General features: G+C 38.3%; 6 protein-coding genes across 7 annotated transcripts; 2 read left to right on the top strand and 4 right to left on the bottom strand.

The window, feature by feature from the left end:
• The first annotated feature begins 11,719 nt into the window (after positions 1 to 11,719).
• On the top strand, positions 11,720 to 69,024 carry nfatc1 (nuclear factor of activated T cells 1). Its single transcript, XM_062990784.1, has 10 exons — positions 11,720 to 11,782; positions 13,163 to 14,180; positions 14,366 to 14,525; positions 20,817 to 21,019; positions 25,570 to 25,742; positions 28,124 to 28,264; positions 45,302 to 45,357; positions 49,532 to 49,664; positions 56,521 to 57,141; positions 68,952 to 69,024. Exons 1-10 carry the CDS (start codon positions 11,764 to 11,766, stop codon positions 69,005 to 69,007), a joined length of 2,580 nt encoding a protein of 859 aa, XP_062846854.1. The 5' UTR covers positions 11,720 to 11,763; the 3' UTR covers positions 69,008 to 69,024.
• A 6,452-nt stretch (positions 69,025 to 75,476) lies between these two features.
• si:ch73-196l6.5 (riboflavin transporter 2) lies at positions 75,477 to 78,133 on the bottom strand. Its single transcript, XM_062990782.1, has 3 exons — positions 77,103 to 78,133; positions 76,872 to 77,002; positions 75,477 to 75,676 (listed from the first exon to the last, which is right to left on the bottom strand). Exons 1-3 carry the CDS (start codon positions 78,131 to 78,133, stop codon positions 75,477 to 75,479), a joined length of 1,362 nt encoding a protein of 453 aa, XP_062846852.1.
• Positions 78,134 to 84,799: 6,666 nt separating this feature from the next.
• On the bottom strand, positions 84,800 to 88,520 carry LOC134301495 (solute carrier family 52, riboflavin transporter, member 2-like). Its single transcript, XM_062986205.1, has 3 exons — positions 87,709 to 88,520; positions 86,123 to 86,246; positions 84,800 to 85,012 (listed from the first exon to the last, which is right to left on the bottom strand). Exons 1-3 carry the CDS (start codon positions 88,518 to 88,520, stop codon positions 84,800 to 84,802), a joined length of 1,149 nt encoding a protein of 382 aa, XP_062842275.1.
• A 1,907-nt stretch (positions 88,521 to 90,427) lies between these two features.
• LOC134333020 (uncharacterized) lies at positions 90,428 to 97,218 on the bottom strand. The gene is made up of 3 exons (XM_063014848.1): positions 97,191 to 97,218; positions 95,091 to 95,213; positions 90,428 to 93,275 (listed from the first exon to the last, which is right to left on the bottom strand). Exons 2-3 carry the CDS (start codon positions 95,152 to 95,154, stop codon positions 90,634 to 90,636), a joined length of 2,706 nt encoding a protein of 901 aa, XP_062870918.1. The 5' UTR covers positions 95,155 to 95,213; positions 97,191 to 97,218; the 3' UTR covers positions 90,428 to 90,633.
• Positions 97,219 to 97,989: 771 nt separating this feature from the next.
• On the top strand, positions 97,990 to 111,574 carry fbxl6 (F-box and leucine-rich repeat protein 6). The gene is made up of 10 exons (XM_063014847.1): positions 97,990 to 98,067; positions 99,625 to 100,138; positions 104,509 to 104,667; positions 104,814 to 104,877; positions 105,056 to 105,187; positions 106,060 to 106,167; positions 106,308 to 106,421; positions 107,208 to 107,439; positions 110,368 to 110,608; positions 111,215 to 111,574. The coding sequence occupies exons 2-10, from the start codon at positions 99,627 to 99,629 to the stop codon at positions 111,342 to 111,344; spliced, it is 1,692 nt and encodes a 563-aa protein (XP_062870917.1). The 5' UTR covers positions 97,990 to 98,067; positions 99,625 to 99,626; the 3' UTR covers positions 111,345 to 111,574.
• A 320-nt stretch (positions 111,575 to 111,894) lies between these two features.
• On the bottom strand, positions 111,895 to 125,372 carry eppk1 (epiplakin 1). 2 transcript variants are annotated; one of them, XM_063014845.1, is made up of 3 exons: positions 125,332 to 125,372; positions 117,585 to 117,617; positions 111,895 to 116,901 (listed from the first exon to the last, which is right to left on the bottom strand). In XM_063014845.1, exon 3 carries the CDS (start codon positions 116,817 to 116,819, stop codon positions 111,990 to 111,992), a length of 4,830 nt encoding a protein of 1,609 aa, XP_062870915.1. In that variant the 5' UTR covers positions 116,820 to 116,901; positions 117,585 to 117,617; positions 125,332 to 125,372; the 3' UTR covers positions 111,895 to 111,989. The 2 variants fall into 2 exon arrangements, with proteins under 2 accessions (XP_062870915.1, XP_062870914.1); XM_063014844.1 differs by lacking the exon at positions 125,332 to 125,372 and adding an exon at positions 120,678 to 120,737.
• Between the last annotated feature and the right edge of the window lie 18,807 nt (positions 125,373 to 144,179).

Genomic DNA, 144,179 nt, shown 5'->3' with positions numbered 1-144,179 from the left:
AAATGTATTCATCTCATAGGAGAAGCTTACAATATTTTGGACCTTCTAATGTAATCTGCTGAGCACATTAGGGGCAACTTGAAGTAATTGAAGTGAACGAGCATTACTGTTGTTCATTTTACATTGATTATTATAAGTGTATTTTGCAAATATACAGTCTAGTAAAAATAACACACTTTAAAGATTTAAGCGTATCAATATTATCATATCTATTTTTAAAAACAATACCTATAGATAAAGTGATGTCTTAAAGTCTCTGCCATCGAATAGAGGAAAGTTTTTCCCCACCCCTCCATGCAGAATTTCTTCAGCTGTGTGATTTTTGAAAGTTTACTTGCATGCACAACCCATTTAAAATAACCTCATAGCATCCTAATAAGATTCTGGCAGCACGGTGACTAAGTGGGTAGCACTGTCTCCTCACAACAAGAAGGTCCTGGGTTTGATACCCAGGTGGGGAGTTTGCATGTTCTCCTGTGTCTGCGTGGGTTTCCTCTGGGAGCTCCGGTCTCCTCCCACTGTCCAAAGACATGCAAGTGAGGTGAATTGGAGACACTAAATTGTCCATGACTGTGTTTGATATAACCTTGTGAACTGATTTACCTTGTGTAATGAGTAACTACTGTTCCTGTCATAAATCTAACCAAAGTGTAAAACATGATGTTAAAATCCTAATAAACAAACAAACATAATAAGATTCCCTGGTGGATTTACTCAAATCTTTAGGGTTACTGTCATGTTGCGTGGTCTGCTTCAGCTTCAGTTTTGTGCAGTCTCACATTTTCCTCAAGTACCCTCTGATACAATTAAGATTTCATAGTGGATTCCATGATGGTGAGCTTGCCAGGCCCTACTGCAGCACAGCAGCCCCAAACCATGACATTTCCACCCCCATGCTTTACAGTATCATGTTCTTGTGCTTGGATGCTGTGTTTGGTTTGTACCAAACATGCTTTTTGTTACTGTACCTAAATAATTAACCTTCGGATTCATCTGTCCAAAGAAGTTCCAGAAGTGCTGGTCCTTGACCTTTTTTCTCCCTTTTAGCACGTCCAATTGCCTGATTGTGTCATGCTTCCTCTCCACCAATGCCGATTCCCGCTCTGATTAAGGAGAACGAAGCTAACCCACGCCCCCTCCGACAAGTGGGCAGCATGCCGTATGCATCTTATCACCTACACTTTGACGAGTGCAGTGCAGCTCAGCACTGTGTACGGAGAGACACCCCCTGAGAGCACTCTTTTCTCATCTCTGTGCAGCCGCCATCGACCAGCCAGCAAAGGTCGTAATTGCATTAGTTATGAGAGAGACCCTATCCGGCTTAATTCTACCCATATCTGAACAACAGGCTAATCGTTGTTCATGTGGCCGCTCAGCCTAGTCGGCAGGCAGAGCTGAGATTCGATACGATGTATTTGAGATCCCAGCTCTGGTTCCAGCGTGTGTTTTTACCGCTGCTCCACCTGAGCGGCCCGACCTGATGTATTTGTTTGACAGCAAGCGTTTCATCCTTGCAAACTTCCCATGAAAATCAAACTGTGCAGTCTCTTTCTGATGCATTTAATTTGACATCAACTGTGACGAGAGCTACCTGCAGGTCCTGTGATGACATTTTAGTATTGTTGGAAGCTTTTTTATGAATCGTACAGTCTGCTCTCGGGCTGAACCTGCTAAGACGGCCTGACCTGGCTATGCTGGGAGTTGTTTATATGCTCTTATTTTCCAAACAGTAAAATAGCTGCTGATGAGGTGCACCTGATTTTTATGTCAGGCATTTTAAGTAGTAATAAATGTAGGAGTCTCCTACCTTTTTTTGACAGACAAATTGCATTATTGTCAATTATACTGACATTTCTTCAGTATAGTTTTTTTGTTAGATTACCTCCATCTCACAATATTGTTAAAATGAAGCTCAAATGTCATGATGTAATATTACTGACAGGTGGTGCAGCAGGCTGTACAAACATTCTACTGACCGGCTGTCTATACACATGTGGACCAGGATGGCCGAGTGGTTAAGGCGTTGTACTTAAGATCCAATGAACGCATGTCCTCTTGGGTGGTAGCCTAGTGGGTAGAGCTTTGGGCTATCAACCGGAAGATTGGCGGTTCAAATCCAAGCTCTGCTATGCAGCCACTGTTGGGTCCTTGAGCAAGTCCCTTAACCCTGTCTGCTCCAGGGGCGCCGTACGATGGCTGACCCTGCGCTCTGACCCCAGCTTCCAAACAAGCTGGGATATGCGAAGAAAGAATTTCATTGTACTGTACTCGTGTATATGTATATACAGTGCTGGCCAAAAGTATTGGCACCCCTGCAATTCTGTCAGATAATACTCAATTTCTTCCAGAAAATGATTGCAATTACAAATGCTTTGATATTAAAATGTTCATTTAATTTGTCTTCAATGGAAAACCACAAAAAGAATTGTCAAAAAGCCAAATTGGATATAATTCCACACCAAACATAAAAAAGGGGGTGGACAAAAGTATTGGCACCCTTTGAAAAATCATGTGATGCTTCTCTAATTTGTGTAATTAACAGCACCTGTTACTTACCTGTGGCACATAACAGGTGGTGGCAATAACTAAATCACACTTGCAGCCAGTTAAAATGGATTAAAGTTGACTCAACCTCTGTCCTGTGTCCTTGTGTGTACCACATTGAGCATGGAGAAAAGAAAGAAGACCAAAGAACTGTCTGAGGACTTGAGAAGCAAAATTGTGAGGAAGCATGGGCAATCTCAAGGCTACAAGTCCATCTCCAAAGACCTGAATGTTCCTGTGTCTACCGTGCGCAGTGTCATCAAGAAGTTTAAAGCCCATGGCACTGTGGCTAACCTCCCTAGATGTGGACGGAAAAGAAAAATTGACGAGAGATTTCAACGAAAGATTGTGCGGATGGTGGATAAAGAACCTCGACTAACATCCAAACAAGTTCAAGCTGCCCTGCAGTCCGAGGGTACAACAGTGTCAACCCGTACTATCCGTCGGCGTCTGAATGAAAAGGGACTCTATGGTAGGATACCCAGGAAGACCCCACTTCTGACCCAGAGACATAAAAAAGCCAGGCTGGAGTTTGCCAAAACTTACCTGAGAAAGCCAAAAACGTTTTGGAAGAATGTTCTCTGGTCAGATGAGACAAAAGTAGAGCTTTTTGGGAAAAGGCATCAACATAGAGTTTACAGGAAAAAAAAGAGGCCTTCAAAGAAAAGAACACGGTCCCTACAGTCAAACATGGCGGAGGTTCCCTGATGTTTTGGGGTTGCTTTGCTGCCTCTGGCACTGGACTGCTTGACCGTGTGCATGGCATTATGAAGTCTGAAGACTACCAACAAATTTTGCAGCATAATGTAGGGCCCAGTGTGAGAAAGCTGGGTCTCCCTCAGAGGTCATGGGTCTTCCAGCAGGACAATGACCCAAAACACACTTCAAAAAGCACTAGAAAATGGTTTGAGAGAAAGCACTGGAGACTTCTAAAGTGGCCAGCAATGAGTCCAGACCTGAATCCCATAGAACACCTGTGGAGAGATCTCAAAATGGCAGTTTGGAGAAGGCACCCTTCAAATCTCAGGGACCTGGAGCAGTTTGCCAAAGAAGAATGGTCTAAAATTCCAGCAGGGCATTGTAAGACACTCATTGATGGTTACCGGAAGCGGTTGTTCGCAGTTATTTTGTCTAAAGGTTGTGCTACCAAGTATTAGGCTGAGGGTGCCAATACTTTTGTCCGGCCCATTTTTGGAGTTTTGTGTAAAATGATAATTGATTTGACTTTTTTTTCATTCTCTTTTGTGTTTTTTCATTGCAAGCAAAATAAATGAAGATATTAATACCAAAGCATTTGTGATTGCAATCATTTTCTGGAAGAAATTGAGTATTATCTGACAGAATTGCAGGGGTGCCAATACTTTTGGCCAGCACTGTATGACAAATAAAGGCATTCTATTCTATGATGTCTGTCTGTCCATTTGCCCAAACCCACTCACCTACCTCTCACTCTGTCTCTCTAAATGGAACACACTTGGGTCTATAAGGGCTCACAATTTACACCACATTGTCAGAACAAAAACAAGCCAATAAACCATGGATCTCCATGATCAAATTGTGGCAAGAGATAGAACAGAGCAAGGAAATAAAACAATATAAATAACCTCCACCAAGTTGTAAACAGTAACAAACATAACTTCCATGTCTAATCACTGCTCTCACTCAGTGCTGAGTACTTTGAGACAACGTTGTATCTAGGCCCCACGGTGGAGCTGCATGCTAAGGCCCACTGTTTGCTTTTCTGCTTCCCTGGCTTGATGGAACCAGAATCCCCTCCCTCCTGGAAAGCGGCCACTGTAGCCTGGTAGCAGCTTTAGAAAACAGGAAACAGACTGGGGGATTCCGTCACTGCGCCACAGTCAAAGGGAGCATTGAGTGGAGACAGGAAGACTGTGTAAAAAGGGAGGGGGGTGCTGCTGCTGTGTTAAAGCCTTATACTACACTTACTGTTTCTACTTTAGGCACTTCATATGCTTTATTTTTAAATGTGGCCTGTCACAGGCACATGACTCACATTATAAACGTAACTAAAATAACATGTTTCATTACACTGCCCTGTTAAACGTGAATACATACATGTGAGAAAAAACACAGGCCTATAACTAACCCCTTAATGTAATTCATTTCATTTACCTTTCTCATGTTTTATGTCACTCTTTGATTATTAGGACTGGCACTTGGCATTGGTGGTGTGAGCGGTCGCCCTGGGCAGCAATCTTAATGGGAATGCCATTTGTATTAGAGCTGCATTTTTAAGTACCTTAATTACTTAATCAACCCACTAATTGCACAGATAATTGCTACATTCTTTTATTGTACACACTATATGTATTCTTTAAAATAAACACCGATCAGCCATAACATTAAAACCACCTCCTTGTTTCTACACTCACTGTCCATTTTATCAGCTCCACTTACCATATAGAAGCACTTTGTAGTTCTACCATTACTGACTGTAGTCCATCTGTTACTCTTCATGCTTTTTTAGCCTTCTTTTACCCTGTTCTTTAATGGTCAGGACCCCCACAGAGTAGGTATTATTTAGGTGGTGGATCATTCTCAGCACTACAGTGACACTGACATGGTGGTGGTGTGTTAGTGTGTGTTGTGCTGGTATGAGTGGATCAGATACAGCAGTGCTGCTGGAGTATATAAATACCATGTCCACTCACTGTCCACTCTATTAGACACTCCTACCTAGTTGGTCCACCTTGTAGATGTAAAGTCAGAGACAATCGCTCATCTATTGCTGCTGTTTGAGTGGGTCATCTTCTAGACCTTCATCAGTGGTCGGATGACGCTGCCCACAGTGCGCTGTTGGCTGGATATTTTTAGTTGATGGACTATTCTCAGTCCAGCAGCGACAGTGAGGTGTTTAAATACTCCATCAGTGCTACTGTGTCTTATCTACTCATACCAGCACAACACACACTAACACACCACCACCATGTCAGTGTCACTGCAGTGCTCTGAATGACCCACCACCCAAATAATACCTACTCTGTAGTGGTCCTGGGAGAGTCCTGACCATTGAAGAACAGCATGAAAGGGGGCTAACAAAGCATACAGAGACACATATGGACTACAGTCAGTAATTGTAGAACTACAAAGTGCTTCTATATGGTAAGTGGAGCTGATAAAATGGTCAGAGAGTGTAGAAACAAGGAGGTGGTTTTAATGTTATGGCTGATCACTGTACTTCAAGTGAAAGAGCAGTCATTCGTGGTTTACTTGGCAAAACAGCAGATGTCATCTGTTTGAAAACAAACCCCAGTTTGTGGACATTTCAGGTGTATAACCATTTGTATATCCATTACCAGATGCTATGAAGTTCAACAAACTTCTGTCTTAATTTAGTAGTGTATCATTTAAGCATCCATTTTTAGTGAATGACTAAGAGAATTAAGCCTTTGTTCCCACTCAAGTTAAAGTCATGAATGACTGTATAAAAGTATCTAAACATTGTGTCAACCTACAGTGGGGCCAAAAAGTATTTAATAGTCAGCCACTGATTGTGCAAGTTCTTCTACTTAGAAAGATGAGAGAGGTCTGTAATTTTCATCATAGGTACACTTCAACTATGAGAGACAAAATGAGAAAAAAAATCCAGGAAATCACATTGTAGGATTTTTAAAGAATTTATTTGTAAATTATGGTGGAAAATAATTATTTTTTTCTCATTTTGTCTCTCATAGTTGAAGTGTACCTATGATGAAAATTACAGACCTCTCTCATCTTTCTAAGTAGGAGAACTTGCACAATCAGTGGCTGACTAAATATTTTTTGGCCCCACTGTATATGTCAAATATAGACATGATTCAGTTACATTTTGTTTATAATATGTTTAGGGATTTCAATCCTTCTTACACAGGACTTAAAGATAAGTTTTCCATGTTGTTAAAATAAATATACCTTGATTTTAGATTTTAGTGCAGGATTAAGCTCAGTTTTTCTTTTTTTTAATGTTTATGCAACAATTTTATAGCTGACCATGCACAGCTGAGAAAGCTAATAGTAGCTAATAGTTTAATAGTTTATTATTTTACAATTATAATAATAATAAATAAATAAGCAATTGGTTGCAGGGGTGGCACGGTGGCTCATGGGTAGCACTGACGCCTCACAGCAAGAAGGTCCTGGGTTCGATCCCCAGGCGGGGCAGGCCGGGTCCCTTCTGTGTGGAGTTTGCATGTTCTTCCTGTGTCTGCGTGGGTTTCCTCCGTGAGCTCCGGTTTCCTCCCACAGTCCAAAAACATGCAGTCAGGTGAACTGGAGACACTGAATTGCCCTATAGGTGAATGGGTGTGTGTATATGTCTCTGCCCTGCGATGGACTGGCGCTCCCTCCAGGGCGTTACTGTGTGCCCATTGAAAAGCTGGGATAGGCTCCAGCACCCCCGTTCCCCATCCCGTGACCCTGATTGGATAAGCGGTTAAGAAGTGAGTGAATTGGTTGCACTAAATTGCCCCTGTAAGAGTGTCTTTCTGTGATATATTGCCACCCTGTTCAGGCTGTATTTTATCCAGTATAATAATAATATAACCAGGATGATAATAATAACCACTGCTCCGAGAACCCAATCCCCACGTCTGCATGTTTTTAGTAGGTGAAAGGAAACCAGATTACTCTGACTGGAGGCAAGAACTTAACCCAGGTACTCAGCGTTCATGTTAATGTGCAGCACCCACCGGGACATTGCTCTATGTATGACATCATAACCCTGCACCCCAAACACATGTATAACACCTACACAAACACCATGACGAAAACAGGTCTAATGTGCTTTTGGTTTATTTTACCGGCTCTAGGAATCGCTGACACATCATTTGCGCAAACATCACCACGTCACCCCTCATAGCATCCTTATGAGTGGAGTAGCCACTTTCCATAAAATCTCCTGGACGTGACAACATTCTTTTAACATCTGCAACAGATCTGGTGGGTTTTTTATACAAATAGGTGTTTTATGTATTTGTTATGGCTAATAAGGGCATTAGTTGTTGTACTTGTTAGTTGTTGTATGTATTTGTTGTATCTGATAAGTTTAGAGCCTGTCCTAGCAGGGTTCATTGCAGAGTATCACTCATTCATTCACACTGCTAATTTATTTTCGACTTATTACTGGGTTGTCTATTTATGTTAAAATGTGATTGCATCCTTTAAATTTATAATAGATGTAATCATTTTTTCGTCTGTCTCTGTCCTGATCTGGATTATCTAAAGACAATTCTGGGAACAGCAAAAGCATGGCAGACACTGGGCATGGTATTAGGCCATTTTGTGACATCACTTTATCACTTATTTACTTACTAACACCTAAAAGACATTAAGATTAGCAACCTACCATATGTAGTAAAGGTGGGACGGGGTATACTCTAATATACTCACTTATTAATATCTAGAGGCAATCTTTGACTATACACCAACTGGCTTTTTTGTGGAATTAGCTGGAAAAAAAACCCAGCAGACAAGAAGGGGGTCTGAACTACATACAGAAAATAACTGAAGCCTGAAGCTCAGAATCAAACCAAGTCTCCTGTGGCTATACAGCACCAACAGAATACGGGTAAAATTAAAACCAGCTTTTTGTATTGAATATACTGTATGTTTTGTACTTATTATTCTGGTATGTTCTGTTTGTCAGTGTAATAATGATGTATGATCATGCATAATTTAAATTAGTCAATTTATTCATTAATACAATATAGCTGACTACTATTGACTGACTAACTGGTCAGCATTCATGCCACTTTAAAACTTCTTTACATAAGTGCCTAAATTCTAGGTAAAAACAATTAGATTTAAATATGTGGTGCTGATAGTACAGTAATCAGCCTCAAATCTACATTAAATACATTTTGGGGTGACCCAAGGTTGTAGTTTTAATATCAGTGGTGGCCATCCATCAGGCATTGCCTAATCATTTAAAAAAAAAAAAAAATCCAGGACTAGAGGAAGAGGTTCTTCTCTGTACTGGCACCCAAGTGGTGGAACAAACTTCCTCTGTCTGTCCGAACATTTTGCTGTCTTTAACTCTTGCTGTCTTTAAAAAACGATTAAAAACCCACCTTTTTACTAAGCACTAAGCACTGACATACTTACTTACTAACGCTCTTTCATTTCTTTAAAAAAAAAAAAGAAAAGAAAAAAAGCACTTTGGTTCTAACAGGTTTTAGCAGATTTGTGTTCTTGGACTGTTACTTAGACTATAGAGTAATGAAATGTTTACAATGGAAGCACTTCTGTACGTCGCTCTGGATAAGAGCGTCTGCTAAATGCCGAAAATGTAAATGTAAAACATCTTACAATGATAGCTATTATGCAACAATAATAAAGTACTACTGATCTTTGGGTTGGATTATTAATATTCAATGTGGTTGCCAACTGTGTAGAGTATTTCCATGCCTTCTGTGTGGCAAAAAAAGGGGAAAAATGAACAAATAAATAAATATGTTTGCAGTGCACCAATTATTTTTATTGCATTAGCATTAGTGCTAAAAACATTTTGGTTACTGGAACATTTAGCAATGCATATGCCAACCAAAAACGCCACTTTGAATTTTTCAGGCCACCCAGGCCCACAGGCAGTCAGGCTAGCTTTGTAGGACTAATCAATGTAATCATTTATGTCATTATATACACTGCAGAGTTGCAAAGACAATGCTTCCGAATCCTTCTGGATTATACAGAAGCTTGACAATATGAGATTATGGAAAGAAGACAGTCGTACCTGATAAAGAACCGGATGTTCGTCAATCACCAGGGCTAAAGCTATTTATTACCTGCAGCGGAGGGAAGTGTTTATAGCAGCATGCGGCTCAGTTTCACATAACTCGACATCAGTGGGTAGAGCACATACCCCACTGCCCTAATTAGGGCCCTCGCCTGGGGGTGTGAGCTTTCCATGAGGTCAAACAAGTGAGAGGTACTCTCAACATGACAGAGAAGTAGATGCCAGAGGTGGGGGACACACATTGCTGCTCTGTCCCAGTGATCAAAGAATTTCATGTCAACATTGCTCCTGCATGGGGATTGCTTCCAACAGTCATTCATAGTCTTCAGATCATTTACAGACACCATATAACAGACTTATTCCTGCCACTACAATTATAAAAACGTTTGTTATTCCTAGTGTAATTGTTGTGTGTGGTTTTGCAAAATGTTTTTGCACTTACCAGGACAGGGAATGGTACTTAATATCCACTGCAATATGTATCATGTTTGCAATTTTAGTTTGTCTTTTTTTAACATATAACATGTGTGATAGACTGTGATGGATTGTAATGGATTTTCCCTGTCTTGTGCCCAGCGTATCTGGTACAGGCTGTGGACTGAGTCAAATAAAACATAGGGAAGCTGTAGCCTAGTGGTTAAGGTACTGGATTAGTAATCAGAAGTTTGCCAGTTCAAGCCCCACCACTGCCAGGTTGCCACTGTTAGGCCCTTGAGCAAGGCCCTTAACCCTTAATTTCTTAGATTGCATACTGTCACAACTGTAAGTCGCTTTTGATAAAAGCGTCTGCTAAATGCCGAAAATGTACATTTTCTAGGTTAAATCCAAATAAAAAGAATGAGCAGTGATTTTCAGTGACTCAGTGGGTAGCACTGTCGCCTCACAGCAAGTAGGTACTGGGTTCGATCCCCAGGTGAGGTGATCCGGGTCCTTTCTGTGTGGAGTTTTCATGTTCTCCCCGTGTCTGTGTGGGTTTCCTCCCACAGTCCGAAGACAAGCAGTGGAAATGTGAAAGTTGTCCATGACTGTGTTTGACATTAAAATGTAATAATGTGTAATGAGTAACTACCGTTTCTGTCATGAATGTAACCAAAGTGTGTAAAACATGACGTTAAATCCCTAATACTAAACAAAATGTACCTCAGTCTCGCTTAAAACACAAGGGTGACCGTGCTTTCTCAGTTGCTGCTCCCAGACTGTGGAATTCATTACCTCATGGTATTAAATCCCAGACTTCAATTGATGCTTTTAAAACTTGTCTTAAAACCTACCTTTTCTCTCTGGCATATGAAGATGGTTAACCAGGTGTTTCTTTTACTCCCACTGTTTTATTTTTTTATGTTTTAAATGTGCTTTATAAATAAATGGAATTGAATTAATAAATAAATTTGTTGCTTTTTGTAAGATCGAGAGCAAACCAATACTTAATGCCTATTACCTTCTGTCCTTTAGATGGCACTGCATTAATAACAAAATGATTTTGTGATTAAGAACCTTATCAATAAACACAGTTTGTTGTTGCATGTACAAATACAAATTAAGAACGTACTATGTGTGAACTAAAATGATATAATGTAACTACAACACAAAAACAGCATGATTGCGAAATCTGTAGTGTTGTGCGAAAGCAAAACTTTCAGGGGGACAGAGGCGTCACCCTGAGTCATTGTACCCCCCTCAGAACCGTGCCTGCTAACAGTTACAACAGTTTGACCAAAATGATTTCCTTTTGCTTAGGAGAGAGAGAGAGAGAGAGAGAGAGAGAGAGAGAGAGAGAGAGAGAGAGAGAGAGAGAGAGAGCTATTCGCACAATCATGACTTGGATCTTGTTGACCCTCATTGCTGTGTCTTAAAATAGAGTGGGAGTACTTCTGTTTACCTCACAACACCGACGCAGCGCGGTTGCTATGTGATGAGCTCCACTTCACAGAGCTTCTCATTTCTGAATAAATAATTTAAAGCAGGAGTTTAACCACTGATTAAAACTGGCTTTCTGGTTTCATGTTGTAAGTTTTCTTATCGTTTTTCTATTTTTTATGGCTTATTTTTGTGCTCGCGCGGCTGCTCTAGCTCACATCTGGAACTGTGGAGAGAGGAGAGAATCCCTCGCGCCGTCTGTGAAGACGTGGTCGTGACGTCACATAAAGGGGCGTGGCGACCGCGTGAAGGTGATTCCCGACTTTATAAAGCTGTGGAGTCCTCGCAGCAACCCTGAGATTAGTGCGTCACTAACACCCGAGTCCGCTACTTCACTGTACAGCTACACTATACAGTCTGCATTATTAATACATTATTAGAAAACATATACATATGTACTACAATTATTGCATTTGGATACTTTGGATTTGAAAAGATACCATGCGCACTTTTTCGTGAGTGTGTCACGGAGACTATTTGGGACCTTTCTTTTTTTTTCTTTCTTTTTTGTGTTTTATATATAAGGTTGCCGTAAGTGGACTGTTTACCCTTCCTGAAGTGAAGCAAGAATGAAATCAGCTGAAGAAGGTAAAGTAACTGTTTACTTGCTATCGTAATATGGAATGAATAAATGCTTATTATAATGTATTTGTTTATTTTATTACATTCAGCGTTTATTTAATGAATTCAAGTAACAGCTATTGTTATATTGACATATAGCAGCCTGATGTATAGGCATAATAATAATAGTAATAATAATAATAATAATAATAGTTAAGCTATGGAACAGAATACTAACATTCTTTTCAGGTAAGATTCATTAATTTTTATTTTTTTTATTATTATTATATATTTCTTGATCATTTAATATGAACATTCAACTTGTATTTTTCATAGCAATAACATTATATAAATGCATAATATAAAGTCTATAATTATTATTATTAATAGCTCACAAATTCCTGAAATATGTTTGTTTAATATGGACAGTAGGCATTGTAATTATCATATATAGTAACAATATAAAAATACCACTATATAGTTTATAGTCACTTTAAACATTTAGCTTTTTTTTTTTTTTTTTTTTTTTTTTTTTTTTTAGAGTTTAGAATAGACACCAAGCTAGTTTAGTGTATTTATGTAATGTTTATTTAAATAAATCAAATAGCTTTTTATAGTTTAATGCTCTAAAACTTTACCTGTTAATTATAATTATAAGGTGAAACTTGTCATTGAAATAATGAAAGTTTTTTAAAGTTTAGTTTAGCAAGCTATATTGAGACTGAGGCTGAGAGGACAGGGCTTGGTTTGGTTTGGTGGGCGTGGTGCGTGCCTCACGCTGGCACTCCACAGGCAGACCATTATTTTAAGACGCACCTCCTATCAAAAAGCAGACTTATTTATATGAGAGTCTGATTCATGTTTATGTTAGTCAAACTCGCACTACATAATTTTAGTCTGTGTAAGTCTAGAAGTCCCACTTTTTGTGATTCAGATGCAACTCTCATCGAGCTAATTGAGCAGAGCTTGTGGTTTTGAGTTTTGGGGCTTGAGTGTTACAGCTTTTCACTGGAGACTGTTTCTAATTTTCTCCTGAGACGTGTGGATGTAATTTATCACAGACAAAAGCACTCTTGATCACCGGTTTGAGGAAGAGTATTCTCATCAGATCTTTACTTATCTCCATGGATTACAATTACAGAAAGAGCTTGTGGTTTTAGTCCTATAAGCCCTTGTGCAGGTTTAGGTTGAGTCCCTCACCAATGGTTAGCTTTGTTTTTGTAATGTTTCATCTAAATTACATTGGTAGCATACACTATAATCACCTTGGTAATGAGAGGATTTGAAGTACAATAACTTGCATGGTCTGAGCTAAAGGGCTAGTTCAAAAAATCATGGCAGGCAGAAAAGCATCTATTTATCATCTATTTATATAAAAAATGATTTTTCATATATTTCTTTGTGCAGATGCATACTATGCACCAAACATCAGTTTATCCCTGCCACTGAACAGCCCTTGCTTCACCACCCAGTACCACAGCCTTCAGACCAACCCCTCCATCTCTGTGTCTGTTAGCCAACTTTCATCCCTCTCACCCCATGAAGAAATGGGCTCAGTGGGATACTATCACTCATCTGCCCCCAATGGAGCACCAGCTTTGGAAAGCCCTCGCATTGAGATTACAGCCTATGGCCAGTTCCCTGAAGATGAGGTTGAAAAAAACAGTTTGCCTGCGGTCAAGCATGTCAACTCTCTTGTGACTTTAACATTGCCCAGCGGTGATGGGTATCGTGACCCTAGTTGCCTAAGCCCAGCTAGCAGCATTTCATCGCGGAGCTGTCACTCAGAGGCATCTTCATATGAGTCGGGCTACTCATGCAATAACGACAACTCTCCACAGAACTCTCCGTGGCAGTCACCATGCGTCTCACCCAAGGGTTCCTCTTCAATGCTGTGTGGAACTTTGGGCACTTCTCCCCGACATTCACCTTCTGGATCTCCCCGCACCAGTGTGACCGACGAAACCTGGACAGCACCTCGTGGCTCCCGCTCGAATTCTCCTTGTGGTGGGAAGCGAAAGTACAGCTTAAATGGCAGTGGCTCACTCAAGTACCATCCATATTCACCCAGCCAGTCACCAGGGCTGTCTCCGCAGACCTCCCCTCACCTCAGTATGACAGAAGAGTCGTGGCTGCTCAACACTAATCAGTACACTAACTCTGCCATCGTGGCAGCTATTAATGCCCTGAGCACAGATGGAATGGCTGATATTGGAGAGGGAATTCCACTTAAGACCAGAAAAACCAGTGTGGAACATGGAGCATCTATGAATCTCAAGATCGAGCCTGGAGTAGAGGAGACAAGTTCCTCAGATCTCTGTCATGAGGACTATTCCACCTCACGTCTTGCCTTGAAGAAGGAGGGCTACTCTAGCTTTCTAGATGTGCATCATCCCTATTGGTCTAAACCAAAGTCCTATGTCAGGTAAGAGTCATAATTATTTTTTACTGCTAAAAGAGTGGTGTAGCACTTTAGTCCTGGAGGTTTCTAAATTCAGATTACATGATTACAGAGGTGTATCCCTGGCCTGACAGGCTTCTTTTCAAGTTTTTTTCTCTCTTTGTATTTATTAGATAAAATAACTTTCACTGTCACTGCCTTATGTTTAGCCAATCCCTACCAGCACTTGACTGGCAACTACCCTCCAGTTCTGGGCCATACAGCCTTCAGATTGAGGTTCAGCCCAAGTCTCACCATCGTGCTCACTATGAGACAGAGGGAAGCCGAGGAGCTGTAAAGGCACTTGCGGGAGGTCATCCAGTCGTACAGGTATTCATCTAAATGTTTCTTTCTGAGTGTTAGTTTTCCTGTATGGTTTCCACTACTTACTTTTCATTGCACATATTTCTATTAATGCCTTTCTGCTGTCTTTTATATCCTACTTATCCTACTTGGCTGGCATTTAGACAGAAGATAATCACCTTGTAAACTTATTAGCTTACAAAGCAATATATCTTTGCTTTTATTTGCATATGGCTTATAATTTTCTAGATCCGTTTTGCTAGGAATTTAATTGGTTCTATATCTGACAATACAATAAACAATAATGACCTCCAGACTTTAAAAGATATTATGGTGATGTCTATAGTATTTAAATGAAATTAAAATTGTGTTTGGAATCATTATCTTGCCTGAAAGTTAAATTATCACCAAGGTTCAATTGTACCACTGAATGCATAAAATCCCGCCTCAAAAAGCTTTGGTATTTCTGACATTTCATGATGCAGCAAAAACATCCAGATAATCTCAAATCTTATACCCATTTCCCTTTTGTTGCAATGAAATTATCTCTTCTCTTAGCAACACACCTTGAAACACATAAATAACATCACAGCTTAAGCAAATTAAGGGTTGTTCTTTAGTTGCCAATGGATTAATCATGTTGTAACCCAACTTTAAGTTACACTATAAGTAGGTATGAGATCAGCAATATAATGTAGCGGTTAAATAACTTTGACTTGGAAGTATTAACAAAATATCCTGCTACTCTAAAATACTACATTCATTTTCTTTGTTCAGTTGTTGTATTGTTCAACGGAGAAAGACTTAATTTAAAGCAAAGCTAGCTCTGCAGAAATTTTAGTTTTAGATCCTCATTGTTATTAGAGGATTGAATATTTGCAATTGCAAGTGTAAATACATATAAATAGAACTTTGGTAGTGCACTATTGTTGTTACATATGCCCAGATGTATACGTGTACACCTGACAATGAGCTTTTTGCACAACACAGTAATATAATATTGCCCACTTCCCTCTTTTTGAACTTTACTTTGTGCACAAGGGTACCACCATTCCAGCACAATAAAAAGGCCCTTTCCCAAATGTTGCTACACAATTGGAGTTAAATATTACATTTTATACTTCTGTTAGCTATGGGTCTGGTTAAAACATCTCTCAAAATAATAAGAATCATTTGGAGCAATTCCCAAATTCCTTTTGCTATAAAGTGCACATTAAATACAGTAGTAATACAATACAATACTAGCCCTTCTGTAGGTCTCTGAAAAAGGAATATAATATGATGATGCACAATGTGGAACTGATACTGCAGTTCAGCATGTGTGTGTGGTTGTGACCAGTGTAAACATAGATAATGCATCATCATAATAATTAAGGGTGGAGGCAGTGGGGTAGGAAATTACAATTGAACACATAGATCATGTCGTTATGCTTTAGTAATTAAAACAGCTTATTGCAGCGAATATGGCTTTAGGGTGGAACATTCAGCTGAACATAAACACCACAAGCAGAACTAGTCTAGCATTTAGAACTAGTTCAGCAAGTCAGTAGCAACATGATAATAAAAATCAGAGCTGCAGTTGGTATATTTGAGCTCTGCCTGAAAACAGAACTGGTGCATGCACACTGAGGGTGAGTGAGGGTGCGATACAGATCAGATTTATACCTTCAGTCTTATTTAAAATGAACAGTTAGCTGATTTCTTTGTCACTTATTGCTTAAATATTAACACCTCTAATTGCTTTAATGCTTTAATGTTCTTACAATGAGTAGTGGCTGTTTAGGAGCAACAGTACCATGTTAATTATCAGAGGAGTGAAAGAAATACTTTAGATGTTACACAAGACCACAATGTCTTGACAACAGCACTGTCCAGTCAATTCCACAACAGACCCTGGTGACTCTTTCATTACTTGTGAACATATTGCTTAAACAAAAGCACTATATGGTCAAAAGGATGTGGACACCCTTCCTTATTAATGAGTCATGGTTTTAAAGCAAATTCACTGCTAAAAGGTGTATAGTATAAATAACCATGTTATGAAGTTTGGTGTGAAGAAACTTCAATGCCCCTGACCTCAACTTCACTTAACAACTTTTGGATTAATTGGACAGTACATTGCTAGCCAGGTCCGCTTGTCCAGCATCTGTAGATGACCTCACAAATGATCATTTTGTTGGCACAATTTCCAAAATTTCCAGAAGGGCAGATAATGTTATAAGGCAACTCCATATTCCACCTCTAGGTTTTGGAATAGGATGTCCAAGGTCATGGTTAGGTGTCCACAAACTTTTGGCCATATACTGTATAATGAATAAGCAATTTACAGAGAACAGAAGCGCATATCTGACAGTATCATAATCCAGGTTCATAGATCACCTAACCCAGTACTTTGATATAAAGGACTGTCACTTAATTTTAATCCATATCAGTTAAAATGCTTTACTCAAGTTTACATCTGTGCTGACTGATTACTTTAGTTTGGCTTCCTGAGGTGTTAACGATGCTTAACATATGGCATAGCACTGCTCTCTTGTGAAGAACCCAGCATGCCTCTCATGTCCCCCGCTTTTTTCTGTGCTCACCACTGTTTCCGCCCCAATGTACAGACTGCCTTTTGTTTAGTGAGGTTCCCAGTACGGTGCTGACATCATGGGGGCCGTCGTTCGGTGGAGGCAGCCAGTCTGAACCGCACACGTTTCTGGCCACTGGCCTCTGGCTGCTGAAGCGGTGTGTGTGTGTACTGGTATGTGTGGGATCAGGGGGTGTTCAAGGGAGTCTCACACAAAGCTGTCCCGTCCCGTAAACCTCCAGATTAGAGAGCATGCTTTACTGTGGATGCTGTCCAGTTGGCCATGATGACACTTCCCACACAAACTCACCATTCGTCCTAGAGCTCTGGTGTTTCTTTTTCAGCCCACGGCTTACGTCTTACCGCATGCTTCATCTCATGAATGGTAGATGTGTGTGGCTTAACTTTCTCTGCTTAACCACAGCTATGAGCTTTAACGTCTGTGCTTTACTTACTCAGGAAATCCATCTGATTCAAAAATGTCTCAACACAAACCAGTGTTGTTACTGAAAAAAGTGACAAAATTATCAGAATTTGCTGTGTGTTGGATTTTGGACTGAATATGGTAACTGGATTTAGCTTTTAGCTACAGTTGAAGTCAAACGTTTACATATGTATGTAAGGGTAATGGCAGTGTCTAAATGATTACACAACTTTAAATTAACAACGGCTGGTGACGTTTTTGTACCCGAATATAAATAGATCTGGTTTGAATGCATTCATTAGACAGAGCCAGAAGGGGAAGGTCTATTGCGCTCTATACTGATCTCTGTATAAGAGATTTTTATTCAAGTCAGTGGTGTCACTTGGAGCCATCACTATCCAGCATAAGCTCATCTGTCTGTAGGTACATTGGCTGAAAGAAACTGTCACCTTATGCTGAGAGGAAATTTGTCCATGAATTAAATACTGCTGTAATGCAGGTTCAAGAGCAGGCAAATGTGAAGCTTGCTTGACAGTGGACAGAGTCACCCATGTTTTTGTAGGTTCTAATTTATGGCAGACCTGCTTTTGATGGTGACCATGCAGACAATTCACTATTTTACTTTGACGTGTACACTTAAAATTAAAGGGGGAAAATACACTGGAAACATACTGGTCAAATGTAAGTAGACATTCCATTAAATGATTATGTTTAGGCGTTTATTTGCCACACCAGTTGCCAAAAGGTGTATAAAATAAAATATATTAAATAACTTCTATGCTGGGCCGCTCTGGTGGCGAAGTGGTCAAACACGCCAGCACACCAGAGCTGACATTTCGAACTCGTCGGTTTAAAACTCAGCTCTGGCATCCGGCTATGCTGGGCGGCTACATAAACAACGATTGGCTTTTGTTCATACAAGGTGGGAAGCCGGATAGGGACCTCATAACTGATGCAATTACGACCTCTGCTGGCTGATTGATGGCGCCTGCACAGAGTAAAGGAATAATGCGATCAGGGTGTGTCTCTCTGTACACAAAGCAGATCCACATATGAACTCACCTCGTGCAGGTGAAAAGATGCAGGCTACTGCACACGTGTCAGAGGGGGCGTGTGTCAGTCTCGCTCTCCTCAACCAGAAGTGGGGTCAGCATCAGTAGAGAGGAAGCGTAATGCAATCTGGTAATTGGATACAACTAGATTGTGAGGAAAATTGGGAAAAATGCAAAAAATAAAAAAAAATAAAAATAACTTCTATGCTTTGGGGAACCTTCCTGTTTCATCATGACTGTGCAAAAAGCAACATCCATTAAGACATGGTTTGTTGAGTAAGCTGAGGGGGAACTTTAGTGGCCTGCACAGATCCCTAATCTTAAACTCATTAAACACCATTGGGATAAACTGGAATGCCCATCACAGGCCTTCTCGGTCAGCATCAGTAACTTACCTCAAATATGCTTTTTGACTGAATGGGTACATATTTCCACAGACACACTGTCAAGTTTTGTAAAAAGCCTTCCCAGAATATTGGAGGGGGGATATTAGTATTAATGTCAATGGTTTTGAAAATGAATGTCCAACAAGTTCATGGTCAGGTGTCCAGAGGCCCTTGGCCATGTAATGTATATCAAATAATAAAAATCAACTTTCCAACAACTGCTACAACCTTTGAATTATTCCTAATTTTATTTATCTTTATTTGCAAGTAGTTGATTGGTAGTTTTCTAATGATGTGTTTTAAATAGTTTATTTTTACATATATGTATGTGTTCTGTGTCTCAAAAAACAAGAGCATGTGTCATGTGAGTTCTTTTCATAGCACACCAATCTAGAATCTGTTTTTACTACCCACTCTGCCATGGTACTGTAGATTGTGTGAGTAGATCTCTTACACCACGTGAGGGTAAAAAGTGAACACAGTGCATGGAGGTGTGGACGAGGTTCTCTGGCCTCTGTGTCATGAGCCCACAATCTTGACATTCCTAGAGTAGGTGTTAATGTGCTGAGAGGTGGAGAGCCGTTCTCCCTTTCTATCTTGTATCTGCTTGCCTAAACTAAAATGCCAGGCTTAAACATACTTGCCTAATAAATATACAAACTTTACTGGCCTTTTCACCCTTAGTTCTTAACTCCTCCATTGTGAACTCAATCACTTTCCAGGAGCCTGTACTAAAATTGTGTGTTATATTTAATAATAATAATAATCCAGGTCAGACTGAATGCCTTTCTTTGTCATATATAAACCGATTAGGCATAGCATTATGACCACCTTCCTAATATTGTGTTGGTCCTCCTTTTACTGCCAAAACAGCCCTGATCTGTCGAAGCATGGAGTCTGACACCTTTTAATCAGAACCAGCATTAACTTCTTCAGCAATCTGAGCTACAGTAGCTCGTCTGTTGGATCAGACCACACTGGACAGCCTTCACTCCCCACGTGCATCAATGAGCCTTGGCCGCCCATGACCCTGTTGCTGGTTTGCCACTCTTCCTACCTTGGACCACTTTTGAAAGATACTGACCACTGCAGACCGGGAACACCCCACAAGAGCTGCAGTGACCCGGTCGTCTAGTCATGACAATTTGGTCCTTGTCAAACTCGCTCAAATCCTTACGCTTGCCCATTTTTCCTGCTTCTAACATGTTTCCTGCTTCTAACAGGATAAAATGTTCACTTGCTGCCTAATATATCCCACCTAATAATAGGTGCCGTAATGAAGAGATAATCAGTGTTATTCACTTCACCTGTCAGTGGTCATAATGTCATGCTGAGTACAATGAAGTGTATTTTTCCACCTCAGAGTGCAGGGTTAGCCAATATTTGGCACCCCTGGAGCTGAGAGGGTTAAAGTCCCAACATCTGCATGGCAGAGGAGCAACGGTTGGGACAGCCCTCCGACAGCTAGCCCAAAGCTCTACCCAATAGACAACCACAGTCGTACCACTAAGATTACATATTGGCAGTGTTATATGATAATTATTTACATTTACATTTTCAGCATTTAGCAGACGCTTTTATCCAAAGCGACTTACACAATGAGCTGAACACGATGAGCAATTGAGGGTTAAGGGCCTTGCTCAGGGACCCAACAGTGGCAACTTGGTGGTGGCGGGGCTTGAACCGGCAACCTTCTGCTTACTAGTTCAGTACCTTAACCACTGAGCTATCACTGGCCATTATAATGCATGACTATGATCTTTGATAGGTTGAAAAATGTTGTCATTGCTGTAATTAGGTAGTCAAAAGTTTTTTTTTTATATGATCTGATTTAAACTGTTAAATTCATGTCTAATAGTTCTAAAACTACTGAATCACTCCTAGCTTCATGGCTACATGGAGAGTGATCCTCTGACCCTGCAGCTGTTCATCGGGACGGCAGACGACCGTCTCCTGCGGCCACACGCCTTTTACCAGGTCCACCGCATCACAGGAAAGACTGTGTCCACACCCAGCCACGAAATCATGCAGGCCAACACCAAAGTGCTAGAGATTCCACTACTGCCAGAGAGTAACATGAGAGCCATGTAAGTTGGTGTGTCTGTCTATGTGTGTATACTCTAATGGCTGTATTTCCTGGGGATGATTACAGGAATAATAAGAAAAGCAATTTTAGAATTTGGCAACATTGGTACAAAACTTCTGTAAATGGTTCCTTATATTCAATTTCATTTATCCAATTTTATGCTCCTTTAATAGTGCATTCAAATAATTGACATTTCCTGCTTGTACTAAATACATCTCCAATGTTGCCAGGCTTTTCCTGAAAAGTGCTTTTAGGTCATATGTCTGTCTTAATCACTCTAGTAAGCAACTGCCTTTAAGGCTGAAAAGAAACAGGCATTACAAAACATGACATATTGAACCAGATCCTTGGTGAAATGTGCTGAATCATTAGTAAAACCGCAATACTAATATAAAATTGACAATGCCAGAAAGCGTTTAACTAAAGTGTGGATGAGATTTATGGGTGTAAGAAAGTAATTGCCTTCAATAGTCTCTGTTATTGTACTGTATATTCGTCACACTGAATAATTTTGGTTCATTAAACATGACATTAAACACAGATGACTTGGATTTTATAAAACATAATAACATACAGTGGAAAGTACTCATACCCTTTGACTTTTGCATACTTCATTGGGTTGTGGGCTTAATTTTGAATGGATGTAATTGTCATTTTTCTCAATCAACATACGATCTACAATAATTGTAGAGTTTGTAGAAAATTAATTAAACATCAAAACCCGAAATTACTCACAAAAGTATTCAGATGACCCTTTTGTAGGGGTTACAGCTGCAAGTTTACATAGATACATCTGTACAAGCTTTGCACACCTGTATCTGGACGGTTTATTCCATTTTTCATGGCAGATCCTCTGTTGTCAGATTTCTGCCAGATTGGATGGTAAGCATATGTAAACTACATTTCTTCCTGTATTTGACAGCATTCATACATCTCACAATTTTTACCAGTCGTCCTTTTGGGTTTTTGCTTACCTTCCTGACCAAAGCCCTTTTTGCCAGATGCCTAATTTGCATTTACCAACTCTAGAACGGGTCAAGACTGTGCCATGCTTCTTCTATTTCAAAATTATTAAGTCCACACTGTTTCTGGGAAAACCCAATGCCCATATATTGTTTTTTTTTCCTTGTCCTGATCTCTTGTTAACCACAATTGTATTGCTAAGATCCACAGACATTTTCTTGGAATCCATGGCTTGGTTTTTGTTCTGACAATGCAGGACCTTTGTAGGACCTAGGTGCATGCCTTTCCAAATCATGTGCAATCAAATCACCCAGTGAACTCTAATTCAGTTCTAGACAGAGCTCAAAAATAATTATAGCAAAAACAATACATTTAGACACAATTTGACGGTTGTCATTTGTCGTGGGTGATTAAGTGTACATTGCTGGGTAAAAATGGCATTTATCAAATCACAATGTTTCTATTGGAATACCTTTATGCCATGATTTAAGAACATGTCAGAAAAACTAATAGAAACATTTAAAATATACCAATCAACCATAACATTAAAACCACCTCCTTGTTTCTACACTCATTGTCCATTTTATCAGCTCCACTTACCATATAGAAGCACTTTGTAGTTTTACAATTACTGACAATTACTCTAATTACTGACTGTAGTCCATCTGTTTCTCTGCATGCTTTGTTAGCCCCCTTTCATGCTGTTCTTCAATGGTCAGGACTCTCCCAGGACCACTACAGAGTAGGTATTATTTGGGTGGTGGATAAGAAACAGCAGTGCTGTTGGAGTTTTTAAACACCTCACTGTCACTGCTGGACTAAGAATAGTCCACCAACCAAAAATATATACAGCCAACAGCGCCCCATGGGCAGCGTCCTGTGACCACTGATGAAGGTCTCAAAGATGACCAACTCGAACAGCAGCAATAGATAAGCGATCGTCTCTGACTTTACATCTACAAGATGGAACAACTAGGTAGGAGTGTCTAATAGAGTGAACAGTGAGTGGACATGGTATTTAAAAACTCCAGCAGCGCTGCTGTGTCTGGTCCACTCACACCAGCACAACACGCACTAACACACCACCACCATTTTATTGTCACTGCAGTGCTGAGAAACTTCCACCACCTAAATAATACCTGCTCTGTGGTGGTTAGTAGTTGTAGAACTACAAAGTGCTTCTATATGGTAAGTGGAGCTGATAAAATGTTATGGCTGAGAATATTCTATTCTATATTTGAATAGAAAGGGTCACAAAGCCATGCCAAACTCTTTAGAACTTCACTGAACCACAATGAGAGCCATTGTCTTAAAATGCAACAGCTTGGACGAGTGGAAAATCTACCCAACAGTGGACGGCTTGCTAAAAGTTTCTCCAATTCAAATATTCCTCCTAAATAATTGAAACTTGTTTTACAAAATGTGTTGTTTTTGTATATAAGGTCCCTAATATGAAGTACAATATGTGAGTAATATTATGTGACTGAAAGCAGGGATCAGGTCCAGCTTTAAAACCCCCTTGCTGTGTAACACCAGATGTGCCACTGCACCTAAATGTGAACTGTTACTACACATTACTAATTATGGCTCATCACAAATATGTATAGGGAAATAAGGATGAGGTTCTTTGCAATACTTTTTGGGTGTTTTCACCACCCTTAAATCTCAGCTTTTAAATAATGGTAGGTAAAGTAAGATACAATTTTATTTTCAGGTGTTGTTTTGTTATAATTCTTTTTACTGTATATGTATTAGAAACATAATATAGAAGTCAGTTTGAAAATTTAATTTAAAGCTGTCCCTAGTTTTATGACACTTTCCCAGCTCCTGGTATGGGATGCTCTGTGTGTATGTGATAGAGAGTTGTGGAGCCCCAACACAGTGGGTTTTCCTCCCAAAAGCTGTAGATCTTGTGTTACATGAGGCCTCAGGATGTGTGGGGCGCCTCTAACAGGGCACTGGGGTCTGCCGTATGGAAGCTGTGCAACAGCAGCCTACCCAAGTCAGCACTTTTCTCTCACTTTTTAATGTATGATTTACTTAACTCAGCGTATAAAACCCAAACCTTCTCAACTCCACCTACAGCTTGTTGGCAAGTGTTCCGATGTGCTTGCAGACAGACGACATGCCTCAGAACTATTTGCAAAAAGATCATACATCTTTATTTGAGTAATATAACAGATGTTGTAATTAATTAATGTTACAATTCATCAACATATACATCACGGGACAGTGTAGTTTTGGTACCCTTGCCAGAAATGTGCTCACGATTCAATCTGTGTTTATGATGGCTGACAATAGCTTTATATTTTCAAACAACTAAAACAAACCAGTCTGGTAATGTTTTAATAAGGGTTTATTAATGTTTTAGGGCAGAGAAAAATGGCTTGATGCGATTAATGTGTGTAATAAATTATCTTTAGTGCTCTATCTCTTTAGCAGAAGTGTTTGCAGAGGGCACAATATATAGCCAAAAGTATTTGGATGCCCCTCCTAATATTTGAGTTAAGTGTTTGTTACACCAACAGCTCAGCAAAACAGGTCATGAAGTCCAGCTAAAACACTTTAGCAAGGTCTAGATCAGGGCAACTATATTGAACTGTATCTAATGCTATTAGTGTTTCCAGGACCACGGTGCCCTTAATAATTTTGAAATGCAGGAAGTTTGGCACAAACCTAAACCTTTCTTGAGTTGGCTGTCCTGCCAAATTGGGCATCTTGGCAAGAAGGATGGCATGTAATGGACTTTTTGGCCAGAACAGCAAAGTATTATGGCAAAAACAGGCTCTGCACACCACCTGGGTGATACCATACCTGGTGCTTCTCAGCGGAATGGACAGGGCGACTGTTAGGAATTGAGAAATGGAAAGAATTGAGAAATTGAATGCAGCCAAGTACAGGAGCATACTTGAAGAAAACCTTTTCCAGAGCACATGAAAATCCAGACTGAGGTGACGTTAACCTTTCAACACAATGATGACCCAAAGCATACAGCTGAAACAACACTGAAATGGCTTTGTGGCTGGTCTCTGACTGTCCTGAGCGGCTCAGACAAAGTCCAGACTTAAATCATAATAAACATCTGGGAAAAGACCTGAGGATAACAGTTTACAGACTCCCCATTCAGTCCTTTTGAGATTTAGAGGATCCATCATGAAGAATGGGATAAACCTCCCAAATCCAAGTTCACAAAGCTTGTCTATACAAGACTATATCTTGTCTTGTCCAAGAGGATTTGCAGTGTAGCTGTAACTGCTTCCACGGGGGCATCTACAATGTACTGAATAAAGGGTCTGAATACTTAAAACAGTTTTTGATTTCTTCTAATTACATTTCTAAAAAACAAGCATTTACTTTATCAGCATGGACAATGAATTGTAGATTAATGAGTGATCATGGCAATTATATCTATTTAAATTCCATAAAACACTAAAGTATGCAAAAAGTCAAGGGGTCTGAATACTTTTTAAACCCACTGTCAATCATATACTAGGTTTCTTGTTTATTGTGTAGTCAATGTAGCTTGAAATAAACAGTCCACTTAAATTGTCTTATGTGTATATCTGTTTTGTCTTTGTATTTCTAAAGAATTGACTGTGCTGGAATCCTGAAGCTGCGGAACTCTGACATAGAGCTGCGTAAAGGTGAGACAGACATTGGGAGGAAGAACACACGTGTCAGGATGGTGTTTCGCGTCCATATTACCCAGCCCAACGGCAGGACTGTGTCTTTGCAGGCGGCATCCAACCCCATTGAATGCTGTAAGTCAAAATACAAAACATTAGAATTAATTCATTACACATATACACCGATCAGCCATAACATTAAAACCACCTCCTTGTTTCTACACTCATTGTCCATTTGATCAGCTTCACTTACCATATAGAAGCACTTTGTAGTTCTACAATTACTGACTGTAGTCCATCTGTTTCTCTGCATGCTTTGTTAGCCCCCTTCCATGCTGTTCTTCAGTGGTCAGGACCCCCCACAGGACCACTACAAAGTAGGTATTATTTAGGTGGTGGATCATTCTCAGCACAGTGACACTGACGTGGTGGTGGTGTGTTAGTGTGTATTGTGCTGGTATGAGTGGATCAGACACAGCAATGCTGCTGGAGTTTTTAAATACCGTGTCCACTCACTGCCCACTCTATTAGACACTCCTACTTAGTTGGTCCACCTTGTAGATGTAAAGTCAGAGACAATCGCTCATCTATTGCTACTGTTTGAGTTGGTCATCTTCTAGACCTTCATCAGTGGTCACAGGACACTGCCCATGGGGCGCTGTTGGCTGGTGATTTTTGGTTGGTGGACTATTCTCAGTCCAGCAGTGACAGTAAGGTGTTTAAAAACTCCATCAGAGCTGCTGTGTCTTATCCACTCATACCAGCACAACACACACTAACACACAACCACTATGTCAGTGTTACTGCAGTGCTGAGAATGACCCACCACCCAAATTATACCTACTCTGTTGTGTTCCTGACCATTGATGAACAGCATGTAAAGGGGCTAACAAAGCATGTAGAGAAACAGATGGACTACAGTCAGTAATTGTAGAACTACAAAGTGCTTCTATATGGTAAGTGGAGCTGATAAAATGGACAGTGAGTGTAGAAACAAGGAGGTGGTTTTAATGTTATGGTTGATCGGTGTATGCCCACACAATTACCACAGCTGTGAGATTTAGGTGAAAGGAGAAGGAGAATGCATTTTATATCTGTTTAAAAACATTAACTTGCATATTAAACAAACAAATAAGGATAGACTATACAGTATGGTACACGTATTTGACCTATGTAATACTCCAGCAAGTGTGTGTTTCATGACCACTAAATAAAATTTTATCATGAATTATTATTACTAATGACAGGTTCTGGTACTGCTGTTTGCCAGAAGTTGTCATATCCTGTAATAAAAATAAGAAAGATCATTGCACAATGAACACAGTTCATAAGATATGAGGGATTCTGAAGCGTGGCCAGTCACTTACTGAATACTGCTGTGATATGAAGCATATCAACAAAGTGACAGCTAGTAGGTTTCATTTACAGACATTCTTTTAGGTTAAGTTTAATTTGTAAAAGATAGGGTTTTCATTAGATATAAATGTTCTTACATCATGCCAAATCTTGACTCACTACATTCACAGAAAGTTCATGCTGTATAATTCTGTCATTGCTAAAGCATTAAATGGTTTAATATTGAGGTTAAGATGATATGTTTAACTTCAGCTGACCCAAAATGATGACAAAAGCTTCAAAATTAATGAAATATAGAAAATAACCCGTCTATAACTCGAGAGCAAATGAGATCCTGGCAATCATTTGATCATTAGATTCTCATGCAGTTCCATGATCTTATAATAAGTTAGCTCGAAGTGAGTCTATTTGAGACAGTCAATAATCTGATAGCTTTCTCTACAACTAGTATAGCTGTTATCTTATCATTTAATATTCCAGTAAAAAGGCAGCAGCATAACGTCTTTAATAAAAAATAATAATAATAATAAAAGTGATTTATTGACTTATGGTGTGGCCATTTTCATGCTAAATACAAAAAACTCCATGGATAATTTAATATATTTAATTCATCATTCAGTTGTCATTTTTAAAGCATAACTTTTGGCTTCAGTAAATATTTACTTTGGCATTTTTGCTGGACAAATGGGACATAATGCTTTCATTTTTGGTATTTTATATTTTTGCCTTTTCCCCTCATTTTTTCCCAATCTAGTCGTATCCAATTACCCAATTGTATTTTCCCTCTACTGCTACAGACTTTCCACTTCTGACTGACAAGGGGCCATAACTAACACACGTTCCCTCCGACATGTGTGCAGTTGCTGACCGCTCCTTTCACCTGCACGAGGCAGGTTCATATGAGGATCCAAATCACACTTAAAGAGTCATGCACTGATCCCCATTATTCCCCGTCTCTGTGCAGGCGCCATCAATCAGCCGGCAGAGGTCATAATTGCAGTTAAAATGAGCAATGAGGAATCCCATCAGATCTCCCTTCCCCAGACAAGTCAATAATTGTTCTAATAGGCACCTGGCCTATACGACTAGAAAAGTTGTAGGTCATTTGGTCATTTTGCATATGGTATGAACACAGTCTTTGTGTTTTTTTGCATTATTAGCCCAGCGATCTGCACAGGAGCTGCCTCTGGTGGACAGACAGAGTGTGGAGAGCAGTTCTGCCTCAGGTGGAGACAGGATGATTGTCAGCGGCCATAACTTTCAGCCTGACTCCAAGGTGATGTTTGTGGAAAAAGGACAAGGTAGGGAGACTCACTGATACATTAAAATTTGATTGTGTTTAGTGGGTTTACAAAATGATCTGAGTATGACAGTGTGGTGATTGTGATGGTCTGACAGTGTGCTGTCAGTGTTTGTTTGCTCTGACATCATGGGTACTGTTTATTGGCTAAAATAGGGTTGTCTGTGTTGCTTACACAAACATTACATGGTATTAAGTAACCATCTTACTCATGTACCAGACTGACCATTTTGCTCGACAAAGTTCTCATTTAAAAATTTAAAATCTCAATTTTTGACTTGTTGCTATATAGCTTACATTTGCTATCAAAACTCAGATAGCCCAGATAGCCTACGTGAGATGAATTAGATGTGATTATATCACAGTCTTCTTTAGCTACCTAACTGCTTTTTGAATGGTGAATGGTGCTTTTTACCAACTGGAACTATGCCTTGTCCAGATCAGAAAAAAGAAAAAGGTTAACTTTGGAGCTTTCACAGCCTAGTCTGAATAGCAAGTGTTAGCCAGGCAATATAACAGTACGTTATAACTACTGAGTTAAGGTTTAGCCATTATAATTTAAATCTAAAGATTTGCCCTATATGTGGTTATGTATAGGTGAGCTGTGAGTCAGCCCAGTATTTACAAAAAGCTGCATGAGTTATTGTATATGTATCATTGTTGTTATGTGCATTTTGTGTTCAATTATTCAAAATATGTCTTAAATAAGCCTTAAAGATATTACAATCATTAAAAATCCATAAAATCTGATAACATGTTTCAGGGTATTGAGGAGAAAATGACATATATACCAATTGGGCATAACATTATGACCACTGACAGGTAATGTGAATAACACTGATTATCTCTTTATCACGGCACCTGTTAGTGGAGGGGACATATTAGGTAGCAAGTGAACATTTTATCCTCAAAGTTGTTGTGTTAGAAGCAGGAAAAATGGGCAAGCGTAAGGATTTGAGAGAGTTTGACAAGGGCCAAATTGTGATGGCTAGATGACCGGGTCAGAGCATCTGTCAAAAGTGGTCCAAGCAATGAACAGTGGTAAACCGGCGACAGGGTCATGGGTGGCCAAGGCTCATTGATGCACGTGGGGAGCGAAGGCTAGCCCTTATGGTCTGAGCCAACAGACGAGCTACTGTAGCTCAAATTGCTGAAGAAGTGCATCGCAGCTGCAGGGCTGTTTAGGCAGCAACACAATATTAGGAAGTTGGTCATAATGTAATGCCTGATCAGTGTATGGTGCAATAACAAACACCTTTTACACCTTTTTTAAATATATAAAAATACAAAATACAAAATACCTCAGTAGGTAAACTATACAGTACAGGTTTAAAAACTATTAAATATTATTGCAATGGCAAGACTGTTGCAGATACAAAATACATTTTGTATTTTTGGTTTAAATATTTTTTAATGTATTAAACACATTTGAAACAATATAAAAAATTTAAAAGTTAAAAACTCTTATATGTGTTCATTAACACAGAGTTTGGCTGCACACTTCACATCCCTTCAGAAAGAAAACCCCTCAGATCACTACCTCCCTCCTTCCCTCATTCCCTTCTCTGCCGTCAAAATATGCCTTTCTTTGCCAGATAGGCACATGTGGAGCACATTAATGTGCTGTATTTTTAACCCAACAGAATGTACATTTCCAGAAGTTTCCATTGCCTGCGTTGGCCTGGAATGAAGCACAGAGAAATGTGGCAGTTGCTCTACTGTCCCTAGTGCCTATGCATTTGTTTTGATTCTCTTCCTCTCTGTGTCTTCCTCTCTCCTCTCTCATTTTATTCTTGTAATTCTTTTTTTAATCGCTTTTCCATGCGAAAAATAGCAGCGGTAGCCCCGAGCGGTTGATACCTCTGGTTTACAAACAGTCATTTGTCTTGATGAGTTGGTGAAAAAAAAGGCAGGAGGGACAGGAAAGGATGAGGTTGAGTCATGTAAACATGCTGGATATCCTAGAGCCTGAAGAACAAGGCTGAAGGAAGTGGCTCCATTGTTTTACCTGTGAAGAGAGACACGCTATGCCATTGAGATGGGTCTGGAACAAAACAGCCTTCCTGTTTGAGCTACCAATTTAGCAGATTTTTTGTGTGTGTCAGTTTATATTCCTTTAATATAAACTTATATTTCATCCTATAAACAGAGTGGCTTAAATACCATTTATCTTTACCATAGAGAATTAGTTCTTCAGTAGTGTTTAAACCTATAAGAGTAATGCTCTGGAATCTGCTTAATGTCAATTTTATTCCTTTAAAAATACATATGTTTTGCGTGCCTAATTGCTGGTGGGGCACCACATTACCCACAGTACCAAAACAAATCCACTAATTGGAAAATGTTTTATACTATGTGACTGCAAACGTCTTTGTGAAAAAAGCTGAACACTGACTCACTTCTCAAATGGAAGTTTGTGTTCTTCTTAGCAAAATAAAGTCTGAATTTAATGTGGAAATTAGCAGGCAGCCAGGGTAAACTGAATTAGACTAGGGTAAAATGTTCAAAGTTTAGCTATATTTTGGTGGTCTCCCAAAGTCCATCCTGGTCCAACTGAGTTCACCTGATGCAGGACGGCTTTTCTCCCAGTGATTACCTTGAGTTCAGCTGGTGATAGACATTTTTCTTACAGTGACATAATACAGAAGTATTGCCTACTTCCTTACCTGATATTATATTTCTGCATATTTCTTACACTTAATTCTTTCAGATAAAAAAAGATCCATATAAAGATCCATTTGGTTCTATGTTAATAAGGAATAGCTTTCATTTACCCAGAGTTGATTACTGCCAGCATTTAGTTTCTACAATGTTGAACTAGTAGCTACATTATTCCTTCACACACATTAACAACGTTTACTTGGAAACTTTAGAGCAAGACATACATGCAAAGTTAGGATACTCAATATGGCTTAGCCGACTGACTACATTTGAGGTAAGTGGAAAATGGTGTAAATATCGTTTTTGGCTGGACTATTCATTAGAATTAGTCATGAACAGTGTTCGTGATAGTTCAAACGGCACATCATTAGGATTTTGATGAAATACAGTCATTAGCAACTGATTAGAGTTGTGTGTGCTCGCTGACTGAATGATGGGTGTGTGCTCTGGTTTGTGTGGAGGGCTTCCCTGTGTCTGGCACTAGCTGTGAATTCTTGGGCAATCCTCACATGGAAACTCCTCTATACCAGCCCACCACTAAAAACCAGCATGGAATGTTTCTGCTATTGTTTGAACCAATCACTGTTTGCTGACAACACAGTAGCTGTACTGCTCAGTTGTATATTCATATTTACTAATAATTTGTTTTAAATGTCCAAAAGTATTTGGACATTCACACATCCAAATCTATGGGTGTTAATTTTCCTGTTTGCTACTACAATAGACTCCAATAATTTTGGAAGGTTTTCCACTATTTGGATTTGGAATCTATCTTCAGAAATCACTTTACTTCAACTTCAAGATCATTAGCAAGGTCAGTCATTAATTTAAGCAACATGGCCTGGCTTTCCAGTTTATTCCAACAGTGGTTTGAGATCCAGGCTCAGTGCAGGTCATTTAATATTTTCCACCCCAAATTCATCATAACATTTTAATACACCACAGTCTCACCACAGTTTTCTCATTTAATGGAAATTATGTTAAGGGGCCTAACTCGATAACGATAAAAACAGCCATACACAACTAATTTAGAAATATGACCATACCTGAAGTTGTTCTTCAAATTTTAGATTGTAAATGATCATTCATTAGTATTGAAACTTTTGTAAGAGTGTGCTTTAATGCTTTTTGACATTACATAACATCATCTTAGGCTTGTGTGCTGCTGCTCAGTCAAAAACAGATCCATGAAGTCCTGATAAAAGGATATTGTGCTTGTGTAGGTTGCAACAGATAACTAAAACATATTTACAGTGGTACCTTGAAACTCAATGTCAACTGGTTCTGGGAGTGGCGTTGAGTTTAAAAGGCGTTGAGATTCAAAATATTTTTTCCCATAAGGATGTATGGGAAACCTATTAATGCATTCAATGGTCCTGTGGACTTGCATACAGTGTATCACAAAAGTGAGTACACCCCTCACATTTCTGCAAATATTTCATTATATATTTTCATGGGACAACACTATAGACATGAAACTTGGATATAACTTAGAGTAGTCAGTGTACAACTTGTATAGCAGTGTAGATTTACTGTCTTCTGAAAATAACTCAACACACAGCCATTAATGTCTAAATAGCTGGCAACATAAGTGAGTACACCCCACAGTGAACATGTCCAAATTGTGCCCAAATGTGTCGTTGTCCCTCCCTGGTGTCATGTGTCAAGGTCCCAGGTGTAAATGGGGAGCAGGGCTGTTAAATTTGGTGTTTTGGGTACAATTCTCTCATACTGGCCACTGGATATTCAACACTGCACCTCATGGCAAAGAACTCTCTGAGGATGTGAGAAATAGAATTGTTGCTCTCCACAAAGATGGCCTGGGCTATAAGAAGATTGCTAACACCCTGAAACTGAGCTACAGCATGGTGGCCAAGGTCATACAGCGGTTTTCCAGGACAGGTTCCACTCGGAACAGGCTTCGCCAGGGTCGACCAAAGAAGTTGAGTCCACGTGTTCGGCGTCATATCGTCAGTGCTGCCAGCATTGCTGCAGAGGTTGAAGACGTGGGAGGTCAGCCTGTCAGTGCTCAGACCATACGCCGCACACTGCATCAACTCGGTCTGCATGGTCGTCATCCCAGAAGGAAGCTGACGCACAAGAAAGCCCGCAAACAGTTTGCTGAAGACAAGCAGTCCAAGAACATGGATTACTGGAATGCCCTGTGGTCTGACGAGACCAAGATAAACTTGTTTGGCTCAGATGGTGTCCAGCATGTGTGGCGGCGCCCTGGTGAGAAGTACCAAGACAACTGTATCTTGCCTACAGTCAAGCATGGTGGTGGTAGCATCATGGTCTTGCATGAGTGTTGCTGGCACTGGGGAGCTGCAGTTCATTGAGGGAAACATCAATTCCAACATGTACTGTGACATTCTGAAACAGAGCATGATCCCCTCCCTTCGAAAACTGGGCCTCATGGCAGTTTTCCAACAGGATAACGACCCCAAACACAACCTCCAAGATGACAACTGCCTTGCTGAGGAAGCTGAAGGTAAAGGTGATGGACTAAACCCAATTGAGCACCTGTGGCGCATCCTCAAGTGGAAGGTGGAGGAGTTCAAGGTGTCTAACATCCACCAGCTCCGTGATGTCATCATGGAGGAGTGGAAGAGGATTCCAGTAGCAACCTGTGCAGCTCTGGTGAATTCCATGCCCAGGAGGGTTAAGGCAGTGCTGGATAATAATGGTGGTCACACAAAATATTGACACTTTGGGCACAATTTGGACATGTTCACTGTGGGGTGTACTCACTTATGTTGCCAGCCATTTAGACATTAATGGCTGTGTGTTGAGTTATTTTCAGAAGACAGTAAATCTACACTGCTATACAAGTTGTACACTGACTACTCTAAGTTATATCCAAGTTTTATTTCTATAGTGTTGTCCCATGAAAAGATATAGGAAATATATATTTAGGCATATGTAAAATAATGGGGTTGTTTTTTACACTTATACACTAAAAATAACACAAATATAATATAAAAAACTGAAATAAAAAGCAGATTCTCACAATTTCTCAGAACCCCGGTCTGTAACACAAGTTTTAAAGTGAAACAGTCAAGAAAATGCAGCTAAACACAGATACATGTGGAGCTTTCAGAGTGAATCTGATGGTTATTCCACACAAATGCAGATTCATCTCATATTCACACTTTGATGACGTATTACTGCACGACTCAAGCCAAGTGCTGAACAAAGCGACTGTTCATTGTTAACTTGAAATTAAATAAATACATTTTTAAAAAACAAACTAAACACGTTGAGTTTAAGAGGAAACGTCGGGTTTAAGGGTACAAATTTCTCGACAAAGGGCGTTGAGTTTCAAAGATTTTGAGTTTAGGGGACGTTGAGTTACCACTGTGCTAAGGAGGTTTTGATCCCCTTGGTTAGATAAAGATACAAAACCAAAACGTGCTTCTTGTAACAGTGGCAGATTGAAGGTCAATAAGCTCCTCAGTCTGACCCATACTATTCCCAGCGATTTTCTATGGAGATTGCACATCTGCTTAACTTTTTGCACATTTAATGAAATCCTTAAATTAGACTGACTGCCCACATTCTTTGACCATTTATATAACAGTTGTATAACTGTGAAACTTTAAAATGCTAAATTATTTACTGTACTGTATGTGATTTTAAATCACTCTGTTGGACAAAACAAATTTGTTGGCCCTGTATAACAGTCATCAGTGAGAGAGATAGGTTTGAGTGGGCACTGTACAAGCCTCAGCACAGCACAAAGTGAAGAGGGGTCTCCTAAAGTCTGACTCATACAGAGGGAATCTCTTTTTGTTGCAGCACCACCCATGCTTTTTTTTTTTTGCTTCATTCTGTTTATGTCTCTCACTCCTTCTTTCTCTCTTTCTCATAAGTGGACAACATGAAATTCTGTTCCACATAACCATCTGCCCAACTTACAGCCACTATATCTTTCAAATGGGTTTGAAAAAATAGGAGAGGCTGAGTGATCAAAGAAGAAACAGAGGCCTGCTTTTGCTGAAAATGTTAGCAGTGTTTGTCTGTAAAAAGCCTGATTTGATTTGAGCTATGTAAACTTTCTTTCTAATGTTTACACAGTTCAATACACTAAAATAATTAATAAAGATGTATTTTTTCTTTCCTCTGATTATTTCAAATAAATACATCCGAGATTGTTTTACTAAAGTGGTCTGAAGTGAGTAGCATGCAGTCAGATGCTGAGTACTTCAGCTTGATTTCCAAACAAATAAAATTGGCGCGTGTAAGTGCAGCTACCATGCTGTCATACAATGTTTAGTTTGAGCAAATGCAATTTTAATGGGTCTAAATGTGCGCTTCAGGAAAAGTATACTACGTGGCTTGCATACAGCGCAGCTCACGGGACATTTTACTTTCAACCACAGCTTAGAGATAATATCAGCGACTGAGATATATGTGCTTAAAGTATGTGTGTAATTTTGCAAAGACTGTTGTCTGGCTTCTAAGCCTGTAGATTTTAAAGTGCAGTCACATCTGCAGTTGTCTTTTAGCTCTTTGCATTTAGTCTATGCTGATAAGACCCAGGAGATAAATTAGAATTTGCTCTACTTTTTAAGTTGGCATTCTTTAAAGACTATTAGTGATGATGGTGAATAGATCTTAAAACAATTGGCACACACATTTGTTGACTTTGTATAAGTTAAGCCAAGCCTGACATCTAAGGAAGCTTGCTGCATTTTTCCACTGAATTAGAGACTATGTATGTGTGTGTGTGTGTGTGTATGTGTGTGTGTGTGTGTGTGTGTGTGTGTGCCAGCACGTGCGGGTGGGTGTATTTAGGACCAGTGGGGATTCCTAACAGAAGGGAAAAATGAGTGAAAAATAGGCAGACACAAAGAAACTCCCTCATGAGGGAGGAGTGTTTTCACATCTGGACTTGTTGGATTGTTGGATTTTTAACTGGCTGCCCAGCTGCTGAAATACTTTTAGGTTTCTTTGTTGAAAACAGTTTCAAACTGGTCTTTGTTTGCTAATAGAATGCATATTTTAAGTCTTAAGAGTTTTAAGAGTTTAACCAGTTATTGAAATGTGTAGCTTTTGCAATAGGGGAGTAAGTATTTAGTTTGAACTGGCATATCTATCCTGTTCTGGCATATCTAACTGTATACAAAGACACATTTGAAATGCACACAATTTTATTACATTTCTAAATATTTAATTGTAAAGCACAAATGAGAGGGTATCTGTCAACGTTTCTTGACTCATCTGTCATATGAAATCCATCAAAGTCATCTTTGTTTGTAAAAATAACATCAGTAAGAGTGCTGAATAGTTTAAAAAGCAGGTCTGAAAAGATTCCACTGAGACAATCTGCTTTGCTAATACTAATCAGAATGCTTCATGGTGGAATTGTGATGGATAGCTGGGAATTCAAGCTAATAAACTGACCAAGCTTTTACCGCTGGCTGAAATTGTCTAAAGACAGGTGACTTGTGCAATATATCAGTTTCAATAAAATGACCATGCTTTAATGGCAAGCTTTCTAATTTTTTATAAACCCAGAGGTACTGTAATGGATGTCTTTTTCATCTGATTATTTAATGCATTGTCTGACATCTTTCCAAATTATAAATGTGTTGACGTAGATAAGGACGAGTCCAGAGTAGTGGTTTTGCTTGTTATATTAAATTACATTTTGCTCTTGATGTCTATCCAAGGTTCGAATCTCCAGTGGTGCTTTTGGTCAGTCAGGTGTCTACATACAAACATAACTGGCTATGTCTGGGGGTGGGTGGTATGGGGGCTCAAGGCAAGGCCTCGTGAAGAATTGGCATACTATCCAGTTTGTGTTGCTGCATTGTGCTCACATATTTCGAGGAAATCAGATCCACCACGACCCTAATCAGGATAAAGTGATGATATAATGATGATAATAATAATGAGGTGCTTTTTCATATTTTTGTGAAGTGGTATTGGTCAGATATCAGATTATGATATAACATGGTCACTCACTTGCTCACTCATGGTAAGCAGATAGAATTTCTCTGCAATGTATTTTTGTCATTCAGATTTCTGCCAAGTGGAAAGCACAGTATTTCCTAGTATGTTATTGTTTGCTGTAGTATTAAGATTTCCCCTTACAGGAACTAACTGGCCCCACCACTATTAAATATAGCACTGCAGCATGGGTTGTTGGCCATAGTATGTCAAGAGGTTGTTTTATAAGAACCTCACTCTTTGGAGTGTGCTTGTGGTAAATGGTGCTTATTTACTTGAAAGGACATTTGTCAGGTCAATGGTGGTGTTCAATGACGTTGAGGTCAGGGCTCACACAATAATTAGAATGGGTGTATACACACTTTTGACCATATAGTGTACATATACAGGAATACATGCCCCCCTCTATTAATGGTTTTACAGTAGTTCTGGTACAGACTTGCATGCATGTGTATGTGGGTATGAGTAAGCACCTATTAGTCAAGTGAATCTATGTATGTATAGGTCTGAATCAAGGGCAGGTTCAGACAATTCACATTGATTTTGGCTTTGCTCCTACAGCAAACTGAATTCTTCATGGCTAATCTAAAGGGCATGCTGAGCACAAATTGCTTTAATTACACTTAAGTAATAGAAGATTAATAACACAAGAACCCTCTAAAAAGATCTCTGAATAGAATTTAGTAGTGTAAGAGCTATTTGGTTGGATAAATTAACTTCGTTAATGCATTGTTAATATTTATGCTTAGGAAAAAGATGGAATTGCGTTTAAAAATGCTTTATGAGGATATTAACGCTCATGCAATGGAGGGTCGTTACAGAGGTGGACTGAGAGAACACTTGAGAGAATTTGTGTGTAGGTGTGAGCTGAATTCAGTAAAAGAGGCTTGCCGGATGAATAACCTCCCTCTTCACAATAGAAACAATGACCTCAAATAAAGAATCCAGAAGATTATCTGTCCCTTGACACCTTCTTGAACAATAGACTTGCTTTCATAAACAAACTGCTTACAGACACAGCTCCTCCTCTACCAGCCCATCAGGAAAATATGATATATGGTCAAAAGTAAGTGAAAATCTTTTGTAATTATTGACCAGTCATGTGCCTGAACTAACAAATGGGCTGTAATATAGGGAAAATAACACTTTTTAGAAGGCTGATGTAGCTGCAAAGACGGGGTAATGACATATTAATGATTATAGTTTTGTAATAAGATGTCTGACTAACTCATGGCCAGGTGTCCATGTATATTCTTGGCAATATACTGTATTTAATGATTTGGAAAACAAATCATATGCAAAAGGAAAAAGGCCAGAATTGCACCATTTGGGCAAAATAACATTTAATGGATAATTCAGAAAAGAGCATTGTGGAGAATCTGATAGTGGAAGATAGAAGAATAAGCTTCTGGTTTAACTGTCTACAGCTGCATCTCATCAGCACTGTGGAAACCTGGCACTCTTAAACAGCTGCAATTAGGGCCATCCTAGCTTCACAGTCTGCCTGCCTCTGTATCTTTGTCTGATTTTCTGTCTTTACTATTTCTTTACCTGAGTCTTGTTATTTTTTTGTCTTTTTTCTGCACCTCTTTCTCTCTTGGTCTAACTTTTTCTACAGAGGTAGGTACTGCCCAGAAAGAAAAGTTTCTCCTTTTGGTGCTCTACGGTAGGCGGAACGTGCCAGGCAGCATCTGTGTGTGTTTACTGTCTAACGCTTATATGGAGGCTTGGCTGTGTGCCTGACTGGGGTGCTGTGCTTTCTTCTTGGCCTACTCTAATCTGCAGCACAAGGGGCTTTTTCATTCCTGAAGCCCAAGTGGTTCTGGGGGAAGTCTGGCAGAGCTGACAAGCAGCTTGTGGTACTTATAAATCACAGTTGATTAAGGGAGTGACCCAAGACTCTGAATCAACATAGAGTGAACCAGAATTGAATTTGTATAGCTAGTTGAACAATACAGATTGTCTCATATCAAGCTTTATGATTACTTATCCCTAAGCCGTAGTAAGCAGAGCAAGGACAATAATGGCAAAAATATAATATAGTACCTGTTGACACTAATTTCAAAAAGTTTCTTTAGTTGTAGGCTAAAGTGCCTTTTATTTATTGAATTATTAACCAATAAATGTGTTCAGAAAAACAAATGAACAAAACAAACAGACTAGATTCCCTGAGAAGATGCAGGAGCTTGTAGTCATTTAGATAGAAGTTCTGAATAGAAGCATGATAGTGTCATCTGGACAAGAGCAGAAGATTGTTGGCCATAAACAGTATGTCAAGAGGTTGTTTTACAAGAACCTCACACATGGAGTGTGCTTATGGTAAACGGTGCCTATTTAGTTGAAAGGACATTTGTCAGGTCAATGGTGGTGTTCAATGACGTTGAGGTCAGGGCTCACACAATAATTAGAATGGGTGTGCACATACTTTTGATCATATAGTGTACATATAGTTTATACATGTATTTAGGTCTAAATCAGGAATACATGCCCCCTCTATTAATGATTTTACAGTAGTTCTGGTACAGACTTGCCTGCATGTGTTTCTGTGGGTATGAGTAAGCACCTTTTAGTCTAGTGCAGGGGTGTCAAACTCATTTTCACCGAGGGCCACATCAGCATTATTGTGGCCCTCAAAGGGCTGATTGTAACGTATTCTGCTGAGATTGCAGTCTGTTGTTTTTCTTGGAGGCTAAATTCTGCATTTATATTGTCCTCCTTTACCACAGACACGGCCTCCTTCTGCTTAATCTTCTTACTTATCTTCTTGTACATTTTGGGATTATGTGTAAATATTTACTACTTATATATCTACTGGCAGGATGTGTCACTTTGCAGGTCACAAAATCAGCATGCATTTTGAGAGATGCAGTTAATGTAGGATTTTACAGTGTATTTTAAGACAATTGTTCTGCCCTCACTAAGAGTTTATCCCCCTTTCTCAGCTAGACAGACAGACAGACAGCTCTGTTCAGAATACAGTCGGTTTTATTTGCTTCCCAGCTGTGTGATACACTGTGTGCACCAGAATGAAGTAAAAATACAAACAATAAAAACAATAAAGAACTTAATACAGTAAAAGCACACAGCTGTAGTCAAGTGTTACATCTGGTACAATATGAGATTTAACCAAACGTAAAATAGCGCTAACAAGTTAGCATTTTGTGTAAAGATACTAATTGCTATAGTAACGGTAACAACTGTATTTAATTATGGTAAATTTGTAACTAAAACGCTGTGATATACTCACTAAACATTTACCAACAACTGAGAATATAAACGCCACTACTTACAGACGATGCTTCTGTATTATACTGCAACATAATTATTTATATTTATTATTATTGTTCACATTACTACCCGCGTTCTTTTGCCGTAAAAGTCACATGGCTTCTCAGCGAAGGTCAAAGTTAGTTGTCATGACTACGATGTCAACAGTTGCACTTAAAGGCGCAGGTGTCCCATTAAATTATAAGCGTGTCTCTGTAACGACTCGAACCATCACAACAATCATACAGTCGTTTAAGCTCTCGCGGGCCGGATCAAATGACGTGGCGGGCCGGATCTGGCCCGCAGGCCGTGAGTTTGACACCACTGGTCTAGTGAATCACATTATTGAAAACATCCCCACATCAGTGCTTGACCATGGTGATAGTATTCTTCTGGTCTAAAGTCTCACCTTTTTGTGCCAGACAAACAGCTAATCCATATAGCCAAACAGCTCCAGTTTTGATTCCCAGAACTCTGCAGGTCTATCCAAATTCTTTTTGGCATATTCCACTTGACAGTTCTTGAGCTTTTTGGTCAGAAGTGACGTGTGTTGTGGAGTCCAGCCATAAAGTCCTTGATTATTAAGTTATCCATTGACACATTTGCATGGCCTCCATAAGGTCATCCTGTAAGTCTTTTGCTCTAACACATGGGTTTTTAAGACTTCTGGGCGAATTGTTGGGCTTTCTCCTATGATCAGGCAGGTTTGCATAAGTCTGGAGCTTTCAGACAGTACAACCAATGGTGACTTCAAGAGTGTGCAAGGTCTTGGAAATCATTGTATACCCATTGCCCTTTTGGTGCAATGAAATTATCTCCTCATCGAAGCTCCTTTAATTTTTCATTATGGTTGCAACACACCTTGAATGCATATGCGGTTGGTAATATTAGCACCCAGCTGAAGCACATTAAGGGTTGAGTTCCCAATTGTTTAATCATGATGTAACCCAATTTTTAGTCTGTATGACTTATTGGTAAATTTAAGATCAGCTGTATTACGTAGGAATTGAATAATTGTGGCAACATGTAAAAATATCCTGCTACTTTATTTTTATTGTTCATTTGCTTTAACATTTAAGACTTCATAAAGACTTCAAGCTAAATATAAGTCTGTGGATAAGTTTGGAGTTACAAATACTTATTTTGTTTGGGGGATCGAATATTTCTAACTACAGCTGTGTGGGTTTTAATGTGCATTTTAACACACACAAGCTGGAGCTTAATCACTCTTGATTTGCTTTAAATTTGAATTAAATTGAATACCATGTCAACAATTATTCAATCTAGGGTAAAAGAGGTTGTCCTGTAGTGGGCCCAATAAAGATGACGCCATCTGCGAAGGAACATCGTGTGCTTATCATTCCTTCTTACCTACCCAGACAGGCACAACTATTTCATTCACATGGCTTTCCTCCAGGAAAAGCCTTCATAATAACCAGAAACACTTCAGTCTGCAGGAGTACTTTTACTAGCAATGAGTCCCCAAGAAATTGCCCAATTTATGGTTTTGCTTCTGTGTTTTGAAAAAGAGAGAGAGAGAGGGAGGGGATAGATGGGGGAGACAACCGCTGAGAGAGAAAAAAAAAAGTAATGAGAAGATTATAAAAAGATGTGGAGCATACCGGAGAGAGTGAGACATTATGCAAGACGTGTACAAAAAAGACAGCCAGAGGAAAGATCTAGGAAGCATCTACGCTACCCCTGGCATTCTTACTTATGGCTATAACATTCACTGCTGACATTGCTTTTAAAGAAAGCTTCATGAAATAGTGCTGGTCTGAGTGGTTGCCACATCACAGCCTCCCATTGCCTCAGACTGGTGTCCTCTTCACTGTCTGCCCACAAAACCTCACTCTTTGAATTTAATCAAAATAGACCTGAAATTTAATGTCTGTATAGGACATCTGGCATCCAAATGTAGACAACGTCATTTACATCATGCTGGAAATCAATAGCGGTGTTGGCAAGCTGAAACGTACCTTTGCTGGCTACTTAAAAACGTTTTCAGCCAAATATCTAAACCTGTAACTTATGAGCAGCTGTCACAGGCTAACATTACAAAGTTTCTCTTCACTAAAAACCTGTTTACTAAAACACATTTATAATGAAAGTCTAGGATTATGTCCACACTACAGGTATGACATTTTTCTCTTTGTTATGATTGTATAAACAGCAAAAATCACCAGGGAGTCTAATATTTCTGGTGCCAAATGGTCATTGTTATTATTCGTGTAGCACTGCAAAGTTTAAAATCTTGAGCTGCATAAAATATTTTGCATAATCACAGGAACTCTGGACAAAATAGCAAGGAATAGCAAACAACATTGACCAACCAAGAACACTGAACTTAATTAATCATTGGCAACAGCTGAGGATCAGGGCAGTTGTAGCCTAGTGCTTAAGGTTCTGGACTAGTAATCGAAGGGTCACTGGTTCAAGCCCCAACTCGACCATGTTGCCACTGTTGGGCCCTTGAGCAAGGCCCTTGACCCTCAATTGCTTAGACAGTATACTGTCACAGTGCTGTAAGTCGCTTTGTATAAAAGTGTCTGCTAAATGCCAAAAATGTAAATGTAAATAAACCAAGGGACGAATCAGAGGAAAGGGGCGAAGACAAAAAGGGTGTGTACAGAGGTGTGATTCAAGTCTTGACTCTGAAGGATGTCGGATTAACAGAAAATTTGGGCTTGCTTAGACTGGGCTATACTGATTCTAAACCTTTTAGGTCATAAATCATAAACAAGACTTTATAGTCAGACTTTATATTTAATAGACAGTTAATGTAAACTAAATGAGACCAGGGCAATGATCAGACCTTTTTTTCTTAATAAGAACACAAACTGCAGTATTGGAAACAAGGTTTTTTGTAAAAAAAAAAAAAAAAAAAAAAAACTAAAGCTTTTAAGGAAACTTGCAAGGCAGCCAGCTAGTGAACAGTTGCAATAGTCCAATCTAGAGGTTTAAAAAGCGTCTCATAGGTCTCATTTTTGCTAAGTTTTTTAAATTATAGTATGTTGTTGCTATGTTTTTGAAATGACTTTTATAAGAATCAAATGGGAAAAAGTTGGATTAGGTTTTTAATTGTAGCTCTTGATTTAACAGAGCAATCATTGTTTTTTCTGTCTTCTGAGACACCGCAGTGCTTTATGAACACCACTGTTTCCTGCTTTTTTCATGCTTTTGATAAATATAGCAAATATGATTCTAATGTCACTTTTGCCCTTGAGCATTTGTCTCGAAATGCTTGTTATGGCAAGTCCTGGCAAATACGAAATTTGACAAAACTATTCAATTAGTGTAACAAATAGCTGCAATAAGATGTTTATCCCAAGCTTTGTTACTCATTTTCAGGAAAGTAGAGTTCATCACTTTTTTATTGCACTTTTCAGACACTTTTTTGTGTGTTGTGGGAATCTGTGGGGGATGATGTAAGGGTCTCATTCCTCTTTAGGCACGCCATGCTCACTTGGATCTGCTCATCTCATTAGGGTTGCATCAGCTTCTCTAACGACCCAGCTGGGTCAGACACAGACAGGATATGATGTAAGCTTGAAAATGGCTTCGGCTCTGGCTTTTCAAACCACATGGTCATTCAGATCAGAAGATGGCTGGGGTTGTGCTGACTAGTTGGCCAGCCTCCTGTGTAAACGTCATTTTGAGAGAAATCTTTGAAGGCTTATAGAAAAGAGGATGAATTTCCCAAAACTACCTTCTGACAGTGAATTACATGGCAGTTTTTTTTAAATAAACCACTACCAGAATTGGATTAGCTGACGTGGCCCATTTTCTATTTGGAAGGGCTTCCGCAAAGGGTACATTCTTTAATTTTTTATGTAAGAATACAAAAAGGGTTTTTGTCAGCTGTACCACATTAGTCAAAATGTATGCATTGTAAAAAAAATTTAAAAGTTTTGTTAATTAAATAATTACAGCAATATACCAGATTTTAATTTAGACTTTTCCTCTGTATGTACATCTTCTGTACACATATTTATTTATTGTTCAGTATACATGGACAATGTGCAATATAAATTCCAACCATGTCTTGTCAATATTTAGCGATTAATCACTTTGCATGACATTGGTTTAGAATCTCATAACAAAAATCCCCAATTCCCCAATGCCCCTTCAAAATGGGCTTTGGGGCTGTTATAAACATAACAAATGTGATCTCAACTTTTTTGCAACAATTTTAATTGGCTAGCTGGCTATCTAGCATCTTGCTGGCAATGGTGTAGTCACCTAATCAGCTGACAGCACAGCTGTGATTTGATCAACTGCAAGTGTATTTTACCACTGTGCCACCTGATTGCTCAGTGTAGAAGTTTACATTATCATTTAACACAGTAAGCAGGAATAATATTAAATACAATTACTAAAATACATTTATTTTTTATTTATTTTTTGGTTGACCACATGTGATTTACTCAGTACTATTTACTGGCCAACACTACTCTTGTCTTTGGTCCTGTCCCTCTCAGTTTCATTAGAAATGTCTCTTGTATTTATTGTAGGTTTTTGTATTTATAGTACTGTTTTATTTACTGCACTGTGTATATTGTATTGTTTTGCACTTGTGTTCTGTGTTGAACCCTGGTCCTAGAGGAACGTTGTTCCGTTTCAATATGTATATAGCTGAAATGACAATTGTACCTCAAGTCATAAAGTACTTCAAGTTTAATCTTCACCCATTCAACACCAATTGCCAACGCTTTAAAGAACAACTGTATAATGCACATTCTACATTTAGAACAGCTTTCCCTGTAAATGTGTTCATTCATGGTTGTAAGAGATGCTGTATATGCTTTGGGAGCCTATGGTGCTTTTGCAAAAGCTAAAATAAAAACTGTAAAACCTGCAACAATCTGGATTGAATTGGATTATTTTGTAAGCCGTGTCATGGAGTTTGCATTGTTTGAATATGGACTGTCATTCTAAATGACATTTTTGGCCTTTCTGATGCAAAAATCCCAAAGGAACATTTTACGACATTGAAAATGTGTTTACATGAGCTTAACTTTTTTATTGCATGAAAACAATGCTGTTATTAAATCTTATCCAAGTTAGTCATATAAGCTATTTATAAACCACAGTTGTTTGCCTTTATGGGTATAAAGTGTGAAAAATAAAACATTATACGTCTGTCCATTTTCAGATGGTAATCACATATGGGAAATGGAAGCTAAAGTCGACAGGGACTCCTTTAAACATGTAAGTCACTCACAAGCTTTGTTTATCAAGTATCTGTAATCTAAACGTATGACACAATTACCAGTAAATATTTGGTTTTATTGCATTTAATTCAAAAAAGCTTTATGCAAGAAGGGACTTGACTCATACAAGCATACACTGAGTGTATATTAAGTTGTGTGCAACTACAGATCATGCAGTCAGGCCATGGAGACAGGACCAGTGAATATGCACATATACACTGATGTGAAAAAGTTGTTGTTCCCTTTTGGATTGCCCATGTTTTTGGATAATTGTCACACTTCATCAGACAAACCACTCTTAGGTGGATTAACTGCTGTTTCATTTCTCTCCATTTGGAGATAATGGCTCTTACTGTGGTTCAGTGGAGTCCTAGAGCCTAAGAAAGAGCTTTGTAGCTTGTTAGATTGAATTCAACATTTTTTCTCAGTTCCCCTGAAACACATGGCATAGTGTTTGTGATGTCACATTCCTACAGATTTTTTTTATTTAAATTTTTTCTTTGACTTTATACATTTCATGATGAATAGATTTATATTTACATGGCTAACTGAAATAAAGCCATTTTGGCTGAATTAGCTTTCAAATAATAGTTAATAGTTCCAATTAAGTTTGTTTTATTTGTCGAATTATTATTCTCAATTATAGATAATACTGTTCCATGTGACAAATAACAAAGGTATGTAGAAATAAAGCAAATATATATGAGGCCTTAGCAGAGTGTGAACTATACAAGTGACAGCTGGAGGGGGGGGGTCAACTTTATATAATAGGTAACTAATAAAGTTGAACTGTTGTTTTTGGGGTGGTCCAGGTAATAATTAGGATGGTCCGACCGTCCCCAATCCCCCCCCCCACCACCACCTTCCCCACTTGTAATTCAAACCATAGGCCTTGGTTGCATCAAATACTTGGTTGCCACTCCTTCAGCATGCAATTGTAGCCGTTTAGCAATCAGTTTGCTTACATAACTTGCTTCTGTAATATGGTCCATTGTCTTTATTTGGTTGCAGGTACTTAAATGATAACAAATTATTCTTAAGAGCTATACGTTTCTCAGCTCATACCATTCCTTGCAAAGAAATATTTGGTTTTCATGTTTGTTAGAGTAATGTCTATCAAGGGTGCTTTCTTAAAAAATATAGAAATTAAAATTATACGAATTAGACATACTTTAACAAAAAAAGTTTTCCATTTGTTGTGAAAAACGACATGCAACATAGACTTTGCTTTATCATTTTAAATTAAAAATTTATCTTACATAAGACATAGGTAATTGAATAAAACTTCGATTACTCTTCACAAAGCCTGTTGGATTATTTCAGAATGAAAAAGTGCTCACTTTATGGACATGCTCCAGTGTCTGCCAAGCCAAGGTGCATGCTGTGGCATGCAGGCATTGATGAAGTAAAATGCATTTAATGAAAACAATACAAATAAATAATATGGATATAAATTTACAACATAGTTTTGTGTGAAGGGTCATGGCGTTCCCTTTTCCTGCTTTACATGAGTCATTTAACTAATGTCGCCTGTACAATCGCCAATACTAAATACAGCCTTCTTTGCCCGTTATGTGACTGATTCATACCACTGGGGCTTAGTGACCACAGTTTGGGCTTTTTGAATAGATAGTGTCTGGGTGAGAAAGTACACCTGCTCTCCATAAACACACAGACACACAGACACACTCTCTCACTGTTAAAATATGTCTGTCTGCAAGCCCTAAAGCATAGTCTGTTGGAACAGGTTCATTCTAAACACAGGCGATACCTAGCTGGTGGCGTCTAAAGCAACACAGAAGTTGTCTGTATGAATTGCTGGCCTTTTGTCCTAATCTGAGATGATAACTAAATAGTTCTGCACTAATTGCACTGCTGTTCTAATTGGTAGTACTTTTTTTATATGAGACAAACACCATTTTTTCGGTGTTGTAAAGTATAAAATATATTGTGTTTGCAAGACATTTTCAAACCCAGCTTCAAATACCACACAACTTTATGATGCTTCCACACCCGTTTTCTGTGCCAACAGAGTGAATGGGGACCATCTGCTGAGATGAAGTATTAATATGTAAAACATTTTTTCTACAAGACTCGCTTTGATTTCTGCCCTTCCTTCACCCTGTCTGTGTTTATCTCTATTTTTTCATATGAACCATTTTTAACTCTCTATAAAACCACATTTTTACTACAGCTGCCAAACTTCTGCTAAGCATTGCGATGGGTTTTCACTTGCTTGGCTCTTTCATCTGCCTATAATACTGTACTTATACTTTAGTGACATCCAAAATATATTATTTAAAACAGAACTGGATATGGCTATTTACATGAACCAAATTTAACAGTTAACTTCTATTGAGGCCATCAGAAGGTATAGTCGTTTACAAATACCAAGCACTGTATTAGGTACCCCTATCTGATGGTAAGCCACAGCTACCATACAGATTAACATTGTGGGTATACAGTTACTGACTATCACTGACTGTATAGACATTCAACATTTATCAGTCGACGTTTTGTAATCAAAAAGTGTCCATTAATAAAGTCTTGAGGACAATTAACACACATTGTGCATGAAAAAAGAAAATCTCTCTCTAACTATACACCTACAACAATGGCTTACATGATATATGTGACAGAATACAATTCTGACAGAATACTGAATACAATTGAGGGTTAAGGGGCCCAACGGTAGCAACCTCTGATTACTATTCTAGTACCTTAACCAATTACTATGCAATTACCATGTTAGTGTCATTGCAGTGCTGAGAATGGCCCACCACCCAAGCATCATCTCACCACCCAGCATCATTGGTTGTTCTAAGGGGGTCTATGTACATCTAAAAAGGTGCTTAGTCAAAGTACATGTGTCGAAACAGTAACAAGTCATTTGATAGTGTACTAATTTGGCATACTCTTCACTACAGTTGGATGCAGGTTCTCACAGCCAAAATTTGTGGTAGTTTTGGGTCATTTTACGCATTATTGTAGGTCAGTGAATGAGGGCATCTGTTAAATGCTTTAAATATAAATGCATTTTTACAGGCTTGACAAATGTTAAGTAAATAAAATTGTAATGATATGCCCTGTGATAGTTTGGCGACCCGTCCTGGGTGTTTCCTACCTTTTGACCAGTGGTTTGACCCACCGTGACCCTGAGTAGGTTAAAGCGGTGGTAAAACAGACATTAAATAAATGAATAAATTAATGAATGATTTATAATATCATCAGAAATCTGATACTGACCGTTATTTCACAAATAAGGTCAACAAAAAAGGGAAATTATGGCAAGATTTAAACCTGTTTTGAAAATACTCAAATGACCAAACCCTGAATTTAAATTAGGGTAAAGATATATAGATGTTTAAAATGTAATAAAAGGTTTTGCAGCTACATGTTTACAGAGTATTTTACTCCAGTAATGCTACTGTTTTTAAAAGTATGGACTACTAATTTCAGTTTATAAATTTCATTAGCAGAGCTCACACAAATGAAATAAAACATTAGGTAAATGTATAAAAATGCAGCTGGGAATGATTTTTTATTCATCACCATACGCTTAATCTGGCTTAGCTCTGCTATTATAAACAGTGGCACTGAGCTCACCTACACATGGCTCTGAAATCAGCTAGAAGACCAATGACTTCCTGTCTGGCTACTGTTGAGTGCCTCCATCAGTCTGCTCCCAGCCACGTAGGGTTCATCTCAGGGTAGAATGGAATAAGAGGGGTTGTGTAGACCCGTCTGCTGGAGCTGGTGGTTGTAGTACAGTGGTCAAAAGTTCATAACATCTGGATATGAGGTATTATGGGATGTCCTGAGTTCCTGGAGAAACCTATTCATGAAGAGTAAAAGATACAAAATAACTCTGCTATGCATCTCTTAACCTCATCTAACCCTATTTAATCAAGACAGAGCCACAGGGTGCATGTGATCTTTGGACCTGACTGTAAATTTAAATCACAGAGACAATGGAATGAGCCAGTAATATGTATATGTATATATTTGTAAAAATGACTTTCTTACATTCCTTATATGATGCTCTAATATGTAGCACTTTGGTTCAATTAAGTTTATCCTAATCCCAAAGTGTAAAGTATTTCTTCTAATCTAAGGTTTGTGTATACTAGATAGATATCGATTTTTTTGTATTTTTCTTTTTGTCACAACAGACAGCCTTGCTTGTGGAGATTCCACCTTATCGAAACCAAAGAATATCCAGCCCTGTTTTGGTGAACTTCTACATTTGCAATGGCAAACGGAAGAGAAGCCAGTACCAGCGATTCACCTACCTACCAACTAATGGTAAAGAATTGTTTTTAAGGGAACCTTGTGGCAATTGGCATGTTTAACAAAATGAAGATTTACAGGGTTTTTAATGTGGGTGAAAGTATACATTCAATTACAGTGATGCTTTAGGGCATTATGTAAGAAAAACAAGAGGAACAGCTATTAATTAGGATGCTCATCATGACAAGCATTTCCTAATTAATTGCAGTCATTAAAATTAATAAATTAATTATAATGAGAAGAAGATGAAGAAGAAAAACAATTAGACAATTTTACACATTTTACAAACCTTTATTATATTACAGATATACACATTATACTAGACAGTTTTCAGCTCTCCTGTGCAAGGTATACATTCCTGAATGTCACATTTTTCCTTAATAAATAATTACATTGTCATAAAGCAAGTTTAAGTTTGTATTCTTTACCCAGGACTTCCTCTGTAACTCAACAGACAAGTGATTCCTTATTATGTTTTTGTTAATGTAATCTTGTGGACATTATTTAATCTGTGTTCCTGCTTCATGCTGTTCTCTCACAATTCTGAGGGTAATATGGTAATGATTAAAAAGCAGTTTGACTAATGGGTGAATATTGGGCCTATTTATTTACAGACAAAAGTAGTTTTTTTATTGCAGAATTTTAGCATAATGGCAAAATCCAAATTCTAGATATTTGTGATGGATTCTAGGACAATCCATCACATCCCCTCCATGACCTCCTAGTCAGACAGCAGAGCACCTTCAGTAACAGACTCATCCAGCTCCGCTGTAAGAAGGAACGATACAGGAAATTGTTTGTACCAACAGCGATCTCACTGTATAACTCGTCCACACTGTGCCGGGACATCATTGCTCACTGAGTTAATACCAGGACTATCAGGACAGACTCATGAAGCATGATCTGTCACTCTGTTTATGTAATTGCACATCCCTGGACATTTAATGCCCAAGACACTTTTGTAATTTTTCTATTATATTACATATATATTTATTATCTATCTATCTATCTATCTATCTATCTATCTATCTATCTATCTATCTATCTATCTATCTATCTACGTATCTATCTATCCATCTATCCATCTATCCATCTATCCATCTATCTATCCATCTATCCATCTATCCATCTATCTATCTATCTATCTATCCATCTATCTATCTTAAACTGTTTAGAAATTCACACCAGATCAAATTCTTAGCTGCCAAAAGGGGACATGTCCAGGAAAAAAAGAGGACATATGGTCACTCTAGATTAAGCTTCTTTAAGATGAATGTGTGTTTTTAGGCATTGTAGCCACAGTTTATAGTAAGCCTGTTCAGTTAGGGTTACTAGCAAACTGAAATAAATTGAACATGAGGAGCAACCTACTGTGAATCATTAAACAAAAATAAAGGAGGGGTTTACAGCGTTCTGCAGTAGTTATTTAAAGGATAATTTAATAATTGAAATTTAAAGCATACATTTTTTAAGAATATAAAAAAACCTGATATTACAGAATTGACAAAATAATTTTACTTATTTTTACTTAATAATTTTAATTAATATAATGATTATTAGCTGTTAAAAGGTTACAGTTCTTCATTTACACTTAGTTGAACACGTAAAATTACTGTACATTACTTAATGAATGAAAATGAAATGAATGAATAAAAAAACAAATCTTTTAATGAAGCTATCTGAAGTGAAATGTGCTAGTAGTCATATGTATAATGTTAGTTTACTAAATGACCCAAATGAGTAAGCAGTAATATTTATACTTTATTAGCTGGCTGGATTACATTTGTTGTAAATAAGTTGCTTAAGCATCACAAACATTCACAGCAGAGTAACAGTGTAGTATAATTTATAAAAACATTTACTTTAGAATTTAGTGAAATACTAGTAAATGTTTGCAAAGTTATACAGTTTAGTGTAAATAAATTTATCCACCATCATGACAAGATTAGCTATTAAAGGCTTAAGTTTAAGAATAATTGCCCAACCACAGAACCTTTGTTTGTAAAAGTGTGCATGATGACCCGGCTTCTCTTCATTCAAATATTTGGATGGAATTCAAACTATCCAGACTTCAGACATTTGACTGTCTGAATTCCGCATTTTGACAATAATGTTCAGGCTGTTTTTTTTTTTCCCACTGCTAAAAGCATCTCCATAAACATGTTCTTTTCCATACCTTTTGGGTTATAGGGGCACTGAAAGGGAAACACATGGGTGTGGTTGACTTTGTGAATGCTATTATTCACATGCCAACTGATTGCCAGAAGAGAGTTTAAAAAAAAAGGCCAAACCACTGCTAATTGCTCCAGGATTAGGGTGCCCAACCAGTGGGTGGTTCAAAGTAATGATTCAGGCAGCTGAACCCAGCCCTGCCCTGCCTGTTTCAGGCTGGCCACTGCAAAGCCTCTCTGTCCTGGTACAGTGGTACACTGTACTCTTAAATAGGACACATGATGCAGTATAGAGTCCACATGTACATACAAAGTTTGATTCAGAGTAAGTCTCATATCACATTATTTAGGTTTTTACATACAACATAATACATAATATTCCAATACTGCAAAGCCAATTATATAGACTTACTGACCATAGGACTTTACTACAAGTAGAAAAGCTATCAGGTCATTATCACTTGACAGTAACAAAGTGTCAGTGGAGTGGCGCAGTGGAAAGCACTGGTGTCTCACAACAAAAAAGGGCCTGGGTTTGATTCCCAGGTCAGACAGTCAGGGTTCTTTCTGTGTCTGTGTGGGTTTTCTCAGGGTCCAAAGACATGCAGTCAGGCCAATTAGAGCTACTCAAAATTGCCCATAGAGAGTATGTTTGTGTCTGTTCTGTGTTGGACTGGTGACTTATCCAGGGTGTTTCCTGCCTTTTGCCCAATAAATCAGACCTACCGCAACCCTGACCAGGATAAAGTTAGTTAGTAGCTAATTTAGTTACTAAATTTCTCTGAATGATAGCTACACTGCAGCTGAGTATATATTATAGAGCAAATTAGCTTTCCCAACACTGACAATTTGTCAGCCACCTATACTCATGTAATTTACCACCACAAACAACCACTGACCAGATATTATCTATTAGATATTATCTACATCTGGCTGGGGGATCATTCTCATGTCAGTAATGACCCTGACATGTGCATCATGCTAATATCAGTTTATTAGGCGCAGCAGTGCTACTGATGTGTTAGTTACCATTTAGCTCTTTTATAAGTTATTACATTTTTACAACATGGTACTGTTGGCTTGATATTTTTGGTTTGTCAACTGTACCTAAAGGAAACTTACCAGGACATTTAAAAAAAAAAAAAACCTTACAGACAGTGCCCAGGATCAGTTGTCAAACTCACCAGCACCATGTGCAGCACACATCAGCTGGTCATGGATCAAGCCCTTTAGTCAGTAAAAACATGTCTAGACAAATAACTGCTTTATCTTAAAATATACAGTAATCAGATCAAAGGTTTAATGCCGCTTGTAAGTTCTGCTGACTGATGTGAAGAAATGACATCATTCTGATCAGGCAGTTATAATCAATCTGTACGTTTAAACTTAGACTAAAGTAGGCAACATAAGGATAGACATCAGCTCATCTGTCAGACAGTGTCATGTGATTGATGACTTATTTCCTACTGCTAAGCCCAACACACAATTGGTGTCTGGGTTCTATTTTAAACGTTGGGCATTGAGACCTGCCTCAACAGTTCCTCTTCTGCTTTTTGTTAATGCTGGCTCAAACTTAGACATTATATGAGCGTTACAGCGTGGGTGGTGAACAGCGGGAATTGGGGAAAACATAGCAGGTTATCTTATTCTTAGATTCCCATAAAATAATATAAGGATTTGTTTAATCATTTAAAACCATTGTGTCAAGTGGGTTAGGTTAGGTTACTTTTCATTTATGTTTAGTTTAAAGTTGGCAGTAGGCAGTTGTAGCCTAGCGGTTAAAGTACTGGACTAGTAAGCAGAAGGTCACCGGTTCAAACCAATTTCAGACTGTAAATTGCTTAGACAGGTTGAGCCTTAACCCTAAATTGCTTAGACTGTATACTGTAAGTAGCTTTGGATAAAAGCGTCTGCTAAATGCCATAAATGTACTTATTTTCACCAACTACACTGTTAGCCCGGATAAGTTCAATCTACTTAAAAAATTTGAGGAAACCGGTTGCCTTAAAAAAGTTAAGTAACTTAAAACATTAAGTTATTACACCTAAAAGGCAAGTTGATTAAACTTTCTTTTTTTTTGTTATACCAACTGCTTTTCCCATTAATTCTACTTAATATCTTGAGCTCAATGGAAAAAACTATTGATTTCTTCTTAGTTTTCATGTTAATTACATTTTAAATATGAATTACAAATGTTTATAGAGAAACAGACACAATTATAAAATTATTTTTCTTTATTTCACTTCAGAAGTATTTACTTAAAATACAACATGTCAAGAAAACATCTTTAAAACTGTACAAACTGTATATAAAGTTCTGATGAAACACAAACAGCTCCTCACAGTAACCATGAACCTGTAAAACAACAAAAAGAAACAAGAAACAGAAGTATTAAAATCAACATTAATAGCATTAATTTAAGGATTAAAATAAAGCAAGCCAGCACACTCTTTGCTTTGTATGAAGGCTAGCATGCTAACATGCTAGCATGTAGCCTAAATACGGCAAATAAAGCAGCGCTGTTTGCTTATTTATTTAGTGTCAACATTAAGATCATTTATTTTAAACAAAATTGTTAAGTAAAGTACAACACTTACCAAAATTAGACGGAAGATGAAAAAGCCCCACCAGACTGGTGTACATGCTACTCAAAAATAGCATAATGAGGAAGAAAATGTTTGTCCATTTGGTTTAACAAAGGTTCCACTTCACAAAAGACATTTCAGGAAGACAAGTTTACTTTTGCAAAAAGCCTTCAATGAAAAGTAAAAAGTAATTTGCAACAACAGGTTTCAAAAGTTAAAACAAATGGCTGCCTGATTCACCAACAGCAAGCTGAAAAAAGGCGACTTACACGTAAATGGTTTTTCTGTTTTATTACCTTAACTTAACTTTTTTAAGTTAATCTGATAGAAAAGTAATTTTTTTTTGTTTAGTAAACTTAAATCTTTTAGCACATTTAAAAGTGTTCTCAAATTAGTACAATGTACTCTGCATTTTATAGTAGAGCAAAAAAACTTAAATAATTTATGTATGTTGTACTAAAAATGCTTACAGTGTATAATAACCCCATTTAGCGCAGTTTCCTTACTACGCTGTAAATAATCAGCCCATGAGATGATATATTTAAAACTGTAGTAATGATAGCACAGCAGGGCAATGTTTATAACACTCCAGGTTTGTTTACAATAGCTGCAATGACTGTGAGAAAATATTCTAAACTATCCAGAGCTATAAAGATCAGATTTTAAATACTGTGGTGTGCAAGCTGTCACAATGCAATAGACTTCTTCATAAAATAGAATTATTAAAATACTATTAACAGAAACAGGATGTAAATAAGAGGCTTTTAATAATCTTAATGACCATTTAGTTCAGTTTTACTGTGGGAAGTTTGAAATATGATAGAGTTTGCTTAACAATCTTCTTTGCAACATGGCACTGCTTCAGCTGTTTAAATTATAGATTACAGAATAATAATAATAATAATAATAATAATAATAATGCTAAACCATGAGACATGAAATATTAAAACAATCTTTCACTGGCTAAAATGGCTAAATTAGTGAACATAGGAATTAGCAAATGGATGATTTTGACTGTTCTCAGGGTGGACTTTACTGCTAAAAAATGGGTCATTAATGAGATGCAGTTTATTAGGAGGCATTATTATTGTTGTTGTTATTATTATTATTATTGCGACTTACAGTTAAGGGCCTTGCTCAAGGGCCCAACAGTGGCAACCTAGCAATGGTGGGGCTTGAACCAGCAACCTTCTGATTACTAGTCCAGTACCTTAACCACTAAGCTACAGCTGCCCTGCCCATTTGGACAGGGTATCTTCTGTTTGGGCTTTCAGGCTTCCTTATGGCTCCTTCACTGTTCCTCTAATTGTATTGATCCATCTTCTTGCTGGACTCTTCCAAGTCTAATTCTTCTTCTCATGTGTCTTAAAAAATGTTCACTTATATCTGGACTTTGAGTGAGAGAATTGCCTCAATTTTCATTACAAGGACTGTATAATCAGTTCAGAACTATAACAGGTGGCCAAAAATATTTAAGACCTGGGAAATATTTTGATTTGTTAAGCTAAGGAAATGGGCTACTGCATTTAAAAGCTTATTAAAAGAAACTGCAGGTCTGTCTGCTGGCAACTAATAACAAAAGTCAGTTCTATTAAGTATAAAAGTATTTTCTTTTACACAGGAATATTTAGCTATGTTAGATGTTATTTACGTAAATGGGAATGAAAATACTTGAGTATAAATAAAAAATTAAATACTTTTTTGACACCAAAGCCTGAATTTCCACAGCATTAAATATCCTTGATTAGCAATTAATTAAATTTTAATGAGACTCTGAGATTAAGCTTCCTGCAACAAAGTGTTTCATGCATGCATATACTGCATTTCTGCCAGAGAAAGCTCCAACAAAAATAGCCGCTTTTATTATAGAAACAGCTGGATGTCTCTTGTGGTGATGATTCATCTCTTTTTTTTCCGCCTTCTTTCTTTAAATATTTTCAGTAGGGCGGGAGCACACTGCCTGAGACACACAGCCTCATTTATGAGAATGTTTGTTTGGCTCTGGGTATCCTAGCCACAAACCCACTCGATCACACCAGTTCACGTGACCCTACAGTGTCTGTTTATTATTTCTCCTTGTTTTTTATTTGTGATCTGTCTCTCTTTTCCTTACAGTTCCAACCATTAAGAGTGAGCCACATGACGATTATGAGCTCCCTCGTGTATGTCCCCAGAAACATTCCGCCAGTCTCCCTGTTCTGACCAAACCATTCTACACTCTGCAAACCATCCCTTCTATTGTGCCTTCTGAGCCTAGACCTTGTGCGACAACCACCTATGGCTCTCAGAGACTCACACCAAAGCCTTCATCCTTGACATGCTTGTCTACATCCCCCAGCACCAGCCCCAAACTCCAGGATCTCTCGCCAACACACTTTTCTCCTCAGTGCCTCTCTCCCGGCTCAAATCCTGGGCCCCAGCCAAATGTCGCTCCTCATGTCTCGACCATCCAGCCTACGCCAGGTCGCTACCAGCAAGCCATTGTATATCCAGCAGGCAGTGCATCCTCCTCTCCAGGATCCCATCCTTCCACCCCAAGTTCAGTACCTGAAATCATCTTTACTCCCAGTCATAGTTTGGCCCAGTCACCGGTCAACAGTGAGGCCCCAGAGCTGCCAAAAGCTCCAGTGAGAAGTGGGTCGTCTCCACTTTTACAGGACGAAGAAGCACCTGCTACACTAGCCATAAACATCAAGCAGGAGCCTCAGGAACTGGATCAAATGTACCTCGATGATGGTAAGTCACAATGCACTACTTTGCATTGAAGCATCGAAGTACTCTGTGTATAATACACTGTTTTATTTACAAGTAATCATTGTTAATCATCTGAGGGAATTCCTCACTTTGTCTACAATACATTGGTCAGCTGCTTTGCTCTAAAAGACATAAACCTGCCAGCAAACACAAAAATATTTTAAATAGAATCAAGTACAGTACTATAGGCATCCTTAAAAACTAAATACAAGAAGCATTAAGGTACACAGCACATATATAAAGTTTGGCACACAAAGATAGAGAAAATACAAAATAGAGACAAAATAAAAGTGTAAAACTGCATAGAGACTTATAACAAGTTTAAATGTATCCAGGCAGGTGTATGGCATGCTACTGTGAAGAAATTAATATGCTGCTGTTGTTTGTGGCATGTAGAAAAATGCCAGACAGTCCCAACTGACCCTGATTGTGGACCAAAATGCCAACTATATTTGAAAGAAGCTACATATTTGTTGGAACAGATTGCTGGAGCTTTATTCACAAAGACTGCTTAACTGGTTTGTATTTCATTAAGGCATAGTGTGGACTACTCCTAGATAGAAAGGGTCAGTACAAAGTTATTCCAATTGATCACACTGTCAATGCCCTCATCTACAGGGTACATACGATAGTAAATGATTAATTGAGTCTTAAAATGATAAAAATCAGATACTATGACCTCTACCAATAGGAATTTAGATGTGTAATAAAATATTCACATTGGTTTATGACCTTTGGTAGGGTTATTTTACAAAAGATAACAAAAACTTTGCAAAAGAAGAAAGGAATCATGCTTCGGGATTATAATTCTGTCAAATGCAGTAAAATGACACTTCACTTTGGTATATTTTAACAATTTTTTACCCAATAGCCTGTAGGCATTTAAAATATTGCTTCTTTGAAGAAAAAATGCATCTTAAAGACTCTCAGCTTGTTATATGATGTACAGTACTGATAATTAGAGCATAATCTCTTGAATCATTCTGATAATACATGCCTGCAAGGAGCCTTGTGTCAAAACATTACCTGTGTATAATGTACTATATACTGTGTTCTTTAAATGGCATTAGCTATGGCCTGTGTATATGTAGACAACTGATCATAAGGATTATGGTGTTTGTTTTTTCTGGCTTGCAATCAAAATTTTACTTCATACCAAATGTGCTCAATAAAGCTATCAAAGCTTTATGCAAGTCACTGGAGTTCCTTTACACCAAAACTCATCAAACTATGTCTTTATGGACCGTAATTTGTGCATAGAGGGACAGTCATGCTGGAACAGGAAGCAGTCTCCCTCTTTTACAACAAATTTGGAGGGATATTTTTATATGACTGATCTATTTGTAATAAGGGGTAGCTGAACTACAGGAACTTAATAAGAAGGATTGATTGTCCTCATACAGAAATGTGATTGGCATAAGGAGAGTGCAAACCTGCATTCTACTTTTATGTACCTTTTAGCAAGTGGGTGTTAATAAAATAGTCACTAGTTAGATGGGTATCTGCATGTGTTTAACTATGCAGTATATAGTATATGGCCAAATGTATGTGGACACCGTTTGTTGGAGAGTTGTACCGACCTGACAACTTTAAGTCTCCCCTCCACTGGGAGGCATACTATTTTATAGTGTGTTTGTAGATTTTGTGCACATTTGTACAAACTCATCCCAAACTTGTTCAGTGGGGTGTAGACCGCTAAGGTTTCTCTACACCAAACTTGTCAAAGTGTCCTTATGAACCTTGTGTTTGGTCTTTTTGAAACTGTTGCTATTAAGTTGGAATAATATAATTTATATTATAGTGATTATAAGTGATTTTTATAAACCAATTAGGAGTGGGTGTTACTGAAACACCTGAAGAAGGGCTGTCCACACACTTTTAGCTCTACAGTGTATTTGGGCATTAAGCCTTGCTCCATTTGTCTCACAAAATAGATCAACTCAAGTAGTTTACTTTAATTTCAGACTTAATCCTGTTGGATGATTAGGCTGGAATCACTACTAAGGTTTTTTTTGTTCTGCCTTTTTTAAAGATAGTTCATGAATGTGTGTTTTGGACAGGATCAGAAACTGTGGTCAAGACACAATGTAACCAAAGAGAGCAGGATCTTTTATGAGTTGTCACTATATTAACTGACATTTTAATAACACTTACACGTAATAGTGCGTATTAGGCAACTGTAGCTAGAGCTTATTGACCAGAGCAGCTAGAGCATCTTGGCAAGGTTTCAGCTTCCATAATCATTCATTTTAGGGTCTTATAATCCACATACATTATATAACATATAGAAGAAAAAAAAACATGGAAGCTAGAGCTTTAGTACTGTATGTTTTGGCCTCAGAACTAACTCTCAGTCTTTAATAATATACTGTATATTTTTATTAGGTGGTACTGCATTCACACATCAATAATGTTCACACTCCCAGTGTGTATATCTTGTGATAGGATGTTAAATAATCTTTGTCACATTTTTTATGTATACTGTTATTTCAGTATTTCCCATATTTCATCTTGATGTACCATATTTATTGCAATTAACTGCTACTGTAGTTTCCTCTCATAAGACCCATTGGCTTTTCCAGAGCTTCTAGTGTACTTTCCTTACAAAATCTTTGACTGCTAAATATTTACGTGCTAGCTGTTAGCCTTGAGCAGTGTCTTCTTAAGGTTCTAATTGTGAAATAACATACTGACCTAAATCACACTTGGCTTTGTGAAGTCTGCAACAGATCTGTAGTTGCTGGCTTCTGGAATAAACATACAGGGTAGTGGTAGCTCAGTGATCACAGGACTAATAATCAGAAGGTAGCTGGTTCGCCCATCACCACCAAGTTGGGCCCATGAGCAAGGCCCTTAACCCACTTGCTTAAAGTGTATTTGGTTAGAAATGTAATTCACTTTGACTAAAAGCTTTTGCTGAATGATTTAACTGTAACACACCAATTAAACTCAGCAAGGTGGATTAGCAATATGGTTGGAGTCCTATAAACAGATTTTTATTACTGAAAGGTTTGTGTGGTGACCGTTCTTATAGTAGAAATTGTTAATTCATTTGATTTTTTTCTATGTCATTGGCATGATTGTATGTTTCATCTCACTATCTACATCTTAACACTGGCGATTTATGACAGCTAAAAATGTATGACATTGATGGATTACATACTTTCTATATGACACATGAAATTGCAAATGCATACCATAGATCAGGTGACACATTTAAGCTTAACAGCCCTATTCTGTACACATGAGCTAACAGATGCTTGTGACTACCTAATGTTGCTCTGCATAAACCTTACCACTAAAAAGTAGGACCAGTTATTTTCTCTTGGACTCCTGGCCACATACAAGTACACGCAAGTTGTCAAACTCTTAATCTTCTAATGATAGGGTAAATGCTTTTCTGTTGCACTACTCAGTGCTACCAGCTTGTAAAGCTCATTCAATATAAGTGGGGGTATGATGATTCTGGTCTAATTGCTGATAACAAATCATTTATAAGCAAAGGTTTGTCTTGGATAATAAAAAGCTGAATAGAAGGCTTGTTGATCATTTATTTTAGAAACTGATTTCTATATATATATTTATACGTGACTCCAGGGTGAAACCCATGCCAATCATGATAGAGGCAGTGTTTTGTGTAGATGGGGTTGCTAAGCAGGGGCGTCGTAGTGGGGTGAAAAGTGGGACTGAGTTACCAGGGCCCCAAGTCGGGGGAGGGCCCTTGAGGAGTCTAGAAGGAGTCTGGACTGGGGTGAGGGGGGCCCATGGGCACTGCTTGTGCATAGGGCCCAGAATTTGGTGCTACGCCCCTGTTGCTAAGCCATTGTTTTTTAGTAAAACAGATCTTTATGATCTTCAGGGAAGTCCTTGCGCAAAAGAATTGGCTTGATTTTGTCTTTAAACTGTGTATTTTTGGATGAAGAGCTGGAGAGTGCAAAAGTAATGATGCATTTGGCTGTTTAATGAGGCAAGCAGTGGTGCTGGGCTGATTGTTTGGGAGTTCCTTGCTCTCTTACTGTTTCCTGGTTGCAAGGACGAAGTGGGGTATCAGGCTTCCCCAGCTGCTGCTTATCCATATACAACAGGAAGTTGGTTCCTGGATTACCTCACATCCAGTTATTCCTTTCCAGCCCAAAGTCACAACAACCAAATTGGCTCTATCACTGACATGGTGGCATTTTCACACCACTTAACTTAAACAAATAATTTTTGGGTGTTTTTGTTTTGTTTTGTTTTTTCTAGATGAATGAGTGGTTCGCCTGATAAAGTTTTGGCTGGCCTGCCCTGCTTCATTCAAGAGTAAATGACTCTTTAACGATAGACTTTATTGTCTATGAATAAATGTTATTGCTAGAAGCATTTTGGCTATTCACTATTAATGAGGTCATTAGATAAGAAGGTCTGACTTTTTGATTTACTTGTATTTTTTATAGAATTATTTTGTACTTCTGGGCATTTGTGCATGATGATTTGATTTTAAATCAATAGAATTGCAGTCATCTATGCATTATTAAAAATATAAAAAGCAACTATTTAAAAATGTGTAGATATATAAAGAAAATAATAAATTTTTGAGTTTGGAGGAACTTTGAGATATTACAATCAGACAGTCATTAGTGTAATGTGCTACGTGTTATGTTTGCAAACATGGACTATAAACCAGGTGGGAAAAGACCTTTATCCAAAGCAACTTACAATGTTGACCATTTACAGTTTAAGCAAATGATGGTTAAAGGGCCTTGCTCAAGGCCCCAACAGTGGCTTGAACCAGTGACCCTCTGATTCCTAGACCAGTACTTTAACCAATGAGCTACTACTGCCAGTAAACACCAGGTGAAATGTTATATTGGTGATGCCAGATACTGTCATGAAAATCATTGTCACTAAAGTTATAATTATATGCTTCCTTAATTCTGTGATGCACCATTTGGCAGATCTCTCTGGTCAAAAATATAAGTTAAGGAAGAAGGTTTTGATCATTCAACGCTGCCAAAGCATCTAAATCTAAAAAGTCAGACCTTCGCCAAGAGTCGGAGAGATGACTTTGTTGTTATAACATTTTATTGCATTTTTGATCAGCTGAGCTCACATTGTACACACTTTACTGATTACTGTAGAGCACACGCACAGAAACGATGGACTAAAGCCACAGTAGCCTGTGAGCAGTGAACACATATGGCAAATGTTAAAAGGGGAATAAAGGGTCATATCGAAGACCAAAAGTTTCAAGCCAAAAGCATACAGGCGAAACTGATGAGTGCATGCACTGAGCAACTGGAGTACAAATGGATTATTATCTTTGAGAGATTTGGACAGCCGTCTGAACGCGAGCAGCTCCAAGTGAGTTAAAAGCCAGACGTTGTGAGCTTTACTCATTCTTGTGCTCTGTGGAAACACATGGCAAATGTTAAATAGCGGGGAAAAGGGGTCATACTGAAGTTTCCTTATTTACTAATTCATCTTTAATAACAGAATTATCCTGGCCCAGAGCCTGTTTTAGAAAACACTGGTCACCAAATTTTAAATGCACCCTAGATGAGACACCAATCCAACATTAGTTTACACTTTTACACCTAGGTGTAATTCAGGCCAGTCTTCTTGATGGCATGTTTTAGGGCAAGGATGGAAAACTGAATGCACATGGAAAATCTATGTGGACAAAGAAAAACATGCCAAACCTGACACAGACCGAAACTGTGGTCCTTGTAACTATGCATAACTTATCATGAAAGTCAAACTAAGTTAAATTTGGGAGCCATATTGGCACAGCAGGTAGTGTTCAGGTTAAAGTCTGTGTGTTTTGGCATGTTTTCCTGTGGCCATGTGAGTTTCTTCTGGGTATTTGAGTTTCCTCCCACCAAAAATATGTAGATGGTTTGGCTACTCTTAATACCACTAGGTGTGACTGAGTAAAAGAGAGTATGTATTGTTTGCCTCCTTTCTGGTGAGAAATTTAGGATGTATTCCCACCTTGTGCTTTGTTTTCCAGAATAGGCTCTGGATCATCACAATCCTGACCAGGATAAATGAATGGATGAGCGAATGAATTATTGAATGTATTATGGGTTCTGCGATAGTAAGTTTTTGTCTTTGTTTTGGCCGCCCTCCTTCTTGTGGCTGTTACAACGCTTACTTTTCAGATTTTCCATAAGATTTTGAAGCCCATTCAGTCAAACAAGGTTTGTGTGGTCATTAGATAAGAAGGTGTGACTGAGCCATTAAAACAGACATTTTATCCCAAAGGTCCTCAGTTAGTTTGAGGTCAGGGTTGTGTTTGATTCACTGGTCAAACCAGTCATATCTTTCATATCATTTATTTTATGTACTTGATCTTTATCTATTAGCAAGAAAACAACCAGACTTGATCATTAGGAGGGGTTTCTACAGACTTTGTACCATGATGACGCAACTGTGATGACCAGATGTAAAAATGAGAAAAGATGGCATCTAGCTACATGATTTTTAAACACTCACAGATATCAAATGTGCAATCATAGGAATGCAACTAGTGCTTATCATCTCTGAGTCTATTTTACTGGAAAAGGAATGTGCTTTTTTGAAACAGCTGCACTTACCAATACTGCATATTACAGTTCAAATCTATTTACATTTACATTTTCAGCATTTAGCAGATGCTTTTATCCAAAGCGATTTACAGTACTGTGACAGTATATTTTCTAAGCAATTGAGGGTTAAGGGCCTTGCTCAAGGGCCCAACAGTGGCAGCCTGGCAATAGTGGGGCTTGAACTAGCAATCTTTCCATTACTAGTCCAGTACCTTAACCACTAGGCTACAACTGCCCTTCATTTGCCATATTTACTTAAAGACTTTAAATTAATTTGGTTCTTATGAACAATTTAATTTTTTTTTTCAAAATGCATGGATAAATCTGAAATCAATATTACGTTTGCTGTATTATTATCTAAAACTGTACACCTGCAGCCCTTTCAGAACAAATTAATGTCTACGGTCTATTTTAAAGACCTTTGTAATAAATTCTTCAAAATTTCAGTGTACCGGGGCAGACAGTACACCTCCTGTGTTTTGACAGGTGGAAACTTTGCTAAAGATCTTAATGTTATGATCTAAACTCTCATGAAAGTCGCCATGGTTCGCCAAAATTCCCTATGAAGACAAATCTCTGCAAATTACTCCTAACTGCTGAAGGCTTCTAATTGTTTCAATATGACCAGGGATTCCTGAGATGAATGCATATGTGATTTGCTCTCCGTAATTTAGCCATCAGTCTAATTCTTTTCCTGTTCAAATATTGGTAACAGGTGATTAAATTCAGTAGCTAATAGATGTTTAAGGAAATTTGAGGTTTTGATATTTATGACTCGTAACCATGAGAAAATTATTCTTATGAAATACGACACAGTGCACTGCTTTTTTCTGTCCTAACCTTTTCAACTTAAATGGCACGAGCAGCTGCATACACCTTCACATGCACAAACATACATAAATAAAAAACATTATAGCAGTCTCTTTATAACAAAAGCATTGCAGTTGTATTGCGTGTATAATGTACACTTATTTACGTTTGATTTCTAATTAACATTGACCTCATGCAGGCCGGTTGGGTACAGCCAAAGGACGGATGTGGGCCGAGGGCTGTACAATGCTCAGGTGTGATATACAGTATTATTATACAGTCCTAAATATCTCCAAATTGTATAATTAAGACCTTAATGCATAATTTACATATTACCATTTTTTTTATTAAATATTTCGAATGAAAATTTTCACTAGATGGGCTGAAAGGGTGACACAGCAGGTTTGTTGTTGCCTCACAACTGCAGGGTTTAGGGATTGATAAAGTGTGAATGAAGGATACAGTTCAGCCCCAACCAGAATGCAGTGGTTATGGAGGACAGATGTATAAATGAATGAATTTGTAAAGTCATAAATCTAATTACCAAGTCAATTTACATTATAGGTATGTATTACAAAAATTATACAGGACCTTTGATTTATAGTGACTAGCAAATATATTTAAGTGGACTTGCAGGATTTCATATGTAGATCTGTTATAATAACTAGAAAAAATGACCAAGCTTATATCTATATTTTAAATTAATTTGCCTAAACTAGTTAAATGTATTTAAAACAGTTTTTATGTATTTTTCACATTTGAGTATTACTTTCAGTTATCTTGCTACAGTGCAGTTCTGATGATTATTTCCCTCATAGTGTCACGTTCAGCTATTCGAAGTTACTGCCAAAGTCGGATATTACAGCTTTAATATCTGAATAAACACTTTGTGTTTTTTCATGGAAAGTTATTTAGTTGTATACGCCCTGTCTGATTGAATGGATGAGAAAAGTTTAAAGTAGGATATACAGAACTGGTGGTCAGGTCTCGGTCAGGTAGGGCGGCTTCGCCGCACAACAGCGGGAGATGAAAAGAAGCCTGTGCTCCATTGTTTCATGGAGAATGTCAGCAATTTGGACAGCCTCTCGGTCCCCAAGCCTAAGAACTCCAAGGCCATGGGTCATTCAGAGGGAACTCCTCAGCAGGCTTCCCAGTCTTGGCTGGAAGGAAACCCACAGCCTCCAGCTCACATGTTTTTTCTTACCGTCTCCTGCACTCTCTCTCTGTCTCTTTTTTCTTTGACTTGTGTGTTGTAATACTACTTTCTTAATTTAAAAAAGTTCTTAGATCCTTGTATAACAACCTTAAAGTACATTTTAACACATAGGGTCTTACACTTTGATTCCATTCGATTTAAAACGAGGGTGAATTTATTACCCTAACCCTAACCCTTTCTACCAATTTAATGTGATTTAATAATGCAATATCCTGATTTTGATTATGATTGTAGTGGGTCTGTTCCTAACTGAAGAAGACTGGATTACATCCTGCACAGGGTACCAAATTAAAAGCAGATCAACAAACACATTTGCTTAGTTATTATGTACCTGGCCTGTACCTAATAAAATTAACTTTTTAATGAGCTGCTATATATGTGGCGGAAAGTATGTAGACACCTGACCATGATGGTGTTATCTGGGAATACATGTGCCCGTTAATTTAAAAGAGCCATTGTAAGGTCACACAGCATTGTTGGAATAGAAGTCTGGCTTGCAATCAGTGTTCCAATTCATGATCATGATTTGTCAACCCGTGTCTTCAGTTTGGGGTCTTCCCAAACTGCTACCACAAAGCTGGAAGCATATCATTTATTCTATATAATTTATTTTTAACATAATGGGTTTCAGGATAGGTGTCTTAAAAAAAGTTCTCTTACAGATATCGGGTGTTTTTGATAGTATGTGAACCTTTGCCACTGATACATTTCTCCACACATGGCCTCATCTGGTTCGCATGCTATCACTGTGTGTAGGAAGGCCTGGATGCTTTGTTTAGCCCAAAGACATGTGCTGTCACTTCCCTTGTCAGAGCCAAAGAACATAGCTGATAGAGTGAGCCAGGAGTTTTTTGTCTGTGGGAATGTTGTGAGGAATGGCGGGCAGGAAGGTAGTAGATACTGGCACTGGGATTTTGTGATCAAAGGAAAAGGCCACTGTCTCTCTTTCATATTCTCTTTCTTGTATACCTTTTACACATGGCATGCTGTTTCTGGATGAGTCCAGTTCTTCCCAGGCAAACATATGTAAACTAGGGTTTTCCTTAGACTCAAGAGAGTGTTTATACCAAGACTTGTCTCCTCTAATTCATGTTGTTGGACAAGTCCTGTTGCTGTTATTTATTATTTGTACATTTATTGATTTAATTATTTGTTTGTTTGCTTAACCATCTGGTTTTGTTTTTCTGAATCTTTACCACCCAATTATTTGTAATACAGACTGCTCAACTGGCTAGATTTTTATTATTGGCAAGTGACATTTATTTAAATCTGTGGTAGAGATAATTTACAGATAAGAATTGTAGTAGAAAGCGCAATGTATCAGTTATCATTCAGTGTTTTTTCAATGATGAAACTATAATTAATTAACAATTTTAGAAATTGATGCCTTCAACACACTTAAAATAGCTGGAACACAGACATTACCTCTGGGTCACATTACATTTGTGAATTGAAAATAAAAATTGTTGCAGTTTTAAAAGAGAAATTTTTGCTCATTCTTGCAGGCTGAATAGACATGGCATTCTATCTTTGGCACATGTCCAATGTCTGTTTTTCTCAAAAACAACCTGAATGTGGACTCGTCTGACCACAGAACACGTTTCCACTTTTGGTGTTTGGTCTTATGACTTTGGATCCACAGAACTTATTAATTAGCATAGTACATTTTTAGATTACATTTCTTAATGCTTAATGCTTTAAGTGACAATGATTTTTCAGTACTTCCAAGCCCATGTGGCTATGTCTATCTCAGTAGCATGACAATTTGTCAGACAATTTTACCTGAGGGATTGATGGTCATGCACATTTAGCTGCAGTTTCTGCATTTGGTCTGTATGCACCAAGATTGACTCTGACTCCCTGAATATTTTCAGTAGAGGACCAGTAGATTTCAGTAGAGTAGAATATAATAAGTAGAAGACCTAAATTCAATTTTGCACTGAGAAACATTGTCTTGACTGACAATTCTCTCATGAAATTGAATGACCCATACTTGCTTGTAAAGTCTTTGGTGTATCCTCCTTTTATACTCCGTGTTGATGTCCTCACCTGTGAACCTTTCAGAACAGTGCTACTTGTATAACCTTATTTTTTTCTTTCACAACTTTTTGTGAGTATGTAGCAGGCATCACTTTCTATATATAAAAGGTTGTATATGCAGAAATACTATTACCATGTCAGTGTCACTTACAGTATGTGATGACAGTTCACTGCCCCCAAATTACAGGTCTGCCTAAACTAGTGTATTTGGCTCATTATTGAGATTTTGTCAGTTTGTGTCCAATTCCATTTTATTTTGTATAAAGACAATATGAATCATTATATAATACTTTCACAAAACATTTGATTTTTGTTGTGAAACATTGAAATCTATTAGGGATGTAATGATGCACCACAAGAAAATCGGTACATGTGCCACGATTCAAATCGGTTATTCATGTAAGAGGAATCGATATTCACTTCAAACATTTACTTTTACTTATTTTTGGCATTTAGCAGACACTTTTATCCAAAGCGACTTACAGAACTGGGACAGCATATTGTCTAAGCAATTGAGGGTTAAGGGCCTTGCTTAAGGGCCAAGCTTAAGTGGCAACCTGGCAGAGATGGGGCTTGAACCAGCGACCTTTCAATTACTAGTCCAGTACCTTAACCACTAGGTTACTACTGCCCTAAACTACTACTACTAAACAGCACTGGCGCTATTCTCCTCGCCTGGTTGACAGCACTTCACAAAGTTGCCAAGTAGGGGATTTTCCAACCAAATTTATTTGAGGATACTAATGTTGGATTTGTTTTAAAATTTCATTTCAGTTTTTTTGAAGCATTATTTGGCATGGTTTGTACCTACCTCAGAAAAAAAGGCATTCATTATTTAGATAAATAAAACATAACCACAAATACTGTATTTTATTTTATTTTTTAAAGAGAAATAATAAAAGGAAACTTTAGGGTCATAATTTGTCTTCAATTTCATTTTGTTTAAAAAAATATGGAAAAAATCGGATCGTGAACCCAGTATTGTGAATCGTATTGCATCGTGGGTAGAGTGTATCGTTACATCCCTAAAATCTATATAAAAAATCTTGTTTTACATATATAAAATTAAATATTTCCTATTTATTTAAATTATTTATATTTAAATTATTTCATTTAAATAAAAACGTGTATAACATGTATTTTCCTGTTCTCTTTTACAGTCAACGAGATAATAAGGAATGACCTCTCCAGCATCTCTGTACACAGCCTTGCATAGCAACAAGGGAAACGACATCCACTGAACAAATGGATTTTATCTTGCAAATTAAACCTTTTATAGCGAACAAAAAACTGAACTCATGTAGCCTTGCAATAACACTAGAAAAATCAGTTGAAGAGTTCAAACTCATACAACAGTTAGAACAGATACGCTGACTGAAAAGCAGCACAGGAAAAAATTTACTACCAGTACAATGTGTGTGAACTGATGGACCAAACCCTGTGCATTTTTTTGTCCTTTGTTTTCTCTCCTGCATCTATGTAGCTTTTTAAATTATTACCTAAAGTGCAATGTTTGCCATTATGTTTCTATGCATATATGCCAAATAACCTTAAATTCATTTGACCTACTAGTTTCAGTAATTAATCATGTTTGAATAGCCATTCCATTGCTTATTTCCATATTGTCAAAACTGGAATTACATTTTTGCAGAAAATATTGCAGAACAATCATATTTATTGTATATATCTGAGCTGGAATTCATTGTATACATGAAAGCATGTAGTATTGTTGTAGTCATTTTGGTAGTCATTTTAGCTCCAAAGTAGATTAAATGTAAATCCATAAAGACAGTAAAGCATATATACAGTATATTCAACAATTACAAAGTGAAGTTGTTTTATTCAGGTTAGGCTTTCTCCAAAATGCCTCTGCACTATTTGTACTGTCTCTGTGCCTCTGTGATCATTTTGTGCCTTATGTACAGCACATACAGCTCTACAGTTTTTGGCACCTTGGCAAAAGATAAAATTGGTATGGAAAAATGCTTGTGTAAATTAGCTTAATCCTATACTAACACTATGAGGAGAAATATAACCTTTCATATATATCAAAAATGTTTGTTATGCCAAATATGCAGTGATTATTGGGGCGGCACGGTGGCTAAGTGGGTAGCACTGTCGCTGGGTTCAGTCCCCAGGTGGGGCAGTCCGGGTCCTTTCTGTGTGGAGTTTGCATGTTCTACCCGTGTCTGCGTGAGTTTCCTCCGGGAGCTCCGGTTCCCTCCCACAGTCCAAAGACATGCAAGTGAGGTGAATTGGAGATACAAAATTGTCCATGACTGTGTTTGATATAACCTTGTGAACTGATGAATCTTGTGTAATGAGTAACTACTGTTCCTGTCATGAATGTAACCAAAGTGTAAAACATGACATTAAAAAATCCAAACAAACGAACTTTGATTATTGTCAAAAGAACTAATTATGACTTATCTGAACTCCAGTAGTTTGTGATAGGATGAAAAAAGGTGACGTGGCTTCCAGATTGTTTGTTGGCAAAATGGTGCCATCTAGTTGTGTAGTTTGACCCCAGTATAACTTGAATGACCGCTTAAGTTAAATATGAATGTTATACATATAACTAAAATCTGATACAATTTTACATTTGTACCCATTCAGCAAGAGTGCCAATAATTCTAGAGCTGACTGTATATATGACCACAAATTAATTTTTTTTTTTTTTTTTTTTTTTTTTTTTTTTTTTTTTTTTTTTTTTTGCTTAGTTGCATCTTGGTCATTCTCTCTGAGACAATGTATTATCAAACTATCTATTTTATGACAGGAAAATGTTTTTTTGCCACATTCTTTTTGTTTCCTAATACTCAATATTATGAGTTTAATGCTGATGTTTTGTAGATTAGCTTATATATGCACTTTACTTTTTACTTCTTTGTATAAAAAATACTACATATGTTTTACTTTTGTGGAAAAACAGTGACATGAAAGCAATACACCAGGGACTAGGACAGAAACAGGATTTTGTTTTAGCTGCCAGCAACAGGTGCCACTTGGTTACCAAAGTTTTAACTAAAGCAGAATGTAAAAAGACATCTTTTTGTTTTTATAAAGGGTAGCAGGGCATCATTCATTTATAATGTGCCTTAAAAGCAACAATAAAGATTCTTGTAAATACTATTATTCTGTATGAGATGGTAAAATAATAAACTTTTTTGTAACTATGCATAATTTTTTCACAGAAACTTGGCTTTATACATTATAAAATTATATAATTGATGTTTAATATGCAAAAATAGCCTGCTTGGTAATAGGAAGACAAAAACTTTACCAAAGAAGAGGAAAAGCAGCTAAGAAGAAAACAAATCAGAAGTCTACTATTAGAAAAACAGCTGCTTGGCTCAGGCTTTGTGCCAGGACCCCTGTGACACCAAGATGGCAGGCATATTTTCCATGGGCATGAATCCCCAGTGACACAGCCATGGTGACGGAGCCCTCCCTGACCGGGTGTTTTTATCAAAGCCAGACCCCAGAAATAACACAGCTATTAGTAGGTTGTGTAAACGTCCCCAGTAAAGCCCTGCATCTTTATGGTTTACTTTATCCCTAGTGTTGCAAATAAAAAGAAAATATCTGAAGAACACAATAAAATTGAATTGTTGAATAGATGTGATTAGAGTAGTGGTAAACTCACTTACAGTCCTCCTGCTAGTTATGTTACAGACATGCACCAAAAAGAACATAACCACAGTCTTTACTGCTTACAAATAAAAACATGGTTGACTTCTTTACTAAATAGCTATCATCTTGAAACTATAGTTGTGGGAGATCAAGGTAGGCAGTGGTAACATTTGTGAAACTTCTGTTTCTAAAGGAATTGAGTAAAATGACATACATTCCTGCTTTGGTGGAGTTTAATGAATTCTTATTTTTTTAATTTAATGTGTAATGAGGTCTAAATTAAATTGACTAAAACACTTTAATAAATTTTAAATCATTTTAAATCATGGACAAGTAGTGATGTTTGGTCTTGCCATTTATACACAAAGATTTCTCAGAATATTATAAATCTTTTGATTACATTATGCACCTAATGTCCTTGCAATCACTCACTGAGGAATGTTCGTAAACTACGTGAAGTGGATGCTAAAATTGATGGACAATGCCATCAAGTGGTTACAAAGTCAACTACAAGGTGAAGCAGAATTATTTATACTCCAGCAAATAAGAATGGCTTTATTTGTCATATATACATACACCGATCAGCCATAACATTAAACCACCTCCTTGTTTCTACACTCACTGTCCATTTTATCAGCTCTACTTACCATATAGAAGCACTTTGTAGTTCTACAATTACTGACTGTAGTCCATCTGTTTTTCTACATGCTTTGTTAGCCCCCTTTCATGCTGTTCTTCAATGGTCAGGACCCCCATAGGATCACTACAGAGTAGGTATTATTTAGGTGGTGGATGATTCTCAGCACTGCAGTGACACTGACATCAGGCACGTGCACAGACATTTTTGGGGGCAGGTGCTCAAGCCAAAAAAAAAGGGCACCCATCGCCCAAACTTATTAGTAAAATAAAAAAAAAACAGTGGAATATTTAACTTACATATTTATTTTGTTAACACAATCAATACACATCTAATCAAATAACTCAAATGATCAAATTGCATAAATAAATTAAAAACAGGCAAAAACAAGGCCATATTGTGCACGCTTTTTAATAACCAAACAACTGATACTGATACATCTCCCTCATTTGCTTTACTGGTAGATGGCCTAATCCAGGATAAAAGAGAGCTGCTCCCCTGAGCTGCTTGCTGTAGTTTCTTTTCTTTCTGCTTTTGTAACTTTTCTTTTCTTGGCATTATGCTGCAAAATTTGAACTGAATACTGAATCTCCATAAAGGGGAGAACACAGTATACATCATTTTACTGTTTTATGACAGAGTTGAAGCATTACACTAATAATATACCATTACTAGTATCAATTTACCTCACCAGACTGTCATGTAGCTCAACTTAAGACCTACCTTTGATTTCAAATCAGAAACCTACTTTGGGTAGTTAATGTTAACAATGGGCCTATTATTATGCCAATAAAATCAAATAAACAGCTAAATAACATTTTCCTATTTATTCATCATTTTTTGTATGCTGTTCTATATCATAGAGCGTTTTATTTAGCCTTCTACATATATTAGTTTGTAATGTTAATTATTCCTCATTTGTAAACCTCAACTGTTGAAGTATAAATGCTTGCATGAAAATAACTCGTTTGTATCTATTTTCAACACTTTACTGTGAGAGCTACTTGACTTGAAATAAAAGCAGTATTTATAAAACAAAGTTTGTAGGTTGTGAGGGACATTAATAAGTGTACAGTATATTAAAAATAGTTTGACATTATTATAATAAATTATCTTAGAGTTTAATAGATTTGTCTCTAATATAAAAATATTATGGATTTACTGATTTTAACTATAAATTAAAATAAAATTAAAATAAAAGCATTATCTATAAAACAAGGTTTGTAGCTCGTGAGGAACATTAATATGTGTTTATAAAAAATAGTTTGACATGATTCCATCAATATATTAAAAGACTTGAATGGATTTATTTATCTGTAATAAGTGCAGATAAATGTTTCCTACGTTTCTCTGTTAGTTTGATGACGCTCCCTAACGCGTTAGCTGGACTTGGCGCTTGATCAGCGGTTTCATTTTAATTTTTCTTTAAATAAATACATTTAACCTTAAAATTATTATAAAATAGTTTTTGTAGTATGTAGCCTACTTTAATCTGTGTAAGAATTCGTAAAACAAGTAGGTGTTAGGTGTTTTATAAAAACATGTTAAACGAATGTTAAACAGCTGGACAAGGCTTTGAAATTTCCTGACTCATGAGTACAGAACATGTAGGCTCTGTGTTATGCATGGATGCTCTTTGTATGAAACACTGTCATTACCTGTCTGTAGTAAGTGTGTAGCAGCGGTTTGGCCTGGCACTCAGCACTGCATGAGTGCTAACCGGAGGAGGAGGGAGGGGCAAGGCGGGAATCAGATCGGGGCAGAATTCTCACAAGAACTCAAATAAATGCCCGTCAGATATCATAACACTTTTGGGGGGAATTGATGACAGGGCAGGCGCTTGAGCACCACTAGGGGTCTATCTGTGCACGTGCCTGACTGACATGGTGGTGGTGTGTTAGTGTGTGTTGTGCTGGTATGAGTGGATAAAACACAGCAGCGCTGCTGGAGTTTTTAAACACCTCACTGTCACTGCTGGACTGAGAGTCGTCCACCAACCTAAAAAAATATCCAGCCAACAGCGCTCTGTGGGCAGCGTCCTGTGACCACTCAAACAGCAGCAATAGATGAGCGATCGTCTCTGACTTTACATCTACAAGGTGGACCAACTAGGTAGGAGTGTCTAATAGAGTGGACAGTAGGTGGACACGGTATTTAAAAACTCCAGCAGCGCTGCTGTGTCTGATCCACTTATACCAGCACAACACACACTAACACACCACCACCATGTCAGTGTCACTGCAGTGCTGAGAATCATCCACCACCTAAATAATACCTGCTCTGTAGTGATCCTGTGAGGGTCCTGACAATTGAAGAACAGCATGAAAGGGGGCTAACAAAGCATGCAGAGAAACAGATGGACTACAGTCAGTAATTGTAGAACTACAAAGTGCTTCTATTTGGTAAGTGGTGCTGATAAAATGGACAGTGGGTGTAGAAACAAGGAGGTGGTTTTAATGTTATGACTGATCAGTGTATTCACGTGTACAGTACAATAAAATGATTTTCCGCATTTCTCAGCTTGTTTGGAAGCTGGGGTCAGAGCGCAAGTCAGCTTTAGTAAGGCACTACAAGAGCAGACAGGGTTAAGGCCCTTGCTCAAGGCCCCAACAGTGGATGTATAGCAGAGTCTGGATTTGAACCAACAATCTTCCGACTGTTCTACTCACTAGGCTACCACTATACTGTGCTATTCAATTTTGTAGAATCTGTGAATTTATCAATACAAAAATTAAGGCACTGCATTAGCTGTACACTGCAGTTGTACTCGTAGTTTTGCAGTACCCATTGCAACTCTGATTAGTAAAAAAGTAGTTGGTAAAATAAACAATAAAAAAACATTTTCTGTGCAGAGTTTGCATGTTCTCCCCGTGTCAGCGTGGGTTTCCTCCGGGAGCTCCGGTTTCCTCCCACAGTCCAAAAACATGCAGTCAGGTTAATTGGAGACACTGAATTGCCCTATAGGTGAAAGGGTGTGTGTATGTGTGTCTGCCCTGCGATGGACTGTTGCTCCGTCCAGGGTGTTACTGTGTGCATTGCGCCCACTGAAAAGCTGGGATAGACTCGGATAAGCGGTTAAGAAAGTGAGTGAGTGAGTAATTATCATCAGCCTACCCAGTTTAAAACAACATAACTGTCTATTTAACAACAAAAACTAATCTGGAGCAGCAACCAGTTTATGCTGTATTTAAAGTTTATTTAAAACCCAATTTAGCACACTTTTTGTTACATTAAAAAAATCAGTAACACTAGAAAACATAGTACATGTCTATATATACAGTTTAAGGCATTAATGATATGGTTTGTGAAAGTTTTAATAGTATTTAGTCATGTTATTCAATTACATTTACATATACATATACTTATACATATACTTTTTGTAAAGTACATGATCTATGGAAGATTGTTTGTGACATTAGCAGCTGGTGTTGCATGGATCTCCTGAGAAAAACAAGTTGTACACATTGACCAAAGGAAACATGATTACAGACCCTATTAATGAGCCTAACTGCACTACTGCACCACACCACACGAGAGCACTGTGACCTTCATCCCTCAGGATTATTGCGATTATCACCTTCACATAGGACAGTGTGAGAATAAACAAAGTCCAGGCTGCAATCTGTGAAAAAAAGTTTATTATTACCAGCATGTAATCATTAAACCAACCTTTTCAATGAGTAGCTTTAGAAACACCTGCAGAATATACAGTTGCACTGTGTGTGAATACATTTCAATTACGTATGTATTAAACATTGTGGTCTGATCTAAATGCAAATTGGGATTAACAGATTATTACTTTCTGCCTAATCTGATAACAAACAGTTATACTTTTTATGTGTTTACTGTGCACAGTAACTGATCATGCAGAGATTAGGTGTGTAAACAATTTTTAACCAAGGGTTTGGCATTACATTACGTATCACTATAGTTACAAACACATTCATTATGGATGTTTAATGTGTTTGTTGCTCTGTAAAAAAAGAAGCAAGCTTTATTTATTTATTACTATTTTATATTAATATTATTTGATCTTTGACAATAAAGACTTAATGTCTTTTCCTGAAAACAAGCTGAACTGTGGACTCATTTAAACACAGCACACATTTCCACTGTCTGTTGGACCATTTAAGATAAGCTTGGGCCCAGTCAGCACCAAACCCAGATCTCAGTGGTAGTGGGCTAATGTAATAGACTGCTGTGCCACCCACTGTGGACACCCCCTCCTAATTACTGTTAGCAATTTGTGTTTCAGCCTCATCCATTGCTAACAGGTATATAAACTCTATATAGTCTTTAAATAAAAAGTCCCTTTCCTGTTTCAGTATGACTGTTCCCCTGTACATAAAGACATGTGTCATGTTTTGTTTGGTGAAACTCTGCACGGAGCCCTGATCTCAATCCATTTGAACAATTTAGAATTAACTTTAACTTTAAATGTCTAACCACAGGATGGGAACAAATTCCTTTGTGGGGAAACCCTTCCAGTAGAGTGGAAAAATGCTATAACTGCAAAATACAAAATGTGTTTTACAATGACCTAGTCCAAGATTCTGTGGCATGACCAAACAGGGGAAATCCCTGAATGGTCTAATATTTATCCTCACTGTTGTGTAAGTCAATTCAGCAGCTACATGTTATACATGTAATACATGGGTTTAAATGCAATTTTAGATCTTGATTTTGGTTTATTGGTTTGGATTTTTGAATAAAGATCAGATATCGACATATGATATCTAAAATTCAAGTAATTTAAACTTTTTTGCAACTGTATACCAACTAAAAAGTTATGTTACAAAAAATGAAAAACAACTTACTATTAGAATAGCTCCAGCTGTGTGGTTGACAAGCAGCGGACAGGGACTTAGCACTGCCATGCCCATGATGTAAGCACCAATAACAGAGCCAAAAGCAGTTAAAAAGCCCATCAGCACCAGTGACCTGTTGAACAGGCATGGAAAGAACTCAGAACTAATTCTTCTTGTCTCAGAATTCTGTTGTCAGCAAATAATATAAAAGTCCTATAAACAAGACAGCTCACCTTTGAGAGTAGAACATGACAAAGAGGCAAGTCAAAGGGTTTGCTACAGATGCCATGGTGGCAGACCAATGATAAGCTTGGTTTCCATATGGTAGACATGAGTAGGACTGAACAGACAGCAGCACAGAGTTGGTCAGAGCATTCACCCAGGCAAGAATGACGAAAATGTACACCACCTGTTTCCAGCTGTACGTTCCCTTTCCAAACATACTCTTAAACTTTTTTACACCATTCAAAGTATTCATCATGGGTTTTTGCTCAATACGTTTATTTTCCTTTTCAAAATCTGAATCTCTAATTGCATCCTGGCATCTGTTGCTGACAGAAAACTCTCGGGCCACTGAAGGGAGGCAGTTTAAAAGCAGGAAAGCTACCAAGCAGACAATCATCATGGCTGCCAGGAATACAAAGAAAGCCTCCGGTGAGAAATTGGCTGGTAGGTAGTGTGGTACCAAGTAGTCAGATTCCACAGACCCATTCCTGCTCTCAAGTTGCAAAGTACCATTAGAATTTAAAGTCTGGGTATTATTGACACACTTCATAACACCCACTCCTTGAATCATTGCCACTAAAGCTGGTACCAGCCCACTCAAACCTTCACCTATGTAATAGCTGGTAAGATACTCTGGCCTGAGCTGCATCATGAAGGGCAGGAAAGTCACAGATGAAGTACAGTCCACTATTGAGATGAAAAAAGTGAGAAGGAGGAGAGGAACGCTATGCTCAAGTCCTTGCACCACAAGTGTGTCTTTCCAGAAGAAAGCCAACAGGAGGCTTGCTAGGACCCCAAAACTGATAATAAAATAGATCACAGCTCTTTCGTTGAGCTTTCCTGGTTGAAATCGATGCATTAGGGTGACAAACAAAGGGCCAATGTTGGCAATCTGGGTTAGGATGGAGAGGAAGGATGGAAGGTACCAGCCTTCAGGAACCTGAGGAACAATGAGGGGCAGCTCAACCCAAAGGCCACAAATGGTCACCCAGGAACCCATTCCAAACAGGCAGGCTAACACATGAGTAAGGAAGGACATGTTGACCTTGTCTTTAACCTGGATTAATTAATAGTAACAAAAACACAAGTTAAAATATAAACCAGAATAACACACCAATCACAATTAATATTGCAATTAATCACAATTAATAAACTTTTCAATTAGTTATAGAATATATATTGTTGTATATTACCTTTGCATTATATAATTCATATAATCACATTTTTATAAAGCTATAGTATGTGTCTTTTGTGATATGAATTTTTAAATAGCATCACTAATTGAAGAAAAAAATGTACTCTAAAAATGGCATTCTTGGAGCACTCAGGTGGCACAACAGTTTAATGTGCCAGTTCAGCAGCATGGAGACCAAAATTCAATCCTGGTTGGGTACTCAACAGACACAATTTCCAATGTCTGAGGGAAGAAGGGCCAGATGGGGATGCACCTCTCTTCCGCTGCAACATTAACTACTACTGTAGTGTGATTATAAAATGTGTTAAAAGCTGCAAGAGCTTCACATGTCAGAAGATGTGTGTGTGTGTGTGTGGGGGGGGGGGGGGTGTAATTAAAATACATTAATAAACAAACTGGAACAGTAAGAATACAATGTTAATAAAAACAGACAGCACTCACTTTCTTAACCGCTTATCCAATTAGGGTTGGGGGGGTGGGGGTGCTGGAGCCTATCCCAGCTTTTCAATGGGCGCAAGGCACACAGTAACACCCTGGACGGGGCGCCCAGTCCATCGCAGGACATACACACATACACACACACATACACACACTTATTCACCTATAGGGCAATTCAGTGTCTCCAATTAACCTGACTGCATGTTCTTGGACTGTGGGAGGAAACCGGAGCTCCCGGAGGAAACCCACGCAGACACAGGGAGAACATGCAAACTCCACACAGAAAGGACCTGGACCGCCCGCATGGGGATCGAACCCAGGACTTTCTTGCTGTGATACAACAGTGCTACCCACCGAGCCACCGTGCCGCCAAAGCAGACAGCAGTGGATTTTAAATTATCTAATCTACATAAAAAACACACATTTTATGTTTTATCTTTCAATTTTTATAGCTTTTTTTTTAATAAAAAAATATTCCAACCCATGTTGCATCAGTTCAATAGGAAACATCTGGACTGCTGGTAGTCTAGTACACATACTTATACTGCTTATCCTGTCATGTTGTTGGAACACATTTTAAAAAGTGGCTTGCCGTTGTCATAAGAAAACAAGCCTGTATATCCCCAAAGAACATTGTTCAGAAAGCAGCATATCTTGCTTTAAAATGTTTAAAAATCTTTTAGTGTCAATAATGCCCTCAAAGGAGTGCACTAAAAAGGGTGACTTGACAGACCACAGTACGTTTCCACTTTGCATCAGCCCTTTTCAGCCCAGAAAAGTTAGCAGCAATTTTAAGTAACAAATGGCTTCCACTGTGCAAAGTGTATTTTCTTGCTTTTGTTGGTGTTAAAACTAACAGTGTTTATTGACACTGAGTAATGGTTTTTAGCCTTGGTCTTTCCTTTTTGATGATTCTTAGGTGGCAAAGATGGATTCTTGACCAAAAGCAGATGTTGCTTGGGTTGCTGCTAGTGTTAAATTTCTGTTAAATGAACTTTTAATTTGTTGCAAGCATGACATTTTCTATATTTAATGAACACAGTATAGCTGATAAATTAAAACATTTAATATTTGTCCTACAATATTTAAGGTCTTTAGTTTTATTAAAATACAAGTCAAGATACAACCTCTAATCAGAAAATGTTGAGATAGTATGAAAAAAGAAAAAATACAAATTAAATAAAGTTGACCAGAGAAACATGAAATATCTTGGGTTCATACTATCTGCAATGAAATAAGTCAATGTAAGAAACAGTGGTTTTTAAATTTTGCATTTTCCATACTGTCCCAATTTTTTTCTGATTTGGGGTGGTTCATTTACAAACCAGTCCCTGTTATTTTATTTACATTTTACATGCTCCAACTGTTCTGAAGTAAAGTTTGGAAGAATTGAATCTTTTAAGTAACTCAATGGCATGCTTTGCTTCTTTAATGACCTTTGGTAGATAGTTTTAACGATAACAGCTCTAAGACAAAATGTTGTCAATTATTAGGAAACTTGGTGAATTATTGTTGGTTAACAGTTTCCTTTAACCAAAAATGCGTAGTAAACATGAAACTCATTATGATCTGTGATCCATTATGCATTTGAGTTTTATTCAATGGTGTATAAAGTAGCTGAAAGCCATACTTGAGTAAAAGTACAAATATCTTACCAGAAATTTACTTTGATAGAAGTAAAAGTCACCTTTTAAAATATTACTTGGGTAAAAGTCTAAAAGTATCTTTTGTATTGTAAAAGTATTTTTAATGTACTTAAGTATCAAAAGTAATTTTCTGATATTAAATGTAAAAGTATTAAAAGTACTGTAACTAAGTATTATTACTTCGTTACTTTACACCACTGGTTTTATTTTTATGCATAGTGCACTAAAACCAGAATACAACTTTTTTTTATAACATGAAATACTATTAAATGAGTGTAATTAGCTAAAATTCATGTGAAAATAGCCTGTAAAAGCCAGTATCTGCGAAAGCAAATAATCTATAAAATGCATTTTATCCATGATGATCTCTGCTTTGATCTTGCAGTCAAGCAGTGCTGAATTAGTTTAGGGACAATGCAAGGAAACGTGGACTGTTTTGAAAAGCTGCTCCACAGTAAGTACAGACTTAAACAATTTTCTGTCCACTTTGCTGCAAAACTATTATAAATAGCAATTCAATCAATAAACCTTTAAATTCTCTAATTTCAAATAAAATATTTCTCAACTAAATCAAACACAAACTCTGCTCTCAATAATTGTATGTATAATAAATATTAATAATAAATAATACATATTTATGCTTAATATTTTTCATTTTGAAAAGATAAAGATGAGGTACTCACAAGTGAACTACTCAGTTGGACCTGAAGCATTCATAGTCTGGTTTTAGGTGTGTGTACTTCTGATCATTTACAAAGACCTGTGGGTGTGCATTCTCTGACCAACTACTAGGACCTTCCTGTTGATGTTTTATCAAAGGTGGACACCCTAGATTAAAGTGTTACTGCAGACTAAGTCCAGATGAGACTTTGTAGACTCATCATCTCCAAAATTAATACATGAATGTGGTGTACTTTAACACAGACAGTTACACAGAAGTAAATGCCTAAAAGCTGTTTTTTTAAACCTTGTATTTTCACACTTTTATTTTTAATATATTTTAATAACACACCTCATGCTCTTACACAAAAATGCACAAAATTTCCGACACACTGAGCATCATACTGTTTTGGGTGAATTATGATACAGGACAGTATGACAGCCAATAGTCTCCTGTAACAACGCAGGCTTAAGAAAGCTTGGTTAAGTAAGTTTAGTAAGCTTGAGGAAAACTTCACCTGATCTCATAAATAATGGCTGTATTATATAACATGCAAGAAAGCAACTCCTGTCTGCTTCAGGTAATCTTACAGCAGATTGTGGACACTCTTTCATGTGTTACAGTGCACATTAATAGAGTAAAATTGACAAAAGTATGCAAAAACACCAAATACAAAATAATTGCAACAATTTATTTAAAATATTAGAAATACAATTTAATTAGTGTAAAGTCAGTCATTATAAATGAGTTTATTTCACAGGTTGGACTATCTTAATACATCCAAAAACACAAAAAGATGAATCAGAGAAATCAGCATGTTAGTACATTACAAAAACTGTTATAACCAAGTCAGAGGGTTCAAAACTAAACCATCATCCTAACAGCAACAAAACATAACCAGAAATATAAATCATCATGGTAGAACTCACAAAAATCATACACTAAATGGACAAAAGTATTGGAACACTCCTGATTTTTTTAAGTCATGCATTTCAGGTGCAACAATTGCAAACAGGTGTAATAAATCAATTACATCAATTACAGTTTAGAGAAGACCCTTTACCTGATCCCTGACCTTAGCCCCGCTGAACAGCTTTAGTATAAATGGAATGTCAATTAAGACTTTCAGTGCCAAGCCATGCAAATTCTGTTTGACTAAATGGGCACAAATGTCCACGGACATACGTCAAAATCTTGTGAGAAGCCTTCTCAGAAGTGTGGCTGTTGTTATAGCTAAAAAGATCACACAGAGGTCACTATTTTAATACTTTTGTTTTTAAAATGGGATGTCCATAAAGCTCATGATCAGGTGTCCAAATACGTTTGGCCATATAGTGTATATTAATATCTGAAGACCCTAACAGAAAATTGGATGTTCTGAAGAAACACTATTTATGGTCACCAGAGGTCAGAATAGACTTGACAGCACTTATCTTACAGCCTAATTTCACACTGGAAAAAAAGAAAGAAAATATTTAACTAATAAAAATAAATGTTTTTGACAAAACACACAATTATTGGCACACCTACATTTAATACTTACAGGCTCCCATTACCAATAAAACAGCATTTGGTATTTCCCTATAATAAAGTTAGAAGATAGAGAACAGGAAATTTGATATCATTTCTCTTTACTGAATCTCTCCAGATCAAAGCCCTGATTGAGGTGGCTTGCAAGTTTGTCTACAGTTCCTGAGTATTTGCTACTGTGGTCAAATTATTAGCAGTAGGGGGAAAAAAAACAAGCCTGGGCTTCCAGGATCCAACAATACAGTGATATAGATGCAACATGCTCTTTAAATTGTTAAATATCGTGCACACCTCATGTGCAGCCATGTTGATAATTTATTTCTGGATTTTAGTGCTTACTAATCGTACACTGTCATCTACTGTGTAGTTTATCAGTGCTATTACAGAGTCTAACAATGCAAACAAACAGCGTTTTTTGTTCTTGAGGGTATATACATATTATATAATATAATATAATATAATATATAAACATTCAAAAACAGTGATGAACAAGTTCAAACATAGTCAGAAGTGAAACTCTTTGCAAGACATGGGTATAGTTACATTTGGCATAAAGCTATCACCACATTCTATTTTTAAAAAATCATACCAGGGCCACTCAGGTGGCGCAGTGGTAAAATGCACTAGCACACCAGAGCTGGGATTTCGAATACATCGTATCCAATCTCAGCTCTGCCAGGGCGGCAATATGAACAACTATTGGCTTGCTGCTCAAGTCAGAGCTGGGATCTCATAACTGATGCAATTACAACCTCTGCTGGCTGATTGATGGTGTCTGCACAGAGTTGGGGAATAATGTGATCAGGGTGTGGCTCTCCGTACACAAAGCTGATCCACATATGAACTCGCCTCGTGCAGGTGAAAAAGATGCAGTCGGCTACTGCACAGGGGGGCGTGTGTCAGTTCACTCTCCTCAATTGGGGCAGGGGTCAGCACCAGTAGAGAGGAAGCAAAACGCAATTGGGTAAAAATTTGATGCACTAAAAAAAATCGGGAGAAAAGAGGAGAAAATGCATTAAAAAAAAAAAATAAATAAAAAAAAAATCATACTAACAAACCTGGTGAAGGTAGTCTGATGGTCTGGGGCTACTTTTCTACCCTAGGACCTGGGTGACTTGTCATAATTAATGGAACCATAAATTCTGCTCTATCAAAATAACCTAAAGGAAAATGTCCACTCGTCAGTTAGTGACCTAAGGCTGGGAATCTGTCAAAGTCCTGACTTTATTCCCATTGAGTTGCTGTGGTGAGACCTTAAATGGGCCATTCATGCTCAAAACTTTTTAAATGAGCTGAATTAAAACAATTTTGCAATGTCTAATGGACCAAAATTCCTCCACTGTGATGTAAATGATTCATCACAAGTTATCCAAAATGTTTGATGGGTGGCACCAGCAGTTATTAGGTTGAGGGGAGCAATTAATTTTTCACATGGGTGATATAGGTTTTGAATAAATCTTTATCTTTAATAGGCCATCATTAGCAGTAGCATACTTACTAACAATATCAAACACAGTGCTAAAAATAAACCTTCCAATGATGCAACACATCACATAACAAAACAGTATAATCTCAGTAATGCATCAACACAACCCTAACCGCTTCATATGTATGTCTAAAGATCTCAAACTCTTCAGTCTTAATAAACCCTTGCTAACTTGGAGAAGTTGGACAGTTACTATCCACTAACAAGCACCAGAGGTAGATTTCTTTGGGCCTATGAGCGGTCATTATAGCTCAAACTGAACTATTTTCTTTTCATGCATGCTGACTTTTAAGACAAAAATAACATTTTTATGATACTTTTACTTACTTGGAATACACGTTTTTTTACACGTATTTAAAAACATACGTTAGTTGTTGTAAAGGTCTTGGTAATGTTAGCAAATATGTGGACAAAAATGTAGAAACAGGTCCCCGTGTAAAACATGAGTTACAAATACAAAAATATGCTCTAAGCTCTGGCAGAACTTCTTAATACGTCTAATTCCAGTATTAGACAGCACCTCCATTCATGTATTGTATTAGAGTAGAACAATATTTAGACAATGTTAGTTATTACGTTGTCGCTTGTTAAAACACTCTAGATAAGTAACCAGCTGACTTGTATCACCCTCAAACATGAGTGAGCTTTTAATTTATTTTACTGTTGTTTTTTTTATTTTATACAGTATATATTTTAAATTGCACAACCTCCCATAATTCAACTCACCATTTAAAGGCACAAAGTGAATGTTATAAATTGCAGTTGTTGACACAGTCCTGAGCCTGTTTAAAGACCTGGTAGACGCTGACTAGAGGGAACATAGAAAGTGCTCCAATGAGAGAGCCAGCCTGGATGAAGACTCCACACCAGAGCAAAGCAGTATGCCCAGCTTCATGAAGCAGAGTGCTAACCACAACCTTCAGGTAGGAAAACAAGCCTGTGAAGATTATCCAGGAGATCACCTGAGGAGAGAAAGTGATTATTAGCCTCAGCTTTTGGGATTGATCAAAGCCAGAGCAGGATTCACAAGCCAAATTTCAGTCCAGTACTACAATACTGCTATTAGGGTAGCATTTAAAACATCAACATAGTAGTTCGTATTTTCTTGCTCTGCTGCTGCATTCAGTTTTATCCCTCCAGGAATGTGGCAATCATGTTAATTTAATCCACAATTACAGTATTAACAAGGTTTACAATTCGGTCCAATTTTTTTCCTAACTAAATTGATTTAAAGATTTTGCAATTATTGTCAATGTAAAGGCAAGCAGTGAATAATGTAAAGTTTGTTTGTTTATTAGGATTTTAACGTCATGTTTTACACTTGGTTACATTCATGACAGGAACGGTAGTTACTCATTACACAAGGTTCATCAGTTCTCAAGGTTATATCAAACACAGTCATGGACAATTTAGTATCTGCAGTTCACCTCACTTGCATGTCTTTGGACTGAGGGAGGAAACCCACAAAGACACGGGGAGAACATACAAACTCCACACAGAAAGGACCTGGACCGCCCCACCTGGGGATCGAACCCAGGACCTTCTTGCTGTGAGGCAACAGTGCTACCCACTGAGCCACCGTGCCGCCACGAATGATTTAAAGAAACTATCACATAAGCATAAGCAGTGACTGGTTACAATGACCAGTACTGGTGATATATCACTGTTGTATTTCCAGGGGCATAACTACAGGGGGCGCAGGTGCACTGGGGCCCATGGCCGGGGGGAAGCCCTCCACGACATGAAGTCAACCCCCTACCGCACTGCCTCCCACATTGGCTGCACTCGCCAGGTTATTATTATTATTATATCACAATATTTTCGTATCATGACTTTGCTAAGCGCAAGGCACGCCGCATGAACTTATGAGTAATTCATTCTGATCAGCTATCAGCATACAGCATATATATTAAATTGAGGGGGCCCAAATTATTATTTTTTTGCACTGGGGCCCATGAGCTCCTAGTTATGCCACTGTGTATTTCCTGACTGGCATTGGGGCAGTCTTATGTCAGTGTCATGATTAAGCCTTTACATAAAGTGTTATTAACATACTAAGTAAAATTACTTACCACCAAGGCCATTCCTGCATAGCTTCCTAATAGGGGTGGACAGGGACTGAGAGCCGCCAGACAAACAAGATAAATTGCAAACACTCCTCCCCCAAGGAATACACCACCAAGCCCGGAGTTAGACCTATAACATGCACAAAATTATTAGAAAACTTATTTTTATTATGTTTCATTTATTTCAAATGCTTTTGTTAATGTATTCATATATGTGACTTTAGAAATGCACTTTCTAAATTAGATATGAGCATATACACATTAAACTAGCATAAAGGAGGCACTCGGGTGGTGCAGCGGTCTATTACGCTAGCCCACCACTTCTGGGATTCGGGTTCTAATGTTAGCAGTGTTACTGGCCGACCTGGCTACTATGGAAATGCCAAAGCCCTACGATGGATTAGTGCCCTGCCTTAGTGCCCTGCGGTTGATATAACAGAATTCATTTAATGGTACTATGGCTTAGAATTTTTACTTTTTAAAAATAGAAAGTACATTGTATTTAGCCTATCCAAACTCATCCAAATAGCTGTCTGTAAGGTAAAATATTTACCCCAAAATAATCTTTAGTAGTCCCAATAACATGGTGTGGAAGCATAACAACAGTACAGTCTTAATAAAATAATTATCTAAAAATATACACCGATCAGCCATAACATTAAAACCACCTCCTTGTTTTTACACTCACTGTTCATTTTATCAGCTCCACTTACCATATAGAAGCACTTTGTAGTTCTACAATTACTGACTGTAGTCCATCTGTTTCTCTGCATACTTTGTTAGCCCCCTTTCATGCTGTTATTCAATGGTCAGGACTCTCCCAGGACCACTACAGAGCAGGTATTATTTGGGTGTTGGATCATTCTCAGCACTGCAGTGACACTGACATATTGGTGGTGTGTTAGTGCGTGTTGTGCAGGTATGAGTGGATAAGACACAGCAGCGCTGATGGAGTTTTTAAACACCTCACTGTCACTGCTGGACTGTGAATAGTCCACCAACCAAAAACATTCAGCCAACAGCGCCCCGTTGTCAGCATCCTGTGACCACTGATGAAAGTCTAGAAGATGACCAACTCAAACAGCAGCAATAGATGAGCGATCGCCTGACTTTACATCTACAAGGTGGACCAACCAGGTTGGAGTGTCTAATAGAGTGGACAGTGAGTGGACACGGTATTTAAAAACTCCAGCAGCGCTGCTGTGTCTTATCCACTCATAGCAGCACAACACAAACACACCACCACCATGTCATTATCACTGCAGTGCTGAGAATCATCCACCACTTAAATAATACCTGCTCTGTAGTGGTCCTGACCATTGAAGAACAGGGTGAAGGCAGGCTCAAAAAGTTTGTAGAGAAATAGATGGACTACAGTCAGTAATTGTCAGTAAATGTGCTCAACCAAAAACATTTTTTGCTGATGGCATCAAAAAGTTGGTACGACGCTGGGTAAAATACATCAGAAGGTGACTATGAAGAAGAGCGTTGGAATTTGTTCTTGAAATTCATAATAAATAGAGTTTTTAAAAAGTGTGGAAACATTTTAAAGAACCCTTGTACTATTCTTCGATATGCATTTGTGAACCCACCTAAGCAGGACAGCCATGGCCACAAAACACGCCAGTGGGTTTGCGATGTTTCCCAAGACGACAGAAAGGTGAAAGGCCATGGTACCATAGGGCAAGCAGGAGAAACTCTGCACTGATGGTAACACTCCATTGGTCAAAGCATTTGATATTCCAAGTAGCAGGAGGAGGTAGACATTGTGTAGATTCCAAAAGGATGCCGCAGGCGGTTTTTTTTCTTCAACTTCAACTTTTTTTTCAGAGACTGGGGTTTCTTCATCATGTAACACATCGGCTTCCTCTTCTTGACCTTTATCAAAGTGTTGCTTCAAATCATGATTCCCTTCTGATGTAGAAGATGTAGCAGTTCTGAATGTCAGAGCCAGGAAAGAGAGTGCCGAGATGGCCAGCATCACACACAAGAACCAGAAGAAGTCCTGTGCAGGAAAGTTCTCTTTGAGATAATGAGGGTGTGTTTCATTGCCTGTCTTTATACACTCCAGCTTACCCACACCTTGCCCTAGTGCCACAATACAAGGGAAAAGGGCACTTAGCCCCTGGCCCACAAAAAACGTCCGGATGTACTGTGAGGGGTAGCGGTACATAAAGGGCAAAAAGGTCACAATGGAGGTACAGCAGACAATTGATAGCACAAATGAGAGCAACAGGAAAGGCACAGATCTTGGTGTTCCAGATACCGTAACTTCTTTAGACCAGAAGACGGCGAGAAACACTGAGGCAACCACTGCCAGTCCCTGGATGATATGAATAATAACACGCTCATTCAGTCGTCCAGGAGCAAAGTGATGGGTTATGGTGACAACCAGAGGACCCATGTTGCCTAAGGCAATTAGAACAGAAAGATACGCTGGTAAATTCCATCCTATCAACAGAGAATTAAACAAAAAACAAGTTAGCAGCAAGTAGTTCCAATTAATGATATCTTAGTCCAAAATACAAGACACAATGACGTACTGGTTACTAATAAACAAATTCATCATGAAATGTAATAAATAAGCAAAAGCACATTTTGCTTTTTACATTTAAATGTTTCAGATCTTCCAACTAATGTTAGAGAAAGATTAATACACTCTGAAAATACAATTATTAAAATGAAAAGAGATTGTTTACCTTCAGGCAAGACCCTTACAATCACAGGCAGTTCGACCCAAAGTGAGTTTACGGATACCCATGATCCCATTCCAAACAAGGCCACCAGAATGTGTGTGACAACAGCATGATTCCACCACATATCAGAAATCTATCTGTAAGGTACTGCTGGAAAAATACACACACAATGCCAGTAAGTCTCAAATGATCTAAAAACTTTTTTTCAAAATGTACATAAACTAAAAACGACACTACTGATGGAATAGAGCATTTCAAATGAATTGTGCATTATGGGGCTGTTTACCTAATAGGCAACTGCCATCTATTAGCACCTGTAGCAAAATGGATGGGAATCATTCTTATTTTTCCCAGTTGCTTGAGAAAGAATAGAACATCAGTACTAGGAGACTATGGACTCATTTTAATTAGTGCATGACTATTTTAAGGTCACAGTCAGGTCTGCACACTCTTATAGTGTTCGTGCCACAATGCAAACCCTGACTGGTTGGATGCAATGGCGACTCAGTGATTAAGACTAATAATCAGAATTTGTTGGGCCTTTGGGAAGGGCACTTAACACTAAACTGTTATTTTTAAATAATTCTTTATAACTTTGGATAAAAGCATTTGCCAACAAATGTTTGCACTGTAAAAAGGTTATTTTATCAACTTTCTTTTTCTGGATTTTCCTCCCAAACTAGTCATTCCCAGTTCATGACTGTGTTATTCATTGTGCAATTCACTGAAAAAGACAATCATGCTTGGAGGAGCTAAAGGTGAACGAGGATAAGAATGCCCAGCAACAAGATAAACTAAAATCAAATAGTTGATAAAATGATTAGGCCCATGATTTAATACTTTATAGATTTACATTTTTGCTTTAATCACAGCCATCATTCTGTTTGGATTTGTTTTAATAGCTTAATCACACCTAGGTTAAGAAATATTGCCCCACTTTTTCAGGCAGAATTTTTTGTATTCAATTTTTGTGGTGAGCATCACTGGACTGCTATCTTAACTTTCATCCACAAAATTTAGGTCACACAGATTTACGTCAGGGCTCTGACTTGACCACTTTAGGAAATGTACCTTCATATCCTGCAACCACTGTGTGGTTTATTTCGTGGTGTGTTTAGGGTCATTTTTGTGCTAAAAGGTGAACCACGTGCCTCTCTGCTTATTACTTATCCTGACATTTTCATTATATTTACACTGTGAGAGTTATAATGTGTTAAAGCTGGGAAGTGAGCAAGCTAGTAAAAGCTTTTTTTTCCCCCAAACTTGTTAAAACAATTACTTGACAAGACATAAACATAAAACTTCAAACACATGCCCAAACTCTAGGTGTAAGTAAATAAATGCATTTTTTTGTACCTTTAAATGCCTATTATTATTATTGTTACAAAAATGTGTGTATTAGATGTATTATAAATAAAAACATTTTTATTACATTTTGTTGTGATGTAATTAACTTTCTACAATTTCTAGGATAAATAGTAGAACTGGACACAAAAATCTGCATTATGTGAGTTATTTTTACAACTATGCTACTTTAAGCCTTGACAGAAGTTTTACAGGTTTACAAATTTGATTAATATGTAAATGAAATTTATGAAAAAGATGACAATGAGACTTAATCAAAACCAACTTTATTTACAAAAAGCATGTTTGTACATACAAAAACACTGCACATATTTCAGAGTATAGAAAATTTTGGTTAACTTAAATTCTAATTAAAAAATCTACTGTAGTTAGTTTTGTTTCCTTTTTTTGTGTGTGTGTGTGGGGGGGGGGGGTCTACAACAACAAAGTAACAAAGTTTAAATAAACAGCCTCAATCTATACAATGGGTGCAAATTCATCTGAGACATTCTCCTGATGATTCTCAAACTCTACGGCTTGTTCTTCTGGCACACTTTGAACTTCAGCGCTCCCAACTTGAGTAACAACATTACTAATGGTATCAATACTAAGTAAGATATTTTTCAGTTTTTCGACCATGTCTGCAAAACAAATGCCCAGGCAATTCAGCCGTTTGTCTTTGCAGCCAACAATGACCTTTAAGTAGTTTAGCTCACTGCGGATAGCGTCACGCTTTGTACATATATTTAGTCCTTCCAATCTTCGAAGCAATAGGTTAACATCTTCAACACTTTTACATGGACCACCATGTTTGGCAAGTGCAGCAAGGATTGTTTTTTTGTGCAACTGGTCATTTGTTTGTGCTTTCTTCTGCTTATTCTTTCTTTTCTTTTTCATTTTGTTTACAGAGCGTAGATTTGCTCTGTCAAACATGATGTATGGCTTGGACTTTGGATTGTCTTTTTTAATATAAGCAGAAGGAGCTTTGGGTGAAGATTTCTTCTCAGGCTGAGAGTATCTGCCCTGTCTGTCTGATTCCTCCAAGAGATCACCTTCTTTCTCTGTCCCAACATTTGTCTGATCTGGTCTGTTTTTGCTGTAGGAATATGCATGTCCAAAGGGGTACTCACCCATGAACTGGTTTAATGTACAGCCTGCTAGCTGTTCTGCAAGTTCCACAGAAGCCTCTTTGCAGTATTGACCTCCGGGTAAGAAATCTTTTAGATTATTCTCCATCACAGCTGCAAGGACCTGCATCATCCTCTGTAGGCATGCCTTCATTAGTGTTCCGTACTGGTTATCTGCGTTTGCACTGCAAAATTCAAACACTCCTGTAAAGGTCTTCTCCTGCAATGGAACCTGGAGGAACACGTTGGTCATCGGTTCAGGTTGCATTAGAGAAGACGCATCCTGGGACCACTCCAGAAGCTTTTTATACAGGCAGTTAAAGTACTTGCTAAACAACAAGTACTGTGCTTCACTCTTTAAAAGCTGCCAAAACGGCCCCAACACCTTACAGTACAGGACAGCCACTACACCAACTAAAGCAAGTATGACCTCATCACTGGCATCAGAGCTGACACTATCCAGAAAGATATCAGAGTCGTCGTTCAGTAGTTGTAAGTCAGATACAAACAGTGCAACATCTTTGTAATGGTGAACAAGTGCTGCCGCTGCCTCAAAATAGTTAATTAACTGATTTGACTGATTTACAGGTAGTCTGGAGGGGTTATTCCTTTCGATGCAAAAGGCAAGCCAGTGCCTTCGATAACTATTTTTCGTTTCTCTTTTTGAACACAAGATCTCACAAGCCATGTGAATATACCGGGTGATAGAACTCTCATCAAAGTTCACAAAACTAGTAAAGTTTGGGTTTTTGTCCCGTCCAAGCTTTCCCCCTGTAGTACTCACAATATCTCTTTCATAAGACATTATCTGCTTCTCAACTGTATCAATAAAGTTGTAAATAAAAAGTGTGGTACACTGAAGAAATTTCACAGGTGGTACAAGTTGGTAGTCTTCAACTAAGGGCATGATCTTTTCATTTAAGGATTTCATATTGAGATCTTTTGTAACCATAAGAGCAAACTGATTCTTAAGGAGATCCATGCATACCAGCTTTGCACTTTCACTCTTCTCGCCGTACATACTTGTAAGTTTTTGCAAAGAAAGGACAGAGATATCGAGTAGGGTTAAACAATCTCCTGTGTCTGTCTGAGTGTCCACTTTCTTGTCTACTACTAAAGGTTCAGTGTTAATACTCTGAGGATTAAATTCCTCCTTCACAGCATCTGGACGAGGTGTCTCATTACAGTCACCTTCAGATTCTGTTTTACATTTGCTAAACCCAGGAGAAATATCACAGGTTTCATTTTCCTCTTTGAGCTTCCTTTTTTGGAGATTAGGTGTATTTGATGTTAACTGGGGAGATTTTCTTTTTAAATGTGCTTTATTTATGGACACTCTTATAAATTCAGAATCTCCTAGATCAGAAGTGAGATCAAATGGACTTTGGAGAAATTCCTCAGACAATCCGCTGCTCCTGTTTCTGCTCCTCTGGCTGTTTCGGTATTGTATCCTAAATCTTTTCAGACTGGTCTGAAGAAGCTTATTAGCTTTTCGAATTTTGCCATCGCTGCAGAATGTAGGGTCAAAGTTACGAAGCCACATCACTAGGACCACTGGGTCAATTTTTTCTCTTTCAATAAAGTTGGTCAACTCTAGTATCAGGCCGTTGGTAACCTCTGTTAACTTGGCCCGATCAGAAAAATCTGACATTTCCAGCAAGTCTGTTCTGCTGATGCCAGTGCTATCACATATAGGGCCCACAAAATCAAAGTTGACATTTGCCTGAAGAAAGCTTTCTCTGGAATCACCAGTTAAGCTCATAGCAGTTGCTGTATTCCTGCTAATCAATCCATGGAAATCTGCAGACTGAAACACTGGAAAAATCTTCTGAAGCCATTTCACTATGTTACTCCATGACGCATTGTTATTCTCTTTTATCAGTCCAACTTGAACCAACAATCGGTTTGTGAAGGGCTTTTCGTCAAGGTTTAATAAGTTACCAGTCTGTGGTCCAAGAAAGTCATCCACAAGTCTGAAGTATAAATCATCCTCTGCAAAGAATAAAAAAACCCAGAATAAAGCTTTAAAATTCACACATGCAATTAAAACAAGCAAAATGAAAAGATGAATTATAAACATTTACATTTAGAATTGTGACATTCTGACTGCAGCCAGAGGATCAGTAACTAAATTTAAACAATTTAGTAGGAATTTAATTTAATACCAATATTTATGTTAATGTTCATGGTTGTCCAACTAGCCAAATACATTTTGCCATATAGTGTTCGTTTTTTATATAATAAATTAAATTATTTAGACATTTTATTCATTAATTTATAAAAGCATCTTTGCCAGCAATTACTCCTGCAAGTATTGTTGGATACATTTCTACAAGCCTTCGACAACTGAATTTGAGCAGTTTACTTCTTGGTCGATTCTCTTAACCCCCAAAGACACCTTGTTGTATGCTTTGGTTTACTGCTGTGTTAAAAGAGTTTGTGTATGCTCTGGAGAGGTTTTTCATTAAGGATGTTCCTGGCTGCATTAATCCATCCCTCAATTCCTACAAGTCTGCCTGTCCCGGGTGCTGGAGTACAGGGAAACTGCATAGGTTGTCTATCCAACAGGTACTCCCATTTGGCAACAATAATACAATGTAAATGGGTTTGAATGCCTCACTCATTCTCCTCCATAATGTTGACAAATTGTTGACAAATAAGAAGTGATCAGTAGAAAACTTAGTCAAGCCTCAATATGCCATTTTTTAAGTAGTTACTTTAGTTGCATGGCAGCCTGTAAGCACATGCCAAATTAAAGATTGTAAACAGTGCCACCTGTGTTTTAGCAGCTTCTTCCCAATACAGATTAGTTTTCGGAGGGTCTTGGAGAGGCAAATAAAGAAAGCTACAAACAAAGAAATTTCATCTTGGGGTCACTAAGGGTGTGTTCGAAAACCTAGGGAGCTGCCTTGCTGTCTTACTGTCTACATAGGCAGCTGACTTAGTAGAGAGGATTCTAATAAGTTAGTGACTTAAAAGGCAGGTTATTCGAACGCACTACTTAGATAGCGATTCCATCGGGTTTAGCATTTCGCGTTTAGCATTTAGCATCTCGCCATTAAAACCAATAAACTGAGGTAGCACAGCACGCTAACGTCAATAACATCTCCCTTCATGTACCGATAACGGTTAAATTTTCTGACAAGCCCGAACTTGCAAATAAAAACACTCGGTACAAGTTAAAAATCAGTAATAGTTTATTTACGTTTGAAAATAACTCCATTCGTTTCTCCGCCCCGTCAGCCATGAATGCTGGAATTGTCTTGATCACTAAGGCAGCGTCGGAGCTCACTCGTTCTTGAGCCAAAATAACATTGAAATAATAAGATGCCTCAGAAGTGAGGATTTTAAGGCATCTAGGATTTCGAACAGCCTCCTTCTCGGGAGCGCGCACAGGATGACGTAAAATGCTGCCTATGTAGACAGCACACTAGCTTTTCGAACACACCCCAAGTCTTTCAAACTACCATCACATGCCACCTTAATGCCAACAGATTATTTTCCGTCAATTAACCACAAACATAAATGCCTGAAGTTGGTAAATGCTACAGAAACTTCGGCTGGAACCATGTTCAGTGTTCAGATGAAACAAAAGCTAGGTAAAAATTAGCTTTTTGGTAACAGCCGATGTAGGTTTGATGTAAGAAGGATGACCACTGTAAAAAAATCTGATGCCCATGTTAAGTATAGCAGAGGGTCTGTGACGCTGAGTTTTGTTAATCCCATGTACTTAGCAAATTAACATTTTATCAAACAAAAAGTGGCATTTTGAATGTAAAGTAGGTGGTAAAGTAAATAATTACTTACTCAGTTCAGATGCAATACTCATGGCACTGGGACCACTAAAACTGGAGTCTTGCAGATCCTCCATAGTTGCATAAAGAAGCTTGGCGGATTGGGAGGCAGGATTTTAAACATCCGCAGAACAATCTTCCAAATAAAGGTCAGATAAATGTTTTAGGAATTACAGCTACAAACTCATAGTGGAGTGTCAGCTCAAAAGCCAGTTTGACCAGGCTATTGCTACATTCTGCTGCATTATTATTTCTGACTTAAAAGAACCAATGACATGCAACAGCTCAACTTGCAAGCAAAAACACTAGGCAAAATAATGAAAGGTAATGCTATTGGTTAAGTTTAGAGGTGAAATGAGTAATTCATATAATCCCTACAAAGTGACAAGGAACAATAAACAAAGTCTGTGACATTCAATCAGTGCAGCTAAACCAAAGTGTGCCAAAGTTCACACAGGCCTTGCACGAGTTATTATGTAACAGTTATTCATGTAGAGCTATTTTTCATCCATGTTTTTAATGTGAGCCATTTAGCTAAACAATTTAAAAAAAAGATCTTTATTTTTATAAAGATGCACTACTGCATTTTATACTATGAATCGTATTTTCCACTATTATAGCACTTTGAACATTATACAAAAAAGGTTAGGGTAATTAATTAATTCAAAAGGTTAAAACTAGGTACAACAAATAATGTCGGTTGTTTGTTTATTAGGAGTTTAACGTCATGTTTTACACTTTGGTTACATTCATGACAGGAACGGTAGTTACTCATTACACAAGATTCATCAGTTCACAAGGTTATATCAAACACAGTCATGGACAACTTGGTGTCTCCAATTCACCTCACTTGCACGTCTTTGGACTGTGGGGGGAAACCGGAGCACCCGGAGTAAACCCACGCAGACACGGGGAGAACAATAATGTTGGCTAAATAAATTAAATAAAATTTAAATACAATAATTTACCTGAACATATATAATATTTGAAACATAGCCAAATAGAATTCTGCACAAAAATCTGCTGTCACTCATTTTATTTTTCTATATCCACTATAAAACGGTGTTTTTCTTTTATTCAACCCTTACGTTTATGCAAGCTCCTAACCTGAAACACAATTTTTACCCAACCAAACGCTTTCATTCTTCGATCGCTACATACTAGAATATATTTTGAGGTATGAACTATTTTTTCAGTTGTCATTACCAATTAATTTAGTTTATGAACTATGTGGTTTTGAGCTTTTTATATCCCAGATTGGGTCATTTCTGTGTGGAGTTTGCATGTTCTCCCTGTGTCTGTGTGGGTTTCCTCCAGGAGCTCCATTTTCTTCCCACAGTCCAAAGACATAAGTTAAGTATATTGAAGATATAAAATTGTATTTTGAATGTGTTTGTTTATTAGGATTTTAACGTCATGTTTTACACTTTGGTTACATTCATGACAGTAACGGTAGTTACTCATTACACAAGGTTCATCAGTTCACAAGGTTATATCAAACACAGTCCTGGACAATTTAGTGTCTCCAATTCACCTCACTTGCATGTCTTTGGACTGTGGGAGGAAACCGGAGCACCCGCAGCACACCCACGCAAACACGGGGAGAACATGCAAACCGCACAACCCAGAACCTTCTTGCTGTGAGGCGACAGTGTTTTGAATGTGTATTGAATGTTTGGTGCTTATAATGAATGTGTTATTAATGGTCAATGAATGTGTTATGCAGCTAAAAGTCAATTTACATTATAAATACATATATGTATTTGTGTGCATTCTCAGTTTTTGTCAAAGTATATGCGTGTTAGCTTTGAAGCTAATTCAACCAAAAGTGTATTCCAAAGCATGTGCAAAGGGCGAGAAACACAGGAACACGGCTAGCTCACTGCATATTTAGGGTAAACTTATCACTTTTACTGACTGAACTGAGAGCTAATGTTACATATTTTATAAATGGCAATAATCACACATACCCAAAATGTTACTGTATGACAGTAATACAAACCTGCTACCAGAAATATTTGCTCCTGTTCTAAAGCTAACGTACAATTTACGGTTAAATGTGAACGTCCATTTTAACCACGTTAAGAGTTAATAATGATTAAGTTCGGCTCACCTATATAAACTCTTCTTTATTCCACTTCTTCTGACTGTAGTTATGAGCAGAGTGTGTGTGTGTGTGTGTGTATATGAAGGGGAAAGAGAAGTGAGGAACTTACTACATTATTGGCTGTTCACTGTCCGCGGCGCTCTGACGCGGTCTACAAAGCATTATGGGAGACAAACAAATGGGGCTGTTCGATTCAATAGGTTTGAGAGTCGACTCCAATACCCATTTTCTTAAAACAATTCTTTTGATTACAAAACAGGATAGATAAACAAATTATTATTATTATTATTATTATCATTATATACTAATACTAATTTATATTTTATACTTATGTCCCTTTAGCAGGAAACAACATCTAAAATAACACTTCTTAATACATTCAGTAACATTATATAAGTTGTTCCTAAGACACACAATACATGAGCAGAAGTTCTGTTAATTGTTTCGTGTTTTTTTTTATTTTACTTATATGTTTAGCTATATAGTCTTTTTGTAGGATTTTTGAGATCATGAATCATATCGCATTTTTTGCTGTATGTGTAGTACAAAAACTTAGTTTTGGTTTTAGTGTTTATTTAGTATTGATTTTTTTATTTTAATAAATAACAATTTTTGTTTTTGTGCAAGCTAGAGCAGAGACGTTTAAACTTTGTTCAATCGATATCTAATCTTTGCCTCTACTGCACAATAAGAATCAAAGAATCGATTCTTTAAGTCGATTGGATTCCGCAACAACTGAGTTGTGCAAGCTATCGGTGCTTCATTGTTTAAATTTTATATCGAAAAATCTGTTTATAAAGAGCTTTTTTCCTGATTGCGACTCAGTGTCATGTTTTTATGTAATTCCGACTCATGTGGTTGAATCGAAAGTGATTTAAAGCAGGTATGTATTAGCAGATAATTATTTTTATCACTCTACTTACACCGTGTTATGAAAACGTATTTGTCCCTCACTCGATTTCTTACGTTTTAGTTCATTTGTCACATTTAATTGTTTCATGTCTTTCACATTCTCTGTTTCTTATTATAATATAATACAACTCGTCCAGGTCCTGCAAAGCATAGCAGCCCCAGACAATCACACCACCACTACCGTGTTTGACTGTAGGAATGATGTCCTTCATGTGGAATGTTTGTCTTCCATTCTGTTATCCACGGAATATAATCCCGAAAGTCTCGGGTGTCAACTAGATGTTTTTAGGCAGATGAGCATTTATATTCTTTTGGTCAGCTGTGTCTTGCAGCTGTCCCGTGGATGCCACTTTGGTCTTATTGTGGAATCTTGAATGGTGAACTGAGGCCTAAAGATGTTCCTTTGGGTTCTTTTGTATCTTCAGTATGTTCTTGATGGAATTTTGGTAGGCCAGTCTTTCCTGGAGGTACACCAACCACTATTTCCATTTTCTTTCCTATTTGTGGACAGCAATTCTCACTGTGGTTTGCTGGAGTCCCTAAGCCTAAGCAATGGCTTTGTAACCTTTTCCAGACTGGTAGATATCAATGAGTTGGTTTTGCATCTGTATTTATCTGTTCCTCTTAGAACATGACAGACTTTTCACATCTGTATTTGTATATTCTTCTTTAAAAGATGAGAACAGGTGCTGCATTTTGCGACCTTCTAGCCTGCTTTACATCACCAGACAGGTTCTATTTAAGTAGTGTTTAGATTCAACAGGTCTGGCAGTAGTTATGCCTGGGTGTGTCTAGTGAATTGAACACAGTTGTCAATTTAATTTGGTTAACTGGGTGATTTTGGTTGGTTGGTTGGTTTTTTCACATAGGGTCGGGTAGGGCTGAGCATGCAACAACAGGAGAAATTGGGAAAGGGGCAAATATTTTTTAATGAACTGTAGTCAGTCATATCTAATTTAGTTTACTTACTGTAACTATTGCTAGAACTGCTGAGCACTGCCATTTCATGTTGGGTAATAATACAGTTAATTGCTGTTTTAAAATTATGTGGAAATATTTAACTGATATTTTATTGCCAAATAATAGCTGCACTCAGGATATGTAAAAAGGACTCATGTAAACTCAGTTGGGGTTTATAGAATAAATGCAGCATGTAATATTTTATTTTAAACCCTTTGTCATAAAACAGACATAAGAATGCCATGTTAACAGTGACAGTTGATGTCAGGTATTATAATCTGTATGTAGCCTACTGCTAGAATTGCACAAGAAGGGTTTTATGAACACAAAAATAGTCTTTAATGGCTTCTTCAACCATGTCATTATGAGAAGTTCTTAAGCCCAGACTGTGAAGTTCATATCTAGAAGATCCGATATTTCACAACACACTGTTGAAGAGCTAGAAGGCAGCCCTATGTTTTAGCATCTCTATATTGTAATGATTTATTGTAACAGGTTAGCATTTGGTGGTCCATTCCTTGTGTTTATAACATGTTTATTGTGTTTTTCTCTTGTTTCAACTTTTTAGGGATGGATAATACAAATCCTGAGATACCTCAATTACCAGCTGAAGGGGGATCATCTTCCCAGCAAGACACAACAGTGAACTCAGAGAAAAGAAATTCCACACCTGCCAAAAGGAAAGCAAACTTAAAAAGAAAAGCAGATACACCTAAATATGAAAAGCCAAAGAAGAAAAAAAAGAGTAATGCCAGACGAGTTCAGAGACCCACATACACTGTACAGCATGGAGAGGATATGCTCCTAATTATATCAAACATCAACCAGTATGATAGTGTTTGGAAACCTAAGAGGAAAAGAGGCAAGAAGAAGAAAGCCAAGGCAAAGACTACTTCAGGACAAAGGACGAAAGCTCTTGCAAAACCGAAAATTTCCAAAGACACAGATGACACTGTAGTCACTGAATTCCATTCAGAGGAAGTGGAGAACTTTGACTGGAGTCAGAGACTGCCAGTGGAGGTGCTAGTTAAGATTTTTGAGTTAATAGTTTTTCAAGATGGTGCTGTACCGTTTCTCTGCAGGTGAGAACTACTTTTTTATGAGAGGCTAGGCATTTTACATTTGGTCTCTGCTCATGATTGATTGATTGATTATGTTGTAACCACATGGTTTGCTTCTACACAGTTATCATATGAACTCTGTCTCGGTTGCACTTGTCAAACATTATGTTTGAGCTAAAAAGCTGTTTGTTTATATACAGAAATGTCGAGTAAAGAAGTTACTTCATAAATTAACCAATCACATTATTTGATGCCCGGTTACAGTAGTGAATAGCTTTCAGAAGGTCATCCTGCATCTATTACGTCCACTTTCCAAAACCTTTTTACATCAATTTGCAGACGCTTTTATTCTAAGTAAGCAATTAAAGATTAAGGGCCTTACTCATGAGGCCAACAATGTACTGGTGGTGGGGCATGAACAATCAACCTTCATATCACTAGTCCAGTATTTTAACCACTGAGCTACCATTTTTCTGTTAAAAGTAAAACACACTCCTATTTACATACTATATACTCCAAATAAGTTCCCTACATGATGTTCAAAAAGTTCAGCCTGGTTGAAGTGTGTTTCCACTGGTAAAACACATTTTGGCTATTTGCACTGCAAACCTTTTTAATGTCTTCCAGTCTTTATCAGTCTCTTCATTAAAATCTGTCAATGTATTTATGTGGCGTTTGGGTGGCACAGCGTTCTGTTAGGCTAGCACACCATCACCGAGACCTGGGTTCGAATCTCTGCGGTGTTATTGGCTGGCCAAGGCATCTACACGGACGTAATTGGTTATGTCTGGGAATGGGTGTCCAAGGTATTCCTGCCTTGCACAACCGTGTTCCCCGGTGGAACTGCATTTGCTGTGACCTTAACCAAGAGACCAAGTGATTGATGGAAATAAAAACTGTCCTACAAAAAGGGCTTTAATGCAAGTTTTTGCACATGCCCCAGTGTAGAATTTCACTGGAAGTCTGAGAATAGAGTATACATGTACTGAATAACCAAATTATTAATTAATAACCTAAAATCCAACTGGGTTTGTCAGATTTTTTATCATTTCTAATACTCTAATCATTTGTTTATGGTTAGAGCATTGATGTTCATCAGGCAAACACTATCCAAAGCAACTTACATTGGAGGTAAGATATACAGGGGTTGGACAAAATAACTGAAACACCTGTCATTTTAGTGTGGGAGGTTTCATGGCTAAATTGGACCAGTCTGGTGGCCAATCTTCATTAATTGCACATTGCACCAGTAAGAGCAGAGTGTGAAGGTTCAATTAGCAGGGTAAGAGCACAGTTTTGCTCAAAATATTGCAATGCACACAACATTATGGGTGACATACCAGAGTTCAAAAGAGGACAAATTGTTGGTGCACGTCTTGCTGGCGCATCTGTGACCAAGACAGCAAGTCTTTGTGATGTATCAAGAGCCACGGTATCCAGGGTAATGTCAGCATACCACCAAGAAGGACAAACCACATCCAACAGGATTAACTGTGGACGCAAGAGGAAGCTGTCTGAAAGGGATGTTCGGGTGCTAACCCGGATTGTATCCAAAAAACATAAAACCACGGCTGCCCAAATCACGGCAGAATTAAATGTGCACCTCAACTCTCCTGTTTCCACCAGAACTGTCCGTCGGGAGCTCCACAGGGTCAATATACACGGCCGGGCTGCTATAGCCAAACCTTTGGTCACTCGTGCCAATGCCAAACGTCGGTTTCAATGGTGCAAGGAGCGCAAATCTTGGGCTGTGGACAATGTGAAACATGTATTGTTCTCTGATGAGTCCACCTTTACTGTTTTCCCCACATCCGGGAGAGTTACGGTGTGGAGAAGCCCCAAAGAAGCGTACCACCCAGACTGTTGCATGCCCAGAGTGAAGCATGGGGGTGGATCAGTGATGGTTTGGGCTGCCATATCATGGCATTCCCTTGGCCCAATACTTGTGCTAGATGGGCGCGTCACTGCCAAGGACTACCGAACCATTCTGGAGGACCATGTGCATCCAATGGCGGTGCCGTGTATCAGGATGACAATGCACCAATACACACAGCAAGACTGGTGAAAGATTGGTTTGATGAACATGAAAGTGAAGTTGAACATCTCCCATGGCCTGCACAGTCACCAGATCTAAATATTATTGAGCCACTTTGGGGTGTTTTGGAGAAGCGAGTCAGGAAACGTTTTCCTCCACCAGCATCACGTAGTGACCTGGCCACTATCCTGCAAGAAGAATGGCTTAAAATCCCTCTGACCACTGTGCAGGACTTATATATGTCATTTCCAAGACGAATTGACGCTGTACTGGCCGCAAAAGGAGGCCCTACACCATACTAATAAATTATTGTGGTCTAAAACCAGGTGTTTCAGTTATTTTGTCCAACCCCTGTATAATCCAAGCAACTGAGGGTTAAGTGCCTTGCTCAAAGGCCCAGCTGTGGCAGCTTGGTATTGTACCTTAACCACTGAGTCATCACTGCCTTGTTTGTTGCTGATAGTGTCAAGTCTGCACATGTCAATAAGGTAATGGACTAGTAATTAGGGCTGGGTATCGCCACCAATTTCCTGGATCGATTCGATTCCGATTCACCAGGTCCCGATTCGATTCGATCTTCGATTTTCGATTCGATTTTCGATCCAATTTCGATTCAACACATTTAGGCATATTTGAGTTACATTAACAGGTTTTGTTTACATATGTACAGATGTTCAGAGAACGAATGTGATAATTGTACAAAGAACACTCATTATTAAAAATATTTGTGTATTTTGTTTACATAAATAATTAATCCAAAACAGAAAACAGTAACATTCAACAGCCAGGTGTATGTTTACATTACATTTACAATGTTGTAGCATGTCAGACAAATGAAATAATAATAAAAAATGAATGTTACTGTTTTCTTCCATTTGTCTGACATGCTACAACATTGTATATGTAATGTAAACATACACCTGGCTGTTGTACAGCTTATGCCAAGTTTACACTACACGACACTCTGATTAACACGTGGTCACTGTAATGTTCACACTACACGACTGATCGGCGATGGGGAGTTTTACACTACACCATCCATCACCAGGGGGAATCACAGGCGAGCTTCTCTGGTCTCCAAAACTACGTTTTGTCACAAAAACACACGTGAGAAGTGATGAAAGGTTTAATGATACCACGTCCAAACATGCACATCAACAAGTAGCGAGCAATCAAAGTTTGTGCGCTGATGAAATAAATGAATCTGAGTGGATTTGGCAACACGAGCAGCATGGATCGTTCTGTAGTGAGTTGGAGGTTAATAAATATTTTGTTTTGTAGAGAATGATCTCGCGTGTGCTGATGTATTCTGATAGAAACTATATTGCGCTCCACCACCTGTTTCCAACCTCTCCCCTGTGTTTCCCCTCGCTGTTTCTCACATTGATTGAGAGCCGAGTTTTGATCGCAGAGCGAACACCGAGTTCCTCCCGAATCCAGAGCCGAGCGAAAATCAGTGCAAAAAGTTGTGTAGTGGTCATAACTTGAGCTTCTGCCATGCTAAACTGATGTGCAGGTCAGATCTCGTTGCATGAAAAAACAGTGGCTGGTCACGCGAAATTAAAGGGGGTAACAATAGTAATAGATTTCCGTGTGCACCGTAAAAAGGGGCGTATTTAAAAAATCGATCTCGCATTTATATGAATCGATATCGGATCGTTCAAATAAAGATCGATTAAAATCGAAAAATCGATTTTATAAACCCACCCCTACTAGTAATCCAAAGTTCACTGGTTCCAGCCCCACATCTGCCAGGCTGCCACTGTTGGGCCCTCGAGCAAGGCCATTTACCTTCAGTTGCTTAGACTGTATTCACTCACAATTGAGAGTTGGTTTGGATTAAAGTGTTTTAAATGCCTTGAATGTAAATGAATGGAATGTTTTTTTTACACAAGCACCAGTTCCTTGGACCACAAGCAAGTGAAAAATGCACACTTTTTTTAAACAAAAAGTGTATATGAGAAAATGCCCAAAGTCAAGCTACCTAAACAAGAAGTTGTCTGAGACTAGCTTTATTACTACACAGCTATGTGTTTTCTTGCTCTCCACCTAAATAATACCTGCTTTGTGGTGGTCCCCGGGGGTCCTGACCATTAAAGAGCAGGGTGAAGGCAAACTAAAAAAAGTATGTAGAAACAGATGGACTACAGTCAGTAATTGTAGAACTACAAAGTGCTTCTATATGGTAAATGGAGCTGATAAAATGGACAGTGAGTGTAGAAACAACAAGGTGGTTTTAATGTTATGGCTGATCAGTGTATATCTGGTATTGTTAATGTCTAAATGTTGGTTTAGCTATGTTATTTATATGTTATATGTTATTTTCTATTAATATATGTTACAATATATCTGAAAGGGTTGGCAGAGTTTGCCGTCTATGGAATGCTGCTGCATCTTCACCATCCCTTTGGCGCAGCGTGTCTATTGGTTTCTGCTGGATTGAACCTGGTAAGAGTCAGTTACCTGGAACTGAACAGAAGATTAGAAAAACTGTAGATTGGCTAGCTCAAAACAGGTCAGTACCAAAATTCTACACAGTCCAAAGCAAGAAGTTTAGCCAAAAAATTGCTGCTTATAGAAACATGTTATCTATTTTCAATTCAACATACGTTTATCTAAATTATTTGATAGATTTATTTGTTTTCTCTTTTTTTCTGTAAGGTTCTCCCAGCTGAGGGATTTCAAACTTTGTCACTGGAAAAAGCAAGTTGATTATGTTGTTCAGGTATCTTTTCCACAGTGCTTTTGTAAAGCCCTTCCTTGTTTTAATATACAATCATTCAGCAGTAGTCTATATCTCTAATTGCTAACCCAACCACAGTATGCTATTGTATTTTTTTGTGTTGTTATTTCTTCCATTTATTTCATTATTGCAGTAATATTTCGTTTGACTCTCAATTCAGACAGTAGCAAAATCCTGCCCAAGCCTCAAGTCTCTAGAGTTGTCATACTGCACAGGCGTGACAAAAGAGGCCTTTCAAAATCTTGGAACTGCCTGTCAGTCACTGGAGAGCATAAATGTGCAGCACACTGAGGTTTGTATGAAATTTCCATGTTGATACTGCTTTCAAAGAAGGTCATTGTAATATATTTTAGATCAATGGTAGAAATTGTGCAAGCATATCGTCGCTGCCAATAAAAAACACTCAGCGATTTTCACTTTTTTACATGTGTTGATTGTGGGTATAAATCTCTGTCTGTCCATAGCAGCGAATATCAAAATGACCAATGAAAAGATGAAAAATCAATCTCTTTAACCAACTAAAATCTCCATTGGCTGCTAGACCTGTCCATAAAAACCCTGTATCTCCTCCCCTTACCCAGAGTGTTTGAGAAATGCATAATGTTTGTTCTATACAGTTTACTGAGGTTATTTAATTGCATGGTTGTAAACATGATTTATATTTGTACATGTAAATCCATTTTACATATGAAACCGACAGACTGATGACCTGATAAAGATATATATTTTTTTCTATTCTGAATTGTATCTAAATGTCTCCATCTTTGGTTTGTTTGCACAGTTACAGTCAGGGGAAAACGTTTATTTTCCTGAAAAGTTGTGTTTTTGGAGAAACGTGTTTTTTTTATCGGACAGTGACGATATGCACTTTTGCACAAGTAAAATCACTGTGAACAATGTGACAAAGTAACCTCGTAATATTCGTGTCAGGGGTGCAACTCCATATCTCAACTAAAGCGGCTTACATTTCAGGAAATGTGCATGCCTGCTCCAGTGTTTATGTTTTGAATTAGCAGTAATGAAGATGTTATGACTGTAATTATGTCCAAGTCTCACCTGACACATTTCGTGTGTGTAGTATTTAAGACTACGCCAGTAAATGATTGTGTGATTGTGATTCTGCATTACTTTCATTTTATGGTCTTTGTGTCTGTTGCAATGTAGTTTCAGGATGACGGGCTGCTCTCTTTTGTTGAGACATGTGGGAATCAGCTAAAAAGGATTTTTTATACACGCAGCACAAAAAGTGACAAACTTCTCAATATGTTTTATGTAAGTGCATTTTTACTTTTCATTATAGTTAGGTTCTGTCTGATCTTATTGACGAAATGTAAAAAATATTACTGGCATAGAGCAAAATCTATAGCCCATTGATCACTGTTTTGAAATAAGGAAAACATGTTTGTTTGCAGAGAGGTTGCTGTCCTGAACTTAGAGTGTTGGAGATCAACACAAAGTTAGACAGTGGCTTTTGCCCACTTCCTATCTGCATGCAGGCTTTACAGCTTGGCTGCCCCAAACTTCAGGTAAATACATTACGATATATCACAGTTGTATACATTCTTAATGTACAAGTCTGCATAATGAATACACAGTGCAACAAAACAATAATATTTTATGGGTCTTTTTCATTCTTTTCTACTTTTAAGTTCTTTGGATATACCCTATAATATGGTCAAAAGTATGTCGACACCCCCCATTTGTTTGGATCAAAGGTTTCAACATTATTTAAACTTAATACACACCTGGTTTGGTTCAGTTTGGCCAGGATACTAGAGCAATCCAACAATTGCGACAGTGCTATCGATAAGGGTTGTGAAGAAATCCCTAAAGACAATTTAGACAGGAGTATACAGTGGAGTAACACACATTTCCCCCTTTTATTTGCTTTTGTTGTTTCATAATTTGTCTAACTGAAGGACTTGTGATTCATTAAACATAGAAAATCACAAATCAACTCTGGTAATAATTAAATTCTTTCACCCTTCCCTGTAAAACTAATCTTTGTAATATTTGATTTAATCCAGAAATACATTTAAATTTTCTGTGATTAGTATCATTATGCAGTAATTTCATTACATTTTAAAACTTGTATGTAAATGTAAATTTACACTTATTTTGACATACTTATTTGTTTTGTTTTTGTTTAAATGTTGTATACTGCTTAAATTGTGTGATCATTTAAAATAAACATTTTTATAATTCTGATTCCATTGATCACAGTTATGTGGAAAATTTCCACTGCGTTAGGCTGCTTGTACAGTTACCACTTTATAACTGGTGTTTTTCTCTTGAACCTTTGCCCTGTGTAGATTTTAAGATTAATGAATGTGAACCCTGTTCCCAAAATGATTCGCAACACGCCCAGCTCCACACCTGGCTTCCCTATGTTGGAGGAGTTGTGCATTGCCTCTTCCTCTCATTCCTTTATGACTGATCATGACCTGCTTAATATTCTTCATGGCTCTCCCTGCCTAAGAGTACTGGACCTGCGAGGATGCTCTCGTATCACAGCTACCGGACTGTATGCTCTGCCCTGCCAAGGTATTGTGTTTTCCTTAAAATAAATTCACACTGCAACAATGTAAAATGCTGACTTTACATAAAAAACATGCTAATTCACTACCAGATGTTCTCTTCCTTATATTTAATATATATATATATTTATATATACAGTATATATATATTATTGTTTTTTTTTTTATTATTTTTTTTTTTTTATGCTTTTTCTCCCAACTGCATCTTTTCACCAGCACAAGGTGAGTTCTCATGCCGATCAACCTTGTGCACGGAGAGCCACACCCTGATCAGCATTATTCCTCTACTCTGTGCAGATGCCATCAATCAGCCAGCAGAGGTCACAATTGCGTTATTGTTATGAGGTCCCTATCCGGCTCTTCTCTCACTGTATGAACACCAAGCCAACTGTTCATATAGCTGCCCAGCCAGATGGCAGAGCTGAGTTTCGAATTGACGAGTTCAAAATGTCAGCTCTGGTGTGTTAGCGTGTTTTACAGCTGTGCCACCTGAGCAGCGGCCATGGGTAATTTTAAAAGTAGCCCCAAAAATCGCACCCTGTGACCTTCCAGACAAGCCCAATTTGGCAGGAAAATCGCAAACTTGGCAACTTTGTTGGCAATAATGGAAAGAAAGAGCACTAATTAATCACACCCACACATTCAGAACAGCCAATAGGAACAAAGTTTTTGATGACCAGTGACAAAATTACAGAAAACTATTAGTGTTTAAAAAAAACTGTTATGCAGATGATTCCTCTGGGTTGGCCATTTTTAACTTTGGTTGGGCAATGCCCACCTCCGCCCATCCATAGACACGCTCCTATCAATGTATGACTTTGCAGATAATTTAAACTGGTAATTGATGACAAATTTATAGTTTTCCAGAAAAATTACCACTGTTTGAATGTTTTTTTAAGATGGGCAAACACATAAAATGTGCCATTTTTCCTAGCCACTGTTATGCATAGATGAAGCATAGTAAGAAATTTGCCTTGAGCTAACAAATTGCCTGTGTCAACTTCCACCACATATCCTTGTTTGCTTCTCATGTCAAACAGATGTTCTATGTCACAAGATAAGGTTTATTATCTTCTTCTGTCTGCTGTCAACCACCTTGTTTGATTTAGTGCTTTATGGCTGTTTTATATCTTCTTTAGCTTTAACTCTCACCCATACAACTGCAAAGTATGCAAAGTATATATTTACATGTATGACAGTGTAGACACAGTCTAAAAACATGCAAGTGAGATAAATTGGAGATAATAAATTGTCCATGACTGCGTTCGATATAACTTTGTGAACTGATGAACCTTGTGTGAAGAGTAACTACCGTTTCCTGTCATGAATGTAACCAAAGACGTTAAAATCCTAATAAACAAACAAACAACTAATGGTGACCTTTCAAGAGAGAGTGAGGGCTTAAGCGAAGTGCTTAGAATTTTGTTTTTAAAAACAACAGACAGACGTTAAAGGATCTGCTGCTAATGTCCTGGTACCAGATACTATAGGACGCCTTCAGATATCTTGTGCAATCCACACCTCAGCGGATCGGAGCAGTTTTGATAGCATATTAGGCACGTAGTTGGTCTCATCCATGTGTAGCTTTATTTACATTAGAGGCATTGTAGTTTTGGAGTTTTATGTAGAAAAGTATTAAAAATGCCTGTAACAATATAATAATCAATTGGTTAAAATTATTTTAAAAATAAACATTTGTGAATGTGATTAATTTGTTATATATACACAAGTACCAATTTGTTGTAGATACAATCTTTGTCTGCGTACTATTGTTTTTTTATTTTTTATTTTTATTTTTTTTTTTTTGCTTATAAAATTTTACCTCTATTAGTAATGGACCTTTGAACTGTTCCATTTAACTTTTGCGCTAATATGCCAAAGCAATGTTTTAAAGCATTTAAAGCATGTTGGCTCTGCTGAGAGCTATCTGTACCCTTGACCTCTTTTCTGTGTTGCAGTTTATATACCCATATTTAATCTATCTTAAAGTATAAGTCAACCTTCACTCGTGTGTCAGAAGCTAAGAGACATTTAGTTGTAAAACTTTAATGCCAAGTTCACACTACACGATTTTTGGCCAGATTTCGCTCGGCGACTGGTCGGCGCTAGATTTGCCGGCTCAGGAGCAACTCGGCGTTCACTCGGCGATCGAAACTCGGCACTCAGTCGCTATGTGTGAACTATCCAACAACTCGATCCGACCGGCTCGCCGAGCGCTCGGCGACCGGATTGAGATTTCTAGCATGTCAGATATCTGATCTCAGTTGCACGTCTGGCAATGAGTGCTCTGTCGAACAGCCAATGAGAACGCGAGATACAGTGTGAGGGGAAATGCAGGAAAGGAGTGTAAACAGGTACATAATATAGACAGGGACATAATATAGTTTATATCAGAATACACCGGCACATACACAAGCTTTACAGTATTTCTGACTTGATCGTTCTCTACAAAACACCAACGTTGCATTGCAAAAATATGAATTAACCTCCAACTTACTATAGAACAATCCATACTGTTCGTGTTGCCAAATCCACTCAGATTCATTTATTTTTTCCTACTTGATGTTACGCTGCACATCAGCGCACAAACACTTTGATCGCTCGCTACTTGTTGACGTGCATTTTTGGACGTGGTATCATTAAACCCCTCGTCACTTCTTGCGTTTGTTTTTGTGACAAGACGTAGTTTGGGAGACCAGAGAAGCTTGCCTGTGATTCCAGTTGGTGATAGATCGTGTAGTGTAAAACCCCCCCATCGCCGATCAGTCGTGTAGTGTGAAATACACACCGACTGAAAGACTCCCGAGTGTAAAAGATTCAGTCGTGTAGTGTGAACTGTACAGCGACCCGACAAATCAGAAAGTCGTGTAGTGTGAACTTGGCATTAGCCATTCCCATTACTCTTTTTTTTTTTCTTTCTCTGAATCGTTTTCAGATCTGGAATGCTTATATTGGGGGCTATATTTTAACAGCAGTTCCATGGTGGTATCCAATAAAGGCATCCACATGCTCACTCAGAAATGGAGCCAAACTCTGCGTGAGCTGGATCTGACCAACCAAACATTCTCAGAAGAAGACATGGAGATTGCAATAGGGCATCTGGCTTATGGCCCTGGAGCAGTTTCCTTTCGATCTTTAAATCTCAGTGGGACCAAGATCACCTCTTCTGCACTCAGGTATGAGAAGAACAATAATCAGATACAAGTTCGTGTCTTTGCTTTACCATGCATTTGTGTAATAAAACTACAAAATACTCTGCAGACAGTTGTGTTTTTAGCTTTATAAATGCTGTTGTGTTCATAATATTATTGATTATTAAAAATGATTTGAATGCAGAAAAAGGCTTTTAAAAATGCATATATTTTTTGCCTGACTTTATAAATTGTGCATTACAATTGAGTGTATGTGTACACAAGTGTATTATTATGGTCCTGGAATTCTTCTGCAACTATCAGGCAAATGTTTTTCAATTTTGAACTAACTTTAAATTAAATTTCAACTTAATTGCAAACTAGGTAAAAAACAGAATTGCTCTATTATGAAGAAAATTAATTTAGGACCATACAGAAACACTATTTGCTATAAGCCAAATAAGGCTTAGTCAGCAGCAAAATATTAAAGGGTGTTACCTATTATTTGTTAATATTCACTGTTGTATTTATTAATTTATAGTTTACTTTAAAAAATGTGTTCTTGATAAATCATTTAATATTCATTTCTTTAGAGGAAAAATGATTGAAAGGTAGAATGTTTTTATTCAAAAATTCATGTTAATTTTACAGGTTACTAGTGGCCCAGGCTTCAAACCTTGAATACTTGAATCTTTCATCCTGCCGTTACCTTCCCAGAGGGCTCAAAAGAGTTTATAGAGGCCAAGAGGATATTTACGACCTTCTGGATAAGTTAAACTAATGTGCAGTTATGGAGTAATGTTTTAGGGTGGTTGTTATCAGAATTTCGTGTATGTATTTGTACAGAAATAACAAAGTGCTTACACAATATGAATACAAATGTTGTATGACAGGTTGCAAAGCCTTTGGTTTAAATTCATGATGTCATAATATCAATAAAATTGTATATGTTTATTTGTTACCAAAGTAACCAGAATGTTAAATTACATTCCACTTCTTATTAATAAAAACTAGAACAAAGAAAATTGTGATTGTTGTACAGTATTGTTTCCACTTTAATTTCTTTGATACTCAGTTATTATCTCAGTTACAATCATTAACATCATAATCAAACATCTAGCAATAAATCAAGCACAGTATAAAAACCTATACAAATGTGCAGATCAATAGAACTTTAGTTAAAAAAATTTAAGCTGTACACAAATGCATGCTTTAAAATGGTAAACATTGGCAGTATAAACATTCATACCTACAAATAGGTAATTGGCAATACAGATATAGGACTTTTTAGTAGCAATGAATGAATGTAAAATGAAAAACAAGAAAATACATTTTTGTAATCCATACATGTTTTATTAGCATAGTGGTTTAGTCATCATTTAATTTTTTTTTTTATTGTTGAGTTATACAAAAACAAAGTGTTTTGCTATTTCTTTAAAAGAAGTAAACTAAGTCCAGTGTTTGGGTCTTTCACACATCTGTCGAGTAGCTGCAAGTAGGTGAGGTTTTCCTGGGTGTTGGGGTCAAAGAAGCCCTTGGTGTCATCACCTGAGTCTTGGAGGATCTGGTTCATCTCTTCATCAAAGTATCCTTTCTGGTAGGCCACCTCCACAGGAACACGGTGGCTGTTCACTGGATCAATGATGCCCCCAGTAGCAATCTGTGCTTCCAGAAGACGAATGCCATGATCTTTGACGATGAGATCCTTTTTCAAGGCTTGGAACAGCGAGATGATGTTTCCTGTGTGAGGGTCGGTGTATCCAGTAACGGCCTTCTCTGCAGAAAGCAGTTTGTTCTTCCATTCGGTCCCCACCACTCCCTTTTGCACTGCCTCTTCTACTGAGAGTTTTTTGTTATTTACTGGATCTGCTATAAATCCAATAGCAGCCTGAGCCTCTATTAAAATCAGAGATGTTCCAGGAGTCAGAAGGCCCCTGGATTTGGCTTCATAGATGCTCATGGTCTGTTTGGTGGACTGTACAAATACTCCTGCAATGCAGTCGGTTCCCTGCAGATACCTTTTTACTGAGGCCATTTTGCTTACATCATCCACTGTGACCTTCCCAGTGTTTAGGTTTTCAAAAAGGCTCTCGTCAATAATTTTATTTTTTAACAAGTCTGCAGCCGACACTTGTTTTTTGATGCCTTGGAAGAAAGAAGTTTTGGTTGTTGTTGTTGTTGTTTTGGTGGTGGTGCTCACACTGGACCCACTGACAGTTTTCTGCTGAATAATTGTTAGGACTTGCTCCAGTAAGCGTTCAACTGTGATGGTGCCAGACTTGAACTGCTGAACCAGATCCCTTTTCTTCTCCTCTGTAATGTATTCAGAGTGTAAGAGATCCCAGAGCGATACCACTTGTCCTTGAAATTTGCCTCCTGCTTTGTTAGTGGTAGTGGACTTGAGGATTGTCTTTGTTTTTTCATCTATGAAGAAGTAAAACTCTCCCTTTTTCACAAGCACAAGCAGGCACAGACCAGTGTTTGGGTCTTTCACACATCTGTCGAGTAGCTGCAAGTAGGTGAGGTTTTCCTGGGTGTTGGGGTCAAAGAAGCCTTTGGTGTCATCACCTGAGTCTTGGAGGATCTGGTTCATCTCTTCATCAAAGTATCCTTTCTGGTAGGCCACCTCCACAGGAACACGGTGGCTGTTCACTGGATCAATGATGCCCCCAGTAGCAATCTGTGCTTCCAGAAGACGAATGCCATGATCTTTGACGATGAGATCCTTTTTCAAGGCTTGGAACAGCGAGATGATGTTTCCTGTGTAAGGGTCGGTGTATCCAGTAACGGCCTTCTCTGCAGAAAGCAGTTTGTTCTTCCATTCGGTCCCCACCACTCCCTGTTGCACTGCCTCTTCTACTGAGAGTTTTTTGTTATTTACTGGATCTGCTATAAATCCAATAGCAGCCTGAGCCTCTATTAAAATCAGAGAGGTTCCTGGGGTCAGAAGGCCCCTGGATTTGGCTTCATAGATGCTCATGGTCTGTTTGGTGGACTGTACAAATACTCCTGCAATGCAGTCGGTTCCTTGCAGATACCTTTTTACTGAGGCCATTTTGCTTACATCATCCACTGTGACCTTCCCAGTGTTTAGGTTTTCAAAAAGGCTCTCGTCAATAATTTTATTTTTTAACAAGTCTGCAGCCGACACTTGTTTTTTGATGCCTTTGAAGAAAGAAGTTTTGGTTGTTGTTGTTGTTGTTTTGGTGGTGGTGCTCACACTGGACCCACTGACAGTTTTCTGCTGAATAATTGTTAGGACTTGCTCCAGTAAGCATTCAACTGTGATGGTGCCAGACTTGAACTGCTGAACCAGATCCCTTTTCTTCTCCTCTGTAATGTATTCAGAGTGTAAGAGATCCCAGAGCGATACCACTTGTCCTTGAAATTTGCCTCCTGCTTTGTTAGTGGTAGTGGACTTGAGGATTGTCTTTGTTTTTTCATCAATGAAGAAGTAAAACTCTCCCTTTTTCACAAGCACAAGCAGGCACAGACCAGTGTTTGGGTCTTTCACACATCTGTCGAGTAGCTGCAAGTAGGTGAGGTTTTCCTGGGTGTTGGGGTCAAAGAAGCCCTTGGTGTCATCACCTGAGTCTTGAAGGATCTGGTTCATCTCTTCATCAAAGTATCCTTTCTGGTAGGCCACCTCCACAGGAACACGGTGGCTGTTCACTGGATCAATGATGCCCCCAGTAGCAATCTGTGCTTCCAGAAGACGAATGCCATGATCTTTGACGATGAGATCCTTTTTCAAGGCTTGGAACAGTGAGATGATGTTTCCTGTGTAAGGGTCGGTGTATCCAGTAACGGCCTTCTCTGCAGAAAGCAGTTTGTTCTTCCATTCGGTCCCCACCACTCCCTGTTGCACTGCCTCTTCTACTGAGAGTTTTTTATTATTTATCGGATCTGCTATAAATCCAATAGCAGCCTGAGCCTCTAATAATACCAGAGAGGTTCCTGGGGTCAGGAGGCCCCTGGATTTGGCTTCATAGATGCTCATGGTCTGTTTGGTGGACTGTACAAATACTCCTGCAATGCAGTCGGTTCCCTGCAGATACCTTTTTACTGAGGCCATTTTGCTTACATCATCCACTGTGACCTTCCCAGTGTTTAGGTTTTCAAAAAGGCTCTCGTCAATAATTTTATTTTTTAACAAGTCTGCAGCCGACACTTGTTTTTTGATGCCTTTGAAGAAAGAAGTTTTGGTTGTTGTTGTTGTTGTTGTTTTGGTAGTGGTGCTCACACTGGACCCACTGACAGTTTTCTGCTGAATAATTGTTAGGACTTGCTCCAGTAAGCATTCAACTGTGATGGTGCCAGACTTGAACTGCTGAACCAGATCCCTTTTCTTCTCCTCTGTAATGTATTCAGAGTGTAAGAGATCCCAGAGCGATACCACTTGTCCTTGAAATTTGCCTCCTGCTTTGTTAGTGGTAGTGGACTTGAGGATTGTCTTTGTTTTTTCATCAATGAAGAAGTAAAACTCTCCCTTTTTCACAAGCACAAGCAGGCACAGACCAGTGTTTGGGTCTTTCACACATCTGTCGAGTAGCTGCAAGTAGGTGAGGTTTTCCTGGGTGTTGGGGTCAAAGAAGCCCTTGGTGTCATCACCTGAGTCTTGAAGGATCTGGTTCATCTCTTCATCAAAGTATCCTTTCTGGTAGGCCACCTCCACAGGAACACGGTGGCTGTTCACTGGATCAATGATGCCCCCAGTAGCAATCTGTGCTTCCAGAAGACGAATGCCATGATCTTTGACGATGAGATCCTTTTTCAAGGCTTGGAACAGTGAGATGATGTTTCCTGTGTAAGGGTCGGTGTATCCAGTAACGGCCTTCTCTGCAGAAAGCAGTTTGTTCTTCCATTCGGTCCCCACCACTCCCTGTTGCACTGCCTCTTCTACTGAGAGTTTTTTGTTATTTACTGGATCTGCTATAAATCCAATAGCAGCCTGAGCCTCTATTAAAATCAGAGATGTTCCAGGAGTCAGAAGGCCCCTGGATTTGGCTTCATAGATGCTCATGGTCTGTTTGGTGGACTGTACAAATACTCCTGCAATGCAGTCGGTTCCCTGCAGATACCTTTTTACTGAGGCCATTTTGCTTACATCATCCACTGTGACCTTCCCAGTGTTTAGGTTTTCAAAAAGGCTCTCGTCAATAATTTTATTTTTTAACAAATCCGCAGCCGTCACTTGTTTTTTGATGCCTTTGAAGAAAGAAGTTTTGGTTGTTGTTGTTGTTGTTTTGGTGGTGGTGCTCACACTGGACCCACTGACAGTTTTCTGCTGAATAATTGTTAGGACTTGCTCCAGTAAGCATTCAACTGTGATGGTGCCAGACTTGAACTGCTGAACCAGATCCCTTTTCTTCTCCTCTGTAATGTATTCAGAGTGTAAGAGATCCCAGAGCGATACCACTTGTCCTTGAAATTTGCCTCCTGCTTTGTTAGTGGTAGTGGACTTGAGGATTGTCTTTGTTTTTTCATCTATGAAGAAGTAAAACTCTCCCTTTTTCACAAGCACAAGCAGGCACAGACCAGTGTTTGGGTCTTTCACACATCTATCGAGTAGTTGCAAGTAGGTGAGGTTTTCCTGGGTGTTGGGGTCAAAGAAGCCCTTGGTGTCATCACCTGAGTCTTGGAGGATCTGGTTCAAATCTTCATCAAAGTATCCTTTCTGGTAGGCCACCTCCACAGGAACACGGTGGCTGTTCACTGGATCAATGATGCCCCCAGTAGCAATCTGTGCTTCCAGAAGACGAATGCCATGATCTTTGACGATGAGATCCTTTTTCAAGGCTTGGAACAGTGAGATGATGTTTCCTGTGTGAGGGTCGGTGTATCCAGTAACGGCCTTCTCTGCAGAAAGCAGTTTGTTCTTCCATTCAGTCCCCACCACCCCCTGTTGCACTGCCTCTTCTACTGAGAGTTTTTTGTTATTTATCGGATCTGCTATAAATCCAATAGCAGCCTGAGCCTCTAATAATACCAGAGAGGTTCCTGGGGTCAGAAGGCCCCTGGATTTGGCTTCATAGATGCTCATGGTCTGTTTGGTGGACTGTACAAATACTCCTGCAATGCAGTCGGTTCCCTGCAGATACCTTTTTACTGAGGCAATTTTGCTTACATCATCCACTGTGACCTTCCCAGTGTTTAGGTTTTCAAAAAGGCTCTCGTCAATAATTTTATTTTTTAACAAGTCTGCAGCCGACACTTGTTTTTTGATGCCTTTGAAGAAAGAAGTTTTGGTTGTCATTGTTTCGGTGGTGGTGGCAGTTTTCTGAGTTTGGTTATTTTCTTGAGTTGACTTTTTTCTGTAGTTCTTTTGCTGAATAAAACTAAATTAAGACAAGAATACAAGTGAGAACAGTAAACAGTATTATTTGCATTTAAATTGTTTAAAAAGCAAAAAATTTATAAAAAGAGGTTATAATGGAATATAAAATAAAATACGTACAATATGTAATAAAACTTTTCAACATGCTGAATATACCAATGTATTTTGCATTCTGCTACATCTGACATTTCTTAGTTAAACATAATTATAAATCAGTTGCTTAATTGCTTTTTATGTACAGATTTAAAATTTTACATGGGTTAAAAACAGAATGTCAGTAGTACATGACTGTGAAATGAGTTTGTTAATACTGTAATAAATGAAAATAATATTAAATGATATAGGTAAATATAAACCTTTAAACCATAATTGTTGTAATTATAACACTACAAGCTTGTTAATTAGGCATCTACAATAAAGATAATCATACAAAAGTCAAAGAGCTTTATTAGCTGTTAATTATCCCTTTAATGGTCTCACAAAAGCATGATAAAGCAAGTCAATGACAAAAATAATAAACGGTAAATGGCACATTAAATAGATGTTTTATGGCTTAATTATATGTTGATTATTTCTGGTAATATCTGTTGGTTATACATTCTTTTACAATGCACCTTCATTTAAGTAAACTCTTTGATTGACTTAAATGTACACAATATAATCGAAAAAAAGAATCCAACTTACATTACACCCTTATATGCTGTTCACATAGTTTCCCTGTAAAAAGAAAAACAAATGTTTGTATTTAAAGATAACATAACTGAAATGTTTTACTAAATATCAGTGAGAGAGCTGCTTAATATATTTTTAATGTTTAATGTGGATAATGTATGACAATGCTGAATAAAATGACCTATTTATTGTTTGATTTACCAGTTTTTATGTCATCACAGAAAAAGTGGCAGCCTAAGAAATCAAACAAGGGTCTGTTTAGGCATTTGATAAATGCCATGAAAATGTTTTCTCCTTACCCAATTTATCTTTGCTCATTCAATTGTTTCAGAATCGCCAACTAATTTTAAGATAGCATGAATAAAAAAAGAATGCATTTAAAAAAAAATTCTATTTATTGAAGATAGTTCTTTATGTTTGAATAACATTTTACTAAATAAAAATTTCGATCTGGACAAGGTGAAACATACAGCAATGTGTTTGAAGTACATTATTAATATGTACAAACCCTATCTTTAGAAAAGTTGGGACATTTTATAAAACACAGTAAAATAAAAAAATCTCTGATTTGTTCATTCTCTTTCATTTTTAACTAATAAAAGTAGAAAGAAAAGTTTTCTAGAGCCGCTCAGGTGGCGCAGCGATAAAGTACGCTAACACACCAGAGTTGGGGTTTCGAATACATCGAACCGAATCTCAGCTCTGCCTTTCCGACTGGGCTGGGCGGCAGCATGAACAACAATTGGCTGGTTTCCTCATAACTGGTGCAACTGCGGCCCCTGCTGGCTGACTGATGGCGCCTGCACAGGGCTGAGGAATAATGCTGATAGGGGTGTGGCCCTCCATACACAGTGCCCGTCAAGTGTATGAGCTCGACTCGTGCAGGTAAAAAATGCAGTCTGTACTGACTGTACGTGCCGGAGGGGGCATATGTCAGCTGAGAGGCGTCCTCAGTCAGCAGTGAAGGGTCAAATCAGTATAGAGGATGCAATCAGGGTAATTGGACAGGACTAGATTAGGGGGGATGGGGGGATGGGGGGGAGGAGAAAAGTTTTCTATTAATTGGCACTAATCAGCTTCACTGTATTTTGTAAAGACTGAGCCTTTGGTAAATCCTCCTTTTATACCCAATCATGATTCCATCACCTGACACCAGTTCACCTCCTTATTGTGAAACACTACCTTGAATATTCTATAAACTTTTCACTCTGTGCGAATTTAATGGTGTGTGTTGCAGGCATCAAATTCCAAATGTGTTTACATTTACAACAGTAAAAACACTGGATATCTTATCTTTCTACTTTTGTCAGTTACATAAAGATTTAAGAGAATTAACAAATCACAGATTCTTTATTTACTGCATTTTACACAGTGTCACAGCTTTTTCAGAAATGGGGTTTGCATGGCATAGTAAATCTACAGAGATTTCAGGATTTCACAGAACAGGAATAGGCCTCCCCTAACCTGTTAGCAACTGTTGTGGCCAAAACCCATGAATTTAATAAATAGCAGAAGGTGTCCCAGTACTCAATTTAATTTAAACAGCAATGGGCATTAGCCTTTTTAGACTGGGCATCTAAATACAGTTCTTATTAAACAATAGTCTTGCTGGACAAAAGGAAAACAAACTTCTCCTGGCAGAAGTCTTTGTTTAGCTAGATAAGGAAGTGGAAAGAATATGTACACCCTGAATTGTCCTAATTGCAGGTTTTGTTCTTTCATGTCCTGTTTGAGCTAAATAACATTCCTTCCTAATGATGCAAAGGCTTGTCTAATACCTGATGTGAATACAATGCAATACGGAAATGACACATTCCAGGACAAAGTTGATTAATGCATGGAAGACAGTTAAGGCAAGAGGTTATTAGGTGTGTCAGAGCTTAAGAAATTTAAAGGTGTTGTACATATTTGTAGAGAATTTATACAAAAGGCACTGCCTTCATTTTACACATAGAAGTTTTTTAAATATAATAAATATAATAAAACTGAGATCCACTCCTGAAAATCATTCCATAGTCTTAACATAGTGAAGCTCAAACTGCATAAACAAGTCTCAAACCTTTCTAATAACACAGTACAGAAAGTTGAAACAGTTACACAACAGAGTGTTCCATTAGGAATATTCATAAACATGAATAAGGAGCTTGGGTAGCACAACAATCTATTATGCTAGCCACCACCTTTGAGATCCAGGTCTGAATCTCAGCAGGTGCTGTCAGCTGGTTGGATGACTACACAGACATGATAGGTTATATCTGTGGGGATTTGTGTGGCCAAAGTTCTGCATCGGCTTGGCGCACTGTCTGGGGTGTTTTCCTGCCCTCACTGTGTCTCCAGGGAAACCCATAATAATGACTTTTAAAAAATGTTGACTTGGTAGTTGGGACTTAAATAAAATAAAACATTTCAATACCCCTATGTTTTACAGTGTTTTATTACACATGGGGTAATTTATCGTAGCCAATTCAACTTTCTGCATGTCTGTAAGAGGTGGGCGTAAACCTGGGGGTTTTGAAAAATCTGAAACTCCACACAGACATGACCAGAGGCAGGAATTTAACCTATGTTTTTAGGTCACTGGTGCTGCATAGTGCTCTTGTTACCTGCTGGGCCACTGTGTCAATCATAAAAATCTACACCAAAATGTACATACTGCAGCTTTAATATGTATATTTCTATTACTTAAAGTGCATGTACTGTTTTTTTTTGGCTAAAAACTACTAGTAATTTTTAGATCTTTTAGATTTTTTAACCATGAAATAAAATTTGCTGTTGATTCCTTTCTTTTTATTTAAGGTTCTACTCATACCCAAGGTATGTGTTATATTATATGGTTGCAGAGTAATTATAGGTCTAATTTAACCTATAATTTAAGCAGATAACATGCTTTATATTGGACCCATTTGCCAAGTCCAGGGAGTGGTTCATTTTTGTTTAAACAACCATCAGTGCATAAAATGCTGTTCATACACTACTGCCCTGCGTAAGGTTCAAATGTTGGCAATGTGTAAAACCATGTAATAGCTGTAAATCTTTAACTGTACACTTGCACTCTCAACTTTTAAACTTTGTCAGCCTGAATTAAATACAAAGAGCAATGCATACCTCTGTGTGTGGGAGTATAAGAAATCCACTTGAGTCAGAAATCAGGAAGAAATCTTTTCTCTGGTAGAAGCAGTTCGTCTCCTACACACTGACTCAGGATGAACAGTGTGTGCTCGCACAGATCGGTTTCAAGCGCTTATCTACTAGTGAACGGCTCCACCCTGTAAACACCCCTCTCTCTCTCTGAAACAAAGCAACTTGCCCATGGCTCAGTGTAGGAATGATTTCCCGTTTAGAATGTTAAAAAGTGAATGTTATTCTCCCCAGAGTTCAGCATAACATATATAAATTACTTTAACAACGTATGAAGCACCCGAACTACTTTTATGCTTCATTGTCTCAGATCGCACATTTCAAATACAGTACAAATTACAGCTTTTGTTACGTCTAAAAATCACATTTTTAAAACCTGTGTAATTTTTACAATTTTATAAACCCAAGTATGCAGTGTGTTATTTATTGATTTATTCATTCATTTATTAAAGAAACAATATTACAGAAAAAACTTCAGACACTGCTGGTGCTGGAAATGTAAAAATAATACAGTGGTACCTTGTAACTCAACGTCCCCTAAACTCAAAATCTTTGAAACTCAACGCCCTTCGTCAATAAATTTGTACCCTTAAACTCCACGTTTCCTTAAACTCAACATGAACATTTTTTAAAATTGAATTTCAAATTAATAACCAGCCACTTTGTTCAGCGCTCGGCTTGAGCGGCGCAGTAAAACGTCATGAGAAAGTGCCCATATAAGACGAATCTGCATTTGTGTGGAATGGTCAAATCCACTCTGAAAGCGTCCACGTGTATCTGTTTTTAGTTGTATTTTTCTTCTGTTTCACTTTAAACTTGTGTTATAGCTCGGGGTTCTGAGAAATTGTAAGAATGAATTTTTTTTCCGAGAGAGTCTGAAACACTTCTTTAAATCGTTAAAAAGCAGCACAAAAGCTAATGTGCCGTTTCTCATGTGAATGCGCCTTTACTGAATGGAGTACTGTATTCAAAAATCAAGCATCTATACAATTAAGAAGCTTAAGGAAACAATTAAGAAATTAAGGTAAAGTGCAGGTTATATTTTATTTTTTATTGATTTTAACTGTTTTCAATTGTATTTCAGTTTTATATTATATTTGTGTTACAACAATCCCAATATTTAATAATATATTAACAATATACATAAGCTTAAGATATATAAAGTTCCATGGGACCATGGAACGCATTAACATGTTACCTATACATCCTTATGGGAAAAAAATACCTTGAAACTTAACGCTTTTTAAACTCAACTCCACTCATTTTTCATTTTCAGCATTTAGCAGATGCTTTTATCCAAAGCGACTTACACAATGAGCAATTGGGGGTTAAGGGCCTTGCTCAGGGACCCAACAGTGGCAACTTGGCGGTGGTGGGGCTTGAACCGGCAACCTTCTGTTTACTAGTCCAGTACCTTAACCACTGAGCTATCACTGGCCCCCTGAGCTATCCACTCCCAGAACCAACTGACGTTGAGTTTGAGTTGAGGTGCAAGCCGTAGCCTAGTGGTTAGGGTACTGGACTAGTAATCAAAAGCTTGCAGGTTCAAGCCTCACCACTGCCAGGTTGCTGCTGTTGGGCCCTTGAGCAAGGCCCTTAAACCTCAATTGCTCAGATTGTATACTGTAACTGCACTGTAAAGGCGTCTGATAAATGCTGAAAATGTAAATGTAAAATAAGTTTCAAGGTACCACTGTAGTTCATAATGGTTTTGGATTTGGCACAACATTTTGGAGTATTACAATTTTGCTATAATATTTAAACACTTCTTTAAAATTAAAATTTACATTAACTTGCTAATTATTATTAACTTTGTGAATCAGCTGTTTACACTTACATCCCAAGGATAAACCTTTATTTTCCTTGTAAAGTTTGTCAGTATAGTAAAGATTGTTCACAGAACCAAGCCAAAATTAAGTCAAATGTTAGTCAGGGATTTATTTAAAGAAAATCCTGATCTGTCGAAGGATAGAAGACAATGTCACAGACATGCAAGACTGCCTGGGTTAGGCTGCACCCTAGACTTAGTCAATGGATCAGAAGTTACAGAAGCCAGAGGCTGTGGCTGTACGAATTGTTCATAAATCAATCAAGTCAAAAGTATGACACAAAAAGGGCTTTCGTGGAAGAAAAGAAGATGTGCTCAAAGAATTTGGCAAACTGTCACTAGCAATAATCCCCACCATGGTGTTATTATGTCTTGTGGTCTGATGAGTGAAATGAATGAAATAAATCTTTTATCATGAATTCTTAGTGCTATGTTACAAGCAGCAGGCAAATCAGCTGGCATAGACACGGGATTCACCACTCAAAGTCACTACACCCCCACTAATACTTTATTGAGTTTCAAAAAAATGAAAATTTTATTATATAAATGTGTTGAAAAGGATATTAATTAAACAGTAGACTGGCCAATTAAGGGAATTCATGCATAAGATTGAAGATCTTAATTCAGTCTGCAAGAAATCTTATCATGGAAAAGACGTTTGAGCATACTGACCCAAAGCACATAGTGACAAATATGAATAGTTATGTTATTTTAACCCACTCAGTGTCCTGTCTGATCTTAACCCAATGGTGTTGGATGGTCTGGAATGGAATAAGATCTACAAATTGCTTTGCACTATGATTTTAGAAATGTTGTAAAGATAAATAGGCTTAGTTGCTGTCTTATTACTAAAAAAAACTATATCGTCAATTTAAAACAAGTTCCAGGTTGTGACAGTTATTTATGTGAATAAGTCTTCTTCTTGTTCCTCAGCCTTTGTCCCGTTTTTCGGTTACGGGGTCGGCATTTCCGGCAGTTTTACGCCCTTCCTGACACAACCCTCCCTATTTATCCGGGCTTGGGACCGGCACTACAATGCACTGGTCTGTGCATCCCAGCGGCTAGGTAACTATGGGACAATTCAGTGTCTCCAATTAGCCTAGTGGCATGTCTTTGGACTGTGGGAGGAAACCGGAGCACCCGGAGGAAACCCATGCAGATACGGGGAGAACATGCAAACTCCACACAGAAAGGACCCGGACCGCCCCACCTTCTTGCTGTGAGGTGACGGTGCTACCCACTTAGCCACCGTGATTTATGTGAATAAGTCTTGAAGATTAAATGATTTTAAAGACACTGTAATCTACGGTGGCCGAGAAGTGCAAAACAAATTTACATTTCAGAAAACAAAATTACAAAAAAACAAAAACAACATTTACAATGAAAGCAAAAACAAATTTACAAGTGCTTGGGTACCCAGTGTTTGTAAATATGTTTTGGCATATGTAAAAGTGTTTCAGCACTTGTAAATTTGTTTTCGGCATATGTAATTTTGTTTTCTAAAATGTACATTTGTTTTGCACTTCTCGGCCGCACATTTCTGACGGAAAAGGTAGGGACAATAAACCGGAAGTGCGTGTTGCTTACCTGCTGTCAATCAAACTGTTTGTCAGCGGTAAAGTGAACGGAGTTTGTGATGGTGACGATAAACAAGGTTTTGTCTAGTTTGTGGAAATCATTTTATCCAGTTGACCCGCTATTGTTTTTCTTGTGGAAAGTTATTAGATAGTTTGTGCAGATGTTTAGACGTGGCGTGTGCATCTCTATCTACTGTCCGCTCTTCTAAACATCTAAGGAATTCCCACAAGGAAAACAAAAGCGAAATAATGAAAGTAATTAACACAAAATGGACAAAACATTGTTTATTAGGGACGGAACATCTGATACCGAGGCTTTAAAGCTTGTTTCACTTTTGTAACACTGGACTCAGTGTATCCGAGCTTATATTAAAGCAGCATGTGCGGGACTGATGAAGCTTTGGTGCTGTGTTTTATCCCACTTACTATATAAGAGACAATCAAACCAGGGTTACCCACCGTCCTGTAAAATACAGAATCCTTCTTTATTTGGAAACTAAACGCCGCGTTCAGTATTGAACTGATACAGGACGCTTTGTTCCGTATTTTTATCAATGGGAGACGTGATGTGTATAAAACAGAAGGAACTGCTGAATAAAAATAATAAATGTTAAACACCATAAATAAAACCTTTGTTCCCATGACTGTGTAAGGTGCCCCCCCCAGGTATTTTCAGCACAATCAGGAAAAACGTTTCAAAAGCTTAAATGAGGCTTCATCTGCACTCCGCCCACTGCGCTGCTCATACAGCGGTAGAGGTGGGCGATACCGGGAATTTTGGTATCGATCCGATACCAAGTAAATGCAGGGCCAGTATCGCCGATATCGATACCGATACCGATACTTTTTAATATTTAAGCTTCATAGATCCAAAGGATCCAAAAGACCTAGGATAGAATTTCGCCAAACATTGTACGTGACAACAAAATACTTTATTATCACAATCATTTTTGTTTAGAAACAATGGAACAGTAACACTGTGTGCACTTGCCTGTTGCTTTAATTCTATAAAATTCCCTGTTGTGGGATAATTAAAGCTTTATCTAATGTTATCTTATCTTAGATAACACTTTGCAATGGAATAAATGTACTAGGTTATTTCAATGTCTTAATTATATATATTTTTTTTTAGTTGGCTCCAGTAACATATGACTTAAGTAACATGCACTTTGAAAGTTAATATGAAGTGATGCTGAAGATGACCACTCTTATCTACCTGGATATTCTCTGCTGCTAGACTGAAAGGCCTCTGCCAGTGACTTCTGTCTCTGGGTCGAGGGTCTGGGTCTGTCGGGGCCAGGGAATGGGGCATGTCTCTCCTCTTTTCTCCGTTTCTGCAGCTCCGCGTTTTCTGCTGCATGGTTTTTCATGTGCTTGTACATGTTTGTTGTGTTTCCACTGTATTTAACAGCCCTGTTGCAACCTATACAGCTTGCTGTAGTTTCATTTTCTGCAATAAAATAAAGCCAAACGGCGCTTCTCTTCCTCTCAGACATTTCAATACTCCGGTGGTGTCTCTCTCCGTACTGTGACGTGTCGACTCGAGGAGAGCGCTGAGTGGGCGGGCCAGGCTGAGCCTACCTGCATGGCTGTTTGGCTGGCGCCGCTGAGCCACGTGACGGTGCAACAACAAAAGACGAGAGGGGGGTGCGCTGCTCCGTGCTGTGTGACGCAGCGCTACTCTTACAGACAGAGAGACTTTGATGAATCCGCGTGCGCAGCAGTCAGTGCGTGCGGGAGAGAAAAAAAGCTTGAGTATCGATCTTTTTACACGAGTATTGCTCAATATCAATACCAGCGTTGGTATCGATATTTGGATCGATCCGCCCACCTCTATACAGCGGTGTATTACACAGGTTATGCTGCTATAACCAGCGCACACACCGTTACTAAGAATAAAAGTGAACACTACTTAATATAATTAATTAAACAGCAGTTTCCTTCTGTTTTATACACATCACGTCTCCCATTGATAAAAATACGGAACAAAGCGTCCTGTATCAGTTCAATACTGAACGCGGCGTTTAGTCTCCAAATAAAGAAGGATTCTGTATTTACAGGACGGTGGGTAACCCTGGTTTGATTGTCTCTTATATAGTAAGTGGGATAAAACACAGCACCAAAGCTTCATCAGTCCCGCACATGCTGCTTTAATATAAGCTCCGATACACTGAGTCCAGTGTTACAAAAGTGAAACAAGCTTTAAAGCCTCGGTATCAGATGTTCCGTCCCTAATAAACAATGTTTTGTCCATTTTGTGTTAATTACTTTCATTATTTCGCTTTTGTTTTCCTTGTGGGAATTCCTTAGATGTTTAGAAGAGCGGACGGTAGATAGAGATGCACACGCCACGTCTAAACATCTGCACAAACTATCTAATAACTTTCCACAAGAAAAACAATAGCGGGTCAACTGGATAAAATGATTTCCACAAACTAGACAAAACCTTGTTTATCGTCACCATCACAAACTCCGTTTACTTTACCGCTGACAAACAGTTTGATTGACAGCAGGTAAGCAACACGCACTTCCGGTTTATTGTCCCTACCTTTTCCGTCAGAAATGTGCGGCCGAGAAGTGCAAAACAAATTTACATTTTAGAAACACTTTTACATATGCCAAAACAAATTTACAAACAGTGGGTACCCAAGCACTTGTAAATTTGTTTTTGCTTTCATTGTAAATGTTGTTTTTGTTTTTTTGTAATTTTGTTTTCTGAAATGTAAATTTGTTTTGCACTTCTCGGCCACCGTACTACTCAGGGTATTGTGCATAATTACTATATTCTACAGAGTTACTAGCTTGTAGATAGATGAGACCCTGGTGACAATCTGTATTTTACAGGAGAGGGGAATTCTGTAGAAAGTCTGTGGGGGTTAGATGGTTAAGGTCAACTGAAACTTTCTTTTTACTGAAAAAGTCTGGATTTGTTAATTAACCTCTATTGTCCATGTTATGCCTGCAGACTTTCAATCTTTCTACAAAGGCAAGAGGCTCTTTTCTTTAGTAGGGAACACAGAGAAGCAAGTTCTACCTGCCCCTTTCTCAACGGGAAAAACATTGCTCACGCATACTTGAGGGAGGAGGGTAGGCGGACACACCTTATTGCAGATTTCACCCATTGACTTGAACTTTTCTCAGCAGTACATGTATTACAGAGCACAAAGAGATGTTTGAAAGTGCCTTTTTACAAACAACATGCAAAAAACCCACATAATTTTCATCTATGTGTCACTTTTTTATTGAAACTATTAAAACTATTGGGATTTTCTCACAGATACATACAAAATTAGCATAAATGTAATTTCACCCAAAATATAATGGGAAGATGTCCATTTAAATATCTGCTGACATTTAAACAACAGACAGTGATGTTCAGTCATGGACTGGACAGGAAGGGTTCAACCTGACTTTGATATTTTTTTTACTTAAAATTAGCTGTCTAAAAAGTAAATGAATAATATTGCAATAGAAAAAATATGAATGATCTCTGCCATCCGAATGGGCTGGGCTATATAAACAACGAACAAGAGCCGGATAGGGACCTCATAGCTGATTGATGGCATCTACACAGAGTAGAGGAATAATGCTGATCAGGGTGTGTCTCTCCATGCACAAGGCTGATCTGCATATGAACTCGCCTTGTGCAGGTGAAAAAATGCAGTCGGCTACTGCACATGTTTCGGAGGGAGCGTGTGTTAGTTCACTCTCCTCTATCGAGGCGGGGGTCAGCTCCAGTAGAGAGGAAGTATAACACAACTGGGTAAAAATTGAACACGCTAAAAATCGGGAAAAAATGCATTAAAAAATGATATGCAGTTGCAATCAAAATTATTTAAACCCCATTGCAAATTAGGTTGTTGGGTTATTTATATGGTTTTGAGCCTGTTGGAGCTGACTTTTCTTGTGCTTTTAGCTTAGCAGAGGTGTACGTCTAGGAGCCCAGGCATGAGCGTTTAGTATGCGTCTTACTGTGCAAAGTGAAACCTTACTCCCAGCTGCCACCAAATCTTGCTGCAGATCTTTTGCAGTCACTCAAGGTTTTTTAATCACCTGTCTCCTCAGAAATCTGGTGGAAGCAGTGGTAGCCTGTCATGTCCAGGTAGTGTAGCCAGGGTTCCTGTAATTTTAAACTTGTGAGCTATGCTTCCAACGGTATCTCTCTGAACATTCAGTGCCTTTGCTCTTTTTGTATCAATTTCCTTGTTTGTGCAAGGTAATTATCTCTTTTTTTAACTCTCTGGACAACTTTCTTGACTTATATTTTTAGCATGCAGTTAATTTGGAGAGTCTTATCTCAAGCACACCTAATGCTAATAATGAATTTATTAATTGCATAAAATGTGCTTGAGTAAACACCTGATTTGCAAATGTGTGCTTTTATGAAGGATGAAGGGGGTTGAATAATTCTGAGACATTAAGTGACATTTTGGCATGAATTTGGATAAACCACTGGAAACAGCTGGAAGTTTGTACATTTTGAAATGGGGTTAAATCATTTTAAACGACTTTATTGGCTAGTATACACTAAATGACCAAAATAATGTGTATCTGATCATAAGCTTGTTGGAAATCTCATAATTAAACTATAAGCATTAGAACATAGTTGATCCCCCTGTTGTGGCTCCAACAGCCTCCACTTTTTAATTATTATTATTAATAATAATACTATTGCTATTGTTGTTGTTATTATTATTATCATTATTATTTTTATCTTCACCGTTTCATTATCTACTCTGGCTGTACAGAGTTCAGAGTGTTCAGCGAGTGCTACTGATAGCGGCTTCAGAATACAAAACAATGATAAGACTTTGTGATGTGTTCAGGGTCCTTGCTATAGCAGATATGGTACTGACAACAGTTTGGAGAGTAAGCTTGGATCCAGTATGCCTGAAATGTTTTCTATTCCTGTGTTGATTAGAAATAGAAAGAATAGAACGCATTCAGCATATCAAGTTAACCAGTCTAACCTCTTACCTGTACCACGACAACCTCTGGCTGCCCCAGGGGCTCCTGTGGTTTCTTTAAAGCTAGCTCTGCTTACTATTAGATCTCTAGCCAACAAATCATTTTTAGTGAATGACATAATTCTATCCTACGGTTTAGATTTTCTGTTTCTAACTGAAACATGGTTAGCAGAAGGCAGCAGTGCTACTGTTCTTAACGAAACAGCACCAGCAAACTTCAGAATGTGTGTCGAAGTGGTAGGAAAGGTGGAGGAGTAGCTGCCTTATTTAAAGATGTATTCCAGTGCAAAGAGACTGTACTTGGCAATTTTATGTCTTTTGAATACCTCTGTTTTATTTTGAAGGTTACTCCCAAAATTTTATTTTTAACCATTTATAAACCTCCAAGATACTCTGCACATTTTATAGATGAATTTGCTAAACTACTGTCAGTTATCTCCACTGAGTACAGCTTCTTCATCATAACTGGGGATTTTAACATCCACTTAGATAATAACAAGGACAATAACACCAAATAACTTTTTGGACTTTTTGAAACATTTGGTCTATTGCAACATGTGAAAGGGCCTACACATACTCGAGGGCACACTCTGGATCTAGTTATTTCTAAAGGTCTTAACATCTCTTCTGTTATGGTCAAGGACTTGGCCCTCTCTGATCATTTTTGTGTCTTCTTTGAAATGCTGATCACTCCAGATGCTCAAACTAGCTCTGTTTCTGTTCAGAAAAGGTACATAAATGAAAGTACTAGTTCTCAGTTTATGGAGGCCATAGCTATATCACCCACTTTAATTGCAGAGTCAGTTGATGAACTCCTGGATAACTTTAATGTGAAAATATTGACTGTCATGGATGTGGTTGCCCCGGTAAAAGTCATGAAAACATTGAGCACAGGCCGGTCTCAAATCTTCCTTTCATAGCTAAGATCATTGAGAAAGTTGTTTACAGTCAAGTTTTTTGAATTCCAGTGGTTATTTTGACAAATGTCAGTCAGGCTTTCGAGCTCACCACAGCACTGAAACGGCTCTCATAAAAGTGTTAAATGATCTACGGCTGAACACTGACTCGGGTAAAATATCAGTTCTGGTTTTACTGGATCTTAGTGCTGTCTTTGACACTGTAGATCATAGAATACTGCTGGATAGGTTGGAAAACTGGGTTGGACATTCCGGAACAGTCCTTAATTGGTTCAGGTCTTATTTAGAAGACCGGAGTTACTTCGTCACTATTGGCAGCTGTGAATCTGACAGGGTGGCTATGACATGTGGAATCCCCCCGGGATCAGTTCTCGGGCCTCTTCTGTTCAATCTTTATATGCTGCCATTAGGCCATATGCTACAGGCTAACAACATTGATTACCATAGTTATGCAGATGACACACAGATATATCTGGCTCTCTCACCAGATGATTACAGCCCAATAGATTCACTGTGTCAGTGTCTGGAGGACATCAATAACTGGATGAGCCAGAATTGTTTACAGTTAAATAAGAACAAAACAGAGATTGTTGTGTTTGGCAGCAAAGAGAAGAGGATTAGTGTCAGTGAACCCCTCAGTTCCCGGGCTCTAAAAACCAAAGACCAAGTCCGAAATCTTGGCGTTCTAATAGACTCAGATCTCACATTCACCAGCCATATTAAAACCATCACCAAAACAGCCTTCTACCATCTTAGAAATATAGCCAAAATCAAGGGTGCCAACAAGACCTAGAGAAGCTGATCCATGCTTTTATCTCCAGTAGGGTGGACTATTGTAATGGTCTCTTAACTGGACTTCCCAAAAAGACCATTAAACAGTTACAGCTCATTCAGAACGCTGCTGCTAGAGTTTTAACTAAGACGAAGAGAACTGAGCACATCACTCCAGTTCTAAAATCTCTACACTGGCTTCCGGTTAGTTACAGAATAGAATTTAAAGTGCTGCTACTATGCGGTCTATAAATCACTGAATGGGTTAGGCCCAGAATACATCTCAGAAATGTTTAGAGAATATAAAACCAGTAGATCTCTTAGATCGATGGACCCAGAGTCCAAACTAAACATGGTGAAGCAGCATTTAGCTGTTGGGCTGCATATAATTGGAACAGACTGCCAGAAGATATTAGATGTTCCTCAAATGTAGAATCTTTAAATCCAGGTTAAAAACTTTTCTTTTTTCTTGTGCCTATGATTGAGCTCGAAATTTTTGCTATTACCCCAATTTTACCATATTTCTTTTAGTTTTTCATGCTCTTAATCATTTTTTATAGAGTAGTGTATGAGTGTTTGTTGCTTGTTTTAATTTTATATTCTCTAAACTGTAGGGTATATTTTACTATATTTTCCTTTAGTTTTCATGTTCTTAATTGCTTATCTCTCTTGTTTTAATTTCATATTTCTTAAATTGTAGGGTATATTTTACAATATTTTCCTTTAATTTTTCGTGTTCTTAATTTTTATCTCTCTTGTTTGAATTTCATGTTCTTAATTGTAACTAAATGTTTGCAAGAAGTCTTTCTGAGGTTCTAGATCTCAGGAATGTTTTACTGCTTTTAATTTTTCACTTCCGGTGGTACGCACGCTGAGACGCTAGCCTAGTTGTTTGTTTGTAGCCTTTAGCTAAATAACTTTTTATATACGTATGTTTTAAACATATAATTTATACGTTTATCTTCCGTGTGTTGTTGATTTAGTTTTATTTTGTTTATCGTAAAAAAGCGCTTGTGTTTACTAACGTAAATTCGTGCTGTGTTGGAAACTAGGAAACTTCTGCTACCGGCATCCGAACGAAGCCGGTTTTGTTTGTTTTTGTACTTCAGCGCATAAACATCTTAATTATCCAGAATTAAAACCGTTTTCGGTCCGCACGAAGCGCGTTTGTGTTTGGTTGTGTTCTGTATTTCAGCTCTTAAAACACCTCTGTTTTGTGGGGAGTTATAACCGTTTCTGTTCGTAGGAAGCGCGTTTATTTGTTTTGTACACCAGCGCATAACACCGTTCTCCTTTAGAATTACAGCCGCTTTTGTCTGAACGAAGCGCGTTTGTGTTTGGTTGTGTTCTGTATTTCAGCTCTTAAAACACCTCTGTTTTGTGGGGAGTTATAACCGTTTCTGTTCGTAGGAAGCGCGTTTATTTGTTTTGTACACCAGCGCATAACACCGTTCTCCTTTAGAACTACAGCCGCTTTTGTCCGAACGAAGCGCGTTTGTGTTGGTTTGGTTGGTGGTTTTTGTATTCCAGCTTATCATCGCCTGTTTCATCCGGAATTAAAGCCGTTCTTCTGTGACTACCAGCAGAAGCGCCGGTGAATCCAACATAAACATCATCTCCAACTCATCTTGTAAAGCTAAGTACATTTCTTTGTTATTATGGCCCCAGCAGGAGCATTATATCCATGTTCCGAGTGTAATATGTTCAGTTATTCCTTCTCCGTGTTTAGTGATAACTTTACATGTGATAAGTATAGATTAGTTGTTAGTCTGACGGAGAAGATCTCAGTGTTAGAAGGGCGCATTCGGGCTTTAGAACAGACTACTACTAGTGAGGACTTAGATTCAGCTGTAGCAGCCCCGAATGCCAGCAGTTCAGGTATAGAACCCCAGACTCCGGCATTAGAGCCCTCACAGCGGGGCGACTGGGTGACGTCTCGGCGACATAGTCGTAGGGCAAAGCACCGACCATCTCAGTTGCACGTGTCCAACAGGTTTTCCCCACTCAGTGAGCCACCCGCTGAGCAGCCTGTTAATGTAAGTGCTCTGGTTATAGGAGATTCTCAGCTCCGACACGTGCGTATTGCAACCCCCATAGAGACACCAGCAACCATAGTCACCTGTATTCCGGGGGCCAGGGCGCCTGACATCAGAGCAAACCTGAAAGTGCTGGCTAATGCTAATCGTAGATTTTCGAAGATTGTTATCCACGTTGGCACTAATGATGTTCGTTTACGGCAGTCTGAGGTTACTAAGAGTAATGTTAAAGAGGTGTGTGAGTTAGCTAGGTCGATGTCTGAGGCAGTAGTGTGCTCTGGTCCCTTACCGATTCGACCCAGTGGCGAAACCTACAGCAGGTTGTTGTCGCTGAACCGCTGGATGTCTAAATGGTGCTCAGAAAACTGCATTGATTTTGTAGATAACTGGTCCACCTTTGAGGGAAGGCCTGGTCTTTTGAAGCGGGATGGTGTCCACCCCACGTGGGAGGGTGCTGCTCGCATTTCTTGCAGCATAGGTGACAGGCTTTACCACCGCGTTAGTGTAGCGGCAGATAGTGTTAAATGACTATCCAGAGCCAAGACCAGGCAGCAGACTAACAGGCCTAACCGACTGTCTGCGAGTCGCCATCGGACGTCACCCGGAATCCTTAGGTCACAAACCATTGAGACTGTGTCTGTTTACCGTGGCAGGTGTAAGCCAAAACAAAATCAAAAAGTATGTCATAATAACTTAATTAAAATTAATCTAAATGAGCATCATGAAAACCATAGTAAAGCTAAACTAAAGTTAGGACTTCTAAACATCAGGTCACTTGCATGCAAAACAGTAATTGTAAATGAAATAATTACAGATAATAGTCTTAGTGCACTTTGTTTAACTGAGACCTGGGCTAGACCTGATGAGTATCTAGGTTTAAATGAAGCATCTCCTCCGGGTTACAGTTATGAACATAAGCCACGTCTTAGTGGTCGTGGTGGAGGAATAGCCGCAATTTATGACAAGGACATAGGTCTCACTGTAAAATCAACTCCCATAACAAACTCGTTTGAAGTTCTTATCTCTGACATAACCAATAAATGTTCATCTGATAAAACTAGTATGTTTAAGCTGGTTACTGTTTATCGACCCCCTGGTCCTTACTCAGAATTTCTTAACGAATTTGCCGATTTTCTTTCTAAATTAGTTTTATCAACTAAGAAAGCTTTAATTGTTGGTGACTTTAATATCCATTATGAGGATAAATGTAATCCACTCAAAACTGCGTTTGATTCTATTTTAGAATCTTTAGGCATCACCCAAAATGTAACAGGACCCACTCACCGCTGTAAACATACCTTAGATTTAATACTTACTTATGGTATAAACATAGACAACCTGGAAATTGTACCACAGAATGACTTAATCTCTGATCACTCTCTACTAATTTATGAAGTGTCCCTGTCCAATAATATACAGCAACCGCATCGTTTTAAATGTAAGCGCACTATTACATCTGCAACTGCAGCAGCGTTCATAAACTGCCTACCAGAATTACCAAATATACCAGCATCAGAACCTAAAGAACTAGATCAGGCAACTCAAAACCTAGAGACTGTATTGCGCACAACCTTAGATAACGTAGCCCCACTCAAAACTAAACTGATTAGGGAGAAAAAACTTGCTCCTTGGTACAATGACCACACATGCGCACTTAAACAAGCAGCACGAAAATTAGAACGCAAGTGGCGTCACACTACACTAGAAGTGTATAAGATTGCTTGGAAAGATGCTCTAACTGAGTATAAACATGCACTTATAAAAGCTAAATCTTTATATTATTCATCCCTAATAGAGAAAAATAAAAACAATCCCAGATTCCTTTTTGAGACAGTGTCCAAATTAACTAAAAACGTTAATGAAACTGAATCTAATATACCGCCTGACTGTACCAGCGATGATTTTTTAAAATTCTTTAATGACAAGATAGAAAAAATACGACTTCAGAGTCAGAGTGTGTCACTTGCCAATGTTAAGTATGGACTCACTCCGAGCAGCATTAATGATAACAGTGGTGATAATAGTAACGAGTTAATCCAACTAAATTCCTTTAATCCAATCTCCCAAAATGAACTAACTGTGTTGATTAAATCATCGAAGTCATCATCGTGTATACTCGATCCTGTTCCAACTCGTTTACTTAAAGATTTACTCCCAGCTATTGTAGAGCCCCTGCTTACATTAATCAATGCATCCCTTAGCCTTGGGTACGTACCTAAATTGTTTAAAAGTGCTGTTATTAAACCACTGATTAAAAAACCTAATCTTGATCCACATGTACTAGCTAATTATAGGCCAATTTCAAACCTTCCTTTTGTCTCTAAGATATTAGAAAAAGTAGTTTCCAAACAGTTATGTTCTTATTTGAATGAAAATTGTATTCATGAAAAATTTCAATCAGGATTTAGACCCAATCATAGTACCGAAACCGCATTAATTAGAGTAGTTAACGAGTTGTTAATGTCTTCTGATAATGGATGTGTCTCTTTTCTTGTTCTATTAGATCTTAGCGCAGCGTTTGATACGGTCGATCATAACATTTTACTGGAGAGGCTAGAAAATACAGTAGGTGTTAAAGGACTCGCACTCTCTTGGTTTAAATCATATCTGACTGACCGCTCTCAATTCGTTTATGTAAATAATAAATGCTCGGAAACTACAAAAGTAAAGTATGGTGTTCCACAGGGGTCGGTACTGGGACCGCTATTATTTACACTCTATATGCTTCCACTAGGTGAAATTATTCATAAACATGGCATAAACTTTCACTGCTATGCAGATGACACACAGCTGTATATATCAGCCAAACCAAATGATACTGACACAATCAGTAAGATAGAAGATTGTGTAAACGACATAAAAAACTGGATGTCGTGTAATTTTCTTTTACTTAATTCAGATAAAACAGAGGTTTTACTTGTTGGCTCTAAAGCTGCAAGAGACAAGTTGTCTAACCTGGTGCTAAACTTAAACACGTTCTCTGTTACTCCCAGCCCAGATGTAAAAAACTTAGGTGTCACAATAGATTCAGATCTCTCATTTGATACACACGTTAATAATATTACTAGAGTTGCTTTCTATCATTTGCGTAACATTTCTAAAATAAGAAATATACTATCTGTTAATGACGCCGAAAAACTGATCCATGCGTTTATAACTTCTCGGTTAGATTATTGTAATGCTCTTCTAACTGGATGCTCTGGTAGATCCTTAAACAAACTCCAGTTAGTTCAAAATGCAGCAGCTCGAGTGCTAACTAGAACTAAAAAATTTGACCATATTACTCCTGTTCTATCATCTCTACACTGGCTGCCAGTTAAATTTCGCATTGATTACAAAATACTTTTACTAACCTATAAAGCGCTACATGGTCTGGCTCCACAGTATCTGAGTGAACTTATTAATCACTACAGCCCAGCGCGTCCACTTCGTTCACAAGATGCAGGGTTACTTATAGTTCCTAAAATTAATAAGATCACGGCTGGCGGAAGAGCGTTTTCCTACAAAGCTCCACAACTCTGGAATAATCTTCCTGCCTCTATTCGGGATTCGGACACAGTCTCAATGTTTAAGTCTAGACTGAAAACATATTTATTTTCTCAGGCTTTTGATTAGTATAGACAAAGGCGCAGAGCTTGGGGGTTCTTGGTCATAGAAACTTGTGGTGATCAGGGATGTTGGGTTGCTGTCGTTCTGCCTCTCTTGTCCGTTGAAAGCCTTCATGACCTTGTTACCTGCTTGCTCTCCCTTTTAGTTATGCTGTAATAATTAGGGCTGCCGGAGTCTAAAACTCTCTGTAAAACTGTTTGTCAACTAGCATTGTACATTATTAACTACATTCTCTGTTGTTTTACCCCGAGGGCATTCTGATGGAAACCTGTTTACCCGCCGAGGTTAAGGATTGAAGTCGAGACTGCCGGGACAACGATGCTTCTCCTGTCAGATGTGACGGGTCTGGAGTAATTGCAACGACAAGAAATCACTACAGACTTTATTGAAGACTAGAGCGGATAACAACTCTATTATTATTTAATTGTTTATTTATCTATTTATTACCAGTTATGACTTTTAGATCATTTAATTCTGTGTTTGTATGATTTGTGTAAATCGTGTATTTATTTAAAGTATCCTCCAGGCCACCCATGAAGGATGGGCCCTGCTGAGTCTGGTTCCTCTCAAGGTTTCTTCCTGTAATTTTCAGGGAGTTTTTCCTTGCCACAGTCGCCCTCGGCTTGCTCAACAGGGGTTTTTGTATCTGTTGGTCCTGGATTTTGTAAAGTTGCTTTGAGACAATGTCTATTGTAAAAAGCGCTATATAAATAAAGTTGACTTGACTTGACTTGACTTATGTAAAGCACTTTGAATTGCCACTGTGTATGAAAGGTGCTATACAAATAAACTTGCCTTGCCTTGTTTTTTTTATTATATTTTCTCCCCTTTTTCTCCCTTTTTAGTGTGTCCAATTGTCCCATTGCATCATGCTTCCTCTCCACCAATGCCGATCTCTGCTCTGATTGATGAGAACGAAACTAAACCACGCCCTCTCCGACACGTGGGCAGCATGCCGTATGCATCTTATCACCTACAGTTTGACGGGTGCAGCTTAGCTTAGCTTTGTGTATGCAGGGACACACCCTAAGAGCACTCTTTTCTCATCTCTGTGCAGGCGCCATCAATCAGCCAGCAGAGGTCGTAATTGCACCAGTCATGAGAGAGAGAGACCCCCCATCTGGCTTAATCCCGCCCATATGAACAACAGGCCAATCGTTGTTCATGTGGCTGCTCAGCCTCAGCCAGCAAGGCAGAGCTGAGATTTGATACGATGTATTCGAGATCCCAGGTCTGGTTCCAGTGTGTGTTTTTACCGCTGCGCCACCTGAGCAGTCTTCATCATTGTTATTATGCAGTCCATCACAGGTCAAACACACATATACACATTCACACATACACACTCATACCCACTTTAGTATCTCCAATTAACCTGGCTGCATGTCTTTGGGATGTGGGAGGAAACTGTAGCTCCTGGAGGAAACATGGGGAGAATATGCAAATTCCACATAGAAATAACCCGGACCGCTTCACCTGAGAAAAGAACCCAGGACCTTTTTGCTGTAAGGCAAAAGTGCTACCCACCGAAAGAGTCATGGTGTCGCCCAATGAGAATGTAATACTGTACAATTGCTATAAAATTTTAATATTTCAATATAAAAAGTTGTTAGGTGTAATTTTCAAATCATCAATATACTGTATTATAAAAAGGAAAACGGTCTAAAAGATTTAAGTTAAAACAGAAAGTAGATAGAGAGTTGGTAAGTAAGTAAGTAAAATGTATTTATATAGCACTTTTCACAGATAAGAATCACAAAGTATTTACAAAAAAAAGTTTGGTTGGTACTGAGGGTGTAAGTTGCAAGACAAGTTTAGTTGTTTAGTTTTTCTCTGGAAATTTGCTCTGCTATTTAAGTGATCTTTTCATTCATTATACTGACATGTACAGTGTATCACAAAAGTGAGTACACCCCTCACATTTCTGCAAATATTTCATTATATCTTTTCATGGGACAACACTATAGACATGAAACTTGGATATAACTTAGAGTAGTCAGTGTACAGCTTGTATAGCAGTGTAGATTTACTGTCTTCTGAAAATAACTCAACACACAGCCATTAATGTCTAAATAGCTGGCAACATAAGTGAGTACACCCCACAGTGAACATGTCCAAATTGTGCCCAAATGTGTCGTTGTCCCTCCCTGGTGTCATGTGTCAAGGTCCCAGGTGTAAATGGGGAGCAGGGCTGTTAAATTTGGTGTTTTGGGTACAATTCTCCCATACTGGCCACTGGATATTCAACATGGCACCTCATGGCAAAGAACTCTCTGAGGATGTGAGAAATAGAATTGTTGCTCTCCACAAAGATGGCCTGGGCTATAAGAAGATTGCTAACACCCTGAAACTGAGCTACAGCATGGTGGCCAAGGTCATACAGCGTTTTTCCAGGACAGGTTCCACTCGGAACAGGCTTCGCCAGGGTCGACCAAAGAAGTTGAGTCCACGTGTTCGGCGTCATATCCAGAGGTTGGCTTTAAAAAATAGACACATGAGTGGCTCATAATGGCTCAGATGGTGTCCAGCATGTGTGGCGGCGCCCTGGTGAGAAGTACCAAGACAACTGTATCTTGCCTACAGTCAAGCATGGTGGTGGTAGCATCATGGTCTTGGGCTGCATGAGTGTTGCTGGCACTGGGGAGCTGCAGTTCATTGAGGGAAACATGAATTCCAACATGTACTGTGACATTCTGAAACAGAGCATGATCCCCTCCCTTCGAAAACTGGGCCTCATGGCAGTTTTCCAACAGGATAACGACCCCAAACACAACCTCCAAGATGACAACTGCCTTGCTGAGGAAGCTGAAGGTAAAGGTGATGGACTAAACCCAATTGAGCACCTGTGGCGCATCCTCAAGTGGAAGGTGGAGGAGTTCAAGGTGTCTAACATCCACCAGCTCCGTGATGTCATCATGGAGGAGTGGAAGAGGATTCCAGTAGCAACCTGTGCAGCTCTGGTGAATTCCATGCCCAGGAGGGTTAAGGCAGTGCTGGATAATAATGGTGGTCACACAAAATATTGACACTTTGGGCACAATTTGGACATGTTCACTGTGGGGTGTACTCACTTATGTTGCCAGCTATTTAGACATTAATGGCTGTGTGTTGAGTTATTTTCAGAAGACAGTAAATCTACACTGCTATACAAGTTGTACACTGACTACTCTAAGTTATATCCAAGTTTTATTTCTATAGTGTTGTCCCATGAAAAGATATAATCAAATATTAGCAAAAATGTGAGGGGTGTACTCACTTTTGTGATACACTGTAAGAAAAGGTCATAACTGTTTTTAATTCATCATCTTGTCTATACTTGTTCTTTCTTTAAAACCTGCTCCTTTTTCCTGTACTGCTAATGGTAATGTAATGCAATCTCTATAGACAGTTATTGGCAATAATACAGGTTGCACTCAGTTACCTCCATACCAGTCAGTTTAAAACTTTTTTGGCCACCTAACTGCCGTCATAAGCAGTAAAATAACAAACTGCTACACAAGCTTACAAAATATGATGGGTAAGTGTTTAGAAGCCTAAAAAAATCCATACTTGATTGCACCACTCTACTGAATTTCAGACATTCCTTTGGGACTCAACTGAGCATGAGAAATGTTCACTGGTTAAGACACAGATATGCTTAGAACAGTGTTAAGGTCAGACCCTTATGCAGACTAATACATTTCTTTCACATCAAATGTAAAGTCTTGTTTTGTCTTGTACTGTCCTGTCTTAACATTTAAAACTTTTTGTAACTCTAAATCTAGCTGTGACTAAATCTTCACTGTAATCTTAACCTTGGGTGTAAACCTACCTAACCTTTACCATAACTGTAACCCTATCTTAACCCTATTAGTAACCCTTGCAACACCAAACATTATTTTACTTAAACTGTAAGCCTAGCTCAGCTCTAACTGTAATGGTATAACCTTTGTGGTAATTTGAACCCTTTGAAAAGATTTATAATTAAGTATCAGATTATTACATATTATTAAGTATTACAAATGATTCAGTGGTAGCCTAGAAAAGTTTAGCTTGAATCGCAGCTTTGCCATGCAGCCACTGTTGGGCCCTTCAGCAAGGAACTATCTCGGCTTCAGGAACGCCGTGCAATGGCTGACCCTGCGCGCTGACCCCAGTTTTGGAACAAGCTGGGATTTGCAAAGAAAATTATCGTTGTACTGTACATTTCAATGTGTATATATGACAAATGAAGCCATTCTATGAATCTATTCTATTATTACAAGAGGCAAGACAGAAGCCATTTTTAACAAAGAAGAGTAAGAAGGCAGTTGTAGTCTAGTGGTTAGGGTACTGGACTAGTAATCAGAAGGTCACTGTTTAAAGTCCCACCACTACCAGGTTGCTGCCGTTGGGCCCTTAAGCAAGGCCCCTAACCCTCAATTGTTTAGACTGTATACTGTCAGAATATTGGAAGTCGCTTTGGATAAAGGCGTCTGCTAAATGCTGAAAATGTAAAAAACATTCAAGTCTGGCTACATTTTGCAAAAACCTACATCAAGTCTGCCAAAAGCATGTGGGAAAATGTGGCAGCATGTTTTGGGGCTGTTTTTTATTTTGGCTGGAACTGGGGCCCAGTCAGAGCCCAGATTTGGAGCACTTTTGCATGGAAGAGTGGACAAAAACTGCTTAGTCAAGACACCAAAGTACTAAATATTACCATAAAATCTAAAAGGGCTTCAACAAAGTATTACATTAAGGGTGTGCATCTTTGTGAAATTTCATTATGTAAGTTTTTTTTTTTAACCCTCCCACCCTATACAGTTTTTCAATTAAACTGTATAGATTATAGGTCACATTAAATTTGGAAAAAGTACTCAAATTATTTATCTTGGTGTTTATATTTTAATATTTTTATATTTGTTTAAAAACTTGGCACTGTAACGTAGGTGTATAGACATTTTTTATATCCACTGTAGGCACAGCTGGGTGCACCTGGGTGCAGCCAGGTGCAGCTAGGTGCAGTTAGGTGCAGTTAGGTGCAGTTAGGTGCAGTTAGGTGCAGCAGACAACATTGTCATTAGAACAATATTTAACTAACAGGAGCAGTTAGTTTTCTTTTCTTACAACTGCTTTTGAACAGGGGTTGTTTTGTTTTTGTTATATTTTATTTCATTAGGATTTTAACATCATGTTTTAGTCACTTTGGTTACATTCATGACAGGACAGGTAGTTACTGGATTCATCAGCTAATGTTAAACACAGTCATGGACCATTTTGTATCTCCAGTTCACCTCACTTGCATGTCTTTGAACTGTAGGAGGAAACCGAAGCTCTCTGAGAAAACTCATGCTGACACAGGGAGAACATGCAAATTGGACCTGGACCGCTACACCTGTTAATCGAACCCAGGACCTTCTTGCTGTGAGGTGACAGTGCTACCCACAGAGCCACTGTGCTGCCCTGTTCTTGTTATGAAGGAGTGGAAGTATTTGGAACATGGAGAGTCCTGGGTGTAAAGGGTCAGCAATTATTATTCCTCAATGAAAAATATTTTACATTACATTTATTTGATTCCTGTAACACATTACAAAAAGTTTGTACAAGAGCAAAATAAGACATGGTTAGATAAGTTAGTTGTGAAGGAACTTCAGAAACCTGCAAAGACCCCTAAACTCAACCTTTGTAAATGCACCTCACAGTCAAATGGCAGTACAATTTTACTATAATTCCCCGATATGTTTATGTGAGAACATAACATTATCATGTACGATACCCACTGAAGAAGTCTCATTCAAATGTTGGCATACTAAAGAGACAGAATTAGTGCATTGCAGCTTGCTGTGTATAAAGCTGTGTAACCAAGGACAGTCCAGAGTGCCTATGCTGTTTCCTGTACACTGCAGAAAATGCCTACAATGGGCACATGGGGCAGCACAGTGGCTAAGTGGGTAGCACTGTCACAACACAGCAAGAAGGTCCTTAGTGTGTGGAATTTGCATGTTCTCCCCATGTCTGCGTGGGTTTACTCTGGGTGCTCTGGTTTCCTCCCACAGTATAAAGACAAGCAAGTGAGGTGAATTGGAGATACTAAATTGTCCATGACTGTGTTTGATATAACCTTGTGTGAACTGATTAACCTTATGTAATGAGTAACTACCGTTCCTGTCATGAATGTAACCAAAGTGTGTAAAACATGACGTTAAAATCATAATAAACAAACAAACAAACAATGGGCACATGAGCATTTGGACCAACTGGAGCAATGGACGAACATGGCCTGATTAATTCCATTTGCCTTGTGGCAAGCAGGATGTTTGTTTGTTGCTTATCTGGGGGAGTGTTGGAACCAAAATGCACTATGTAGAGAAAACAAGTCTGCAGAGGAAGTGTGAGGCTCTGGGTAATGCTGTGCTAGGAAACATTGTTGCAGAGTAAGAGCACCCCTTCATGGCAACGGTATTTCCTAATGGCAGTGGCCTCCTTTAGCAGAACAATGTGCCCTGTCACACTGCACGAACTGCTCAGGAATAGTGTAGAAAAACAGTACAAAGAGTTCAAGATGTTGACTTGTCCTCCAAATTACACAGATCTCAGTCTGATGACCCACCTCACAATTTACTGGACCTAATGGATCTGCTGCTAATTATTAACTGTCTGGAGCATGCACTTGATTTATAAATGTAAAGAACAGAAGATCACTTCCTGGTGTGTCCTTGTACTTTAGGAAAGCTGGAAAAACCTATTTCTCATATAACATAAAGGAATCTTTACTTACATCATTATTGTCAAACATCCACTTTTTACTCATTCGTTTTATAGAGATGCTTAAATTGATCTGCTTAATGTATTCTTTGTTTTACATAAAGTGTGATTTAGTTCACTTGTAAATATAGTAAATACATAGTGCAAAAATACACAAAAAAAAACCAGTTACTATGGTAATAACTACAAACTCCACTCTAGAAAAGTTGAAATACAAGCAAAATATTTATTTATTAATTTATTAGGATTTTAATGTCTTGTTTTACACTTTGGTTACATTCATGACAGAAACGGTAGTTACTGGTTACCCAAGATTCATCAGTTCACAATTTTAATGTCAAAAACAGTCATGGACAATTTTGTATTACCTCACTTGTATGTCTTTGGACTGTGGGAGGAAACCGGAGCTCCCGAAGGAAACCCACGCAGACACGGGGAGAACATGCAAACTCCACACAGAAAGGACCCGGACAGCCCAACCTGGAGATCAAACCCAGGACCTTCTTGCTGTGAGGCGACAGTGCTACCCACAAACAAAAAAAGTGCTTTGTTTATAGAATATTTAAGTTACCTCTTTCTGAAACATAAGCAGGTGAATTGGTAACAGGTGAGGCAATCACTTTACTGTGCAAAAAAGAAGCCTTATGTTAACCATGTCCAAAAGCGGCGTCGACTTCTCTGGGGTTGGAGACATCTAGGATGGACCATCACACTGTGGAAATGTGTATTGTGGTCAGATGAATCAGAATTCCAGGTCTTTTTTGGAAAAAAATGAACGCTGTGTGCTCCAGACCAAAGACGAAAAAGGACCATCCAGACTGTTATCAGCAACAAGTCCAAAAGCCAGGGTCTGTCATGGTATGGGGGTGTGTCAGTACCAGGGTCTGTCATGGTATGGGGGTATGTCAGTACCAGGGTTTGTCATGGTATGGGGGTGTGTCAGTACCAGGGTCTGTCATGGTATGGGGGTATGTCAGTACCAGGGTTTGTCATGGTATGGGGGTGTGTCAGTACCAGGGTCTGTCATGGTATGGGGGTATGTCA

This window comes from Trichomycterus rosablanca, chromosome 2 (assembly GCF_030014385.1).
Source record: "Trichomycterus rosablanca isolate fTriRos1 chromosome 2, fTriRos1.hap1, whole genome shotgun sequence".
Taxonomy (NCBI): domain Eukaryota; kingdom Metazoa; phylum Chordata; class Actinopteri; order Siluriformes; family Trichomycteridae; genus Trichomycterus; species Trichomycterus rosablanca.
Note: the sequence above shows the minus strand (reverse complement) of the source record. Positions and strands in the feature narration are given on the sequence as shown.

Bases quoted from the DNA above. Each gene is read 5' to 3' on its own strand.
- fbxl6 (XM_063014847.1), top strand. From the start codon at position 99,627: ATGGATAATACAAATCCTGAGATACCTCAATTACCAGCTGAAGGGGGA. The intron at 104,668-104,813 runs GTCAGTACCAAA...TTTTTCTGTAAG, and splicing joins GATTGGCTAGCTCAAAACAG to GTTCTCCCAGCTGAGGGATT. The intron at 104,878-105,055 runs GTATCTTTTCCA...CTCTCAATTCAG, and splicing joins AAGTTGATTATGTTGTTCAG to ACAGTAGCAAAATCCTGCCC.
- si:ch73-196l6.5 (XM_062990782.1), bottom strand. From the start codon at position 78,133: ATGTCCTTCCTTACTCATGTGTTAGCCTGCCTGTTTGGAATGGGTTCC. The intron at 77,003-77,102 runs GTGAGCTGTCTT...CCTGTTCAACAG, and splicing joins GTCATGTTCTACTCTCAAAG to GTCACTGGTGCTGATGGGCT. The intron at 75,677-76,871 runs GTTTTTCATTTT...CACAGATTGCAG, and splicing joins AGCTATTCTAATAGTAAGTT to CCTGGACTTTGTTTATTCTC.
- eppk1 (XM_063014845.1), bottom strand. From the start codon at position 116,819: ATGACAACCAAAACTTCTTTCTTCAAAGGCATCAAAAAACAAGTGTCG.
- nfatc1 (XM_062990784.1), top strand. The intron at 14,526-20,816 runs GTATTCATCTAA...AATCACTCCTAG, and splicing joins GAGGTCATCCAGTCGTACAG to CTTCATGGCTACATGGAGAG. The intron at 49,665-56,520 runs GTAAAGAATTGT...TTTTCCTTACAG, and splicing joins CACCTACCTACCAACTAATG to TTCCAACCATTAAGAGTGAG.
- LOC134301495 (XM_062986205.1), bottom strand. From the start codon at position 88,520: ATGGGTCCTCTGGTTGTCACCATAACCCATCACTTTGCTCCTGGACGA. The intron at 86,247-87,708 runs GTGGGTTCACAA...TGCATGTTATAG, and splicing joins GCCATGGCTGTCCTGCTTAG to GTCTAACTCCGGGCTTGGTG. The intron at 85,013-86,122 runs GTAAGTAATTTT...TTCTCTCCTCAG, and splicing joins ATGCAGGAATGGCCTTGGTG to GTGATCTCCTGGATAATCTT.
- LOC134333020 (XM_063014848.1), bottom strand. From the start codon at position 95,154: ATGGAGGATCTGCAAGACTCCAGTTTTAGTGGTCCCAGTGCCATGAGT. The intron at 93,276-95,090 runs GTAAGTAATTAT...TATTCTTTGCAG, and splicing joins GAGTATTGCATCTGAACTGA to AGGATGATTTATACTTCAGA.